The sequence below is a fragment of the Heliconius melpomene genome, chromosome 17, assembly GCF_056956725.1.
Source record: "Heliconius melpomene rosina isolate 202511_hmr_F chromosome 17, ASM5695672v1, whole genome shotgun sequence".
Taxonomy (NCBI): Eukaryota; Metazoa; Arthropoda; class Insecta; order Lepidoptera; family Nymphalidae; genus Heliconius; species Heliconius melpomene.
Genome location: NC_140405.1, coordinates 15,255,844 through 15,391,872, shown reverse-complemented (window position 1 = coordinate 15,391,872; position 136,029 = coordinate 15,255,844). Strand labels below are relative to the sequence as shown.

General features: G+C 48.5%; 7 protein-coding genes and 4 long non-coding RNA genes across 13 annotated transcripts in view; 5 read left to right on the top strand and 6 right to left on the bottom strand.

The window, feature by feature from the left end:
* Positions 1-20,543: 20,543 nt before the first annotated feature.
* On the bottom strand, positions 20,544-25,858 carry LOC146530587 (uncharacterized). Its single transcript, XM_085201283.1, has 3 exons — positions 25,271-25,858; positions 24,546-24,760; positions 20,544-23,100 (listed from the first exon to the last, which is right to left on the bottom strand). Exons 1-3 carry the CDS (start codon positions 25,856-25,858, stop codon positions 20,544-20,546), a joined length of 3,360 nt encoding a protein of 1,119 aa, XP_085057409.1.
* A 15-nt stretch (positions 25,859-25,873) lies between these two features.
* On the bottom strand, positions 25,874-26,659 carry LOC146530586 (uncharacterized). The gene has a single exon (XM_085201282.1). It carries the CDS (start codon positions 26,657-26,659, stop codon positions 25,874-25,876), a length of 786 nt encoding a protein of 261 aa, XP_085057408.1.
* Positions 26,660-47,480: 20,821 nt separating this feature from the next.
* LOC146530585 (uncharacterized) lies at positions 47,481-49,624 on the bottom strand. Its single transcript, XM_085201281.1, has 2 exons — positions 48,298-49,624; positions 47,481-47,611 (listed from the first exon to the last, which is right to left on the bottom strand). Exons 1-2 carry the CDS (start codon positions 49,622-49,624, stop codon positions 47,481-47,483), a joined length of 1,458 nt encoding a protein of 485 aa, XP_085057407.1.
* A 33,441-nt stretch (positions 49,625-83,065) lies between these two features.
* Positions 83,066-84,999, top strand: LOC146530584 (uncharacterized). The gene is made up of 2 exons (XR_014878913.1): positions 83,066-83,604; positions 83,803-84,999. It is a non-coding gene; the product is annotated as an uncharacterized LOC146530584 (long non-coding RNA).
* On the bottom strand, positions 84,370-85,402 carry LOC146530583 (uncharacterized). The gene is made up of 2 exons (XR_014878912.1): positions 84,824-85,402; positions 84,370-84,558 (listed from the first exon to the last, which is right to left on the bottom strand). It is a non-coding gene; the product is annotated as an uncharacterized LOC146530583 (long non-coding RNA).
* Positions 85,403-85,583: 181 nt separating this feature from the next.
* LOC146530582 (uncharacterized) lies at positions 85,584-86,956 on the top strand. Its single transcript, XR_014878914.1, has 3 exons — positions 85,584-86,119; positions 86,325-86,468; positions 86,627-86,956. It is a non-coding gene; the product is annotated as an uncharacterized LOC146530582 (long non-coding RNA).
* Positions 86,957-109,269: 22,313 nt separating this feature from the next.
* On the bottom strand, positions 109,270-110,754 carry LOC146530581 (uncharacterized). Its single transcript, XM_085200769.1, has one exon. It carries the CDS (start codon positions 110,752-110,754, stop codon positions 109,270-109,272), a length of 1,485 nt encoding a protein of 494 aa, XP_085056895.1.
* Positions 110,755-111,308: 554 nt separating this feature from the next.
* Positions 111,309-117,434, top strand: LOC146530580 (uncharacterized). The gene has a single exon (XM_085200768.1). The coding sequence runs from the start codon at positions 111,309-111,311 to the stop codon at positions 117,432-117,434; it is 6,126 nt and encodes a 2,041-aa protein (XP_085056894.1).
* A 1,642-nt stretch (positions 117,435-119,076) lies between these two features.
* Positions 119,077-120,850, top strand: LOC146530579 (uncharacterized). Its single transcript, XM_085200611.1, has one exon. It carries the CDS (start codon positions 119,208-119,210, stop codon positions 120,492-120,494), a length of 1,287 nt encoding a protein of 428 aa, XP_085056737.1. The 5' UTR covers positions 119,077-119,207; the 3' UTR covers positions 120,495-120,850.
* Positions 120,851-127,973: 7,123 nt separating this feature from the next.
* LOC146530578 (uncharacterized) lies at positions 127,974-130,301 on the top strand. Of its 2 annotated transcripts, none has more exons than XR_014878911.1 (3): positions 127,974-128,906; positions 129,105-129,248; positions 129,406-130,301. It is a non-coding gene; the product is annotated as an uncharacterized LOC146530578 (long non-coding RNA). The 2 variants fall into 2 exon arrangements; XR_014878910.1 differs by having other exon boundaries at positions 128,363-128,906; positions 129,449-130,301.
* A 1,267-nt stretch (positions 130,302-131,568) lies between these two features.
* The window catches only part of LOC146530577 (phosphate carrier protein, mitochondrial-like), a 9,820-nt gene continuing 5,359 nt past the window's right edge, over positions 131,569-136,029 (bottom strand). For both annotated transcript variants that reach the window (XM_085200395.1, XM_085200396.1), the window contains exons 4-9: positions 134,653-134,822; positions 134,188-134,349; positions 133,377-133,556; positions 132,873-133,010; positions 132,481-132,612; positions 131,569-132,032 (exon numbers count right to left, since the gene is read on the bottom strand). In XM_085200395.1, coding sequence (XP_085056521.1) covers positions 131,940-132,032; positions 132,481-132,612; positions 132,873-133,010; positions 133,377-133,556; positions 134,188-134,349; positions 134,653-134,822 — 875 coding nt within the window. In that variant the 3' untranslated portion in view covers positions 131,569-131,939. The remainder of the gene's footprint in view (positions 132,033-132,480; positions 132,613-132,872; positions 133,011-133,376; positions 133,557-134,187; positions 134,350-134,652; positions 134,823-136,029) is intronic.

Below are 136,029 nucleotides of genomic sequence, written 5' to 3'. Positions count from 1 at the left end.
TCGAAAGTCGCGAGGCCCCTCCCTGCTGTCGCTGTGGAAGCGAAGGATATCCACAAGATGTATGCTGTCGTCCATAAACTGACTCAGGCCATAGTTTTTGCAATAGAGGAACACAAAAGTGTTACCTCTGAAAATAAAAAATTCATTGTACAAGCCGCTCAGGAGATTAGACTTGCCACAGACATTTACATGGAGGCTGTGATGGAACCAGGGGATTCGAACCCGACACCTGTGGTCACAGCTCCAACAGCTACACCCCCCACACCCCCAATAGCACCCCCAGTGGTCGATAGCACACTGAAAGTGGATATTGTGGCAGCAGTTAGGGAGGAGATGTCGAAATTTAAATTAGAACTGCAATCGTTAAATTCAGGCAACACCCCCCCCACACATTCTGAAATAGTAGTAGATAAACCCCAGCCACCCTTAATAAAACCTCCAAAACACAGCTATAAGCCTGCCTTAGTAATAACACCTAAAGAAAACACTAACAATAGACAGGACACAATTAAGAAATTTAAAAATAGCATAACATTCCGCAATAAATCTTACGCACCTACTAGAGTTCAAACCATTAAAAATAATAAATTAAGGGTGGAATTTCTTAACGAATTGCATTGCAATGAAACACTAGAACACCTGAAACAGTCTGAAATAGTAACCGCGGAACCCGCCAAGAGGCTTCGACCTATGCTTGTTTTAAAGGGAATATCTACCGATGTTTCCCTTGACGATTTAGCTACAATAGTTATGCAACAAAATTTATCAATAAAAGCACTTATAAACGAAGAGAATGACTTTAAACTTAGGTTTAAACGTAATAATAATCGCAATGTAAATTTATATAATGCCGTTTTTATCGTAAGTCCAGTCGTGTGGCGAGAAGCTAACCGACTGGGCCGACTTAACATAGACCACCAGCAGGTTTATGTTGGTGACTTCTCACCTTTTATGCAGTGCTACAGGTGTCTGCAGTTCGGACACATCAGCAAAAACTGTGTGTCCGACTGCAGGCCCTGTTCACACTGCGCAGATGTAAACCACCAACATTCCACTTGTCCCAATTTAGTTAATAAAACCCCTAAATGCTTCAACTGTGATAAATTTAATAGTAAAACCAACAGTAACATAAATTCCGAACACTCCGCTTTGTCTTATACTTGTCCAACTGTAATATATATGCAAAATCAAGTGAAAAACAAAATCGATTATGGCTCCTTTTAAAACACCAAATGCGCCTTTTATTGGTATATATATTCGCATAAATTAATATAGTTATGTTATAATTTTAGTAAACAAATGTACATACAACTGTATTTAAAACAAGTTAAAATTGTGTCTCAAAATATAATGTTATTAAAAATATTTATAAATATGTATAGTATTGAATTTATGGTTTTTATAAATATGTTTATTTTAAAATCTATGCTTCTACAAATATGCTTAGTTTTAAATTTATATTTCTATAAATATGTTCAGTCTTTAAATTTGTTTTTATAAATATGTATAGTTTTAATGTTATAGGTTATAGTTTTAAAGATATTTGTGCAAATTTTGTTATTATAGTTTAATTTAAGTAAATTAAAGTATTTCAGCGTAAAAAGATATGCATACATAAATATACAAAAAAATATAAATAAAAAATACATTAAAAAATATATATATATATATATATATATATATACAAAAAAAAAAAAATAAAAAAAATATACAAAAAAGAAAAGATATTAAAAAATTATATAAAAAGATATATACAAAAAATATAAAAGAAATATGCAAAAAAAGATATTAAAATATTGTATAAAAAAAAAAAAAAAAAAAGATATGTATATAAAAAAAAAAAATATTATATATAAATACATACATATAGATATAAAAATATATAGATAATTTATAGTTTAAGTACATGTAAATAATTTTAAGTAAGTAAATCGCTATGTAAAACAAGTAATAACAAAAAAGTTTTTAGTATTTTAAATATCATTTGTTTAAGAAGTGTCTTAATTGATTATGTTATGTAATAGTTTTATTTTTGTTACAACTACAAAATATGTAGAAAACAAATGTCCTTTTTATACGAAGTGTCTCAATTTACGAGTGTTAAATAAAAGATTTGTGTCTCAAGCTTAATTTGAAGTCCTAAGATAAAGTAATATATAATTAGTAAAAGTTATTAAAAGTTCCCTAAGTCCATCAGGTCTACTCGATCGACCCCGGCCGCCCGTATCCATTAGCGAGGACTGCGGTCGTGAGAGTAGACTGGATATTAGTAAAATAAATTAAAGTCTAGGGCTTCAACACCCAAAAAAAAAAAAAAAAAAAAACCTAACCTAACCTAACCTTTTTTTTTTTTTTTTTTTTTTTTTTTTTTTTTTTTTTTTTTTAACGTGAGGAAATCCTTTTACGGATACCGGCCCGAGTGGGGACTCGAGCGGGTTATGTGGGACTCGCGGACTTGGCAGATGTAGGCCGTCCGCATACCCACTAAAACCTCACGGTGCTCCTCCTCGACCGCCACTGGCCGCGAGACGCGGGGACTAGAATCGTCCACGAATCGCGGCGGCGGGAGCCTGCTAGGCACGTCGCGGAGTCAAGGGTGTGTGGGCACCCTCGACGGCCTGCTCTGAGTAGCGCGCGGGAGCAACCTGCGCGCGCCTACTCGGGCCAGGTTGGTAGGCGGCCAGCTTCCCCAAGCTGACCGCCCTCTGGCACATTAGGGCGGAAGGCGGCGGTCGTGTGCCGCCCTCCGGCGACCCGGTCTCCTACGGCGGATGGCGACTTCGGCAAAAGCCTCCCTCGCCCGTTCCGCCGACTCCTTCTCGAGCACCACTGCCTCGCAGAAGGATGAGACCGCGTCCCACGACGTCTCGCTACCGGCCATGGCCTTGACCACGGCCGGCAGGGAAAGGTCGTCCCCTATGACGTCGCGCAAAGCGCGACGTTGAGACGCCCAGGCTGAGCACACCTCCAACGTGTGCTGGGCCGTCTCATCGAGGCAGTCGTCGCAGTGGTGGCAGCGAGCGTCGGGCTCCCTCCCAGCGATCCGACACAGGTAACCCCCGAAGCAGCCATGCCCCGTGAGCACCTGTGTGGTGCGGAAGGTTAGGACGCCGTGACGCCGCGCTAACCACTGGCGGAATACTGGACGAACCGCCTCGATCGTCAACCGGCCGGCAGATGGTGTCGCCAGCCGGGATTCCCACAACTCAACCGCGGTTTCCCGCTCCTCCTCCGTGCGTGCCTGGCTTGCCGGTTCCCCGGACACTAGGCCCCGACGCCGGCAATAGACCGACGCCAGAGACAGAGCATCCAGATCCCACGGCATGACTCCAGCCAGCACGCACGCCACCTCACCGGAGATGGTCCGGTACCCCCGTATCGCCCGGATGGCCATCACCCTCTGCGCACGTCGCAGCAGGGTGATGTTGTGCCGGTCCAGGGCGTCCGCCCATACGGGAGCACCGTAGAGCGCCATCGATCGGACCACTCCGGTGTACAGCCGACGGCTAGAGGCGCTCGGCCCACCAACATTGGGCAAAAGGCGCGCCAGTGCCGCCGCTGTCTTCAATAGTTTCGGGGCCAAGGATGTAAAGTGGCCCCGAAAACTCCACCGACCATCCAGAACAAGTCCGAGGTACTTCATGCTCCGGGCGACGTCAATCTTGACGCCACCGACGACGATGTGGGCATCTGCCGGTGGGCCCTTTCGAGGAGCATGGAAGTAGATTGCCTCGGACTTGTTGAGGGAGACCTCCAAACCCAGCCGCTTTATGCGGCCGACGACCTCCGCCACTCCAGCCGTCGCGAGGACCGCCGCCTCCCGATAGGTCCTCTGCTGCGCCAAGACCAGCGTGTCATCGGCGTAACAGAGGACCTTTATCCCCCTCAGGGTGCCGCCCCGCAGCACCCAGTCGTACCCGATGTTCCAGAGGATCGGACCCAGCACCGATCCTTGTGGAACACCGGCCGACACAACAAACTCCCTCCAACCTCCTCCAGGAGCCGGAAAGGTCACAGACCTCCCGGACAGGTAAGCCCCGATGACGCGGCGCAGGTATGGAGGCACACGATGGTATAACAGTGCCTCCTTTATGCAGGGCCATGGCAGGGAGTTGAAGGCGTTGGCGATGTCTAAAGACACCGCCAAGACTCCATCGCCTTGGGCCACCGCATCCTGCGCATAGGACTTTACCTCCAGTATGGCATCCACCGTCGATCGCCCCCTACGGAAGCCATACTGGTGGTCCGAGAGGTCCGGACCTGTGCCCTCCAAATGGTGTTGTAGCCTCCTGGCTACAACACGCTCGAAGAGCTTGGCGATCTCGCTCAAGAGCACGATGGGCCTGTAGGCGGAGGCTGAATCCGCCGGGCGACCCTCCTTCTTGATGAGGACTTGCCTGCCTGTCTTCCACCGCTGTGGAATTATGGCTTGAACCAGACAGGCAGTGAATAGTCCTCGCACTCTGGGCCCTAAGGTGTTGAGGGCCAGAGTTAGCGCCCGGCCGGGAATGCCATCCAAGCCCGGGGCGGTGCTCTTGAGCCGAGATCGGCGTACAGCTTCTTCGAGCTCCTCCTCCTCCACCGGTGGTGTGACGCTGTCCTCGTCGTCCTCCTCTACCTCCTCACGCGCTGCAGGGCGGGCCATACTGGGTGGTGCAAAACTGGCCCGCTGCGGGAATAGCGACGACAGAACCCCTCGGAGAATGTCCGGTCGGAGTGTCTGCGTCAGTGGTGGTGCCCAAGCCCGTAACCTACCGAGCACCATTCGGTAAGGTGTGCCGTACGGGTCTTGGTCTATCCCCGCGATCAACCGGTCGTGCGACTCGCCTTTCACACGACCGATCTCCTCCTGCAGCTGCGTTCTCGCCTCGACATAGACGCGGTACAGTCGGTCTTCCTCCTCCTGCACCTTCTGTACCCGTCTGCGATAGTGGCTGTGCTGGCGTCTCGCCGCAACGCAGGTGTTACGCAGTTGCGCGATCTCCCACGACCACCAGTACACTTGCCGCCGTTGACGTGGCCAACGTGTGCTGGGCCGTCTCGTCGAGGCAGTCGTCGCAGTGGTGGCAGCGAGCGTCGGGCTCCCTCCCGGCGATCCGACACAGGTAACCCCCGAAGCAGCCATGCCCCGTGAGCACCTGTGTGGTGCGGAAGGTTAGGACGCCGTGACGCCGCGCTAACCACTGGCGGAACACTGGACGAACCGCCTCGATCGTCAACCGGCCGGCAGATGGTGTCGCCAGCCGGGATTCCCACACTTCTACTGCGGCTTCCCGCTCCTCCTCGGCGCGTGCTGGGCTAGCCGGTTCCCCGGACGCAAGGCCTCGACGCCGGCAATAGACCGACGCCAGAGACAGAGCATCCAGATCCCACGGCATGACTCCAGCCAGCACGCACGCCACCTCACCGGAGATGGTCCGGTACCCCCGTATCGCCCGGATGGCCATCACCCTCTGCGCACGTCGCAGCAGAGTGATGTTGTGCCGATCCAGGGCGTCCGCCCATACGGGAGCACCATAGAGCGCCATCGATCGGACCACTCCGGTGTACAGCCGACGGCTAGAGGCGCTCGGCCCATCGACGTTGGGCAAAAGGCGCGCCAATGCCGCCGCTGTCTTCAACAGTTTCGGGGCCAAGGATGTAAAGTGGCCCCGGAAACTCCACCGACCGTCCAGAACAAGTCCGAGGTACTTCATACTCCTCTTGACGTCGATTCGGACGCCACCGACGACGATGTGGGCATCTGCCGGTGGGCCCTTTCGAGGAGCATGGAAGTATAACGCCTCGGACTTGTTCAGGCCAACCTCCAGACCCAACCTTCTAATTCGGCCGACGACGTCAGCCACTCCGGCCGTTGCGAGCACTGCTGCCTCGCGATAAGTCCTCTGCTGCGCCAAGACCAGCGTGTCGTCGGCGTAGCAGAGGACTCCAACTCCTCGTAGGGTGTCGCCTCTCAACACCCAGTCGTACCCGATGTTCCACAGGAGTGGCCCGAGAACCGAGCCCTGTGGAACACCGCACGACACTTCATATTCCTCCCATCCTCCTCCAGGAGCCGGAAACGTCACAGACCTCCCGGACAGGTAAGCCCCGATGACGCGGCGCAGGTATGGTGGCACTCGGTGATAGACAAGTGCCTCCTCAATGCAGGGCCAGGGCAGGGAGTTGAAAGCGTTGGCGATGTCTAAAGACACCGCCAAGACTCCATCGCCCAGGGCCACCGCATCCTGCGCATGGGACTTCACCCTCAGTATGGCATCCACCGTCGAGCGCCCACTGCGGAAGCCATACTGGTGGTCCGAGAGGTCCGGACCTGTCCGCTCCAAGTGACGCTGCAACCTCCTCGTCACAACCCGCTCGAAGAGCTTGGCGACCTCGCTCAGGAGCACAATCGGCCTGTAAGCCGAGGCCGAGTCCGCCGGGCGTCCCTCCTTCTTAAGGAGGACTAACCTGCCTGTCTTCCACCGCTGTGGAATTATGGCTTGAGCCAGACAGGCAGAGAATAGTCCTCTCACTCTGGGCCCAAGGATGTTAAGGGCCAGAGTTAGCGCCCTCCCGGGAACGCCGTCAAGGCCGGGTGCGGTGCTCCTGCCGCGAGATCGGCGAACTGCTTCCTCCAGCTCCTCCTCCTCCACCTGTGGTGCGACGCTGTCCTCCTCCTCTTGCGGTGCAGGGCGGGCCATAGTTGGTGGTGTAAAATTGGCCCGCTGCGGGAACAGTGACGACAGAACCCCTCGGAGAATGTCCGGTCGGAGTGTCTGCGTCAGTGGCGGAGCCCAAGCCCGTAGCTTGCCAAGTACCATACGGTAAGGCGTGCCAAACGGGTCTTGGTCTATTCCCGCGAGCATCTGGTCGTGTGACTCGCCTTTCACACGACCGATCTCCTCCTGCAACCGCGTTCTCGCCTCGACATACAATTGGTACAGTCGGTCTTCCTCCTCCTGCACCTTCTGTACCCGCCTGCGATAGTGGCTGTACTGGCGTCTCGCCGCAACGCAGATGGTACGCAGTTGCGCGATCTCCCACGACCACCAGTACACCTGCCGCCGTTGAGGACGGCGCCCGGAACGGGGCATTGACGCGTCACAAATACGCGTCAGCGCCCCCTGCGCCCAGGATGCGGCGTCTTCTGCAGACACCAAGCTCTGGGGCAGCCAGGATTCCACTATCGCGGCCTCCTCCAACAATTGCCTGTCGAGGCGTCCCAATTGCCACCGCGGTCCGCACTCTCGCGAGGTTGGACTGGGGGTTGGTTGCACCGCTGAATGTGTGGAGATCTCGTAAGAGATGTAAAGGTGATCCGAGAGAGTCTCCACATCATCCAGCACTCGCCAACCCCGAACACGACTCGCTAGGGCCGGGCTCGCGAACGAAACGTCCACGACGGATCCGCCCAGCCTTCGCACGCACGTGTTTGTCGTCCCCCGGTTGAGCACTGACAAACCGGTGGCAATCACCCACTCGGATAGCGTCACACCACGCACATCCGTCGTTGCGGAGCCCCACACGCTGGACTTCGCGTTGAGATCGCCGGCCACCAACACCTCCGCCGGACGAAATCGTTCTACCATTTCCCCCAATCGTATAAGGAACTCCTCAAACTCCGCAAGAGTTCGATTGGGGGAAAAGTAGACCCCTACGACAACGAGGTTGCCGACAAGTGCAGCGACGCATCCCGCACCCCTCTCTACTCGTGAGAAAGGCGGGGAGCCCGCGGCGACCTGGGTGATCACAGCCACCACCCCGGTGTTGTCGGCTACCCAATTGTCTCTGTCGGGAACGCTGTAGGGCTCCGAAACAACCGCCACTTGTATCGACCACTGCGCCAAGCTTTGGACCAATAAGTCTTGGGCTCTGGCACAGTGGTTGATGTTCGCCTGCAGAACTCGTTCGGCCATTGTTAAACGAGCATAGGCTGCTCCTCCGCGGCCCTTGACTGGGCTTCAGGTTGGGCTTGGCTCGACGTTGCCTTCCCCTTACCGCCTTTTCTGTGCTTAGCTTGCGCACAGATTTTTGCGCATGCTGCACTGCCGGCTAAGTGGCCCGCAGGTCTTTGCGCATCCTCGCACGCCGGGCAGTGCGGTGCATCCGAGCACGTAGCCTGTTTGTGCCCAGGACGCCCACATCTAAAACAGTGCGAGCTCCTATCAACTCCACTGCATTTTGCCGCCACATGGCCCGCCTCGTGGCACCGGAAGCAACGTAGAACCCGCTGCTGTAATAGCGTCACTTTCGCCGACACGAAGCCTACCAATAGGCGACCTCCGCTCACCTTCTTGGCAGCTGCCACTGGACACCGGACCCAGGCCGTGCCAAGTCCAGCACGATCCCGCCGAACCTCACCGACCTTGACGGCGCTGACATCACAACTACCAACTCTGCTGACAGCCGCCGCCACCTCCTCGGACGTCACTGAGTCGTCCAGCCCAGTCACCCTTAGCTCTGCGCATTTAGTAGGCCTTGAGACTTGAACCTCGTTCTCGTCTAACACGCCCCGCAACTTTTGCGCCAGAGCGTCTGCCTTATCGCCTGAGTTGAGCCCCGGGATTTCCAGTAGCCTCGCGCCAGTTGAGGCCACTCTAAATCTCATATCGGAGATATCCAGCTCCCCGAGGTCAACTTTAGCCTTCAGCTGGGTGAGCACCTGGCTGTAGGTGACGTTGCTCTCAACCGCGCTGGGTTGGAGCTTTAATGCTACTACAGCAGACCGAGGCTGCCGAAGTTTTGGAACTTTGCGCGTCTTTGGCGCTTTTGCTCCCGTCCTGCTATTTGGTTGCTGCTGAGCAGCAATGGCCTTCTTTTTGTTGCCTTTCCTGGCAACCACATTCCACCCTTCTAACAAGTCAGCTGGCGCGGGTGGAAGTGGACGTGGCTGCGGGGCGTCCGTCACTGAGGCTGCAAGGGTCTTTTTACCCTTGCCCTTTCCCTTGCCAGGCTTTCCTGGCTTCTGGCCCCTTGTCGAGGCAGGATTGGCGGGAGCGACCAGAGTAGTTGGCGCTGTCGCCTCTGTTCTCGCCGATGTTGTGGCGGTCTCCTCCTGCGAACCCTTTGACGACGCCAGCGGGGGACGCATGCTCCTCGCCGGAAGAAGCCGATTCTCTAAGCCTTCTATCCGGGCGCTCACCATTGTTCCGATCTCCATCATTAAAGAGCGCTTCAGCTCATCGGAACACCCTGGTTGACTCTTGCCAGGTCCTACAACTTGGCTCCTTTGCGCTTGGAGGTCAGCCCGTAAAAGACTGACCTCTTCGCGTAGCTCAGACATCTCATTGCGCAGCTTGTTGTTGTGAGCGCGCAGCTGAGCTACCTCCTCCGTCGCCGTACGCTGAGCCAATTCGTCCACAGCCATTCCTATGGCCCTTGCCGCCTGCTTTAGGGCCTTGGTGAAAGTTCCTTTAAGGTTGCCCGATCTGCTGGCAACCTTCCTTATCACCGCTAGGCTGTCCACCACCTGATTTTTTAAGTCAGACGCGAGTATGGCCTCGTCCTGCTCTTTTTCGGACGGTAGAGTCATATCCGAGAGCCTGGAGCTAGCCCTGGCCAGTGCGGCCGCAGCGCCATCCGATCCCTCCTGCTCTGACCTCAGCAGCAACTCCTTCCTTTCTGCCTCACCGAGACCTTTCCGTCTTCTCATGGCAACCATTTTTGGCGCCGGTCTATCTGGCTCTCCTTCACCAGAAGACCCCGACTGATCGATCGGCTTCCGAGGCCTCTTCCGCCTTTCCTTCAAGAATTGTGCCCGTGTCCTTAACCTCTCCGACACCATCGACACAAAACTCTCGGTATCAGAGTCCTTGGACTCCGACGCTCCCCACAACCGTCCATATGACGATCCGGACCCTCGTCTCGACCTGACACTGCCAACGGTCGACATTCCGTCACCAGCGTCCAATCTGGTCAGAACCACTCTTGGCTCCTTCCACACTCCTACGTTCTGGCCATCTCCAACTGACCCCTCCGCAGCGACACTCGAAACAGACACTCTTCGAGACGCCGCAACAACACCAACAACTTCCTCCGCCTTAAGCTCAACTACTCCGCCCTTCTCAGGCAACATCACATCGCCGCCCCTCTCGGGCCCAACACACTCCACCTCATCGTTTTGGTTTTTTGTTTTTTGAAATTCCATGTTGTTCCCACGAGTGTGGGGGAAAAACGGTCCATCCGAGCAGTGCCCCCTGTACTCGGATAAGCCTATTACGCCAGGGTGTCGGCCGGTACCCTGGCGGGACCAGCAGTAGCGACTGATCTCCCCATCAGCCATGAACCCCTCGCGCTGCTTCGCCGCTTGGGTTGGGGTAATTTTTTATAGAGGTTTTCTTCCTCGCAGCCCGGCCGGTAAAGGCAAGGCCCTCGGTTCCACTCCTGATTACGAGACATGACCGCAACCAAGAGTGGAGTTCCGATATATTCGGCGCTGGCACATCACTGCACCTGCGCGGCGGTAGGGTGAGTACACACCACGCGCGCCCTCCGGTTCCTCACACTGTGGCCTCTGCATGACAGAGGACACGCGGAGAACCACGTCGGATTATTAGCCAGCTAGCAATCATTACCCAAGGACGAATCCTGTGGGCACCAATTACTAGCCGCCCAGGGTGCACCGGCCCGCAACACTGTTCGTCCCCCCCGAATGACAAGCATTCGAGAAAGGGCCAACAGCGAGCGAACACACGAGGAGGTTATCCGACCAAGCACCCCAACCTAACCTAACCTAACCTAACCTAACCTAACCTAACCTAACCTAACCTAACCTAACCTAACCTAACCTAACCTAACCTAACCTAACCTAACCTAACCTAACCTAACCTAACCTAACCTAACCTAACCTAACCTAACCTAACCTAACCTAACCTAACCTTTTTTTTTTTTTTTTTTTTTTTTTTTTTTTTTTTTTTTTTTTTAACGTGAGGAAATCCTTTTACGGATACCGGCCCGAGTGGGGACTCGAGCGGGTTATGTGGGACTCGCGGACTAGGCAGATGTAGGCCGTCCGCATACCCACTAAAACCTCACGGTGCTCCTCCTCGACCGCCACTGGCCGCGAGACGCGGGGACTAGAATCGTCCACGAATCGCGGCGGCGGGAGCCTGCTAGGCACGTCGCGGAGCCAAGGGTGTGTGGGCACCCTCGACGGCCTGCTCGGAGTAGCGCGCGGGAGCGACCTGCGCGCGCCTACTCGGGCCAGGTTGGTAGGCGGCCAGCTTCCCCAAGCTGACCGCCCTCTGGCACATTAGGGCGGAAGGCGGCGATCGTATGCCGCCCTCCGGCGACCCGGTCTCTTACGGCGGATGGCGACTTCGGCAATAGCCTCCCTCGCCCGTTCCGCCGACTCCTTCTCGAGCACCACTGCCTCGCAGAAGGATGAGACCGCGTCCCACGACGTCTCGCTACCGGCCATGGCCTTGACCACGGCCGGCAGGGAAAGGTCGTCCCCGATGACGTCGCGCAAAGCGCGACGTTGAGACGCCCAGGCTGTGCACACCTCCAACGTGTGCTGGGCCGTCTCGTCGAGGCAGTCGTCGCAGTGGTGGCAGCGAGCGTCGGGCTCCCTCCCAGCGATCCGACACAGGTAACCCCCGAAGCAACCATGCCCCGTGAGCACCTGTGTGGTGCGGAAGGTTAGGACGCCGTGACGCCGCGCTAACCACTGGCGGAACACTGGACGAACAGCCTCGATCGTCCTCAGGCCGGCAGATGGTGTTGCCAGCCGAGTTTCCCACAACTCCATTGCGGCTACCCGCACCTCCTCAGTGCGTGCCTGGCTTGCCGGTTCCCCGGACACTAGGCCTCGACGCCGGCAATAGACCGACGCCAGAGACAGAGCATCCAGATCCCACGGCATGACTCCAGCCAGCACGCACGCCACCTCACCGGAGATGGTCCGGTACCCCCGTATCGCCCGGATGGCCATCACCCTCTGCGCACGTCGCAGCAGAGTGATGTTGTGCCGATCCAGGGCGTCCGCCCATACGGGAGCACCATAGAGCGCCATCGATCGGACCACTCCGGTGTACAGCCGACGGCTAGAGGCGCTCGGCCCATCGACGTTGGGCAAAAGGCGCGCCAATGCTGCCGCTGTCTTCAACAGTTTCGGGGCCAAGGATGTAAAGTGGCCCCGAAAACTCCACCGACCATCCAGAACAAGTCCGAGGTACCTCATGCTCCTCTTGACGTCAATATTGACGCCACCGACAACGATGTGGGCATCTGCTGGTGGGCCCTTTCGAGGAGCGTGGAAGTATAACGCCTCGGACTTGTTGAGGGAGACCTCCAAACCCAGCCGCTTTATGCGGCCGACGACCTCCGCCACTCCAGCCGTCGCGAGGACCGCCGCCTCCCGATAGGTCCTCTGCTTCGCCAAGACCAGCGTGTCATCGGCGTAACAGAGGACCTTTATCCCCCTCAGGGTGCCGCCCCGCAGCACCCAGTCGTACCCGATGTTCCAGAGGATCGGACCCAGCACCGACCCTTGTGGAACACCGGCCGACACCACAAACTCCTCCCAACCTCCTCCAGGAGCCGGAAAGGTCACAGATCTCCCGGACAGGTAAGCCCCGATGACGCGGCGCAGGTATGGAGGCACACGATGGTATAACAGTGCCTCCTTTATGCAGGGCCATGGCAGGGAGTTGAAGGCGTTGGCGATGTCTAAAGACACCGCCAAGACTCCATCGCCTCGGGCCACCGCATCCTGCGCATAGGACTTTACCTCCAGTATGGCATCGACCGTCGATCGCCCCCTGCGGAAACCATACTGGTGGTCCGAGAGGTCCGGACCTGTCCCCTCCAAATGGTGTTGTAGCCTCCTGGCTACAACACGCTCGAAGAGCTTGGCGATCTCGCTCAAGAGCACGATGGGCCTATAGGCGGAGGCTGAATCCGCCGGGCGACCCTCCTTCTTGATGAGGACTAACCTGCCTGTCTTCCACCGCTGTGGAATTATGGCTTGAGCCAGACAGACAGTGAATAGTCCTCGCACTCTGGGCCCTAAGGTGTTGAGGGCCAGAGTTAGCGCCCGGCCGGGAATGCCGTCCAAGCCCGGGGCGGTGCTCTTGAGCCGAGATCGGCGAATAGCTTCTTCGAGCTCCTCCTCCTCCACTGGTGGTGTGACGCTGTCTTCGTCCTCATCCTCCTCACGCACTGCAGGGCGGGCCATACTGGGTGGTGCAAAACTGGCCCGCTGCGGGAATAGCGACGACAGAACCCCTCGGAGTACGTCCGGTTGGAGTGTCTGCGTCAGTGGTGGTACCCAAGCCCGTAACCTACCGAGCACCATTCGGTAAGGTGTGCCGTACGGGTCTTGGTCTATCCCCGCGATCAACCGGTCGTGCGACTCGCCTTTCACACGACCGATCTCCTCCTGCAGCTGTTTTCTCGCCTCGACATAGACGCGGTACAGTCGGTCTTCCTCCTCCTGCACCTTCTGTACCCGTCTGCGATAGTGGCTGTACTGGCGTCTCGCCGCAACGCAGGTGTTACGCAGTTGCGCGATCTCCCACGACCACCAGTACACTTGCCGCCGTTGAGGGCGGCGCCCGGAACGGGGCATTGACGCGTCACAGATACGCGTCAGCGCCCCCTGCGCCCAGGATGCGGCGTCTTCTGCAGACGCCAAGCTCTGGGGCAGCCAGGATTCCACTATCGCGGCCTCCTCCAACAACTCCCTGTCGAGACGACCCAGTTGCCACCGCGGTCCGTACTCTCGCGAGTTTGGACTGGGGGCTGGTTGCACCGCAGGATGTGTGGAGATCTCGTACAAGATGTAGAGGTGATCCGAGAGAGTCTCCACATCATCCAGCACTCGCCAGCCCCGAACACGACACGCTAGGGCCGGGCTCGCGAACGAAACGTCCACGACGGATCCGCCCAGCCTTCGCACACACGTGTTCTTGGTCCCTCGGTTGAGCACAGACAAACCGGTGGCAACAACCCACTCCGACAGCGTCACACCACGCACATCCGTCGTTGCGGAGCCCCACACGCTGGACTTCGCGTTGAAATCGCCCGCGACTACCACTTCCGCCGGACGAAATCGCTCTACCATTTCCCCCAATCGTATAAGGAACTCTTCAAACTCCGCGAGAGTTCGATTGGGGGAAAAGTAGACCCCTACGACAACTAGGTCGCCGACAAGTGCTGCGACGCATCCCGCACCCCTCTCTACTCGTGAGAAGGGCGGAGAGCCCGCTGCGACCTGGGTGATAATAGTCACCACCCCGGTGTTGTCGGCTACCCAGTTGTCTCTGTCGGGAACGCTGTAGGGCTCCGAAACAACCGCCACCTGGATAGACCACTGCGCCAAGCTTTGGACCAATAAGTCCTGGGCCCTGGCACAGTGGTTAATATTCGCCTGCAGCACACGGAGAGCCATTATTGGTCTTCCATGTGCTGCGCCTCCTCTCGCCCAAGTGGGGCGTCTGGCTTGCCCGCTAGTGGCCCATTTCCTCCCTTCCTGCCGCTCCTCCTCTTCCTCGAGGTGCTGGCTTTCGCACATATGGCGCTTCCCACTGTATGGTCTGCGGGCTGTTCTGCCGCCACGCAAACCGGGCAGTGAGGTGCCGCCGAGCACTGATTTTGTTTGTGCCCAGCTTGTCCGCACCTGAAACACTGCTGGCTCCTATCATGTGCACTGCTGCACTTCGCCGCCACGTGACCAATTTCGTGGCAGCGATAGCAGCGCAGGGCTCGCTGTTGCAGCAGTTGCACACGCGCCGAAACGAAGCCCACTAGGAGCCTCGACCCGCTGACCTTCTTCGCTGCCATAATAGGGCAGCGAACCCACACTGTGCCCAGACCATTTCTGTCCTGCCGGATCTCCCCTGCCTTCACTGACCCTTCGTCACATCCGCCAACTCGGCTTATAGCCTGCACCACCTCCTCCGAAGTGGCAGAGTCATCCAGGCCACTGACCCGCAACTCTGCGCACTTCACTGGTCTTGCGACCAAAACCTCGCTGGAGTCCAGCACCCCACGCAGCCGCTGAGCTAGGGTATCCGCCTTTTCGCTACTATTGGCGCCAGGTAGCTCCAGAACCCTGGCACCAGTAGAGGCGACTCTAAGACGCAAGTCAGAGATGCCCAGGTCTTCTAACTTTATCGCCTGCTTTACTTGTGACAGCACGTCTTTGTATGTCAACTCCTTGTTGACGGCTGCCGGCTGCAGAGTCAGCGTCACCGCCGCCGATCGCGGGGGGCGCAACTTGGGCTGCTTGGCAGACTTCTTCGCCTTCGTCTGCTTCCCACTAGGGACTACAGCCGCCTTCTTTTTGCCCTTGCGCACCACCACGCTCCAGCCCTCGTTCAAATCGGCAGGAGTGGGAGGCAGCGGACGAGGCTCCACAGACGCCGCTTTCTTTCCTCCCGTTTTGCTTTTCCCTTTCTTTAGGCCCTGTTTTTGCTTTGGGCCTGGATTGGCAGGCGCGACTAGGGTTGTCACAGTGGGCTCAGCCACCACCACTGAGACGGCCGCCTGTCGCCTTCTGTCCGCCGCTAAAGGAGGACGAACTGGCTTTGCCGGTAGGAGCCTGTCCTCCAGCGCCGCCAGCCGCGTATTAAGCAATGTGCCCACCTGCACCATTACCGTACGCGCCACGTCGTCCTCCTTTTTCTTCTTTTCGTGTCCCTGTCGCTGGGTCCTTGATCGTTCTAATTCCTCTCTCATCAAGGACATCTCTTTGCGCAGCTCCGACAGCTCATTAGTTAGACGGCTATTGGCCGCCCGCAACTGCGTCACCTCCTCGTTTGCCGTCTTATTGGCCAAAACTTCCACGGCCATACTAATGGCGCCGGCGGCCTGCTTAAGGGCTTTTGTAAAAGTGCCCTTAAGATTGCCGGATCTGCAGGCGACTTTGTTGATAATGGACAAGCTGTCCTTGACCTGGTGCTGCAGATCTTGCACCAGTTGGCCACTTACACTAGGTCTCGCCGAGTCGGAGAAATCCGAGAGCCTGGAGCTTGCCCTGGACTGCACCGACTCCATCATCCCCTCAACCTCTTCCTCCGCTTGTAGCCGAAGCTCCTCTCGCCGAACCGAACTTAACTTGGCCTTCGGCTTTTCTCTCTCTCCGCCACTTTCCGAAGAGCCGGAGCGGGTCTTCCTGCTCCTCGGCCTCTTCCGATACTTGCGGTCTCTCCGCATCTCCTCAGTTTGTGGCTCTATGGAGACACAACTATCTGCCCCCGACTCAGTGGCCGCCCAGAAACGGCCACGTGAGGATGTTGAGCCCGACCTGGACCTTCCGCTGACAATGGAGGCGATTTCCGCCACGTCCAGCCGCTCTATCACCACTCTCGCGTCTTTTACGCCACTAGCTCCACTTACAGGCGCAGAAGCCAGTTTACCGCCGCCTATGAAAGGCACAACGCCTTCTACTCCGCCCATCTCGGGCACTATCACACCACCGCCCTCCTCGGGCCCCACCACATCATCAATTTGGTTTTTAGTTTTTAAATCTTCCATATTGTTCCCACGAGCGTGGGGGAAAAACGGTCCATCCGAGCAGTGCCCCCTGTACTCGGATAAGCCTATTACGCCAGGGTGTCGGCCGGTACCCTGGCGGGACCAGCAGTAGCGACTGATCTCCCCATCAGCCATGAACCCCTCGCGCTGCTTCGCCGCTTGGGTTGGGGTAATTTTTTTATAGAGGTTTTCTTCCTCGCAGCCCGGCCGGTAAAGGCAAGGCCCTCGGTTCCACTCCTGATTACGAGACATGACCGCAACCAAGAGTGGCGTTCCGATATATTCGGCGCAGGCACATCACTGCACCTGCGTGGCGGTAGGGTGAGTACACACCACGCGCGCCCTCCGGTTCCTCACACTGTGTACTCTGCATGACAGAGGACACGCGGAGAACCACGTCGGATTATTAGCCAGCTAGCAATCATTACCCAAGGACGAATCCTGTGGGCACCAATTACTAGCCGCCCAGGGTGCACCGGCCCGCAACACTGTTCGTCCCCCCCGAATGACAAGCATTCGAGAAAGGGCCAACAGCGAGCGAACACACGAGGAGGTTATCCGACCAAGCACCCCAACCTTTTTTTTTTTTTTTTTTTTTTTTTATTAACGTGAGGAAATCCTTTTACGGATACCGGCCCGAGTGGGGACTCGAGCGGGTTATGTGGGACTCGCGGACTTGGCAGATGTAGGCCGTCCGCATACCCACTAAAACCTCACGGTGCTCCTCCTCGACCGCCACTGGCCGCGAGACGCGGGGACTATAATCGTCCACGAAACGCGGCGGCGGGAGCCTGCTAGGCACGTCGCGGAGTCAAGGGTGTGTGGGCACCCTCGACGGCCTGCTCTGAGTGGCGCGCGGGAGCAACCTGCGCGCGCCTACTCGGGCCAGGTTGGTAGGCGGCCAGCTTCCCCAAGCTGACCGCCCTCTGGCACATTAGGGCGGAAGGCGGCGGTCTTGTGTGCCGCCCTCCGGCGACCCGGTCTCCTACGGCGGATGGCGACTTCGGCAAAAGCCTCCCTCGCCCGTTCCGCCGACTCCTTCTCGAGCACCACTGCCTCGCAGAAGGATGAGACCGCGTCCCACGACGTCTCGCTGCCGGCCATAGCCTTGACCACGGCCGGCAGGGAAAGGTCGTCCCCTATGACGTCGCGCAAAGCGCGACGTTGAGACGCCCAGGCAGAGCACACCTCCAACGTGTGCTGGGCCGTCTCATCGAGGCAGTCGTCGCAGTGGTGGCAGCGAGCGTCGGGCTCCCTTCCGGCGATCCGACACAGGTAACCCCCGAAGCAGCCATGCCCCGTGAGCACCTGTGTCATGCGGAAGGTTAGGACGCCGTGACGTCGCGCTAACCACTGGCGGAACACTGGACGAACAGCCTCGATCGTCCTCAGGCCGGCAGATGGTGTTGCCAGCCGAGTTTCCCACATTTTAACCGCGGCTTCCCGCGCCTCCTCAGTGCGTGCTTGGCTTGCCGGTTCCCCGGACACTAGGCCTCGACGCCGGCAATAGACCGACGCCAGAGACAGAGCATCCAGATCCCACGGCATGACTCCAGCCAGCACGCACGCCACTTCACCGGAGATGGTCCGGTACCCCCGTATCGCCCGGATGGCCATCACCCTCTGCGCACGTCGCAGCAGGGTGATGTTGTGCCGGTCCAGGGCGTCCGCCCATACGGGAGCACCGTAGAGCGCCATCGATCTGACCACTCCGGTGTACAGCCGACGGCTAGAGGCGCTCGGCCCATTCACATTGGGCAAAAGGCGCGCCAGTGCCGCCGCTGTCTTCAACAGTTTCGGGGCCAAAGATGTAAAGTGGCCCCGAAAACTCCACCGACCATCCAGAACAAGTCCGAGGTACTTCATGCTCCGGGCAACGTCAATCTTGACGCCACCGACGATGATGTGGGCATCTGCCGGTGGGCCCTTTCGAGGAGCATGGAAGTAGATTGCCTCGGACTTGTTGAGGGAGACTTCCAAGCCCAGCCGCTTTATGCGGCCGACTACCTCCGCAACTCCAGCAGTCGCGAGGACCGCCGCCTCTCGATAGGTCCTCTGCTGCGCCAAGACCAGCGTGTCATCGGCGTAACAGAGGACCTTTATCCCCCTCAGGGTGCCGCCCCGCAGCACCCAGTCGTACCCGATGTTCCAGAGGATCGGACCCAGCACCGATCCTTGTGGAACACCGGCCGACACCACAAACTCCTCCCAACCTCCTCCAGGAGCCGGAAAGGTCACAGACCTCCCGGACAGGTAAGCCCCGATGACGCGGCGCAGGTATGGAGGCACACGATGGTATAACAGTGCCTCCTTTATGCAGGGCCATGGCAGGGAGTTGAAAGCGTTGGCGATGTCTAAAGACACCGCCAAGACTCCATCGCCTCGGGCCACCGCGTCCTGCGCATAGGACTTAACCTCTAGTATGGCATCCACCGTCGAGCGCCCCCTGCGGAAGCCATACTGGTGGTCCGAGAGGTCCGGACCTGTCCCCTCCAAATGGTGTTGTAGCCTCCTGGCTACAACACGCTCGAAGAGCTTGGCGATCTCGCTCAAGAGCACGATGGGCCTGTAGGCGGAGGATGAATCCGCCGGGCGACCCTCCTTCTTGATGAGGACTAACCTGCCTGTCTTCCACCGCTGTGGAATTATGGCTTGAGCCAGACAGGCAGTGAATAGTCCTCGCACTCTGGGCCCTAAGGTGTTCAGGGCCAGAGTTAGCGCCCGGCCGGGAATGCCATCCAAGCCCGGGGCGGTGCTCTTGAGCCGAGATCGGCGTACAGCTTCTTCGAGCTCCTCCTCCTCCACCGGTGGTGTGACGCTGTCCTCGTCGTCCTCCTCTACCTCCTCACGCGCTGCAGGGCGGGCCATACTGGGTGGTGCAAAACTGGCCCGCTGCGGGAATAGCGACGACAGAACCCCTCGGAGAATGTCCGGTCGGAGTGTCTGCGTCAGTGGTGGTGCCCAAGCCCGTAACCTACCGAGCACCATTCGGTAAGGTGTGCCGTACGGGTCTTGGTCTATCCCCGCGATCAACCGGTCGTGCGACTCGCCTTTCACACGACCGATCTCCTCCTGCAGCTGCGTTCTCGCCTCGACATAGACGCGGTACAGTCGGTCTTCCTCCTCCTGCACCTTCTGTACCCGTCTGCGATAGTGGCTGTACTGGCGTCTCGCCGCAACGCAGGTGTTACGCAGTTGCGCGATCTCCCACGACCACCAGTACACTTGCCGCCGTTGAGGGCGGCGCCCGGAACGGGGCATTGACGCGTCACAGATACGCGTCAGCGCCCCCTGCGCCCAGGATGCGGCGTCTTCTGCAGACGCCAAGCTCTGGGGCAGCCAGGACTCCACTATCGCGGCCTCCTCCAACAACTGCCTGTCGAGACGACCCAGTTGCCACCGCGGTCCGTACTCTCGCGAGTTTGGACAGGGGGCTGGTTGCACCGCTGAATGTGTGGAGATCTCGTATAAGATGTATAGGTGATCCGAGAGAGTCTCCACATCATCCAGCACTCGCCAGCCCCGAACACGACGCGCTAGGGCCGGGCTCGCGAACGAAACGTCCACGACGGATCCGCCCAGCCTTCGCACACACGTGTTCTTGGTCTCTCGGTTGAGCACAGACAAACCGGTGGCAACAACCCACTCCGACAGCGTCACACCACGCACATCCGTCGTTGCGGAGCCCCACACGCTGGACTTCGCGTTGAGATCGCCGGCCACTAACACCTCCGCCGGACGAAATCGTTCTACCATTTCCCCCAATCGTATAAGGAACTCTTCAAACTCCGCAAGAGTTCGATTGGGGGAAAAGTAGACCCCAACGACAACTAGGTCGCCGACAAGTGCAGCAACGCATCCCGCACCCCTCTCTACTCGTGAGAAGGGCGGAGAGCCCGCCGCGACCTGGGTGATAATAGTCACCACCCCGGTGTTGTCGGCTACCCAGTTATCTCTGTCGGGAACGCTGTAGGGCTCCGAAACAACCGCCACCTGGATAGACCACTGCGCCAGGCTTTGGACCAATAAGTCCTGGGCCCGGGCACAGTGGTTTATGTTCGCCTGCAACACACGGAGGGCCATTATTGGTCCTCCATGTGTTGCACCTCCCCTTCCCTGGCTGGGTGACTTGTACTAGCCGGCGCTTCCGGCCTCGTGCGTCTTCTCATCATTCCCCCCTTTTTATTGGCGCTGGATCTAGCGCAGGTGGCACTGCCCGCCTTGTGGTTTGCCGGCTTCTGTGCCGCCTCGCAAACCGGGCAATGAGCGTCAGCCGAGCACCCACGCTGTTGGTGTCCGGGTTGGCCACACCGGAAGCACTGATTGCTCCGGTCGACATCGCTCCTACAATTTGCCGCCATGTGGCCAACTTCATGGCAGCGGTAGCATCGCTGGATGCGAGGCTGCAGCAACTTGACTCTCGCAGAGACGAAGCCAACGAGTAGCCTTCCTTGGCTAACCTTTTGCGCAGCGCCGACTGGGCAGCGAACCCATGCTGTGCCAAGACCGGCCTGGTCTTGTCGGATTTCGCCGACTTTGACGTCAGCCGTAGCACAGCCACCGACTCGGCTTATTGCAGCCATGACCTCTTCTGAAGTTGCAGAGTCGTCGAGGCCACTCACCCTCAACTCCGCACACTTTACTGGCCTCGACACCTGCACTTCTTCCGGGCGAAGAACCCCGCGCAGCTTCTCTGCTAATGCGTCCGCCTTTTCGCCACTATTAGCCCCGGGCAACTCCAACATTCTAGCACCAGTGGATGCTACCCGGAACCTCACGTCGCTTATACCCAGGTCCTCGAGTTTGATATTCTCTTTGACCTGGGTTAGGACGTCGGTGTAGCTGAGCTTGTCGGCGACAGCTGGCTGCACCTTGAGCACGACGACCTGCGACCTAGGTCTCCGCAACTTCACCTTTTGCGACTTTGGCTTTACGGTTTGCGCCGCCGACTTCGCCTTAGGAGCGGCCTTCTTCTTGGCTCCCTTTCTCGCCACGATGTTCCACCCCTCCGTCATGTCTGTTGGAACTGGGGGAAGTGGGCGAGGCTCACCTGTAGTGGCAGTCTTAGAAGCTGCCTTTGCCGCACCCTTCTTCTTCTTTTTGCCCTTCGGGCCCTTTGGCGCAGGGTTTGCCGGCGCCATCAGCGTGGTCACGACTGGCTCAGCTCTCGCCTGTGTCTGACCCGCCTCTTTCCTCCTGTCGGCCGCTAATGGTGGCCGCAATCTCTCTTCCGGAGGAAGTCTCTCCTTGAAGGCCTCCAGCCTCGTGCTGACCATAGTGCCCACTTCCACCATTACAGTGCGCACTATGTCATCGACTGATAGAGCCTTCGCCGTTGCCTTAGGCGTCTCCACCGGCCTTGAGCGCTCCACGTCCGCTCTTAGTCGGGCAAACTCTCCCCTCAAGTCCGCCAATTCCGCCTGCAGCCGCGTGTTCGTGGCTCTGAGGAGATGTACTTCCTCGGATGCGGTCCTGTTGGCCAAGGTGTTTACGGCCTTGGATATCGCACCGGCAGCCTCCTTCAGGGCCTTCGTAAAGGTACCCTTCAGGTTTCCCGACTTGCTGGCAACCCGGTTTATGACTGCCAGGCTGTCTGACACCTGACAATGCAAGTCCGAAACAAGAGGCTCGTCGAGGCGATATCCAATCGACACGTCCGAGAGCCTGGAACTCGCGCGGCTCTGGATTGTTGCGGTGATAGTCGCAACCTCCTCCTCCGCCCTCAGCCGACTATCCTCGCGATTGGCCTCACTGAGCGACTTATTAGCAACAGCCAACTCGATGTTCTTGCCAGGAATGGATGTTGGGCCCTGGCTTCTTTTGGCTTGCTTTTCCTTCTCTTCATCCTCGTTTGATGACACAGAGTTGCCCTCTTTGTTACGGCGCCTCTTTCTGTCCTTCCGGAATAAGGACCTACTCCCCTCCACCGCGTTGGCACTGGTCGAGCCGACGGACATGACACTGTCCGCGTCCGACTCCGAGCCCGCCCAGAACCGACCCCGCGACGAAATCGACGACCTGGACCTTCCACTGATAATTGACGCAATCTCGTCCAGGTCCAGTCGTTCTACAACGACTTGCGCCTTCTTTAGCGCACCTCCTATCGGCACAGGTGCCGGACTGTCGCCCCTCCTGGGCCTCAATCTTCCCACAATTCTCTCCTCAGGTTCCACACCCAAAACACCGCCCCTATCGGGCACTCCCGCACCCTCGGCGACCTCCTCGGACAACACAACCACTCCTCCCTTCTCAGCGTCCACACCAATTCCGCCCATCCCAGGCACAACTCCGTCCTTCTCCACCTCCACACTCACTCCGCCCATCTCGGGCCCCTCCCCAGCAACATATCGGTCAGTCTGGCCCCCCCCAGATTCGTGGGGCTTGCGTGCCGAAGCACGGAGGGATTCTCCGATCTCGATGAGACCGGTACCCTCCTGAGGTAAAACAAAATTCTGCTGTACCGACATGTTAAGTTTTTGCTGTTCCACAGCGGGCTTTTCTGTCGGGGTGTGCTCCCCTAGGCCGTGTCCATAACAATGGACTAAAGACACGCCCATGCCTAGCTGGTTTTGGTCCGCGCCGGGAATAAATTCCCGGTCCACTCGCCCGCAAGTGCGAGTGGTTTCCCCTATCCGCCACCTGGGGACGCGCCCAGTAGGAGACCAGCAACTCCCTTGGGAACCTTTTTTTTTTTTTTTTTTTTTTTTTTTTTTTTTTTTTTTTTTTTTTTTTTTATCGTGAGGAAATCCTTTTACGGATACCGGCCCGAGTGGGGACTCGGGCGGGTTATGTGGGACTCGTGGACCGGCTGAAGGCCAATCCCAATACCCACTAAAACCTCACGGTGCTCCTCCTCGACCGCCACTGGCCGCGAGACGCGGGGACTAGAATCGTCCACGAATCGCGGCGGCGGGAGCCTGCTAGGCACGTCGCGGAGTCAAGGGTGTGTGGGCACCCTCGACGGCCTGCTCGGAGTAGCGCGCGGGAGCGACCTGCGCGCGCCTACTCAGGCCAGGTTGTTAGGCGGCCAGCTTCCCCAAGCAGACCGCCCTCTGGCACATTAGGGCGGAAGGCGGCGGTCGTGTGCCGCCCTCCGGCGACCCGGTCTCTTACGGCGGATGGCGACTTCGGCAAAAGCCTCCCTCGCCCGTTCCGCCGACTCCTTCTCGAGCACCACTGCCTCGCAGAAGGATGAAACCGCGTCCCACGACATCTCGCTGCCGGCCATGGCCTTGACCACGGCCGGCAGGGAAAGGTCGTCCCCGATGACGTCGCGCAAAGCGCGACGTTGAGACGCCCAGGCTGTGCACACCTCCAACGTGTGCTGGGCCGTCTCGTCGAGGCAGTCGTCACAGTGGTGGCAGCGAGCGTCGGGCTCCCTCCCAGCGATCCGACACAGGTAACCCCCGAAGCAACCATGCCCCGTGAGCACCTGCGTCGTGCGGAAGGTTAGGACGCCGTGACGCCGCGCTAACCACTGGCGGAATACTGGACGAACCGCCTCGATCGTCAACCGGCCGGCAGATGGTGTCGCCAGCCGGGATTCCCACAACTCAATCGCGGTTTCCCGCTCCTCCTCAGTGCATGCCTGGCTTGCCGGTTCCCCGGACACTAGGCCCCGACGCCGGCAATAGACCGACGCCAGGGACAGAGCATCCAGATCCCACGGCATGACTCCAGCCAGCACGCACGCCACCTCACCGGAGATGGTCCGGTACCCCCGTATCGCCCGGATGGCCATCACCCTCTGCGCACGTCGCAGCAGGGTGATGTTGTGCCGATCCAGGGCGTCCGCCCATACGGGAGCACCATAGAGCGCCATCGATCGGACCACTCCGGTGTACAGCCGACGGCTAGAGGCGCTCGGCCCATCGACGTTGGGCAAAAGGCGCGCCAATGCCGCCGCTGTCTTCAACAGTTTCGGGGCCAAGGATGTAAAATGGCCCCGGAAACTCCACCGACCGTCTAGAACAAGTCCGAGGTACTTCATACTCCTCTTGACGTCGATTCGGACGCCACCGACGACGATGTGGGCATCTGCCGGTGGGCCCTTTCGAGGAGCATGGAAGTATAACGCCTCGGACTTGTTCAGGGCAACCTCCAGGCCCAGCCTTCTAATTCGGCCGACGACGTCGGCCACTCCGGCCGTCGCGAGCACTGCTGCCTCGCGATAAGTCCTCTGCTGCGCCAAGACCAGCGTGTCGTCGGCGTAGCAGAGGACTCCAACTCCTCGTAGGGTGTCGCCTCTCAACACCCAGTCGTACCCGATGTTCCACAGGAGTGGCCCGAGAACCGAGCCCTGTGGAACACCGCACGACACTTCATATTCCTCCCATCCTCCTCCAGGAGCCGGAAACGTCACAGACCTCCCGGACAGGTAAGCCCCGATGACGCGGCGCAGGTATGGTGGCACTCGGTGATAGACAAGTGCCTCCTCAATGCAGGGCCAGGGCAGGGAGTTGAAGGCGTTGGCGATGTCTAAAGACACCGCCAAAACTCCATCGCCCAGGGCCACCGCATCCTGCGCATGGGACTTCACCTCCAGTATGGCATCCACCGTCGATCGCCCCCTGCGGAAGCCATACTGCTGGTCCGAGAGGTCCGGACCTGACCCCTCCAAGTGGTGTTGTAGCCTCCTGGCTACAACACGCTCGAAGAGCTTGGCGATCTCGCTCAAGAGCACGATGGGCCTGTAGGCGGTGGCTGAATCCGCCGGGCGACCCTCCTTCTTGATGAGGACTAGCCTGCCTGTCTTCCACCGCTGTGGAATTATGGCTTGAGCCAGACAGGCAGAGAATAGCCCTCGCACTCTGGGCCCAAGGATGGTAAGGGCCAGAGTCAGCGCCCGGCCGGGAACGCCATCCAAGCCTGGGGCGGTGCTCTTGAGCCGAGATCGGCGTAAAGCTTCTTCGAGCTCCGTCTCATCCACCGGTGGTGCGACACTGTCCACTTCCTCCTCCTGCGCTACAGGGCGGGCCATGGTTGGTGGTGTAAAATTGGCCCGCTGCGGGAACAACGACGTCAGCACTCCTCGGAGAACGTCCGGTTGGAGCGACTGCGTCAAGGGCGGAGCCCACGTCCGGAGTTTGCCGCACACCATGCGATACGGCGTTCCGAACGGATCCCCGTCTATCCCCGCGATCAATCGGTCGTTAGATTCTGCTTTCGAACGACCGATTTCTTCCTGTAGCGCTTTCCGCGCCTCGACGTACGTGCGGTACCGCCGTTCCTCCTCCTCTTCCTCTCGGCGTACCCGCCTGCGATAGTGCGTGTACTGGCGTCTCGCCTCAATGCAGATGACACGCAATTGAGCGATCTCTCCCGACCACCAGTACACTTGTCGCCGCTGAGGGCGGTGCCTGGAACGGGGCATAGACGCGTCGCAGATACGCGTCATAGGATCATCGTCAGATCAGGTGGCAGCGTCTTCCACAGACGCCAAACTCTGGGGCAGCCAGGCCTGCACTATCGCAGCCTCCTCCAGGAGTTCTCTGTCGAGACACCCAAGTCGCCACCGCGGTCCGAACTCTCCCGAAGTTGGACTGGGGGCTGACTGCGCCGCTGAATGTGTGGAGATCTCATATTGGATGTAGAGATGGTCCGAGAGAGTCTCCACATCATTCAGCACTCGCCAGCCCTGAACACGGCGCGCTAGGACAGGGCTCGCAAACGTTATGTCCACGACGGACCCGCCCTGCCTTCGCACACACGTGTTTGTAGTCCCCCGGTTGAGAACTGACAAACCGGTGGCAACAATCCACTCCTCCAGTGTCGCACCACGTACGTCCGTCCTTGCGGAGCCCCATACGCTGGATTTCGCATTCAGGTCTCCTGCGACCAAGACCTCCGCCGCACGGTGTCTTTCCACCATTTCCCCCAACCGGATTAGGAATTCCTCGAACTCTGCAAGAGTTCGATTGGGGGAAAAGTAGACGCCTATGACAACTAGGTCACCGACATGTGCCGCGACGCATCCCGCACCCTTCTCTACTCGTGAAAAGGGCGGAGAGCCCGCAGCGATCTGGGTGACCAGAGCTACCACCCCGGTGTTGTCTGCGACCCAGTTGTCACGCGCAGGAATGCTATAAGGCTCCGCAACGACTGCCACCTGAATCGACCACTGCACCAGGCTTTGGACCAATAAGTCTTGGGCTCTGGCACAGTGGTTGATGTTCGCCTGAAGCACGGGGAGCGCCATTATTGTTGCTCCATGTGCTGCAGCTCCTCGCCCTGCGTCGGGGCTTCAGGTCGGCTTCTGCTTGTTCGTCTCGCCGCACCTCTCCGCTTCCTCGATTGAGCGCACATCTTCGCGCACGCTGCTCCACCTGCCAGGTGATCCGCAGGCCTATTTGCGTCCTCGCAAATAGGGCAATGCGCCGAAGCAGAACAACCACTTTGCTTGTGCCCTGGTTTCCCGCACCTAAAGCAGTGTGCACTCCGGTCCTTGTCACTCCTGCAATTTGCCGCGACATGCCCTACCTCGTGGCAACGGAAGCAGCGCAGGACGCGAGGCTGCAGTAACTGCACGCGTGCCGACACAAAGCCGACCAACAGCCTTCCGCCGCTCACTTTCTTCGCTGCTGCCACTGGGCAGCGGACCCAGGCAGTGCCTAGTCCATTCCGGTCTTGGCGGATCTCACCCACCTTAACGGCGCTAGCGTCGCAGCCACCTGCTCGACTCACAGCCGCCGCCACCTCCTCCGATGTCACAGAGTCATCGAGCCCACATACACGCAGCTCAGCACACCTGGTGGGCCTCGAGACCTGCACATCGCCAGCATTAAGGACGCTCCGCAGATGTTGCGCGAGAACGTCCGCCTTCTCTCCGGTATTGGCACCCGGCAGTTCGAGAAGCCTCGCTCCCGTTGAGGCAACTCTGAACCTGACGTCCGTGATACCCAGATCCTCCAGTACCACCTTCTCCTTGATCTGGGTCAGGACGTCTTTGTAGGTGACTTCTTTATTGGCACCCGGTTGCAGCTTTAGTGCGACCACAGACGACCTAGGAGGTCGTAGCCTAGGTGCTTTTGGCGCAGATTTTGGACGCGCCTTCCTGCCCTTCGGCTGCTGCTGAACAACCTTCTCCTTCTTCTTTTTGCCCTTCTTGGCGACGACGTTCCACCCCTCGTTAGTGTTTGCCGGAGCAGGTGGTAGAGGCCGCGGCTCGGGAGCTATCGCCGCTTGTGCCTTATTGCTCTTCCCCTTACCCTTGCCCTTGCCTTTCGCAGGCTTTTGTCCTTTCGTGGGGGCTGGGTTAGCGGGGGGCATGAGTGTGGTCACTCTGGCCTCAGTCGCGCTTGTTGCCGAAGTTGAGGCTACATTCGCTTGCGTTTGGTCTGACGCAAGCGGCGGGCGCAAGCGCTTAGCTGGCAGTAGCCTGTCTTCCAAGCCTTCCAAGCGAGCACTGACCATGGTCCCGACTTGGATCATTATGCTCCTTGTGAGCTCGTCAGGTGCCACGAACTTCTCACTAGCAGATGGTTTGCCAGGTCTCTTCTGGATCTGCTGCTCCGCACCCCTATTCTCCTGTGGGCGACTGCGATCAAGGTCAGCCCGTAAAAGACTGACCTGACTTTGCATGTCCTTCATCTCCTGTTGCAGCTTGGTGTTGTGTGCTCGCAGTGTGGCGACCTCCTCGGTCACTGTTCGCTGAGCGAGCGTGTCCACAGCCACAGCTATAGACTTAGCTGCCTCCTTCAGGGCCTTCGTAAATGTGCCCTTCAAATTTCCGGATTTGCTGGCAACCTTTTGGATGATCGCCAGACTTTCTGCTACCTGACCTTTCAGGTCTGAGGTTAGCCTCGACTCCTCCAAGTCCAAATCCGAGAGCAACGACATACTGGACAAAGCCAAGTTTGTGTTGCTTTGCACAGCTAGGGTTCTTTGCGCCACTTCTTCCTCTGCCCTAAGCCGACGTTCCTCCAATTTTGCCTTCCTGGCCTCAGCCTGCACTTCACATAGTCCCGTTGTCGTGGGCCGTCCTTTCCCTCTCCTGCCAGCCGCGATTTTCGGCGCTGGTCTGTCCGACACTCCCTCTCCAGAAGAACCGGATTCGTCGCTCCTACGTCTGGGCCGCTTCCTTCCGTCTTTCAGGAAAGACGCCCTTACGGTCTTTGACCGCGAATCGACCGAGGTGAGGCTCTCCGTATCCGAGCCCTTCGACCCAGGCACCCCCCAGAACCTTCCCGCAGACGAGATGGACTCACGTCTCGATCTCGCATCGTCGGACGCAATCGTCACTCCTTCGCTCAGGTCCAACCTCTCAACCACGACCCTCGCTTCCTTCAGGACACCTCCGCTGTTATGAGGCACCTCTTCCAACACCTCCACAGTCTCCTGCAACTCTCCGCCTTCCACAGGCATCTCTACTCCGCCTGTCACAGGCACTCCCACTTCTCCGCCCTTCTCAGGCACTCCCTCTACTCCGCCCATCTCGGGCCCTTCCCCAGCAACATATCGGCAAGGCTGGCCCCCCCCAGATTCGTGGGGCTTGCGTGCCGTAGCACGGAGGGATTCCCCGGCCTCGTGGAGACCGGAACCCTCCTGGGGTAATGAATTGCAATTCTGCTTGTCCGACATGTTTGTTACTGTTCCACAGTGGGGCTTTTCTGTCGGGGTGTGCTCCCCTAGGCCGTGTCCATAACAATGGACTAAAGACACGCCCATGCCTAGCTGGTTTTGGTCCGCGCCGGGAATAAATTCCCGGTCCACTCGCCCGCAAGTGCGAGTGGTTTCCCCTATCCGCCACCGGGGGACGCGCCCAGTAGGAGACCAGCAACTCCCTTGGGAACCTAACCTAACCTAACCTAACCTAACCTAACCTTTTTTTTTTTTTTTTTTTTTTTTTTTTTTTTTTTTTTTTTTTTTTTTTTTATCGTGAGGAAATCCTTTTGCGGATACCGGCTCGAATGGGGACTCGAGCGGGTTATGTGGGACTCGCGGACTAGGCAGATGTAGGCCGTCCGCATACCCACTAAAACCTCACGGTGCTCCTCCTCGACCGCCACTGGCCGCGAGACGCGGGGACTATAATCGTCCACGAAACGCGGCGGCGGGAGCCTGCTAGGCACGTCGCGGAGTCAAGGGTGTGTGGGCACCCTCGACGGCCTGCTCTGAGTAGCGCGCGGGAGCAACCTGCGCGCGCCTACTCGGGCCAGGTTGGTAGGCGGCCAGCTTCCCCAAGCTGACCGCCCTCTGGCACATTAGGGCGGAAGGCGGCGGTCGTGTGCCGCCCTCCGGCGACCCGGTCTCCTACGGCGGATGGCGACTTCGGCAAAAGCCTCCCTCGCCCGTTCCGCCGACTCCTTCTCGAGCACCACTGCCTCGCAGAAGGATGAGACCGCGTCCCACGACGTCTCGCTGCCGGCCATAGCCTTGACCACGGCCGGCAGGGAAAGGTCGTCCCCTACGACGTCGCGCAAAGCGCGACGTTGAGACGCCCAGGCTGAGCACACCTCCAACGTGTGCTGGGCCGTCTCATCGAGGCAGTCGCCGCAGTGGTGGCAGCGAGCGTCGGGCTCCCTTCCGGCGATCCGACACAGGTAACCCCCGAAGCAGCCATGCCCCGTGAGCACCTGTGTCATGCGGAAGGTTAGGACGCCGTGACGCCGCGCTAACCACTGGCGGAACACTGGACGAACAGCCTCGATCGTCCTCAGGCCGGCAGATGGTGTTGCCAGCCGAGTTTCCCACATTTCAACCGCGGCTTCCCGCGCCTCCTCAGTGCGTGCTTGGCTTGCCGGTTCCCCGGACACTAGGCCTCGACGCCGGCAATAGACCGACGCCAGAGAACGAGCATCCAGATCCCACGGCATGACTCCAGCCAGCACGCACGCCACTTCACCGGAGATGGTCCGGTACCCCCGTATCGCCCGGATGGCCATCACCCTCTGCGCACGTCGCAGCAGAGTGATGTTGTGCCGGTCCAGGGCGTCCGCCCATACGGGAGCACCGTAGAGCGCCATCGATCTGACCACTCCGGTGTACAGCCGACGGCTAGAGGCGCTCGGCCCATCCACATTGGGCAAAAGGCGCGCCAGTGCCGCCGCTGTCTTCAACAGTTTCGGGGCCAAAGATGTAAAGTGGCCCCGAAAACTCCACCGACCATCCAGAACAAGTCCGAGGTACTTCATGCTCCGGGCAACGTCAATCTTGACGCCACCGACGATGATGTGGGCATCTGCCGGTGGGCCCTTTCGAGGAGCATGAAAGTAGATTGCCTCGGACTTGTTGAGGGAGACCTCTAAGCCCAGCCGCTTTATGCGGCCGACCACCTCCGCCACTCCAGCCGTCGCGAGGACCGCTGCCTCCCGATAGGTCCTCTGCTGCGCCAAGACCAGCGTGTCGTCGGCGTAGCAGAGGACCTTTATCCCCCTCAGGGTGCCGCCCCGCAGCACCCAGTCGTACCCGATGTTCCAGAGGATCGGACCCAGCACCGATCCTTGTGGAACACCGGCCGACACAACAAACTCCTCCCAACCTCCTCCAGGAGCCGGAAAGGTCACAGACCTCCCGGACAGGTAAGCCCCGATGACGCGACGCAGGTATGGAGGCACGCGATGGTGTAAAAGTGCCTCCTTAATGCAGGGCCAGGGCAGGGAGTTAAAGGCATTGGCGATGTCTAAAGACACCGCCAAGACTCCATCGCCCCGGGCCACCGCATCCTGCGCATAGGACTTTACCTCCAGTATGGCATCCACCGTCGATCGCCCCCTACGGAAGCCATACTGGTGGTCCGAGAGGTCCGGACCTGTCCCCTCCAAATGGTGTTGTAGCCTCCTGGCTACAACACGCTCGAAGAGCTTGGCGATCTCGCTCAAGAGCACGATGGGCCTGTAGGCGGAGGCTGAATCCGCCGGGCGACCCTCCTTCTTGATGAGGACTAACCTACCTGTCTTCCACCGCTGTGGAATTATGGCTTGAGCCAGACAGGCAGTGAATAGTCCTCGCACTCTGGGCCCTAAGGTGTTCAGGGCCAGAGTTAGCGCCCGGCCAGGAATGCCATCCAAGCCCGGGGCGGTGCTCTTGAGCCGAGATCGGCGTACAGCTTCTTCGAGCTCCTCCTCCTCCACCGGTGGTGTGACGCTGTCCTCGTCGTCCTCCTCTTCCTCCTCCTCACGCGCTGCAGGGCGGGCCATACTGGGTGGTGCAAAACTGGCCCGCTGCGGGAATAGCGACGACAGAACCCCTCGGAGTATGTCCGGTCGGAGTGTCTGCGTCAGTGGTGGTGCCCAAGCCCGTAACCTACCGAGCACCATTCGGTAAGGTGTGCCGTACGGGTCTTGGTCTATCCCCGCGATCAACCGGTCGTGCGACTCGCCTTTCACACGACCGATCTCCTCCTGCAGCTGCGTTCTCGCCTCGACATAGACGCGGTACAGTCGGTCTTCCTCCTCCTGCACCTTCTGTACCCGTCTGCGATAGTGGCTGTACTGGCGTCTCGCCGCAACGCAGGTGTTACGCAGTTGCGCGATCTCCCACGACCACCAGTACACTTGCCGCCGTTGAGGGCGGCGCCCGGAACGGGGCATTGACGCGTCACAAATACGCGTCAGCGCCCCCTGCGCCCAGGATGCGGCGTCTTCTGCAGACGCCAAGCTCTGGGGCAGCCAGGACTCCACTATCGCGGCCTCCTCCAACAACTGCCTGTCGAGACGACCCAGTTGCCACCGCGGTCCGTACTCTCGCGAGTTTGGACAGGGGGCTGGTTGCACCGCCGAATGTGTGGAGATCTCGTATAAGATGTAAAGGTGATCCGAGAGAGTCTCCACATCATCCAGCACTCGCCAGCCCCGAACACGACGCGCTAAGGCCGGGCTCGCGAACGAAACGTCCACGACGGATCCGCCCAGCCTTCGCACACACGTGTTCTTTGTCCCTCGGTTGAGCACAGACAAACCGGTGGCAACAACCCACTCCGACAGCGTCACACCGCGCACATCCGTCGTTGCGGAGCCCCACACGCTGGACTTCGCGTTGAAATCGCCCGCGACCACCACTTCCGCCGGACGAAATCGCTCTACCATTTCCCCCAATCGTATTAGGAACTCTTCAAACTCCGCAAGAGTTCGATTGGGGGAAAAGTAGACCCCTACGACAACTAGGTCGCCGACAAGTGCTGCGACGCATCCCGCACCCCTCTCTACTCGTGAGAAGGGCGGAGAGCCCGCTGCGACCTGGGTGATAATAGTCACCACCCCGGTGTTGTCGGCTACCCAGTTATCTCTGTCGGGAACGCTGTAGGGCTCCGAAACAACCGCCACCTGGATAGACCACTGCGCCAGGCTTTGGACCAATAAGTCCTGGGCCCGGGCACAGTGGTTTATGTTCGCCTGCAACACACGAAGATCCATTACTTAATTTCCATCCGTTGCACCTCCCCTTCCCTGGCTTGGGCTCTCGAACTAGCCAGCTCTTCCGGCCTCGTTCGTGCGTTCTTCTTTCCCCTCTTGTGGGTGGCGCTAGACTTGGCGCAGGCGGCACTTCCTGCCTTATGATTAGCCGGCTTTTGTGCCGCCTCGCAAACCGGGCAGTGTATATCGGCCGAGCACCCACGCTGTTGGTGCCCGGGTTGGCCACACCGGAAGCACTGATTGCTTCGGTCGACTTCGCTGGTGCACTTTGCTGCCATGTGACCAACTTCATGGCAGCGGTAGCAACGCTTGATGCGGGGCTGCAACAGCTGCACCCTCGCGGAGACGAATCCCACGAGGAGCCTACTTCCACTCACCTTCTGCGCAGCCCCGACAGGGCAGCGAACCCAAGCTGTGCCTAGGCCGGCCCGGTCCTTACGGATCTCACCGACTTTGACGTCGGCCGCCGCGCAGCCACCAACCCGGCTGATTGCGGCCATGACGTCCTCGGAAGTTGCAGAGTCGTCGAGGCCACTCACCCTCAACTCCGCACACTTTACTGGCCTCGACACCTGCACTTCTTCCGGGCGAAGAACCCCGCGCAGCTTTTCCGCCAGAGCGTCTGCCTTGTCACCAGAGTTGGCACCAGGTAGCTCCAGCATTCTGGCGCCAGTGGATGCTACCCGGAACCTAAGGTCGCTAATACCCAGGTCCTCCAGCTTGATGTTTTCTTTGACCTGGGTTAGCACGTCGGTGTAGGTGAGCTTATCAGCGACAGCTGGCTGCACCTTGAGAACCACCACCTGCGACCTAGGTCGGCGCAACTTTGGTGCTTTCTGTGGTCGCTTCGCACTTTGCGTCACCGGTTTCGCGGCAGGGGTCGCCTTCTTCTTCGCCCCCCTCTTCGCCACGACATTCCACCCCTCGGCTAGGTTGGTAGGAGCCGGAGGCAACGGTCGGGGTTCAGCTGGTGCCGTTGATTTAGGAGGCACCTTTCCCGCACCCTTCTTCTTCTTCCCCTTCGGGCCCTTTGGCGCAGGGTTAGCCGGCGCCATCAGCGTGGTCACGACGGGCTCAGTTCTCGCCTGTGTCGGACACACCTCCTTGTTTTTGTCGGCCGCTAGTGGTGGCCGCAACCTCTTCTCCGGCGGGAGACGCTCTTTGAAGGCCTCCAGCCTTGTACTGACCATAGTGCCCACTTCCACCATCACAGTGCGCACTATGTCATTGACGGATAGAGACTCCGCCGTTGCCTTTGGCGCCTCCACCGGCCTTGAGCGCTCCACGTCCGCTCTTAGGCGGGCAAACTCCCCCCTCAGATCCGCCAATTCCGCCTGCAGCCGCGTGTTCGAGGCTCTGAGGAGATGTACTTCCTCCGACGCGGTCCTGTTGGCCAAGGTGTTAACAGCCTTGGATATCGCACCGGCAGCCTCCTTCAGGGCCTTCGTGAAGGTACCCTTTAGGTTCCCTGACTTGCTGGCGACTCTGTTAATAACTGCCAGGCTATCAGAAACCTGGCAATGCAAGTCAGAGACCAGAGGCTCGTCGGGGCGATATTCGAGCGACACATCCGAGAGCCTGGAACTCGCGCGGCTCTGAATTGTTGCGGCGAGAGTCGCGACCTCCTCCTCCGCCCTCAACCGACGCTCTTCGCGCTTGGCCTCACTGAGCGATTTTGTAGCAACAGCCAGCTCGATGTTGTTGCCAGGAATAGATGTTGGGCCCTGGCTTCTTTTGGCTTGCTTCTCCTTCTCTTCATCCTCGTTTGATGACACAGAGTTGCCCTCTCTGTTACGGCGCCTCTTCCTGTCCTTCCGGAATGCGGCCCTATTCCCCTCCACCGCGTTGGCACTGGTCGAGCCGACGGACATGACACTGTCCGCGTCTGACTCCGAGCCCGCCCAGAACCGACTCCGCGACAAAGTCGACGACCTGGACCTTCCACTAATAATGGAGGCAATTTCCTCCAGGTCCAGTCGTTCAACCACGACTTGCGCCGTCTTCAGCGCACCTCCTGTCGGCAAAATTGCCGGACTATCGGCCCTCCTTGGCCTCGTCACTCCCACAACTCTCTCCTCTGGCTCAACAAGCAGAGCACCACTCCTCTCGTGCACTCCCGCACCCTCGACGCTCACAACTACTCCTCCCTTCTCAGCGTCCACACCAGCTTCGCCCATCCCGGGCACAACTACTCCTCCGTCCTTCTCCACACTCACTCCGCCCATCTCGGGCCCCTCCCCAGCAACATATCGGTCAGTCTGGCCCCCCCCAGATTCGTGGGGCTTGCGTGCCGAAGCACGGAGGGATTCTCCGATCTCGATGAGACCGGTACCCTCCTGAGGTAAAACAAAATTCTGCTGTACCGACATGTTAAGTTTTTGCTGTTCCACAGCGGGCTTTTCTGTCGGGGTGTGCTCCCCTAGGCCGTGTCCATAACAATGGACTAAAGACACGCCCATGCCTAGCTGGTTTTGGTCCGCGCCGGGAATAAATTCCCGGTCCACTCGCCCGCAAGTGCGAGTGGTTTCCCCTATCCGCCACCGGGGGACGCGCCCAGTAGGAGACCAGCAACTCCCTTGGGAACCTAACCTAACCTAACCTAACCTAACCTAACCAGTCTGGGCTGAGCTCGCGTCGTGAACGGTCGCTTCCGCGGCCTCCCAGGCCAAAAATACGGCTAAGTTATGACAAAAAAAAATCATAAGTTTTGAAATAATCATCGTAAAAATATGTGAAATGTGTCAAAAGTTGCGCGCTTAATTACCCTACAAGTTAGTGAAAAAACTGTGAAAATCGGATAAGTGGAAATGTGAAAAAACTTGGAAAAACTGTGCATTTATTAGCGAAATACGCTCAAACTAGTTTTAAAAAGTGATTAAAAATAGTAAACTAATTTTTATCTAGATAAACTTTTGCATAGTGCTAGAAGAGACTTTCATTTACATATATTTACAAAAATAATTAAAATCGGACAAATAGTTTCAGAATAACCGGAGTTTTTAGTGAAAAATAGTGAAAAAGTGTACCAAAAATCTCTGTTTTTCGCGTGCGGCGGAGAAACGAGATCGGTAACCCTACTTTTTTTTATTTAATAATCCAGTGCATATAGTTCTCCCACATGTCCCTGCAAATTTTTAGAATTTTCCTACTTCCCGTTTTCAAGATATAAGAGTATTTAGTGAAGTTTGACCTTGGATGACCTTTGGACTAACTTTGCAACGGAGAGAAGTAGAGTTATGTATTATACGTAGTTCGATGCGCCTGGTTGTGACTATTTAGAATGTGTTTTTAGAATTAAAATCAAGTGAATAAATTCGGAGTTATTTGAGAAAAACCTGAAGAACGGACACACCTCGGGAAAATATTAAGTTTCAAGGTCTGTAAAATTAATTTTATATCGACAACCCCAATTTTTTATTATTTCACCGTACAGACAATTTAATGAAGAACAATAGTGTAAAGTTTCAGATTTTTTTGGACAATAATTGAATTAGTTATTAACAATAGTATTAAGTGCGGTCACACCGAAATTTTTCTTAAATCTTTAAATGTACATTTAATACCTAAAACAACTACCTAAAATATTGATACTTTGTAAAGATCATTTTTTATACCTATCCAACCAATTAGAAAAAACAGAATTAAAATCCGACTGTAAATAAAAAAGTGATTTTTCAAATCTAATTACGTAACATCGATCTCCATACTAAATAGTTAAGTTTAATTGTTTATAAATTAGTTTTGTACAAATATATTAGAATTAGTAAATTTTATTGATATATTGATTTATGGGTGTTTGTTTTAGGTTTAATAATATAGTAAATAGTAGTATAATTCATTATTTTAATAATTTTTGGTAACTTTAATTTTAAATTTTAAATATTTTCTTAGCAAAAGTCTATACAAAACATCTCTATACAAAACAGTGTCATAAACTCCAGTTGTCCTTGAGTTGTCCAGTTGTCCAGCCCGAATTTGAACTTTGTTATGTGAGATATAAGGGTCAGATTCGCGTGTGTAGGTAGAATCAGTGCTCGAACTATTGTTTGGAGAAAGTCGGCAGCTGTTAACTTGGAGCATTCTATTAAGCAAAATATGAACGTTCGTGCACTACCATAAATATTTAAAATATAAAACTTAATTATTTCTTTTCTTCTGTTTCTTTTGTTGGAAAATATACAATAGAGCAAATATAATTTGTGCACGGTTTATGTAAGCAGCTGTACCATAATTTTAATAATTTTTGTTAACTTTAATTTTGTATTTTAAATATCTTCTTAGAAAAATTAAAAAATATATATTTTGTCGTTTTGTTTAGTATTTAATGTTAGGCTTTGATGTTACTCTCTGATTTTAGTATTTTATTTAATTATTTAATATTTAATTTTGTAATTCCTGCGTTATCTCGTAGTATTGTTGACGTTTTTAGGGTTTTTCGAGTATAGCTCTCAAAACCACCCACTTACCTGTACTTACCTGCCTCTGTTCTCTTTCTAGACTGCGCTAACTTTTTGTAGAATTATTGTTTGTTGTTTTAATTATAAAAATGGATTATAAAAGAATGTTTCAAACGCCTATCAGTACAAAGAAAAAGACTTTGCCTCAGGCTTCCTCGGAAGCCGGGACAAGTCGACAGGATCCCATCACCCCCGTTTCTGGAGCTGCTCAATCACCTGACAGCAGATGCAGCTCCCCGGATATTGAATCACTTATGTTAGCAATGTCTTCTGACGGAGAAACAGAGGATGTAGGGTCAGAAACACTTCCCAAGCCCAAACTTAAACCTAGAACTAAAAAGGCCGACAAAATGCAGCGTAAGGACCTTCCAGTAAAGGCTGCGGCAGTAAAAGACGTTCGCTCTATGAGCAGTGTTATTAACACTTTAGCCAGACAAATCATCCAGGCGGTACATGAAAATAAAAGCGTAACCTCTATCAATAAACGGTTTATTATCGAAGCCGCTGAGGAAATTGGAATAGCTGCAGATATTTTCCTAGAATCACAACTAGAGCCCAAAAATTTAAATTCAATCCCCGACCCTCCGGCTTCTGCCCCCACTCCTGCTCCTGTTGTGGATAACACTGCTCTCAGAGAAGAGATTGTCTCTGCTATGAAGGAAGAGATGGCCAAGTTTAAGGTAGAAATAAAGGAGGAACTTTTAGCTGGTTCAGGCCCCTCCTTCGCACAGGTTGTATCTTCCAGAACCCCCCCCGATAAAACACCAAAATCGCAATATAAGCCGGCAATAGTCATATCCCCTCTAGAATCTTCCGAAGAACAACCAAACACAATAAATAAATTCAAGAAAAGTATCTCCTTTAGAAACAAAAATTACGCCCCCACCAGAGTCAAAGCCATTTCTAACAATAAAGTCAGAGTAGAGTTCGCCAATGAGTCTCAGTGCCAAGAAACCTTGAATCAGCTAAAAGAATCCACCTCAATTACAGCAGTGCCGGCGAATAAGCTCCGCCCTATGTTAATCCTCAAAGGAGTGTCGAATGACATTCCTCTTGAGGATTTGACCTCAATTATTACTTTACAGAACCCCAGTATCAGCGCATTAATAAAACAACCGGATGATCTCAAATTAAGATTTAAACGTAACAATAACAGGAACCCTAATCTATATAATGCCGTATTTATTGTTCATCCCGCGGTATATCGCGAGGCTATTCAATTGGGTCGTATTAACGTCGACCACCAAAAAGTTTTTGTGGGAGACTTCTCTCCCTTCATCCAATGCTACAAGTGTCTGCAGTTTGGGCACATCAGCAAAAACTGTGTGTCTGACTGCAGACCTTGTTCGCAATGTGCAGACACTACACATCAAGCCCCTAATTGCCCACACATTTCAAGTGAAAAAAGTCCTATTTGTTATAATTGCACTAAATATAATTTTAAAACCAACAGTAAAATAAATACCGAGCACTCTGCTATTTCATCCATTTGTCCCACTATAGTACATCTGTCTAGTCAAATAAGGAGCAAAATCGATTATGGTACATAATATTTATTTTCTCTTCTAATTTTAAAATGTTTAAATTTTTGTTAATTTTAATTTTGTTTAATATTTAATTTTTAAAAATGCACATACATTATATGATTCAATTTTTGTTACTTAAAGCCAAAGGCGCCTTCAATTGGCATAAACATTCGCATGAAACTGTAAATATGTTATAATTTAAGTTATTAATCACCGTTTACACACAATAGTTAAAAATAGAGATAAGTGTATCCCAACTCATGTTGTTATCAAAAATATGTTTATTATATGTTTACTTTTAAAATATAAATATGTTCAGTAACGTTCTACTAATATGTATAATTATAATATTATACTTCTAGTTCTAAAGAGTATTGTACAGTTAAGATAAAAAAAAAAAAAAAAAAAAAAAAAAAAAAAAATAAAAAAAAAAATAAAAAAAAGAGAAAAACAGATATATATACAAAATATAAAATATATATAGTAAATAAATACAATAATAATAATAAAAAAAAAAAAAAAAAAAAAAAAAAAAAAAAAAAAAAAAAAAAAAAAGAAAGGATATATATATACAAGTGTAAATATAGATAATATTCATAACGTTACATCTAATTAATCTTAAGTTAGAAATTAGTTTGTATATACAGTAACAAGTAACAAGATAAGTGTAAATCGAATTTTCTGTGTGTGTGTAAACGGAGTGTCTCAATTAATGTTCTTATATTAAAAATTGTGTCTTAAATTTATTTTGAAGTCCATAGAAAAGTTATATAAAGATTTATAAGTCACTAAAATTTTATTAAGTCCATCAAGTCTGCTCGATCGACCCCGGTCGCCCGTATCCCTTAGCGAGGGCTGCGGTCGAGAAAGAGACTGGATAATTGTAATTTTTAAATTAAGTCATGGGCTTCAACTCCCAAAAAACCTAACCTAACCTTTTTTTTTTTTTTTTTTTTTTTTTTTTTTTTTTTTTTTTTTTTTTTAACGTGAGGAAATCCTTTTACGGATACCGGCCCGAGTGGGGACTCGAGCGGGTTATGTGGGACTCGTGGACCGGCTGAAGGCCAATCCCAATACCCACTAAAACCTCACGGTGCTCCTCCTCGACCGCCATAGGCCGCGAGACGCGGGGACTAGAATCGTCCACGAATCGCGGCGGCGGGAGCCTACTAGGCACGTCGCGGAGTCAAGGGTGTGTGGGCACCCTCGACGGCCTGCTCGGAGTAGCGCGCGGGAGCAACCTGCGCGCGCCTACTCGGGCCAGGTTGGTAGGCGGCCAGCTTCCCCAAGCTGACCGCCCTCTGGCACATTAGGGCGGAAGGCGGCGGTCGTGTGCCGCCCTCCGGCGACCCGGTCTCTTACGGCGGATGGCGACTTCGGCAAAAGCCTCCCTCGCCCGTTCCGCCGACTCCTTCTCGAGCACCACTGCCTCGCAGAAGGATGAGACCGCGTCCCACGACGTCTCGCTACCGGCCATGGCCTTGACCACGGCCGGCAGGGAAAGGTCGTCCCCGATGACGTCGCGCAAAGCGCGACGTTGAGACGCCCAGGCTGTGCACACCTCCAATGTGTGCTGGGCCGTCTCGTCGAGGCAGTCGTCGCAGTGGTGGCAGCGAGCGTCGGGCTCCCTCCCAGCGATCCGACACAGGTAACCCCCGAAGCAGCCATGCCCCGTGAGCACCTGTGTGGTGCGGAAGGTTAGGACGCCGTGACGCCGCGCTAACCACTGGCGGAAAACTGGACGAACCGCCTCGATCGTCAACCGGCCGGCAGATGGTGTCGCCAGCCGGGATTCCCACACTTCTAATGCGGCTTCCCGCTCCTCCTCGGCGCGTGCTGGGCTAGCCGGTTCCCCGGACGCTAGGCCTCGACGCCGGCAATAGACCGACGCCAGAGACAGAGCATCCAGATCCCACGGCATGACTCCAGCCAGCACGCACGCCACCTCACCGGAGATGGTCCGGTACCCCCGTATCGCCCGGATGGCCATCACCCTCTGCGCACGTCGCAGCAGAGTGATGTTGTGCCGATCCAGGGCGTCCGCCCATACGGGGGCACCATAGAGCGCCATCGATCGGACCACTCCGGTGTACAGCCGACGGCTAGAGGCGCTCGGCCCATCGACGTTGGGCAAAAGGCGCGCCAATGCCGCCGCTGTCTTCAACAGTTTCGGGGCCAAGGATGTAAAGTGGCCCCGGAAACTCCATCGACCGTCTAGAACAAGTCCGAGGTACTTCATACTCCTCTTGACGTCGATTCGGACGCCACCGACGACGATGTGGGCATCTGCCGGTGGGCCCTTTCGAGGAGCATGGAAGTATAATGCCTCGGACTTATTCAGGGCAACCTCCAAACCCAATCTTCTAATTCGGCCGACGACGTCGGCCACTCCGGCCGTCGCGAGCACCGCAGCCTCGCGATAAGTCCTCTGCTGCGCCAAGACCAGCGTGTCGTCGGCGTAGCAGAGAACTCCAACTCCTCGTAGGGTGTCGCCTCTCAACACCCAGTCGTACCCGATGTTCCACAGGAGTGGCCCGAGAACCGAGCCCTGTGGAACACCGCACGACACTTCATACGCCTCCCATCCTCCTCCAGGCGCCGGAAACGTCACGGACCTCCCGGACAGGTAAGCCCCGATGACGCGGCGCAGGTATGGAGGCACTCGGTGATAGATAAGTGCCTCCTCAATGCAGGGCCAGGGCAGGGAGTTAAAGGCGTTGGCGATGTCTAAAGACACCGCCAAGACTCCATCGCCCAGGGCCACCGCATCCTGCGCATGGGACTTCACCCTCAGTATGGCATCCACCGTCGAGCGCCCCCTGCGGAAGCCATACTGGAGGTCCGAGAGGTCCGGACCTGTCCGCTCCAAGTGACGCTGCAACCTCCTCGTCACAACTCGCTCGAAGAGTTTGGCAATCTCGCTCAAGAGCACAATTGGCCTGTAGGCCGAGGCCGAGTCCGCCGGGCGACCCTCCTTCTTAAGGAGGACTAGCCTGCCTGTCTTCCACCGCTGTGGAATTATGGCTTGAGCCAGACAGGCAGAGAATAGTCCTCTCACTCTGGGCCCAAGGATGTTAAGGGCCAGAGTTAACGCCCTCCCGGGAACGCCATCAAGGCCGGGTGCGGTGCTCTTGCCGCGAGATCGGCGAACTGCTTCCTCCAGCTCCTCCTCCTCCACCTGTGGTGCGACGCTGTCCTCCTCCTCTTGCGGTGCAGGGCGGGCCATTGAAGGTGGTGAAAAGTTGGCCCGCTGCGGGAACAGTGACGACAGAACCCCTCGGAGAATGTCCGGTCGGAGTGTCTGCGTCAGTGGCGGAGCCCAAGCCCGTAGCTTGCCAAGTACCATACGGTAAGGCGTGCCAAACGGGTCTTGGTCTATTCCCGCGAGCATCTGGTCGTGTGACTCGCCTTTCACACGACCGATCTCCTCCTGCAACCGCGTTCTCGCCTCGACATACAATTGGTACAGTCGGTCTTCCTCCTCCCGTACCTTCTGTACCCGCCTGCGATAGTGGCTGTACTGGCGTCTCGCCGCAACGCAGATGGTACGCAGTTGCGCGATCTCCCACGACCACCAGTACACCTGCCGCCGATGAGGACGGCGCCCGGAACGGGGCATTGACGCGTCACAAATACGCGTCAGCGCCCCCTGCGCCCAGGATGCGGCGTCTTCTGCAGACGCCAAGCTCTGGGGCAGCCAGGATTCCACTATCGCGGCCTCCTCCAACAATTGCCTGTCGAGGCGACCCAATTGCCACCGCGGTCCGCACTCTCGCGAGTTTGGACTGGGGGTTGGTTGCACCGCTGAATGTGTGGAGATCTCGTAAGAGATGTAAAGGTGATCCGAGAGAGTCTCCACATCATCCAGCACTCGCCAACCCCGAACACGACGCGCTAGGGCCGGGCTCGCGAACGAAACGTCCACGACGGATCCGCCCAGCCTTCGCACGCACGTGTTTGTCGTCCCCCGGTTGAGCACCGACAAACCGGTGGCAATCACCCACTCGGACAGCGTCACACCACGCACATCCGTCGTTGCGGAGCCCCACACGCTGGACTTCGCGTTGAGATCGCCGGCCACCAACACCTCCGCCGGACGAAATCGTTCTACCATTTCCCCCAATCGAATGAGAAACTCTTCAAACTCCGCAAGAGTTCGATTGGGGGAAAAGTAGACCCCTACGACAACGAGGTTGCCGACAAGTGCGGCGACGCATCCCGCACCCCTCTCTACTCGTGAGAAAGGCGGGGAGCCCGCGGCGACCTGGGTGATCACAGCCACCACCCCGGTGTTGTCGGCTACCCAGTTGTCTCTGTCGGGAACGCTGTAGGGCTCCGAAACAACCGCCACTTGTATCGACCACTGCGCCAAGCTTTGGACCAATAAGTCTTGGGCTCTGGCACAGTGGTTGATGTTCGCCTGCAGAACACGTTCAGCCATTATTAATCGACCATAGGCTCCTCCTCCGCGGCCCTAGATTGGGCGTCAGGTTGGGCTTGACTTGTGGGTCTCGCCGCCTCTCCTCTCGCGCCTTTTCTACGCTTATGCTGTGCACAGACTTTTGCGCAGGTTGCACTGCCAGCTAAATGGCCCGCAGGTCTCTGTGCATCCTCGCACGCCGGGCAGTGTGGAGCATCCGAGCACGTGGCTTGTTTATGCCCGGTACGTCCACATCTGAAGCAGTTAGAGCTCCGATCTACACCGCTACACTTTGCTGCTACATGTCCTGTTTCGAGGCATCGGTAGCACCTCAGGACTCGCTGTTGCAGCAGTGTCACCTTCGCCGACACAAATCCAACCAAAAGTCGCCCTGCACTGACCTTCTTGGCAGCTACCACCGGACAGCGGACCCAGGCAGTGCCAAGGCCAGCACGATCACGCCGCACTTCCCCCACCTTGATGGCGTCGACATTACAGCCACCGACTCTGCTGACAGCTGCCGCTACCTCATCTGATGTCACAGAATCATCAAGCCCACTCACACGCAGCTCCGCGCATTTTGTGGGTCTTGTGACCTGGACCTCGCTCTCGTTCAGCACGCTTCGCAGTCTTTGGGCAAGAGCATCGGCCCTCTCACCCGAGTTCACCCCCGGAAGCTCCAGTAACCTCGCACCAGTCGAGGCCACCCTAAACCTCATGTCATTTATGCCCATCTCACCGAGGTCTATTTTGTCTTTGAGCTGGGTGAGCACTTGGCTGTAAGTGACGTTGCTCTCCACCGCACCCGGTTGGAGCTTTAGCGCCACAACAGCCGACCGTGGCTGTCTAAGCCTTGGCACTTTAGATGCCTTTGACGGCTTATCACTCTTCGTTCCCTTGGTCTGCTGAGCAACAGCAACCTTCTTCTTACTGCCCTTTCTGGCAACCACGTTCCATCCCTCCGTCATGTCAGCCGGCGCAGCTGGTAAAGGGCGTGGCTGTGGAACCTGTAGGGTCTTTTTGCCCTTCCCCTTTCCCTTGCCCTTACTTTTGCCACTCTCTGGCATAGGGCCTCTTTTGGGAGCAGGGTTCGCGGGAGCCATGAGCGTGGTTGTCGTCATGGCCTCTGCCCTCGCCGATGTTGTGGCAACCGCTTTATTAGCACCCTTTGATGCAGCCAACGGAGGGCGCATGCTCTTCGCCGGAAGAAGTCTACTCTCGAGACCCTCCATCCTGGCGCTGACCATGGTTCCGACTTCCATCATAATCGAGCGCATTAGCTCGTCGGAACGCCCAGGCACAACCTTCTCAGGTACCACTTCTTGGCTCCTCTGCTTCTGAAGGTCAGCCCGTAAAAGACCGACCTCATTCCGCAACTCCGACATTTCGTAGCGCAGCTTTTTATTGTGGGCGCGCAACTGTGCCACCTCCTCCGTTGCCGTACGCTGTGCCAGCTCATCCACCGCCATTCCTATGGATTTTGCCGCCTCCTTTAGGGCCCTGGTGAAGGTACCCTTTAAGTTGCCGGATTTAGTGGCAACCTTCCTTATAATCTCTAGGCTATCAGCCACCTTGTGATGAAGGTCGGATGCAAGTCTGGTTTCGTCCTGTTCTTTGTTGGACTCCAGAGACATGCCTGATAGTCTAAAGTTAGACCGTAGAGTCGAAGTACTGTCTTCCACTTCGCTTTCAGTCCTACGTATCAACTCCTCCTTTTTAGCCGCCTTAAGGGCTTTTTCGGCCTCTGTAATGGCCCGTCGTTTCCCTCCTTTCTTGGCCGCCACTTTCGACGCCGGTCTGTCACTCTCTCCTTCACCGGAGGACCCTGATTGGCCACTCAGTTTCCGAGGTCTCTTCCTCCTCTCCTTCAAATATTGTGTCTGCAGTTTCGACCTCTGAGAAGTCATCGACACAAAACTCTCGGTGTCAGAGTCCTTAGACTCTGACGCTCCCCACAGCCGTCCATATGACGACCCGGACCCTCGTCTCGACCTGACACTGCCAACGGTCGACATGCCGTCACCAATGTCCAACCTGCTTAGAACCACTCTTGGTTCCTTCACTCCAACTCTGAACTGGCCACTACCATCTGGCCCTTCCGCAACGCCACTCGACACAGACACTCTCCGATGTTCACCCTGTGACGCCGCAACAACTCCAACAACTTGCTCTACCCCGAGCACCACTACTCCGGCCTTCTCAGGCAATCTCCTATCACCGCCCTCCTCGGGCTCAACGCACTCCACTTCATCATTTTTGTTTTTATTTAAAATATCCATGTTGATCCCACGAGTATGGGGGAAAAACGGTCCATCCGAGCAGTGCCCCCTGTACTCGGATAAGCCTATTACGCCAGGGTGTCGGCCGGTACCCTGGCGGGACCAGCAGTAGCGACTGATCTCCCCATCAGCCATGAACCCCTCGCGCTGCTTCGCCGCTTGGGTTGGGGTAATTTTTTATAGAGGTTTTCTTCCTCGCAGCCCGGCCGATAAAGGCAAGGCCCTCGGTTCCACTCCTGATTACGAGACATGACCGCAACCAAGAGTGGAGTTCCGATATATTCGGCGCTGGCACATCACTGCACCTGCGTGGCGGTAGGGTGAGTACACGCCACGCGCGCCCTCCGGTTCCTCACACTGTGGCCTCTGCATGACAGAGGACACGCGGAGAACCACGTCGGATTATTAGCCAGCGAGCAATCATTACCCAAGGACGAATCCTGTAGGCACCAATTACTCGCCGCCCAGGGTGCACCGGCCCGCAACGCTGTTCGTCCCCCCCGAATGACAAGCATTCGAGAAAGGGCCAACAGCGAGCGAACACACGAGGAGGTTATCCGACCAAGCACCCCAACCTAACCTAACCTAACCTAACCTAACCTAACCTAACCTTTTTTTTTTTTTTTTTTTTTTTTTTTTTTTTTTTTTTTTTTTTTTTTTTTTTTTTTAACGTGAGGAAATCCTTTTACGGATACCGGCCCGAGTGGGGACTCGAGCGGGTTATGTGGGACTCGTGGACCGGCTGAAGGCCGATCCCAATACCCACTAAAACCTCACGGTGCTCCTCCTCGACCGCCACTGGCCGCGTGACACGGGGACGTGAGTCTTCCGCGAAACGCGGCGGCGGGAGCCTGCAAGGCACGTCGCGGAGTCAAGGGTGTGTGGGCACCCTCGACGGCCTGCTCGGAGTAGCGCGCGGGAGCAACCTGCGCGCGCCTACTCGGGCCAGGTTGGTAGGCGGTCAGCTTCCCCAAGCTGACCGCCCTCTGGCACATTAGGGCGGAAGGCGGCGATCGTGTGCCGCCCTCCGGCGACCCGGTCTCTTACGGCGGATGGCGACTTCGGCAAAAGCCTCCCTCGCCCGTTCCGCCGACTCCTTCTCGAGCACCACTGCCTCGCAGAAGAATGAGACCGCATCCCACGACGTCTCGCTGCCGGCCATAGCCTTGACCACGGCCGGCAGGGAAAGGTCGTCCCCTATGACGTCGCGCAAAGCGCGACGTTGAGACGCCCAGGCTGAGCACACCTCCAACGTGTGCTGGGCCGTCTCATCGAGGCAGTCGTCGCAGTGGTGGCAGCGAGCGTCGGGCTCCCTCCCGGCGATCCGACACAGGTAACCCCCGAAGCAGCCATGCCCCGTGAGCACCTGTGTCATGCGGAAGGTTAGGACGCCGTGACGCCGCGCTAACCACTGGCGGAACACTGGACGAACAGCCTCGATCGTCCTCAGGCCGGCAGTTGGTGTTGCCAGCCGAGTTTCCCACAACTCCATTGCGGCTACCCGCACCTCCTCAGTGCGTGCCTGGCTTGCCGGTTCCCCGGACGCTAGGCCTCGACGCCGGCAATAGACCGACGCCAGAGACAGAGCATCCAGATCCCACGGCATGACTCCAGCCAGCACGCACGCCACCTCACCGGAGATGGTCCGGTACCCCCGTATCGCCCGGATGGCCATCACCCTCTGCGTACGTCGCAGCAGGGTGATGTTGTGCCGATCCAGGGCGTCCGCCCAGACGGGAGCACCGTAGAGGGCCATCGACCTGACCACTCCGGTGTACAGCCGACGGCTAGTGGCGCTCGGCCCATCCACATTGGGCAAAAGGCGCGCCAGTGCCGCCGCTGTCTTCATCAGTTTCGGGGCCAAGGATGTGAAGTGGCCCCGAAAACTCCACCGACCGTCCAGAACAAGTCCGAGGTACTTCATGCTCCTTTTGACGTCTATGTTGACGCCACCGACGACGATGTGGGCATCAGGTGGTGGGCCCTTACGAGGAGCATGGAAGTATAACGCCTCGGACTTGTTCAAGGCGACTTCCAGACCAAGCCGCTTTATGCGGCCGACAATCTCCGCTACGCCAGCGGTCGCGAGGACCGCCGCCTCCCGATAGGTCCTCTGCTGTGCCAAGACCAGCGTGTCGTCGGCGTAGCAGAGGACCTTTATCCCCCTCAGGGTACCGCCTCGCAGCACCCAGTCGTATCCGATGTTCCAGAGGATCGGACCCAGCACCGATCCTTGTGGAACACCGGCCGACACCTCATACTCCTCCCAACCTCCTCCAGGAGCCGGAAAGGTCACAGACCTCCCGGACAGGTAAGCCCCGATGACGCGGCGCAGGTATGGAGGCACACGGTGGTATAAAAGTGCCTCCTTAATGCAGGGCCAGGGCAGGGAGTTGAAGGCGTTGGCGATGTCTAAAGACACCGCCAAAACTCCATCGCCCAGGGCCACCGCATCCTGCGCATGGGACTTCACCTCCAGTATGGCATCCACCGTCGATCGCCCCCTGCGGAAGCCATACTGCTGGTCCGAGAGGTCCGGACCTGACCCCTCCAAGTGGTGTTGTAGCCTCCTGGCTACAACACGCTCGAAGAGCTTGGCGATCTCGCTCAAGAGCACGATGGGCCTGTAGGCGGTGGCTGAATCCGCCGGGCGACCCTCCTTCTTGATGAGGACTAGCCTGCCTGTCTTCCACCGCTGTGGAATTATGGCTTGAGCCAGACAGGCAGAGAATAGCCCTCGCACTCTGGGCCCAAGGATGGTAAGGGCCAGAGTCAGCGCCCGGCCGGGAACGCCATCCATGCCTGGGGCGGTGCTCTTGAGCCGAGATCGGCGTAAAGCTTCTTCGAGCTCCGTCTCATCCACCGGTGGTGCGACACTGTCCACTTCCTCCTCCTGCGTTACAGGGCGGGCCATGGTTGGTGGTGTAAAATTGGCCCGCTGCGGGAACAACGACGTCAGCACTCCTCGGAGAACGTCCGGTTGGAGCGACTGCGTCAAGGGCGGAGCCCACGTCCGGAGTTTGCCGCACACCATGCGATACGGCGTTCCGAACGGATCCCCGTCTATCCCCGCGATCAATCGGTCGTTAGATTCTGCTTTCGAACGACCGATTTCTTCCTGTAGCGCTTTCCGCGCCTCGACGTACGTGCGGTACCGCCGTTCCTCCTCCTCTTCCTCTCGGCGTACCCGCCTGCGATAGTGCGTGTACTGGCGTCTCGCCTCAATGCAGATGACACGCAATTGAGCGATCTCTCCCGACCACCAGTACACTTGTCGCCGCTGAGGGCGGTGCCTGGAACGGGGCATAGACGCGTCGCAGATACGCGTCATAGCCCTCTGCGCCCAGGTGGCAGCGTCTTCCACAGACGCCAAACTCTGGGGCAGCCAGGCCTGCACTATCGCAGCCTCCTCCAGGAGTTCTCTGTCGAGACACCCAAGTCGCCACCGCGGTCCGAACTCTCCCGAAGTTGGACTGGGGGCTGACTGCGCCGCTGAATGTGTGGAGATCTCATATTGGATGTAGAGATGGTCCGAGAGAGTCTCCACATCATTCAGCACTCGCCAGCCCTGAACACGGCGCGCTAGGACAGGGCTCGCAAACGTTATGTCCACGACGGACCCGCCCTGCCTTCGCACACACGTGTTTGTAGTCCCCCGGTTGAGAACTGACAAACCGGTGGCAACAATCCACTCCTCCAGTGTCGCACCACGTACGTCCGTCCTTGCGGAGCCCCATACGCTGGATTTCGCATTCAGGTCTCCTGCGACCAAGACCTCCGCCGCACGGTGTCTTTCCACCATTTCCCCCAACCGGATTAGGAATTCCTCGAACTCTGCAAGAGTTCGATTGGGGGAAAAGTAGACGCCTATGACAACTAGGTCACCGACATGTGCCGCGACGCATCCCGCACCCTTCTCTACTCGTGAAAAGGGCGGAGAGCCCGCAGCGATCTGGGTGACCAGAGCTACCACCCCGGTGTTGTCTGCGACCCAGTTGTCACGCGCAGGAATGCTATAAGGCTCCGCAACGACTGCCACCTGAATCGACCACTGCACCAGGCTTTGGACCAATAAGTCTTGGGCTCTGGCACAGTGGTTGATGTTCGCCTGAAGCACGGGGAGCGCCATTATTGTTGCTCCATGTGCTGCAGCTCCTCGCCCTGCGTCGGGGCTTCAGGTCGGCTTCTGCTTGTTCGTCTCGCCGCACCTCTCCGCTTCCTCGATTGAGCGCACATCTTCGCGCACGCTGCTCCACCTGCCAGGTGATCCGCAGGCCTATTTGCGTCCTCGCAAATAGGGCAATGCGCCGAAGCAGAACAACCACTTTGCTTGTGCCCTGGTTTCCCGCACCTAAAGCAGTGTGCACTCCGGTCCTTGTCACTCCTGCAATTTGCCGCGACATGCCCTACCTCGTGGCAACGGAAGCAGCGCAGGACGCGAGGCTGCAGTAACTGCACGCGTGCCGACACAAAGCCGACCAACAGCCTTCCGCCGCTCACTTTCTTCGCTGCTGCCACTGGGCAGCGGACCCAGGCAGTGCCTAGTCCATTCCGGTCTTGGCGGATCTCACCCACCTTAACGGCGCTAGCGTCGCAGCCACCTGCTCGACTCACAGCCGCCGCCACCTCCTCCGATGTCACAGAGTCATCGAGCCCACATACTCGCAGCTCAGCACACCTGGTGGGCCTCGAGACCTGCACATCGCCAGCATTAAGGACGCTCCGCAGATGTTGCGCGAGAACGTCCGCCTTCTCTCCGGTATTGGCACCCGGCAGTTCGAGAAGCCTCGCTCCCGTTGAGGCAACTCTGAACCTGACGTCCGTGATACCCAGATCCTCCAGTACCACCTTCTCCTTGATCTGGGTCAGGACGTCTTTGTAGGTGACTTCTTTATTGGCACCCGGTTGCAGCTTTAGTGCGACCACAGACGACCTAGGAGGTCGTAGCCTAGGTGCTTTTGGCGCAGATTTTGGACGCGCCTTCCTGCCCTTCGGCTGCTGCTGAACAACCTTCTCCTTCTTCTTTTTGCCCTTCTTGGCGACGACGTTCCACCCCTCGTTAGTGTTTGCCGGAGCAGGTGGTAGAGGCCGCGGCTCGGGAGCTTTCGCCGCTTGTGCCTTATTGCTCTTCCCCTTACCCTTGCCCTTGCCTTTCGCAGGCTTTTGTCCTTTCGTGGGGGCTGGGTTAGCGGGGGGCATGAGTGTGGTCACTCTGGCCTCAGTCGCGCTTGTTGCCGAAGTTGAGGCTAAATTCGCTTGCGTTTGGTCTGACGCAAGCGGCGGGCGCAAGCGCTTAGCTGGCAGTAGCCTGTCTTCCAAGCCTTCCAAGCGAGCACTGACCATGGTCCCGACTTGGATCATTATGCTCCTTGTGAGCTCGTCAGGTGCCACGAACTTCTCACTAGCAGATGGTTTGCCAGGTCTCTTCTGGATCTGCTGCTCCGCACCCCTATTCTCCTGTGGGCGACTGCGATCAAGGTCAGCCCGTAAAAGACTGACCTGACTTTGCATGTCCTTCATCTCCTGTTGCAGCTTGGTGTTGTGTGCTCGCAGTGTGGCGACCTCCTCGGTCACTGTTCGCTGAGCGAGCGTGTCCACAGCCACAGCTATAGACTTAGCTGCCTCCTTCAGGGCCTTCGTAAATGTGCCCTTCAAATTTCCGGATTTGCTGGCAACCTTTTGGATGATCGCCAGACTTTCTGCTACCTGACCTTTCAGGTCTGAGGTTAGCCTCGACTCCTCCAAGTCCAAATCCGAGAGCAACGACATACTGGACAAAGCCAAGTTTGTGTTGCTTTGCACAGCTAGGGTTCTTTGCGCCACTTCTTCCTCTGCCCTAAGCCGACGTTCCTCCAATTTTGCCTTCCTGGCCTCAGCCTGCACTTCACATAGTCCCGTTGTCGTGGGCCGTCCTTTCCCTCTCCTGCCAGCCGCGATTTTCGGCGCTGGTCTGTCCGACACTCCCTCTCCAGAAGAACCGGATTCGTCGCTCCTACGTCTGGGCCGCTTCCTTCCGTCTTTCAGGAAAGACGCCCTTACGGTCTTTGACCGCGAATCGACCGAGGTGAGGCTCTCCGTATCCGAGCCCTTCGACCCAGGCACCCCCCAGAACCTTCCCGCAGACGAGATGGACTCACGTCTCGATCTCGCATCGTCGGACGCAATCGTCACTCCTTCGCTCAGGTCCAACCTCTCAACCACGACCCTCGCTTCCTTCAGGACACCTCCGCTGTTATGAGGCACCTCTTCCAACACCTCCACAGTCTCCTGCAACTCTCCGCCTTCCACAGGCATCTCTACTCCGCCTGTCACAGGCACTCCCACTTCTCCGCCCTTCTCAGGCACTCCCTCTACTCCGCCCATCTCGGGCCCTTCCCCAGCAACATATCGGCAAGGCTGGCCCCCCCCAGATTCGTGGGGCTTGCGTGCCGTAGCACGGAGGGATTCCCCGGCCTCGTGGAGACCGGAACCCTCCTGGGGTAATGAATTGCAATTCTGCTTGTCCGACATGTTTGTTACTGTTCCACAGTGGGGCTTTTCTGTCGGGGTGTGCTCCCCTAGGCCGTGTCCATAACAATGGACTAAAGACACGCCCATGCCTAGCTGGTTTTGGTCCGCGCCGGGAATAAATTCCCGGTCCACTCGCCCGCAAGTGCGAGTGGTTTCCCCTATCCGCCACCGGGGGACGCGCCCAGTAGGAGACCAGCAACTCCCTTGGGAACCTAACCTAACCTAACCTTTTTTTTTTTTTTTTTTTTTTTTTTTTTTTTTTTTTTTTTTTTTTTTTTTTTTTTTAACGTGAGGAAATCCTTTTACGGATACCGGCCCGAGTGGGGACTCGAGCGGGTTATGTGGGACTCGCGGACTTGGCAGATGTAGGCCGTCCGCATACCCACTAAAACCTCACGGTGCTCCTCCTCGACCGCCACTGGCCGCAAGACGCGGGGACTGGAATCGTCCACGAATTGCGGCGGCGGGAGCCTGCTAGGCACGTCGCGGAGTCAAGGGTGTGTGGGCACCCTCGACGGCCTGCTCGGAGTAGCGCGCGGGAGCAACCTGCGCGCGCCTACTCGGGCCAGGTTGGTAGGCGGCCAGCTTCCCCAAGCTGACCGCCCTCTGGCACATTAGGGCGGAAGGCGGCGGTCGTGTGCCGCCCTCCGGCGACCCGGTCTCTTACGGCGGATGGCGACTTCGGCAAAAGCCTCCCTCGCCCGTTCCGCCGACTCCTTCTCGAGCACCACTGCCTCGCAGAAGGACGAAACCGCGTCCCACGACGTCTCGCTGCCGGCCATGGCCTTGACCACGGCCGGCAGGGAAAGGTCGTCCCCGATGACGTCGCGCAAAGCGCGACGTTGAGACGCCCAGGCTGTGCACACCTCCAACGTGTGCTGGGCCGTCTCGTCGAGGCAGTCGTCGCAGTGGTGGCAGCGAGCGTCGGGCTCCCTCCCAGCGATCCGACACAGGTAACCCCCGAAGCAACCATGCCCCGTGAGCACCTGTGTGGTGCGGAAGGTTAGGACGCCGTGACGCCGCGCTAACCACTGGCGGAAAACTGGACGAACCGCCTCGATCGTCAACCGGCCGGCAGATGGTGTCGCCAGCCGGGATTCCCACATTCTTACCGCGGTTTCCCGCGCCTCCTCCGTGCGTGCCTGGCTTGCCGGTTCCCCGGACACTAGGCCTCGACGCCGGCAATAGACCGACGCCAGAGACAGAGCATCCAGATCCCACGGCATGACTCCAGCCAGCACGCACGCCACTTCACCGGAGATGGTCCGGTACCCCCGTATCGCCCGGATGGCCATCACCCTCTGCGCACGTCGCAGCAGGGTGATGTTGTGCCGATCCAGGGCGTCCGCCCATACGGGAGCACCGTAGAGCGCCATCGATCTGACCACTCCGGTGTACAGCCGACGGCTAGAGGCGCTCGGCCCATCGACGTTGGGCAAAAGGCGCGCCAATGCCGCCGCTGTCTTCAACAGTTTCGGGGCCAAAGATGTAAAGTGGCCCCGGAAACTCCACCGACCGTCTAGAACAAGTCCGAGGTACTTCATACTCCTCTTGACGTCGATTCGGACGCCACCGACGACGATGTGGGCATCTGCCGGTGGGCCCTTTCGAGGAGCATGGAAGTATAACCCCTCGGACTTGTTCAGGGCAACCTCCAAGCCCAACCTTCTAATTCGGCCGACGACGTCGGCCACTCCGGCCGTCGCGAGCACCGCAGCCTCGCGATAAGTCCTCTGCTGCGCCAAGACCAGCGTGTCATCGGCGTAGCAGAGGACTCCAACTCCTCGTAGGGTGTCGCCTCTCAACACCCAGTCGTACCCGATGTTCCACAGGAGTGGCCCGAGAACCGAGCCCTGTGGAACACCGCACGACACTTCGTACTCTTCCCACCCTCCTCCAGGAGCCGGAAAGGTCACAGACCTCCCGGACAGGTAAGCCCCGATGACGCGGCGCAGGTATGGAGGCACTCGGTGATAGATAAGTGCCTCCTCAATGCAGGGCCAGGGCAGGGAGTTGAAGGCGTTGGCGATGTCTAAAGACACCGCCAAAACTCCATCGCCCAGGGCCACCGCATCCTGCGCATGGGACTTCACCCTCAGTATGGCATCCACCGTCGAGCGCCCCCTGCGGAAGCCATACTGGAGGTCCGAGAGGTCCGGACCTGTCCGCTCCAAGTGACGCTGCAACCTCCTCGTCACAACCCGCTCGAAGAGTTTGGCGATCTCGCTCAAGAGCACAATTGGCCTGTAGGCCGAGGCCGAGTCCGCCGGGCGACCCTCCTTCTTAAGGAGGACTAGCCTGCCTGTCTTCCACCGCTGTGGAATTATGGCTTGAGCCAGACAGGCAGAGAATAGTCCTCTCACTCTGGGCCCAAGGATGTTAAGGGCCAGAGTTAACGCCCTCCCAGGAACGCCATCAAGGCCGGGTGCGGTGCTCTTGCCGCGAGATCGGCGAACTGCTTCCTCCAGCTCCTCCTCCTCCACCTGTGGTGCGACGCTGTCCTCCTCCTCTTGCGGTGCAGGGCGGGCCATTGAAGGTGGTGAAAAGTTGGCCCGCTGCGGGAACAGTGACGACAGAACCCCTCGGAGAATGCCCGGTCGGAGTGTCTGCGTCAGTGGCGGAGCCCAAGCCCGTAGCTTGCCAAGTACCATACGGTAAGGCGTGCCAAACGGGTCTTGGTCTATTCCCGCAAGCATCTGGTCGTGTGACTCGCCTTTCACACGACCGATCTCCTCCTGCAACCGCGTTCTCGCCTCGACATACAATTGGTACAGTCGGTCTTCCTCCTCCTGTACCTTCTGTACCCGCCTGCGATAGTGGCTGTACTGGCGTCTCGCCGCAACGCAGATGGTACGCAGTTGCGCGATCTCCCACGACCACCAGTACACCTGCCGCCGTTGAGGGCGGCGCCCGGAACGGGGCATTGACGCGTCACAAATACGCGTCAGCGCCCCCTGCGCCCAGGATGCGGCGTCTTCTGCAGACGCCAAGCTCTGGGGCAGCCAGGATTCCACTATCGCGGCCTCCTCCAACAATTGCCTGTCGAGGCGACCCAATTGCCACCGCGGTCCGCACTCTCGCGAGTTTGGACTGGGGGTTGGTTGCACCGCCGAATGTGTGGAGATCTCGTAAGAGATGTAAAGGTGATCCGAGAGAGTCTCCACATCATCCAGCACTCGCCAACCCCGAACACGACGCGCTAGGGCCGGGCTCGCGAACGAAACGTCCACGACGGATCCGCCCAGCCTTCGCACACACGTGTTTGTCGTCCCCCGGTTGAGCACCGACAAACCGGTGGCAATCACCCACTCGGACAGCGTCACACCACGCACATCCGTCGTTGCGGAGCCCCACACGCTGGACTTCGCGTTGAGATCGCCGGCCACCAACACCTCCGCCGGACGAAATCGCTCTACCATTTCCCCCAATCGTATGAGGAACTCTTCAAACTCCGCAAGAGTTCGATTGGGGGAAAAGTAGACCCCTACGACAACGAGGTTGCCGACAAGTGCGGCGACGCATCCCGCACCCCTCTCTACTCGTGAGAAAGGCGGGGAGCCCGCGGCGACCTGGGTGATCACAGCCACCACCCCGGTGTTGTCGGCTACCCAGTTGTCTCTGTCGGGAACGCTGTAGGGCTCCGAAACAACCGCCACATGTATCGACCACTGCGCCAAGCTTTGGACCAATAAGTCTTGGGCTCTGGCACAGTGGTTGATGTTCGCCTGCAGAACTCGTTCGGCCATTGTTAAACGAGCATAGGCTGCTCCACCGCGGCCCTAGATTGGGCTTCAGGTTGGGCTTGGCTCGACGTCGCCTTCCCTCTTCCGCCTTTGCTGCGCTTCGATTGCGCACATATCTTTGCGCATGCTGCGCTGCCGGCCAGGTGGTCTGCAGGTCTCTGCGCATCCTCGCACGCCGGGCAGTGTGGAGCATCCGAGCACGTGGCTTGCTTGTGCCCGGGACGCCCACACCTAAAACATTGTGAGCTCCTGTCCACACCCACACATTTTGCCGCTACATGCCCCGTTTCGTGGCAGCGGAAACAACGCACCACCCGCTGCTGCAGCAGCGTCACTTTCGCTGACACGAAACCCACCAGAAGGCGACCTCCGCTCACCTTCTTGGCAGCCACTACCGGACAGCGGACCCAGGCAGTGCCAAGACTGCCACGGTCACGCCGAACCTCCCCGACCTTGATGGCGCCGACATCGCAACCACCGACTCTGCTGACAGCTGCGGCAACCTCCTCCGACGTAACCGAGTCGTCCAGCCCACTAACCCGTAGCTCCGCGCATTTAGTGGGCCTGGAGACTTGGACTTCACTCTCGTCCAGCACTGCCCGCAACTTTTGCGCAAGAGCATCCGCCTTGTCACCCGAGTTGAGCCCCGGGATTTCCAGTAGCCTCGCGCCAGTTGAGGCTACTCGGAATCTCATATCCGAGATGTCCAGCTCTCCGAGGTCAACCTTGGCCTTCAGCTGGGTGAGCACCTGACTGTAGGTCAAGTTGCTGTCAGCCGCGCTGGGTTGAAGCTTTAGCGCCACTACAGCGGACCGCGGCGGTCTAAGTTTCGGGATTTTTGGCGTCTTTGGCGCTTTTGCCCCCGTTCCCTTCTTGGATTGCCGCTGAGCAGCAATAGCAGCAGGCTTCTTTTTGCCTCCCTTCCTGGCAACCACATTCCACCCTTCTGACAGGTCAGCTGGCGCAGGTGGAATTGGACGTGGCTGCGAGGCGTTTGTCACCGGAGCTATCAGGGTCTTTTTGCCCTTGCCCTTTCCCTTGCCAGGCTTTCCTGGCTTCTGGCCCCTTGTCGAGGCAGGATTAGCGGGAGCTACCAGAGTAGTGTTCCCTGTCGCCTCTATACCCGCCGATGTTGAGGCGGTCTCCTTTTGCGAACTCTTCGACGCCGCCAGCGGGGGACGCATGCTTCTCTCCGGCAGAAGCCGGTTCTGTAGGCCTTCTATCCGGGCGCTTACCATCGTTCCGACTTCTATCATAATGGCGCGGCGCAACTCAGCGTCAGAACACCCAGGCTGACTAATGCCAGGCTCTACCACTTGTCTCCTTTGTGTTTGGAGGTCAGCCCGTAAAAGACTGACCTCGTTTCGCAACTCGGCCATTTCATTGCGCAGCTTATTGTTGTGAGCGCGCAACTGAGCTACTTCTTCCGTCGCCGTACGCTGGGCCAGTTCATCTACCGCCATTCCTATGGCCCTTGCCGCCTGCTTTAGAGCCTTGGTGAAGGTCCCTTTTAGGTTGCCCGATTTGGTGGCAACCTTTCTTATCACCGCAAGGCTGTCTACCACCTGGTTCTTCAAGTCAGACGCAAGTATGGCCTCGTCTTGCTCTTTTTCGGACGGCAGAGTCATGTCCGAGAGCCTGGAGCTAGCCCTGGCCAGGGCGGCCGCAGCGCCGTCCGTCCCCTCCTGCTCTGACCTCAGCAGCAACTCCTTCCTTTCTGCCTCACTGAGACCTTTCCGCCTCCTCATGGCAACCATTTTTGGCGCCGGTCTATCTGGCTCCCCTTCACCAGAAGACCCCGACTGATCTATCGGCTTCCGAGGCCTCTTCCGCCTGTCCTTTAAGAATTGTGCCCGTGTCCTTGACCTCTCCGACACCATCGACACAAAACTTTCAGTATCTGAGTCCTTTGACTCCGACGCTCCCCACAACCGTCCATATGACGATCCGGACCCTCAACCTAACCTTTTTTTTTTTTTTTTTTTTCGTGAGGAAATCCTTTTACGGATACCGGCCCGAGTGGGGACTCGAGCGGGTTATGTGGGACTCGCGGACTTGGCAGATGTAGGCCGTCCGCATACCCACTAAAACCTCACGGTGCTCCTCCTCGACCGCCACTGGCCGCGAGACGCGGGGACTAGAATCGTCCACGAATCGCGGCGGCGGGAGCCTGCTAGGCACGTCGCGGAGTCAAGGGTGTGTGGGCACCCTCGACGGCCTGCTCGGAGTAGCGCGCGGGAGCAACCTGCGCGCGCCTACTCGGGCCAGGTTGGTAGGCGGCCAGCTTCCCCAAGCTGACCGCCCTCTGGCACATTAGGGCGGAAGGCGGCGGTCATGTGCCGCCCTCCGGCGACCCGGTCTCTTACGGCGGATGGCGACTTCGGCAAAAGCCTCCCTCGCCCGTTCCGCCGACTCCTTCTCGAGCACCACTGCCTCGCAGAAGGACGAAACCGCGTCCCACGACGTCTCGCTGCCGGCCATGGCCTTGACCACAGCCGGCAGGGAAAGGTCGTCCCCGATGACGTCGCGCAGAGCGCGACGTTGAGACGCCCAGGCTGTGCACACCTCCAACGTGTGCTGGACCCTCAACCTAACCTTTTTTTTTTTTTTTTTTTTTTTTTTTTTTTTATCGTGAGGAAATCCTTTTACGGATACCGGCCCGAGTGGGGACTCGAGCGGGTTATGTGGGACTCGTGGACCGGCTGAAGGCCGATCCCAATACCCACTAAAACCTCACGGTGCTCCTCCTCGACCGCCACTGGCCGCAAGACGCGGGGACTGGAATCGTCCACGAATTGCGGCGGCGGGAGCCTGCTAGGCACGTCGCGGAGTCAAGGGTGTGTGGGCACCCTCGACGGCCTGCTCGGAGTAGCGCGCGGGAGCAACCTGCGCGCGCCTACTCGGGCCAGGTTGGTAGGCGGCCAGCTTCCCCAAGCTGACCGCCCTCTGGCACATTAGGGCGGAAGGCGGCGGTCGTGTGCCGCCCTCCGGCGACCCGGTCTCTTACGGCGGATGGCGACTTCGGCAAAAGCCTCCCTCGCCCGTTCCGCCGACTCCTTCTCGAGCACCACTGCCTCGCAGAAGGATGAGACCGCGTCCCACGACGTCTCGCTACCGGCCATGGCCTTGACTACGGCCGGCAGGGAAAGGTCGTCCCCGATGACGTCGCGCAAAGCGCGACGTTGAGACGCCCAGGCTGTGCACACCTCCAACGTGTGCTGGGCCGTCTCGTCGAGGCAGTCGTCGCAGTGGTGGCAGCGAGCGTCGGGCTCCCTCCCAGCGATCCGACACAGGTAAGCCCCGAAGCAACCATGCCCCGTGAGCACCTGTGTGGTGCGGAAGGTTAGGACGCCGTGACGCCGCGCTAACCACTGGCGGAAAACTGGACGAACCGCCTCGATCGTCAACCGGCCGGCAGATGGTGTCGCCAGCCGGGATTCCCACATTCACCCTCAACCTAACCTAACCTAACCTTTTTTTTTTTTTTTTTTTTTTTTTTTTTTATCGTGAGGAAATCCTTTTACGGATACCGGCCCGAGTGGGGACTCGAGCGGGTTATGTGGGACTCGTGGACCGGCTGAAGGCCGATCCCAATACCCACTAAAACCTCACGGTGCTCCTCCTCGACCGCCACTGGCCGCGAGACGCGGGGACTATAATCGTCCACGAAACGCGGCGGCGGGAGCCTGCTAGGCACGTCGCGGAGTCAAGGGTGTGTGGGCACCCTCGACGGCCTGCTCGGAGTAGCGCGCGGGAGCAACCTGCGCGCGCCTACTCGGGCCAGGTTGGTAGGCGGCCAGCTTCCCCAAGCTGACCGCCCTCTGGCACATTAGGGCGGAAGGCGGCGGTCGTGTGCCGCCCTCCGGCGACCCGGTCTCCTACGGCGGATGGCGACTTCGGCAAAAGCCTCCCTCGCCCGTTCCGCCGACTCCTTCTCGAGCACCACTGCCTCGCAGAAGGACGAAACCGCGTCCCACGACGTCTCGCTGCCGGCCATGGCCTTGACCACGGCCGGCAGGGAAAGATCGTCCCCTATGACGTCGCGCAAAGCGCGACGTTGAGACGCCCAGGCTGAGCACACCTCCAACGTGTGCTGGGCCGTCTCATCGAGGCAGTCGTCGCAGTGGTGGCAGCGAGCGTCGGGCTCCCTTCCGGCGATCCGACACAGGTAACCCCCGAAGCAGCCATGCCCCGTGAGCACCTGTGTCATGCGGAAGGTTAGGACGCCGTGACGCCGCGCTAACCACTGGCGGAACACTGGACGAACAGCCTCGATCGTCCTCAGGCCGGCAGATGGTGTTGCCAGCCGAGTTTCCCACATTTCAACAGCGGCTACCCGCGCCTCCTCAGTGCGTGCTTGGCTTGCCGGTTCCCCGGACACAAGGCCTCGACGCCGGCAATAGACCGACGCCAGAGAACGAGCATCCAGATCCCACGGCATGACTCCAGCCAGCACGCACGCCACTTCACCGGAGATGGTCCGGTACCCTCGTATCGCCCGGATGGCCATCACCCTCTGCGCACGTCGCAACAGGGTGATGTTGTGCCGATCCAGGGCGTCCGCCCATACGGGAGCACCGTAGAGCGCTATCGATCTGACCACTCCGGTGTACAGCCGACGGCTAGAGGCGCTCGGCCCACCAACATTGGGCAAAAGGCGCGCCAGTGCCGCCGCTGTCTTCAACAGTTTCGGGGCCAAAGATGTAAAGTGGCCCCGAAAACTCCACCGACCATCCAGAACAAGTCCGAGGTACTTCATGCTCCGGGCAACGTCAATCTTGACGCCACCGACGATGATGTGGGCATCTGCCGGTGGGCCCTTTCGAGGAGCATGGAAGTAGATTGCCTCGGACTTGTTTAGGGAGACCTCTAAGCCCAGCCGCTTTATGCGGCCGACCACCTCCGCCACTCCAGCCGTCGCGAGGACCGCTGCCTCCCGATAGGTCCTCTGCTGCGCCAAGACCAGCGTGTCGTCGGCGTAGCAGAGGACCTTTATCCCCCTCAGGGTACCGCCACGCAGTACCCAGTCGTATCCGATGTTCCAGAGGATCGGACCCAGCACCGATCCTTGTGGAACACCGGCCGACACAACGAACTCCCTCCAACCTCCTCCAGGAGCCGGAAAGGTCACAGACCTCCCGGACAGGTAAGCCCCGATGGCGCGGCGCAGGTATGGAGGCACACGATGGTATAACAGTGCCTCCTTTATGCAGGGCCATGGCAGGGAGTTAAAGGCGTTGGCGATGTCTAAAGACACCGCCAAGACTCCATCGCCTCGGGCCACCGCATCCTGCGCATAGGACTTTACCTCCAGTATGGCATCCACCGTCGATCGCCCCCTACGGAAGCCATACTGGTGGTCCGAGAGGTCCGGACCTGTCCCCTCCAAATGGTGTTGTAGCCTCCTGGCTACAACACGCTCGAAGAGCTTGGCGATCTCGCTCAAGAGCACGATGGGCCTGTAGGCAGAGGCTGAATCCGCCGGGCGACCCTCCTTCTTGATGAGGACTAACCTGCCTGTCTTCCACCGCTGTGGAATTATGGCTTGAGCCAGACAGGCAGTGAATAGTCCTCGCACTCTGGGCCCTAAGGTGTTCAGGGCCAGAGTTAGCGCCCGGCTGGGAATGCCATCCAAGCCCGGGGCGGTGCTCTTGAGCCGAGATCGGCGTACAGCTTCTTCGAGCTCCTCCTCCTCCACCGGTGGTGTGACGCTGTCCTCGTCGTCCTCCTCGTCCTCCTCACGCGCTGCAGGGCGGGCCATACTGGGTGGTGCAAAACTGGCCCGCTGCGGGAATAGCGACGACAGAACCCCTCGGAGTATGTCCGGTCGGAGTGTCTGCGTCAGTGGTGGTGCCCAAGCCCGTAACCTACCGAGCACCATTCGGTAAGGTGTGCCGTACGGGTCTTGGTCTATCCCCGCGATCAACCGGTCGTGCGACTCGCCTTTCACACGACCGATCTCCTCCTGCAGCAGCGTTCTCGCCTCGACATAGACGCGGTACAGTCGGTCTTCCTCCTCCTGCACCTTCTGTACCCGTCTGCGATAGTGGCTGTACTGGCGTCTCGCCGCAACGCAGGTGTTACGCAGTTGCGCGATCTCCCACGACCACCAGTACACTTGCCGCCGCTGAGGGCGGCGCCCGGAACGGGGCATTGACGCGTCACAGATACGCGTCAGCGCCCCCTGCGCCCAGGATGCGGCGTCTTCTGCAGACGCCAAGCTCTGGGGCAGCCAGGACTCCACTATCGCGGCCTCCTCCAACAACTGCCTGTCGAGACGACCCAGTTGCCACCGCGGTCCGTACTCTCGCGAGTTTGGACAGGGGGCTGGTTGCACCGCTGAATGTGTGGAGATCTCGTACAAGATGTAAAGGTGATCCGAGAGAGTCTCCACATCATCCAGCACTCGCCAGCCCCGAACACGACGCGCTAGGGCCGGGCTCGCGAACGAAACGTCCACGACGGATCCGCCCAGCCTTCGCACACACGTGTTCTTGGTCCCTCGATTGAGCACAGACAAACCGGTGGCAACAACCCACTCCGACAGCGTCACACCACGCACATCCGTCGTTGCGGAGCCCCACACGCTGGACTTCGCGTTGAGATCGCCGGCCACTAACACCTCCGCCGGACGAAATCGTTCTACCATTTCCCCCAATCGTATAAGGAACTCTTCAAACTCCGCCAGAGTTCGATTGGGGGAAAAGTAGACCCCTACGACAACTAAGTCACCGACAAGTGCAGCTACGCATCCCGCACCCTTCTCAACTCGTGAGAAGGGCGGAGAGCCCGCTGCGACCTGGGTGATAATAGTCACCACCCCGGAGTTGTCGGCTACCCAGTTGTCTCTGTCGGGAACGCTGTAGGGCTCCGAAACAACCGCCACCTGGATAGACCACTGCGCCAGGCTTTGGACCAATAAGTCCTGGGCCCGGGCACAGTGGTTTATATTCGCTTGCATCACACGAAGAGCCATCACCTAACTTCCATTTGTTGCACCTCCCCTTCCCTGGCTCGGTTAACTGTACTAGCCGGCGTTTCCGGCCCCGTACGTCTTCTCCTCCCTCCCCTTTTGTGGGTAGCGCTGGACTTCGCGCAGGCGGCGCTTCCTGCCTTATGGTTGGCTGGCCTCTGTGCCGCCTCGCAAACCGGGCAATGCATATCCGCCGAGCATTCGCGTTGTTTATGCCCGGGTTGGCCGCACCGGAAGCATTGATTGCTACGGTCGACTTCGCTGGTGCACTTTGCCGCCATGTGGCCAACTTCATGGCAGCGGTAGCAACGCTGGATTCGGGGCTGCAACAGCTGCACCCTCGCGGAAACGAATCCCACGAGGAGCCTCCCTCCACTCGCCTTCTGCGCAGCCCCGATAGGGCAGCGAACCCACGCTGTGCCCAGACCGACCCGGTCCTGTCGGATTTCCCCGACTTTGACGTCGGCCGCAGCACAGCCGCCAACTCGGCTGATTGCAAGCGCGACGTCCTCAGAGGTTGCAGAGTCGTCGAGGCCACACACCCTCAGCTCTGCACACTTTACTGGCCTCGACACCTGCACCTCTTCAGCGTTGAGCACCCCGCGCAGCTTCTCGGCCAGCGCGTCCGCCTTATCGCCACAATTGACCCCGGGCAACTCCAACATTCTAGCACCAGTGGATGCTACCCGGAACCTCAAGTCGCTTATACCCAGGTCCTCGAGTTTGATGTTCTCTTTGACCCGGGTTAGTACTTCGGTGTAGCTCAGTTTGTCGGCGACGGCAGGCTGCACCTTAAGTACCACTACCTGCGATCTAGGTCGCCGCAACTTTGGCTTCTGCGGCTTTGGCTTGCCACTTTGTGCCGCTACCTTCCCTTTAGGAGCCGCCTTCTTTTTGGCTCCTTTCCTCGCCACTACGTTCCACCCCTCTGTCATATCTGTTGGAACAGGGGGAAGAGGGCGAGGCTCAACTGTTGTGGCAGGCGTCGAAGCTGCCTTTGTCGCACCCTTCTTTTTGTTACCCTTTCGGGCCTTTATCGAGGGCCCAGGATTAGCTGGCGCCATCAATGTGGTAACGACAGCTTCCGCATTTACATGCTGTTGACTAGCCTCCTTTCTTCTGTCGGCCGCTAGTGGTGGCCGCAACCTCCCTTCCGGAGGGAGACGCTCCTTAAAGGCCTCCAGCCTCGTGCTGACCATAGTGCCCACTTCCACCATCACAGTGCGCACTATGTCATCGACAGATAGAGCCTTCGCCGCTGCCTTTGGCTGCTCTACCGGTCCGGAGCGCTCCACGTCCGCTCTTAGGCGGGCAAACTCTGTTCTCAAGTCCGCCAATTCTGCCTGCAGCCGCGTGTTCGAGGCTCTGAGGAGATGGACTTCCTCCGACGCGGTCCTGCTGGCCAAGGTGTTTACGGCCTTGGATATCGCTCCAGCAGCCTCCTTCAGGGCCTTCGTAAAGGTACCCTTCAGGTTCCCCGACCTGCTGGCAACCCGGTTTATGACTGCCAGGCTATCTGATACTTGGCAGTGCAAGTCAGAGACTAGAGGCTCGTCGGGGCGATATCCAATCGACACATCCGAGAGCCTGGAACTGGCGCGGCTCTGTATTGCAGCAGTGATATCCGCTACCTCCTCCTCCGCCCTCAGCCGACGCTCTTCGCGCTTGACATCAATGGGCGACTTTCTGGCAACAGCCAAGTCAATCTTGTCTTTAGGAGCGGATGGTGGGCCCTGTTTCCTTTTAGCCGAAGCTATTTTAGCCTTAGGCTTCACCGTCTCCTCATCCGCATCCGAGGACTCCGAGAGGCCCTCTCTATTTCGGCGCCTCTTTCTATCCTTTCGGAACTCAGTCTTTCCACCAACATCCATATTCATACTCGTCGAACCGACTGACATAACGCTATCCGCGTCCGACTCAGAGGCCGCCCAGAAACGACCCCGCGACGAAATCGACGATCTGGACCTTCCACTTATAATCGAAGCAACCTCCTCCGGGTCCAATCGTTCCACTACCACATGCGCCGTCTTCAGCACACCTCCCATTGGCAAAATTGCCGGACTATCAGACCTCCTAGGCCTCGTCCCTCCCACAGATCTCTCCTCTGGCTCAACAACCAGAGCACCACTCCTCTCGTGCACTCCCGCACCCTCGACGCTCACAACTACTCCTCCCTTCTCAGCGTCCATACCAACTCCGCCCATCCCGGGCACAACTATTCCTCCGTCCTTCTCCACACTCACTCCGCCCATCTCGGGCCCCTCCCCAGCAACATATCGGTCAGTCTGGCCCCCCCCAGATTCGTGGGGCTTGCGTGCCGTAGCACGGAGGGATTCCCCGGCCTCGTAGAGACCGGAACCCTCCTGAGGTAAAACAAAATTCTGCTGTACCGACATGTTTGTTTTTGCTGTTCCACAGCGGGGCTTTTCTGTCGGGGTGTGCTCCCCTAGGCCGTGTCCATAACAATGGACTAAAGACACGCCCATGCCTAGCTGGTTTTGGTCCGCGCCGGGAATAAATTCCCGGTCCACTCGCCCGCAAGTGCGAGTGGTTTCCCCTATCCGCCACCGGGGGACGCGCCCAGTAGGAGACCAGCAACTCCCTTGGGAACCTTTTTTTTTTTTTTTTTTTTTTTTTTTTTTTTTTTTTTTTTTTTTTTTTTTTTTTTTATTTTTTTTTTTTTTTTTTTTTTAACGTGAGGAAATCCTTTTACGGATACCGGCCCGAGTGGGGACTCGAGCGGGTTATGTGGGACTCGTGGACCGGCTGAAGGCCGATCCCAATACCCACTAAAACCTCACGGTGCTCCTCCTCGACCGCCACTGGCCGCGAGACGCGGGGACTAGAATCGTCCACGAATCGCGGGACGTTGAGACGCCCAGGCAGAGCACACCTCCAACGTGTGCTGGGCCGTCTCATCGAGGCAGTCGTCGCAGTGGTGGCAGCGAGCGTCGGGCTCCCTTCCGGCGATCCGACACAGGTAACCCCCGAAGCAGCCATGCCCCGTGAGCACCTGTGTCATGCGGAAGGTTAGGACGCCGTGACGTCGCGCTAACCACTGGCGGAACACTGGACGAACAGCCTCGATCGTCCTCAGGCCGGCAGATGGTGTTGCCAGCCGAGTTTCCCACATTTTAACTGCGGCTTCCCGCGCCTCCTCAGTGCGTGCTTGGCTTGCCGGTTCCCCGGACACTAGGCCTCGACGCCGGCAATAGACCGACGCCAGAGACAGAGCATCCAGATCCCACGGCATGACTCCAGCCAGCACGCACGCCACTTCACCGGAGATGGTCCGGTACCCCCGTATCGCCCGGATGGCCATCACCCTCTGCGCACGTCGCAGCAGGGTGATGTTGTGCCGATCCAGAGCGTCCGCCCATACGGGAGCACCGTAGAGCGCCATCGATCTGACCACTCCGGTGTACAGCCGACGGCTAGAGGCGCTCGGCCCATCCACATTGGGCAAAAGGCGCGCCAGTGCCGCCGCTGTCTTCAACAGTTTCGGGGCCAAAGATGTAAAGTGGCCCCGAAAACTCCACCGACCATCCAGAACAAGTCCGAGGTACTTCATGCTCCGGGCAACGTCAATCTTGACGCCACCGACGATGATGTGGGCATCTGCCGGTGGGCCCTTTCGAGGAGCATGGAAGTAGATTGCCTCGGACTTGTTGAGGGAGACCTCTAAGCCCAGCCGCTTTATGCGGCCGACCACCTCCGCCACTCCAGCCGTCGCGAGGACCGCTGCCTCCCGATAGGTCCTCTGCTGCGCCAAGACCAGCGTGTCGTCGGCGTAACAGAGGACCTTTATCCCCCTCAGGGTGCCGCCCCGCAGCACCCAGTCGTACCCGATGTTCCAGAGGATCGGACCCAGCACCGATCCTTGTGGAACACCGGCCGACACCACAAACTCCTCCCATCCTCCTCCAGGAGCCGGAAAGGTCACAGACCTCCCGGACAGGTAAGCCCCGATGACGCGGCGCAGGTATGGAGGCACGCGATGGTATAAAAGTGCCTCCTTAATGCAGGGCCATGGCAGGGAGTTGAAGGCGTTGGCGATGTCTAAAGACACCGCCAAGACTCCATCGCCTCGGTCCACCGCATCCTGCGCATAGGACTTTACCTCCAGTATGGCATCCACCGTCGATCGCCCCCTACGGAAGCCATACTGGTGGTCCGAGAGGTCCGGACCTGTCCCCTCCAAATGGTGTTGTAGCCTCCTGGCTACAACACGCTCGAAGAGCTTGGCGATCTCGCTCAAGAGCACGATGGGCCTGTAGGCGGAGGCTGAATCCGCCGGGCGACCCTCCTTCTTGATGAGGACTAACCTGCCTGTCTTCCACCGCTGTGGAATTATGGCTTGAGCCAGACAGGCAGTGAATAGTCCTCGCACTCTGGGCCCTAAGGTGTTCAGGGCCAGAGTTAGCGCCCGGCCGGGAATGCCATCCAAGCCCGGGGCGGTGCTCTTGAGCCGAGATCGGCGTACAGCTTCTTCGAGCTCCTCCTCCTCCACCGGTGGTGTGACGCTGTCCTCGTCGTCCTCCTCGTCCTCCTCACGCGCTGCAGGGCGGGCCATACTGGGTGGTGCAAAACTGGCCCGCTGCGGGAATAGCGACGACAGAACCCCTCGGAGTATATCCGGTCGGAGTGTCTGCGTCAGTGGTGGTGCCCAAGCCCGTAACCTACCGAGCACCATTCGGTAAGGTGTGCCGTACGGGTCTTGGTCTATCCCCGCGATCAACCGGTCGTGCGACTCGCCTTTCACACGACCGATCTCCTCCTGCAGCAGCGTTCTCGCCTCGACATAGACGCGGTACAGTCGGTCTTCCTCCTCCTGCACCTTCTGTACCCGTCTGCGATAGTGGCTGTACTGGCGTCTCGCCGCAACGCAGGTGTTACGCAGTTGCGCGATCTCCCACGACCACCAGTACACTTGCCGCCGCTGAGGGCGGCGCCCGGAACGGGGCATTGACGCGTCACAGATACGCGTCAGCGCCCCCTGCGCCCAGGATGCGGCGTCTTCTGCAGACGCCAAGCTCTGGGGCAGCCAGGACTCCACTATCGCGGCCTCCTCCAACAACTGCCTGTCGAGACGACCCAGTTGCCACCGCGGTCCGTACTCTCGCGAGTTTGGACAGGGGGCTGGTTGCACCGCTGAATGAGTGGAGATCTCGTATAAGATGTAGAGGTGATCCGAGAGAGTCTCCACATCATCCAGCACTCGCCAGCCCCGAACACGACGCGCTAAGGCCGGGCTCGCGAACGAAACGTCCACGACGGATCCGCCCAGCCTTCGCACACACGTGTTCTTGGTCCCTCGGTTGAGCACAGACAAACCGGTGGCAACAACCCACTCCGACAGCGTCACACCACGCACATCCGTCGTTGCGGAGCCCCACACGCTGGACTTCGCGTTGAGATCGCCGGCCACCAACACATCCGCCGGACGAAATCGCTCTACCATTTCCCCCAATCGTATAAGGAACTCTTCAAACTCCGCAAGAGTTCGATTGGGGGAAAAGTAGACCCCAACGACAACTAGGTCGCCGACAAGTGCAGCAACGCATCCCGCACCCCTCTCTACTCGTGAGAAGGGCGGAGAGCCCGCCGCGACCTGGGTGATAATAGTCACCACCCCGGTGTTGTCGGCTACCCAGTTATCTCTGTCGGGAACGCTGTAGGGCTCCGAAACAACCGCCACCTGGATAGACCACTGCGCCAGGCTTTGGACCAATAAGTCCTGGGCCCGGGCACAGTGGTTTATGTTCGCCTGCAACACACGGAGGGCCATTATTGGTCCTCCATGTGTTGCACCTCCCCTTCCCTGGCTAGGTGACTCGTACTAGCCGGCGCTTCCGGCCTCGTACGTCTTCTCATCATTCCCCCCTTTTTATTGGCGCTGGATCTAGCGCAGCTGGCACTGCCCGCCTTGTGGTTTGCCGGCTTGTGTGCCGCCTCGCAAACCGGGCAATGAGCGTCAGCCGAGCACCCACGCTGTTGGTGCCCGGGTTGGCCACACCGGAAGCACTGATTGCTCCGGTCGACATCGCTCCTACAATTTGCCGCCATGTGGCCAACTTCATGGCAGCGGTAGCATCGCTGGATGCGAGGCTGCAGCAACTTGACTCTCGCAGAGACGAAGCCAACGAGTAGCCTTCCTTGGCTAACCTTTTGCGCAGCGCCGACTGGGCAGCGAACCCATGCTGTGCCAAGACCGGCCTGGTCTTGTCGGATTTCGCCGACTTTGACGTCAGCCGTAGCACAGCCACCGACTCGGCTTATTGCAGCCATGACCTCTTCTGAAGTTGCAGAGTCGTCGAGGCCACTTACCCTCAACTCCGCACACTTTACTGGCCTCGACACCTGCACTTCTTCCGGGCGAAGAACCCCGCGCAGCTTCTCTGCTAATGCGTCCGCCTTTTCGCCACTATTAGCCCCGGGCAACTCCAACATTCTAGCACCAGTGGATGCTACCCGGAACCTCACGTCGCTTATACCCAGGTCCTCGAGTTTGATATTCTCTTTGACCTGGGTTAGGACGTCGGTGTAGCTGAGCTTGTCAGCGACAGCTGGCTGCACCTTGAGCACAACGACCTGCGACCTAGGTCGCCGCAACTTCACCTTTTGCGACTTTGGCTTTACGGCTTGCGCCGCCGACTTCGCCTTAGGAGCGGCCTTCTTCTTGGCTCCCTTTCTCGCCACGATGTTCCACCCCTCCGTCATGTCTGTTGGAGCTGGGGGAAGTGGGCGAGGCTCAACTGTAGTGGCAGTCTTAGAAGCTGCCTTCGCCGCACCCTTCTTCTTCTTGCCCTTCGGGCCCTTGGGCGCAGGGTTTGCCGGCGCCATCAGCGTGGTCACGACTGGCTCAGCTCTCGCCTGTGTCTGACCCGCCTCTTTCCTCCTGTCGGCCGCTAATGGTGGCCGCAATCTCTCTTCCGGAGGAAGTCTCTCCTTGAAGGCCTCCAGCCTCGTGCTGACCATAGTGCCCACTTCCACCATTACAGTGCGCACTATGTCATCGACTGATAGAGCCTTCGCCGTTGCCTTAGGCGTCTCCACCGGCCTTGAGCGCTCCACGTCCGCTCTTAGTCGGGCAAACTCTCCCCTCAAGTCCGCCAATTCCGCCTGCAGCCGCGTGTTCGTGGCTCTGAGGAGATGTACTTCCTCGGATGCGGTCCTGTTGGCCAGGGTGTTTACGGCCTTGGATATCGCACCGGCAGCCTCCTTCAGGGCCTTCGTAAAGGTACCCTTCAGGTTTCCCGACTTGCTGGCAACCCGGTTTATAACTGCCAGGCTGTCTGACACCTGACAATGCAAGTCCGAGACAAGAGGCTCGTCGAGGCGATATCCAATCGACACGTCCGAGAGCCTGGAACTCGCGCGGCTCTGGATTGTTGCGGTGATAGTTGCAACCTCCTCCTCCGCCCTCAGCCGACTATCCTCGCGATTGGCCTCACTGAGCGACTTATTAGCAACAGCCAGCTCGATGTTCTTGCCAGGAATAGATGTTGGGCCCTGGCTTCTTTTGGCTTGCTTTTCCTTCTCTTCATCCTCGTTTGATGACACAGAGTTGCCCTCTTTGTTACGGCGCCTCTTTCTGTCCTTCCGGAATAAGGACCTACTCCCCTCCACCGCGTTGGCACTGGTCGAGCCGACGGACATGACACTGTCCGCGTCCGACTCCGAGCCCGCCCAGAACCGACCCCGCGACGAAATCGACGACCTGGACCTTCCACTAATAATTGACGCAATCTCGTCCAGGTCCAGTCGTTCTACAACGACTTGCGCCTTCTTTAGCGCACCTCCTATCGGCACAGGTGCCGGACTGTCGCCCCTCCTGGGCCTCAATCTTCCCACAATCCTCTCCTCAGGTTCCACACCCAGAACACCGCCCCTATCGGGCACTCCCGCACCCTCAGCGACCTCCTCGGACAACACGACCACTCCTCCCTTCTCATCGTCCACACCAACTCCGCCCAACCCAGGCACAACTCCGTCCTTCTCCTCCTCCACACTCACTCCGCCCATCTCGGGCCCCTCCCCAACAACACATCGGTATGACTGGCCCCCCCCAGATTCGAGGGGCTTGCGTGCCGTAGCACGGAGGGATTCCCCGGCCTCGTAGAGACCGGAACCCTCCTGGGGTAGAGAATTAGAATTCTGCAGTACCGACATGTTTATACTGTTCCACAGTTGGGCTTTTCTGTCGGGGTGTGCTCCCCTAGGCCGTGTCCATAACAATGGACTAAAGACACGCCCATGCCTAGCTGGTTTTGGTCCGCGCCGGGAATAAATTCCCGGTCCACTCGCCCGCAAGTGCGAGTGGTTTCCCCTATCCGCCACCTGGGGACGCGCCCAGTAGGAGACCAGCAACTCCCTTGGGAACTCCCTTGGGAACCTTTTTTTTTTTTTTTTTTTTTTTTTTTTTTTTTTTTTTTTTTAACGTGAGGAAATCCTTTTACGGATACCGGCCCGAGTGGGGACTCGAGCGGGTTATGTGGGACTCGTGGACCGGCTGAAGGCCAATCCCAATACCCACTAAAACCTCACGGTGCTCCTCCTCGACCGCCACTGGCCGCGAGACGCGGGGACTATAATCGTCCACGAAACGCGGCGGCGGGAGCCTGCTAGGCACGTCGCGGAGTCAAGGGTGTGTGGGCACCCTCGACGGCCTGCTCTGAGTAGCGCGCGGGAGCAACCTGCGCGCGCCTACTCGGGCCAGGTTGGTAGGCGGCCAGCTTCCCCAAGCTGACCGCCCTCTGGCACATTAGGGCGGAAGGCGGCGGTCGTGTGCCGCCCTCCGGCGACCCGGTCTCCTACGGCGGATGGCGACTTCGGCAAAAGCCTCCCTCGCCCGTTCCGCCGACTCCTTCTCGAGCACCACTGCCTCGCAGAAGGATGAGACCGCGTCCCACGACGTCTCGCTGCCGGCCATAGCCTTGACCACGGCCGGCAGGGAAAGGTCGTCCCCTATGACGTCGCGCAAAGCGCGACGTTGAGACGCCCAGGCTGAGCACACCTCCAACGTGTGCTGGGCCGTCTCATCGAGGCAGTCGTCGCAGTGGTGGCAGCGAGCGTCGGGCTCCCTTCCGGCGATCCGACACAGGTAACCCCCGAAGCAACCATGCCCCGTGAGCACCTGTGTGGTGCGGAAGGTTAGGACGCCGTGACGCCGCGCTAACCACTGGCGGAAAACTGGACGAACCGCCTCGATCGTCAACCGGCCGGCAGATGGTGTCGCCAGCCGGGATTCCCACATTCTTACCGCGGTTTCCCGCGCCTCCTCCGTGCGTGCCTGGCTTGCCGGTTCCCCGGACACTAGGCCTCGACGCCGGCAATAGACCGACGCCAGAGACAGAGCATCCAGATCCCACGGCATGACTCCAGCCAGCACGCACGCCACTTCACCGGAGATGGTCCGGTACCCCCGTATCGCCCGGATGGCCATCACCCTCTGCGCACGTCGCAGCAGGGTGATGTTGTGCCGATCCAGGGCGTCCGCCCATACGGGAGCACCGTAGAGCGCCATCGATCTGACCACTCCGGTGTACAGCCGACGGCTAGAGGCGCTCGGCCCATCGACGTTGGGCAAAAGGCGCGCCAATGCCGCCGCTGTCTTCAACAGTTTCGGGGCCAAAGATGTAAAGTGGCCCCGGAAACTCCACCGACCGTCTAGAACAAGTCCGAGGTACTTCATACTCCTCTTGACGTCGATTCGGACGCCACCGACGACGATGTGGGCATCTGCCGGTGGGCCCTTTCGAGGAGCATGGAAGTATAACGCCTCGGACTTGTTCAGGGCAACCTCCAAGCCCAACCTTCTAATTCGGCCGACGACGTCGGCCACTCCGGCCGTCGCGAGCACCGCAGCCTCGCGATAAGTCCTCTGCTGCGCCAAGACCAGCGTGTCATCGGCGTAGCAGAGGACTCCAACTCCTCGTAGGGTGTCGCCTCTCAACACCCAGTCGTACCCGATGTTCCACAGGAGTGGCCCGAGAACCGAGCCCTGTGGAACACCGCACGACACTTCGTACTCTTCCCACCCTCCTCCAGGAGCCGGAAAGGTCACAGACCTCCCGGACAGGTAAGCCCCGATGACGCGGCGCAGGTATGGAGGCACTCGGTGATAGATAAGTGCCTCCTCAATGCAGGGCCAGGGCAGGGAGTTGAAGGCGTTGGCGATGTCTAAAGACACCGCCAAAACTCCATCGCCCAGGGCCACCGCATCCTGCGCATGGGACTTCACCCTCAGTATGGCATCCACCGTCGAGCGCCCCCTGCGGAAGCCATACTGGAGGTCCGAGAGGTCCGGACCTGTCCGCTCCAAGTGACGCTGCAACCTCCTCGTCACAACCCGCTCGAAGAGTTTGGCGATCTCGCTCAAGAGCACAATTGGCCTGTAGGCCGAGGCCGAGTCCGCCGGGCGACCCTCCTTCTTAAGGAGGACTAGCCTGCCTGTCTTCCACCGCTGTGGAATTATGGCTTGAGCCAGACAGGCAGAGAATAGTCCTCTCACTCTGGGCCCAAGGATGTTAAGGGCCAGAGTTAACGCCCTCCCAGGAACGCCATCAAGGCCGGGTGCGGTGCTCTTGCCGCGAGATCGGCGAACTGCTTCCTCCAGCTCCTCCTCCTCCACCTGTGGTGCGACGCTGTCCTCCTCCTCTTGCGGTGCAGGGCGGGCCATTGAAGGTGGTGAAAAGTTGGCCCGCTGCGGGAACAGTGACGACAGAACCCCTCGGAGAATGCCCGGTCGGAGTGTCTGCGTCAGTGGCGGAGCCCAAGCCCGTAGCTTGCCAAGTACCATACGGTAAGGCGTGCCAAACGGGTCTTGGTCTATTCCCGCAAGCATCTGGTCGTGTGACTCGCCTTTCACACGACCGATCTCCTCCTGCAACCGCGTTCTCGCCTCGACATACAATTGGTACAGTCGGTCTTCCTCCTCCTGTACCTTCTGTACCCGCCTGCGATAGTGGCTGTACTGGCGTCTCGCCGCAACGCAGATGGTACGCAGTTGCGCGATCTCCCACGACCACCAGTACACCTGCCGCCGTTGAGGGCGGCGCCCGGAACGGGGCATTGACGCGTCACAAATACGCGTCAGCGCCCCCTGCGCCCAGGATGCGGCGTCTTCTGCAGACGCCAAGCTCTGGGGCAGCCAGGATTCCACTATCGCGGCCTCCTCCAACAATTGCCTGTCGAGGCGACCCAATTGCCACCGCGGTCCGCACTCTCGCGAGTTTGGACTGGGGGTTGGTTGCACCGCCGAATGTGTGGAGATCTCGTAAGAGATGTAAAGGTGATCCGAGAGAGTCTCCACATCATCCAGCACTCGCCAACCCCGAACACGACGCGCTAGGGCCGGGCTCGCGAACGAAACGTCCACGACGGATCCGCCCAGCCTTCGCACACACGTGTTTGTCGTCCCCGGTTGAGCACCGACAAACCGGTGGCAATCACCCACTCGGACAGCGTCACACCACGCACATCCGTCGTTGCGGAGCCCCACACGCTGGACTTCGCGTTGAGATCGCCGGCCACCAACACCTCCGCCGGACGAAATCGCTCTACCATTTCCCCCAATCGTATGAGGAACTCTTCAAACTCCGCAAGAGTTCGATTGGGGGAAAAGTAGACCCCTACGACAACGAGGTTGCCGACAAGTGCGGCGACGCATCCCGCACCCCTCTCTACTCGTGAGAAAGGCGGGGAGCCCGCGGCGACCTGGGTGATCACAGCCACCACCCCGGTGTTGTCGGCTACCCAGTTGTCTCTGTCGGGAACGCTGTAGGGCTCCGAAACAACCGCCACATGTATCGACCACTGCGCCAAGCTTTGGACCAATAAGTCTTGGGCTCTGGCACAGTGGTTGATGTTCGCCTGCAGAACTCGTTCGGCCATTGTTAAACGAGCATAGGCTGCTCCACCGCGGCCCTAGATTGGGCTTCAGGTTGGGCTTGGCTCGACGTCGCCTTCCCTCTTCCGCCTTTGCTGCGCTTCGATTGCGCACAGATCTTTGCGCATGCTGCGCTGCCGGCCAGGTGGTCTGCAGGTCTCTGCGCATCCTCGCACGCCGGGCAGTGTGGAGCATCCGAGCACGTGGCTTGCTTGTGCCCGGGACGCCCACACCTAAAACATTGTGAGCTCCTGTCCACACCCACACATTTTGCCGCTACATGCCCCGTTTCGTGGCAGCGGAAACAACGCACCACCCGCTGCTGCAGCAGCGTCACTTTCGCTGACACGAAACCCACCAGAAGGCGACCTCCGCTCACCTTCTTGGCAGCCACTACCGGACAGCGGACCCAGGCAGTGCCAAGACTGCCACGGTCACGCCGAACCTCCCCGACCTTGATGGCGCCGACATCGCAACCACCGACTCTGCTGACAGCTGCGGCAACCTCCTCCGACGTAACCGAGTCGTCCAGCCCACTAACCCGTAGCTCCGCGCATTTAGTGGGCCTGGAGACTTGGACTTCACTCTCGTCCAGCACTGCCCGCAACTTTTGCGCAAGAGCATCCGCCTTGTCACCCGAGTTGAGCCCCGGGATTTCCAGTAGCCTCGCGCCAGTTGAGGCTACTCGGAATCTCATATCCGAGATGTCCAGCTCTCCGAGGTCAACCTTGGCCTTCAGCTGGGTGAGCACCTGACTGTAGGTCAAGTTGCTGTCAGCCGCGCTGGGTTGAAGCTTTAGCGCCACTACAGCGGACCGCGGCGGTCTAAGTTTCGGGATTTTTGGCGTCTTTGGCGCTTTTGCCCCCGTTCCCTTCTTGGATTGCCGCTGAGCAGCAATAGCAGCAGGCTTCTTTTTGCCTCCCTTCCTGGCAACCACATTCCACCCTTCTGACAGGTCAGCTGGCGCAGGTGGAATTGGACGTGGCTGCGAGGCGTTTGTCACCGGAGCTGTCAGGGTCTTTTTGCCCTTGCCCTTTCCCTTGCCAGGCTTTCCTGGCTTCTGGCCCCTTGTCGAGGCAGGATTAGCGGGAGCTACCAGAGTAGTGTTCCCTGTCGCCTCTATACCCGCCGATGTTGAGGCGGTCTCCTTTTGCGAACTCTTCGACGCCGCCAGCGGGGGACGCATGCTTCTCTCCGGCAGAAGCCGGTTCTGTAGGCCTTCTATCCGGGCGCTTACCATCGTTCCGACTTCTATCATAATGGCGCGGCGCAACTCAGCGTCAGAACACCCAGGCTGACTAATGCCAGGCTCTACCACTTGTCTCCTTTGTGTTTGGAGGTCAGCCCGTAAAAGACTGACCTCGTTTCGCAACTCGGCCATTTCATTGCGCAGCTTATTGTTGTGAGCGCGCAACTGAGCTACTTCTTCCGTCGCCGTACGCTGGGCCAGTTCATCTACCGCCATTCCTATGGCCCTTGCCGCCTGCTTTAGAGCCTTGGTGAAGGTCCCTTTTAGGTTGCCCGATTTGGTGGCAACCTTTCTTATCACCGCAAGGCTGTCTACCACCTGGTTCTTCAAGTCAGACGCAAGTATGGCCTCGTCTTGCTCTTTTTCGGACGGCAGAGTCATGTCCGAGAGCCTGGAGCTAGCCCTGGCCAGGGCGGCCGCAGCGCCGTCCGTCCCCTCCTGCTCTGACCTCAGCAGCAACTCCTTCCTTTCTGCCTCACTGAGACCTTTCCGCCTCCTCATGGCAACCATTTTTGGCGCCGGTCTATCTGGCTCCCCTTCACCAGAAGACCCCGACTGATCGATCGGCTTCCGAGGCCTCTTCCGCCTGTCCTTTAAGAATTGTGCCCGTGTCCTTGACCTCTCCGACACCATCGACACAAAACTTTCAGTATCTGAGTCCTTTGACTCCGACGCTCCCCACAACCGTCCATATGACGATCCGGACCCTCGTCTCGACCTGACACTACCGACAGTCGACATTCCGTCACCAGCGTCCAATCTGGTCAGAACCACTCTTGGCTCCTTCCACACTCCTACGTTCTGGCCATCTCCAACTGACCCCTCCGCAGCGACACTCGAAACAGACACTCTCCGAGACGCCGCAACAACACCGACAACTTCCTCCGCCTTAAGCACAACTACTCCGCCCTTCTCAGGCAACATGACATCGCCGCCCTTCTCGGGCTCAACACAATCCACCTCATCGTTTTGGTTTTTTTGTTTAAGAAATTCCATGTTGTTCCCACGAGTGTGGGGGAAAAACGGTCCATCCGAGCAGTGCCCCCTGTACTCGGATAAGCCTATTACGCCAGGGTGTCGGCCGGTACCCTGGCGGGACCAGCAGTAGCGACTGATCTCCCCATCAGCCATGAACCCCTCGCGCTGCTTCGCCGCTTGGGTTGGGGTAATTTTTTTATTAAAATTATAAATACAGTTTGCGAAGAATCAATACCAAAAAAGAAAAATAAAGAAAAGTTTAACTTACCTTGGTGGAACGAAGAGCTTGCCGCACTAAAACACGAAGTTGCAACGCTGAAACGTCGAATCCGCTGCGCCGCTCCAGTGCGAAGATCCAAAGTCGTGGGTGAGTACCTGAAAGCAAAAGAAGAGTATCAAGAAAAAGAGAAAAGTGCCCAGTTAGCAAGCTGGAAGAGCTTTTGTGAGAAGCAGGATAGGGAAGGGATCTGGGAGGGAATATACAGGGTAATCGGAAGAACAGCAAAGAGGGAACAAGACACCTTACTGAAGAGAAACGGAAAAACCTGCGGCCCTGAAGACTCAGCCGCTCTGTTGGCAGAAGTCTTCTACCCGGACGACGATCCTGTCCAGGATGGAGCCGAGCATTGCCGCATTAGGAAAAGGGCGGAAGGCATAAATGATGGGGAAAAATGTGAGCGTTTGGATCCACCATTTACCACATACGAGATGCTCGCGGCGGTGAACGGCTTCAACCCGAAAAAAGCTCCCGGCTCAGACGGACTAGGAGCGGATATCTGCCAGCACGCAATAGCCACTTGCCCCGACATATATTTGGGAATTGCAAATAAATGTCTGGAACTTGGGCACTTCCCAAAAATCTGGAAGATAGCGACAGTCGTGGCCCTCCGAAAACCCGGGAAATCGGACTACACGGAACCCAAATCCTATCGCCCTATTGGGCTCCTGCCAGTTATGGGTAAAATCCTGGAGAAGCTGTTGATCACACGCATTAGGTGGCATATCCTCCCAAGCCTCTGTACCCGCCAGTACGGTTTCATGCCCCAAAAAAGTACCGAAGACTCCCTCTACGACTTGATGGGACATATTAACGACAAACTTCTTTTGAAGAAACTAGTCCTAATAGTCTCCCTGGACATAGAGGGAGCCTTCGATAGCGCATGGTGGCCAGCTATAAAAACTAGACTGGCTGAGGAAAGTTGCCCTATTAACCTAAGAAGAGTGATCGACAGCTATCTCCAGGACCGAAGGGTTGCCGTGAGATACGCCGGCGCGGAATACTCTAAAAATTCCACAAAAGGCTGTGTGCAGGGATCGATAGGTGGCCCAACCTTGTGGAACCTTCTTCTTGATCCCCTGCTTCATGGACTCGTGCGTCAACAGATTTATTGCCAGGCATTCGCGGACGACGTCGTTCTGGTGTTTGAGGGAGACACCGGTCTGGAGTTGTCCCTGCGGGCCAACGCCGCTCTCGCCTATGTTCAGGAGTGGGGTACAACGAATAAATTGAAGTTTGCGCCACACAAAACTCAGGCGATGATGGTGACGCGTAAGCTGAAATATGATACCCCACGCCTGATCATGGGCGGGATCGGGGTCGAATTTCACAAAGAAATTAAAATACTCGGGCTAACAATTGACGACAAGCTCACCTTTAATTCGCACGTAAGTAAATTAAGTGTAAAAGTGACCAACATTTTTAAACAGCTGTCCAGAGCGGCGAAAGCCAGCTGGGGTCTTCAGCCTGAAGTCACTAAACTAATATACACGGCAGTCGTCGAACCGGTGGTATTGTACGCGGCGAGTGCATGGGCAAAAGAGTCACAAAAGTTGGGAGTTCGGAAGCGTCTGGACGCATTGCAGAGGGGTTTTGCCCAGAAAATCGTCAGGGCCCACCGAACAGTCTCCCTGAATGCCTCCCTGGTGCTGGCTGGATTGCTGCCACTTGATCTCAGGGTGCAGGAGGCGGCGGCCCTCTATGAGATCAAGAGGGGGAAATCCGAAGCCGTCCTTGGGGACAGGCAGATCGAGCGGAGAGTTGGGCCCTTCGGATTGCGGCACCCGGCAGAGGGAACAGCCCTCAAATTCTCCAGCCTGGAGGACCGAGAGCAGGTTGATAGGCACAACTGCCAAGCAGTGCGAATGTTTACAGATGGGAGTAAGTTTGAAGAGCGAGTTGGGGCGGCCATATCCGTTTGGAATGGCGACGCGGAAACCAGGGCCTTCAAACTGAAACTTGCTTCGCACTGCTCGGTCTACCAGGCTGAGCTACTGGCGCTGTGCAGGGCCACAGCCCTAATGTTGGAAAATCCGGCCAGCTCCTTTGGTCTATACACCGACTCGAGAGCGTCACTCGAGTCGGTGATAGGCCAAAAGTCCCTCCACCCACTGGTAGTGCAAATCAGGGACAACCTGAGGCGTTGTCGCACCCAAAATAAGAACGTATGCTTGTTTTGGGTGAAGGCACACGCAGGGCTGGAGGGGAACGAGCGCGCAGACGAGCTGGCCAAGCTAGCGACCAAATCGAAGAAAAGGCCAGACTACGACGCGTGTCCGATCTCATTCGCCAAACGACTTCTTCGTCAGAAGTCGATTGGCGAATGGAATCGGAGATACCAGTCTGGCCAAACGGCGTCCGGAACAAAACTGTTCCTCCCGGATGTAGCATGCGCTTACAAGACCACCAGGAGGCTTAAGATCGACACAGTATTGACCCAAATATTGACCGGCCACGGTGGGTTCTCCCAGTACTTACATAGGTTTAAGTGCAAGGAGAGCCCATCGTGCATCTGTGAGCCGGGCACCGCAGAGAGCGTGACTCACATTCTGTGCGAGTGTCCGGTCTACAGTGGTGAGAGGGCCCAACTTGAAATCCAAACCGGGCAAAAGATAGCAGCCGAAAGCTTAAAGGAATTGATAAGGGACCGGGAGACCCATGAGGCATTCGTGGGATTCTGTAAGAGTGTGGGCGGCAAGGTTATAAAAAGAAACAAATAAGTTAAAGAAGTAAGTTCAGCGTCGACAGTAAATTTCTTTTTTTTTTTTTCAAAAACGCATTCGGTTATCTATTCAAGATACTCTAAAGTCAATTTCAAGTCAACAATCCTACAGTCAATTTCATCATAGGCCTTGTGCCAATTCTCCAAAATTAAAATCAGCCGAAATAAAATGTCAAAAGATAAACAAAGTCTCTGATTACGTCAGAGGGACGAGTATAAATAAAAAAAAAAAAAAAAAAAAACCTAACCTAACCTAACCTAACCCTGAAAACCGTTTTTTTTTTTTTTTTTTGGTTTCAAGGTGGTATACAACTCGCGGGAATGCGCGGGAAGGTGCGGGCGGTAAGTGGCGAAAACCGATTTTTTCAGTTTTTCCTGCTCGGATTCAGTTGAATTTGATGTCGATCGTTCGGGCTCCGAGGGGCCTTCAAGGTGGTATACAACCCGCGGGAATGCGCGGGAAGGTGCGGGCGGTAAGTGGCGAAAACCGATTTTTTCAGTTTTCCCCGCTCGGATTCAGTTGAATTTGATGTCGATCGTTCGGGCTCCTAGGGGCCTTTAAGGTGGTATACAACCCGCGGGAATGCGCGGGAAGGTGCGGGCGGTAAGTGGCGAAAACCGATTTTTTCAGTTTTCCCCGCTCGGTTTCAGTTGAAACTGGTGTCGATCGTTCGGGCTCGGAGGTGCCTTCAAGGTGTTATACAAACCGCGGGAATGCGCGGGAAGGTGCGGGCGGTAAGTGGCGAAAACCGATTTTTTCAGTTTTCCCCGCTTGGATTCAGTTGAAACTGGTGTCGATCGTTCGGGCTCCGAGGGGCCTTCAAGGTGGTATACAACCCGCGGGAATGCGCGGGAAGGTGCGGGCGGTAAGTGGCGAAAACCGATTTTTTCAGTTTTCCCCGCTCGGACTCAGTTGAAACTGGTGTCGATCGTTCGGGCTCCGAGGGGCCTTCAAGGTGGTATACAATCCGCGGAAATGCGCGGGAAGGTGCGGGCGGTAAGTGGCGAAAACCGATTTTTTCAGTTTTCCCCGCTCGGACTCAGTTGAAACTGGTGTCGATCGTTCGGGCTCCGAGGGGCCTTCAAGGTGGTATACAACCCGCGGGAATGCGCGGGAAGATGCGGGCGGTAAGTGGCGAAAACCGATTTTTTCAGTTTTCCCCGCTTGGATTCAGTTGAAACTGGTGTCGATCGTTCGGGCTCCGAGGGGCCTTCAAGGTGGTATACAACCCGCCGGAATGCGCGGGAAGGTGCGGGCGGTAAGTGGCGAAAACCGATTTTTTCAGTTTTCCCCGCTCGGACTCAGTTGAAACTGGTGTCGATCGTTCGGGCTCCGAGGCGCCTTCAAGTTGGTATACAACCCGCGGGAATGCGCGGGAAGGTGCGGGCGGTAAGTGGCGAAAACCGATTTTTTCAGTTTTCCCCGCTCGGACTCAGTTGAAACTGGTGTCGATCGTTCGGGCTCCGAGGGGCCTTCAAGGTGTTATACAAACCGCGGGAATGCGCGGGAAGGTGCGGGCGGTAAGTGGCGAAAACCGATTTTTTCAGTTTTCCCCGCTCGGATTCAGTTGAATTTGATTTCGATCGTTCGGGCTCCGAGGGGCCTTCAAGGTGGTATACAACCCGCGGGAATGCGCGGGAAGGTGCGGGCGGTAAGTGGCGAAAACCGATTTTTTCAGTTTTCCCCGCTCGGTTTCAGTTGAAACTGGTGTCGATCGTTCGGGCTCCGAGGGGCCTTCAAGGTGTTATACAAACCGCGGGAATGCGCGGGAAGGTGCGGGCGGTAAGTGGCGAAAACCGATTTTTTCAGTTTTCCCCGCTCGGATTCAGTTGAATTTGATTTCGATCGTTCGGGCTCCGAGGGGCCTTCAAGGTGGTATACAACCCGCGGGAATGCGCGGGAAGGTGCGGGCGGTAAGTGGCGAAAACCGATATTTTCAGTTTTCCCCGCTCGGTTTCAGTTGAAACTGGTGTCGATCGTTCGGGCTCCGAGGTGCCTTCAAGGTGTTATACAAACCGCGGGAATGCGCGGGAAGGTGCGGGCGGTAAGTGGCGAAAACCGATTTTTTCAGTTTTCCCCTCTTGGATTCAGTTGAAACTGGTGTCGATCGTTCGGGCTCCGAGGGCCTTCAAGGTGGTATACAACCCGCGGGAATGCGCGGGAAGGTGCGGGCGGTAAGTGGCGAAAACCGATTTTTTCAGTTTTCCCCGCTCGGACTCAGTTGAAACTGGTGTCGATCGTTCGGGCTCCGAGGGGCCTTCAAGGTCGTATACAACCCGCGGAAATGCGCGGGAAGGTGCAGGCGGTAAGTGGCGAAAACCGATTTTTTCAGTTTTCCCCGCTCGGACTCAGTTGAAACTGGTGTCGATCGTTCGGGCTCCGAGGCGCCTTCAAGTTGGTATACAACCCGCGGGAATGCGCGGGAAGGTGCGGGCGGTAAGTGGCGAAAACCGATTTTTTCAGTTTTCCCCGCTCGGATTCAGTTGAATTTGATGTCGATCGTTCGGGCTCCGAGGGGCCTTCAAGGTGGTATACAACCCGCGGGAATGCGCGGGAAGGTGCGGGCGGTAAGTGGCGAAAACCGATTTTTTCAGTTTTCCTCGCTCGGATTCAGTTGAAACTGGTGTCGATCGTTCGGGCTCCGAGGGGCCTTCAAGGTGTTATACAAACCGCGGGAATGCGCGGGAAGTTGCGGGCGGTAAGTGGCGAAAACCGATTTTTTCAGTTTTCCCCGCTCGGATTCAGTTGAATTTGATGTCGATCGTTCGGGCTCCGAGGGGCCTTCAAGGTGGTATACAACCCGCGGGAATGCGCGGGAAGGTGCGGGCGGTAAGTGGCGAAAACCGATTTTTTCAGTTTTCCCCGCTCGGATTCAGTTGAAACTGGTGTTGATCGTTCGGGCTCCGAGGGGCCTTCAAGGTGTTATACAAACCGCGGGAAGGTGCGGGCGGTAAGTGGCGAAAACCGATTATTTCAGTTTTTTTTTTTTTTTTTTATTTATTTATTTATTTATTTTACAATCTTAATATATACAAAATCTCTTGCCAAACTCGTGAGTTTATAGGCAAGAAGCGCTCTTTACTTTACTACATTAATTTAAACTACTATACCAACCCTTATAATTTAACCATACATACATAACACAAAAAAAAAAAAACAACAAAAAAATAGATAAAAGATAAATAACATTAATAAACTTAACACATCTTATATATTATATCTATTCCTATACTATCGCCCAATGTTAATAATCGATCCTAATCCATAAATTGCTACCATAGATTAAAATATCAATCTATTTTTTGAGTTTAGCTTGCCAATAACCTATCGAAGTACTTCATTTTCAATCTTTAACTTCAATCTATCGTTGGGAGGACTAACTGGAGATGAAGAGGGAACTTTGTATGAAAGTTACAGCTTGTGCGTGCCAATAAACGATCTGTCCATTTTGACATTACGTTGGATAGCAAAAATGACAGCTAATTGCGATCCGACATATTTTGGGGTTTACTTTATCATATCCCCGGATTGCAAAATTGCATTTATATTATATTTGATTTTTAAAGTAAATAAATATGTGGAGTGACATTTCTTCGAGTGATAGTAATGATAGTGTTATGTAGTCAGTGTCAGCAATTACAAATATATGCAGTGAGCATATAAAAATATATCAAGAGAGTGCTAAAAACTTCTATCAAGTTGGTGCCTTTCCTGGAGTTATTGCTGCAATTGATTGCACTCGAACACTTATGTGTTTAATCGCCATGTGAGTATTATTAAGTTATATAAAGTTTTCTTTACAAAAGCAGGCAAATTATGGAAACTTTTTTTTGTATACTTAATCTTAGTTACTAATTACCATTTCATTTCTTAATTTGAGCTCTGGGCTTATTAATTTCAGTTGCTGATTTTCCAAATTACTATCTCATATATTTGTAAAATAATATTTTATATTTTATTATAGGCAGCAAAATGTGATGCAAGACATTATGGTAATCAATGGAAGTAAAGTACCAAATAGACCATATTTATTAACACAAGTTCTTAATCCAAGTACTAAAGCAAAGCTGCAAGCAAGCATATATTAAACCAGGAACATAATAGAAAGGCATTATGTTAACCTAATATTACCTATGGTATGGAAAAAAGGGGACGGACCATATAAAAAAAATCTTATTATAATTTATTAGTATGATGTGTAAATAGTATTAAACTTATTAATATTCATGAATTATATACCTAATATAGAAATTTTATATTTTTAGAACATTTGCAAGATAATTTCATATTACGGCACTCCATTTGCAGAGATCTTAATTTGGAGGAAGTACCAGGAATGGAAATACCTTCATGACATGATAGATAATGAGGACAGCGCTGCAATATAAGATATCACAGAAAGGACGTAAATAATTGTTTTATAAGATGAATAATTATTCAAATATTTTATATTTATTAATTACTTAAGCGAGAAGATTGTTAGTTAATCATAGTTTTACTTGTTCTTGGGGGTGAATAAGGAAAACACACATTGTATTGTAATTTTTTTATTATTAAAAAATGTAACCTATTTTTTTATTTGTCTCTTTATATAAATATTTTTTATTTCTTAATTCTAGCTTGCTCCATGTTTAGTAATTTTATCAGCTTTATTCTCCATACATTTCTTATAAGCTACAAAATATTTAGTGAATTTCTTGCAATCACTGTTTTGTTTTTACTGAAAAAAATAAAATATTTATTAGTTCATTGTTCAATAAAGCATTCATCAATATAAGTTAAAATAATAATCTTGCACTTAATCTCAAATTTTATTCTTTGTTATCCAATGTAGCAATAAACAATATGAAATTGAAATAGCCAAGCAAAGCGATATTAATATTATAATGAATTCAAAAATTCTTTAGAGGCTAACGCCTTTATATAATTTTTTGCATGTATATTTAAACTTAATAAACAAAATTATGAATACATACGATACTTACCTTACTATGCCGGACTCCATTAATGAAATTAAAATAATTATCTTTAGTTCAGTTTAGTTGTAATTTTATGGCGTTTCAAGTTATGTTTAATAATTTATACATGAAAATGGGTTAGGAATAAAGTATCTTAAAACTAACAATTAATTATTATATTATAAAAACATATGCTGTCAAAATGACATGTTCAAGTTCCATTGTACGCACCTAAGCATATTGCATTAAGTTTTAAAAAGTGTTTTAATATTATTAATTTTTATTCTTTTTTAATATTTTGGGACTTAAAGATTTATTATTTTATTAAAAATAGTTTTTATAGGACTTTTATAAGTAATAATAATTAATTTTAAATTTAATTTAGCATATATATTAGGATTTTGTTAATTAAAAAAAGATACGTAAAACGAAACTATCGTTACCGCAGGGAGGGCCCTGCAATCCACTTTTGATGATAAGTTGACATTATCCGGAATGGTTATTGGCATGCAGGTTAGAGATTGGATAGATATGTCGAACATTCCAAGATGGACGTTAACTGGAGATCGGAGATACATTATTAATTTCGGGCGTATATCTATTCTATGTTATATCTATCCTTGTACTATCTATTCTATATTATATCTATTCTTATTATAGTACAGACTACCTATTCTATATTCTATCTATTCTATATTACGTCTATTCCTAAACTATATATTCCATATGTAATACAAACAAAAAAAAAACAAAAAATAAATTAATACTCTATGCCCTTGTCTGATTCTTTAACGCCCAATGTTAATAATCGATCCTAATCCATAAATTGCTACCATAGATTAAAATATCAATCTATTTTTTGAGTTTAGCTTGCCAATAACCTATCGAAGTACTTCATTTTCAATCTTTAACTTCAATCTATCGTTGGGAGGACTAACTGGAGATGAAGAGGGAACTTTGTATGAAAATTACAGCTTGTGCGTGCCAATAAACGATCTGTCCATTTTGACATTACGTTGGATAGCAAAAATGACAGCTAATTGCGATCTGACATATTTTGGGGTTTACTTTATCATATCCCCGGATTGCAAAATTGCATTTATATTATATTTGATTTTTAAAGTAAATAAATATGTGGAGTGACATTTCTTCGAGTGATAGTAATGATAGTGTTATGTAGTCAGTGTCAGCAATTACAAATATATGCAGTGAGCATATAAAAATATATCAAGAGAGTGCTAAAAACTTCTATCAAGTTGGTGCCTTTCCTGGAGTTATTGCTGCAATTGATTGCACTCGAACACTTATGTTTTTAATCGCCATGTGAGTATTATTAAGTTATATAAAGTTTTCTTTACAAAAGCAGGCAAATTATGGAAACTTTTTTTTGTATAAGTCTCAGTTTAACTCAGTTACAAATTACCATATCATTTCTTAATTTGAGCTCTGGGCTTATTAATTTCAATTGCTGATTTTCCAAATTACTATCTCATATATTTGTAAAATAATATTTTATATTTTATTATAGGCAGCAAAATGTGATGCAAGACATTATGGTAATCAATGGAATTAAAGTACCAAATAGACCATATTTATTAACACAAGTCCTTAATCCAAGTACTAAAGCAAAGCTGCAAGCAAGCATATATTAAACCAGGAACATATTAGAAAGGTATTATGTTAACCTAATATTACCTATGGTTTGGAAAAAAGGGGACGGACCATATAAAAAAAAATCTTATTATAATTTATTAGTATGATGTGTAAATAGTATTAAACTTATTAATATTCATGAATTATATACTAAATATAGAAATTTTATATTTTTAGAACATTTGCAAGATAATTTCATATTATGGCACTCCATTTGCAGAGATCTTAATTTGGAGGAAGTACCAGGAATGGAAATACCTTCATGACATGATAGATAATGAGGACAGCGCTGCAATATAAGATATCACAGAAAGGACATAAATAATTGTTTTATAAGATGAATAATTATTCAAATATTTTATATTTATTAATTACTTAAGTGAGAAGACTGTTAGTTAATCATAGTTTTACTTGTTTTTGGGGGTGAATAAGGAAAACAATGTGTATTGTAATTTTTTTATTATTAAAAAAATGTAACCTATTTTTTTATTTGTCTCTTTATATAAATATTTTTTATTTCTTAATTCTAGCTTGCTCCATGTTTACTAATTTTATCAACTTTATTCTCCATACATTTCTTATAAGCTACAAAATATTTAGTGAATATCTTGCAATCACTGTTTTGTTTTTACTGAAAAAAATAAAGTATTTATTAGTTCATTGTTCAATAAAGCATTCATCAATATAAGTTAAAATAATAATCTTGCATTTAATCTCAAATTTTATTCTTTGTTATCCAATGTAGCAATAAACAATATGAAATTGAAATAGCCAAGCAAAACGATATTAATATTATAATTAATTCAAAAATTCTATAGAGGCTAACGCCTTTATATAATTTTTCGCATGTATATTTAAACTTAATAAACAAAATTATGAATACATACGATACTTACCTTACTATGCCGGACTCCATTAATTAAATTAAAATAATTATCTTTAGTTCAGTTTAGTTGTAATTTTATGGCGTTTCAAGTTATGTTTAATAATTTATACATGAAAATGGGTTAGGAATAAAGTATCTTAAAACTAACAATTAATTATTATATTATAAAAACATATGCTGTCAAAATGACATGTTCAAGTTCCATTGTACGCACCTAAGCATATTGCATTAAGTTTTAAAAAGTGTTTTAATATTATTAATTTTTATTCTTTTTTAATATTTTGGGACTTAAAGATTTATTATTTTATTAAAAATAGTTTTTATAGGACTTTTATAAGTAATAATAATTAATTTTAAATTTAATTTAGCATATATATTAGGATTTTGTTAATTAAAAAAAGATACGTAAAACGAAACTATCGTTACCGCAGGGAGGGCCCTGCAATCCACTTTTGATGATAAGTTGACATTATCCGGAATGGTTATTGGCATGCAGGTTAGAGATTGGATAGATATGTCGAACATTCCAAGATTGACGTTAACTGGAGATCGGAGATACATTATTAATTTCGGGCGTAAGATAGAAATCTTTCAGTTTTATCTTTAAAATTGGTTTAGCAACGTTTTTATTCAATGTAAGGCTATTTATATTATTAAAGATTTTGGGTACCATGCACCTTGTTGTTCTATTTCCAAAATAATTTTCCGCAGTTGGCTCAAAAAATTCTTTTTTCCCGACCCTCCTAGTATTATATTTATTCTCAATCGTCTCCTTATATGTATTAGTATAAAAATTTTCTATGCTTATTAAATAGTTTACTTTAATGTCTACTGGTAAAATTCCACAAATTGAAAATAGTTTTTCATACTCTCCACGACATTTTTCTTTTATCTTTTTACCAACCAAAAACTTGATCAAACGTATTTGAAGTTGCTTTATATCCCTTAAGTATGTTTTGAATGTCCGCCCATACACGCTGAGACCATAACTAAGTATGGAGTCCGCGAGGGCATAGTATACAATGCGTAGCGTTTCCTTATTTAATACTTTACTTAAGTGGTAAAACTTCCCCAGTACACATCTTAGCCTATTGCAAATATCTATTACCTGAGATTTCCAATTAAAATGTTTATCAATTTTTAAGCCTAAGTACTTGATTGTATTAACGAATTCTAGTTTGTTACAGTTACATTTCTTTTTATTACTATGAAGACAGTCATAAGTATGCCCTACTATTTCTAGCTCATCTTTGGTAATTGTTTTTGATTTTTTGTTATACGGCGAGTGTATATACATGCATTTAGTTTTTTCAAAGTTTATAATTATACCGTTATCATGTGCCCATTTAGTGACGTTTTCAAAATCCATTTGTATGTAGTTTTTTACAACCGATATATCTTTTGAGGAATAGGTCAAACACATATCATCCGCATACATATACACCCGACACTTGTCTACAACATTAGATACGCTATTTACGTGCATCAGGTACCCCACCGGTCCATAAACTGATCCGGTCGGGACCCCTAGATTCAAGTCCATTTCTTCTCCGGCTACACCAGCAACAACAGTCTGTATCTTTCTATTACTTAGATAATTCTTTAACCATGTGTTCGTAGGACCACGTATCCCGCATTCGTCCATCGCTTTAAGCAAAACATTGTGGTTTAATGTGTCGAAGGCTTTTTTATAGTCAATACAAACCGTTATCACTTGCTCACCGGAGTCGAGACAGCTGTTTATGTAATCAGCAAAGTTAGTTAGTGCAGTCACAGTGCTGCGCCCCTTTCGAAAACCGTGTTGAGCGTCCGATAATACATCATAGCTCTCTAAGAAGTTACTAATTTGGCCTACAATAATTTTTTCTACAATTTTGTCAATAATAGACAATATGGCTATTGGTCTGTAGTTAGAATAGTCCAGGTGATTTCCCGATTTATAAATGGGACGTATAATCGCTTTTTTTAGTTGGTCAGGGTAAACACCCGTGGTTACACTCAAATTAATAAATCTAGCAATAACACCACTTATCTGTTCACACACATATTTTATATCTTTTACCCTGATCATATCCAAACCTGGTGCCTTTTCGCACGATAACCGGTCTATACATTTTTTAACTTGGAACGAGCTGACTGTACTAAATCTAAAACTCACTAAACTCGGCTGCACATAAGTGTTCCTATCAAAGAATTTTACGTTACATACATGTTTAATTTTTTTAATTTCTTCCGTAAAAGTTTTTCCAAAATTTGTACATATTTGCCTAATACTTTCAGTTTTGCCTAAATGTTTTATTATCACATCGTCGAGACTAGCTTTCTCCCTTCCGAGCCAACAATTAATATTCGACCATATTTTCCTATAGTCCCCGTTACATTTTTTTATTTCTTTTTGCCTAAATTTGTTTTTTGCCTCGATTATAAGTTTATTCACTTTGTTTCTAAATTTAGTATAATCTAACCGCTTACACATATTCTTTGGATCCGCTTTCCATATTTTAAACAAGTATCATAATACGCTTTATCATAATACCTAAACAATTACTAATCCACGGTTGTGTTTTTCGTTTATTACTTTTAGGAACAACAATTATAGTGCTTTCTTTGTAAATTTGCTTAAATACTACATTGATACATTCATATAACTGTACCGGACAAGTATATCCCAGTAATTGCGTCCAATCATAATCATCGAGTTTTTGCTTAACTAACTTATCACTAATCACTTCACGCACACTAACGTCATTGTTTAAGCTGTCGTTCGCGTCGTCACACACGCTCGCACGGAAACTTAAAATCACTCCGATGGCGTGATGATCGGACAGGTCCGCCTCGAGCACGTACGACCGCGTGGGCTCGCTCCGTCTCGCTCGCACCCATGCGTGGTCCAGGCAAGATGCGTCGACGCGGCCGCCGACGATCGCTTCGCGCGTTGTTTCTGCATTTGGTATGACGCACTGCAGCCCGAGTTCACACAAGGTGTTTTTGTATTTTGTAGTTATCGGGTTTAATTTGTTTTTGAGAATGTCAATATTCCTGTCACCAATTACCACAATATGTTCAGATTTCGGAATAAATTTAATCATATTCGACAGCTGTTCCACGAATAGTGATTTATTTCTATTTGGAGGCCTATAAATAGCAAAAATGTGCGTAATGCTTTTTCCTGCTGTTAGCTGTCCGTGGATCACCTCGAACTCTGAAGTTTTCTGTATTTTGATGTTTAGATGGAATTTATCTTTTGCATAAACCAGTAAACCTCCTCCTCGGGTAGTTTCCCTTGTATATATATGTAAAGAAATCAAACACCTCGAGGCTTTTACAGAACTTATATTTCTTCCAGGGCTAAATAACATTAGGCTTGTACAATTTATATCTCAGGACTTTTACAGAACTTATACTTCTTCCAGGGCTAGATACCATTAGGCTTGTACAATGTATATCTTAAATTATAATACAATATTTTATTCTAGAGGACCACTTTCCTCTTCAGCTCCAAATCTAATAATGCGCATCAGAATTTTTAACACATCAAGCGTCGCGCTAGTTCTATGTATAAATTTTCAAATATATCTTTTTATTAAACAAAGAGGTTGATTTACATTTTTCTATAACAAATTATCGTAAATATAAAAACTATTTATATAAAATCATTACATTCGGCCATCCGACTTCGTGCAATCTCCCGATGCACGACTACTCACAAACTCACTCATTACATTCGGTCGATTACAAATAATATATGTATTGATATTGCCGCAGCCTACTTGACATCACTAGTTTCAACAAATATACAACTAATTAAATCATTGCGTCTTGAGCTAGTACAATCATATTATAACAAAATGCGCAATAGATACTAGACTTAACATATAATTTACAAAAAATAATTACTTTTGAGACCAGAAGACTTTTGGAGTTCTCTCAGAAGTTTAACCATATGTACATATAACGAAATTGTAACTTATCGCTGCGTGGAAGAAATACGAGAAAATCTATCAATAAATAAAACATGTTTTGTTAAAATGTTGTCTGTCGGTTTTGTCGGTTTATGTGTCCCTGCGTTTGTCTGTACGCAAAGTTGAGCACGGAAAGAAATATGTAGTATAAAGTTTAGTTTCAACTTAAAGTAACATCAATAATCATACACACAAATATAAATATTATGCTCTAATGTCCACTGGCTACATGTTTGTTTATCTCTACGTATATTGCACTCTTTACGTACATACTATTTAAAGTTTATTTCTTGCTGTTACCTATTATTATCTGTCAGTTCCGTTATTGAACTTTAATTTCACTCTTAAATATATAAAATAATAAGGATAGCGTATTTATATTTGAAACTCCTGTATTTATAACCGCTAAAATTACAAATATCCTACGAAATACTTTATTGTCCATCATCAAATAAAGAGTAGTAAAAGAAAATGCTTCACATAAGAAAATGCACAGCAGGCGGCCTTATCGCTGTAAGCGATCTCTGCCAGGCTACCTTAAGGTGCACTCGGAAGTGTATGTCAATCGGTAGCCTACCGCTGCTTTATATCCTTATATACATACGTAATATATCCTATTATATTGTATAGAATTATTAATTATAATAAAATATAATTTCTAATGTCAACAAACATATATAAATACGGTCACGTTAATTTGTAAAGAAAAGGATACAAAAACTTAAATATGTCTAGGTCTAGGTCTAGGTATAAGGATACCTAGGAAATATTATTAAGCAATTTTAATTAACACAATAGATGTATGTTGATAAGTATGTAAAAAAAATCCATAACAGTACGTTCAGAAAAGTAAAAGGATCAACGATATTACAGAGCCAAGTAGTGTGCATCTAGCTGGGCTAATATAATGTTTGGATTGAGAACGTTACATTCGATAGGAATACAGCGTCGAGCTATTGGCATCATCAAAAATAAATATATATAATAACAATTTTGCAGTTGAGTTATAACAATTACTTCACATACATACTCATAATAAAATCGTAAGAGGTTCGGTCTTTACTTGAAAAATATTTAAAAAAAAAAAAATGTTATTAACCTAATAGAATCCAAAACAATTATTTTTAAATTTTTGTTTATTTGTCCGTTTGTCTGTGCGTTTGTTATCTCAGAATCGAACAAAATCCGAAAACATATAGGGTTTATTTTATTACAATCGGTTCATAAACAAAAAAAATAAAAGTTATGCCAATTTAAAGTATTTAGTTCGACAAATTTGCTAATTGCCGTAACAGTTATTTTACACAACTGTTTTACTGAACTGACTGAATCTTTAGTTTTCAATTCCTTTATTAATATTTCTATTTCAGGCGGGCGTAGCCCCGGACGGGCCCACTAGTAGTAAATAAATTCTATGTCTATAATCTATGTAATGTAAAGAATAACCTCATGAGAAACACTATAACGATTTTACAAAGTTATTTTTTTTATTTTAAAATCATCCAATATGAGAATTCCAATTTTAATTAAGTAGAACAACATGTTCCCTGAACTATTCAAGACCGACCTAAACACAGCAATCCCTAACCATGCCACGGAACGACATGCAAGGAGAGTTGGCTGTGGCTGAAATATTCGAAACGATCATCTGTTGAACCATATTTACATAAAAGTCATTTAAACCATCAAATAATCTTTGCGTTGTAAAATTTACTCGTTGAAGAACCGATTCCGAAAATTCCTCAAATTTTTGCAATTGAAATTTACTGAATTTAGGTAAAAAATACATATATAATATCAAGGACGAGTAATTCCGACGGCTAAATCAAATTTTAAAAACTATGATTTATAAAAAATAATTTTCCGTATTATTCTTAACGTATACACACACAATGCTACAAAAACTATTTTTTTAGTCCTATGTAACTTCCCTAGTAATTTCCTAAAAAATATTTCTTTTGAGATACTTTAATTTTTATAAATAAATTTAGAAATCTTTATTGCCCATATACGCTTAATGACTAGAATTGGTTTATGAATAAAAACGTTATGTTAATATGAAGCACGTTTGTAAGACAAAATTGCTGCAAAATAACTTATTGAATCGGCTAAAAATGTAATTTTCAACGTATAAACATTGTTTCTAAGTCTACGTTGACGATGCGGTCCCAGAACGAAAATACACTAAATTGTGACCACCATGTTGTCATAAGGGGAACAAAATCGCGTAAAAATAACTACGTACGTAGCAGTTATTATTATTTACAGTTACCAGCAAACAAATTGCGATCTTTTACGAGCTACCAATTGTTAAAGTTTCGAGTTCGTAAGAGAGTAAACATCTATCTTCGTGACAAATTTGACTAAGACAAGGTAAGCAACAAACGCGGAACGCCACATTTTAATGCAGTAAAATCTCATCTACAACTAGAGCACTAACGCCTGCCTAGTCATCAGATGAATTTTCAAAAGGTAAGTAAACCCCTGGACAGAGGTCCAAGAGAGGTGAAGAGAAACTAACAAGTTTACTAGTCTTAGTTTACATGTTTATTAAATTTATGAGCTTAAGAAATGCAGATATTGACACTCGCTCTATGTGCGTTTCAATTCGCTACCATAAAGAAAATGGCAGAATACATAACTATACATTTTGTACTAAATAATATGTTTTGGAACTGGAGAAAAATATATATAAAGACAATATACTACCTTTTTAAACATAGCGTTTAAATAGTGCGATAAAATAGTGAATACGTGTGAATACAAAACCAACGTAAGAAGATAATAATTGCTATAAATCAAAGCAGACTGGATAACGCTAAAAGACAACAAAGTGAGATGATTCATTAATTGTGACTGTCGTTTCTCTAATTTACACATAATTTGCAACGTCTGTACATATTGTAATTATGCTAATAATAAAATTGTAACGTGTGTATGCTAATAAACTCTTATGTACATAGAAACAAATTTAATTAATTTATTCCAATCACCCCAACCCGATATAAATCACATATATGAATTCTACTGGAAATAAAAAATGTCGAAACTTGTAGGTGGTACTACACTGGTGGCAGAACCTAATGCTGTGACTTTGTTATCGTGTTTCTATTTATCTTGTTTAATATATGTGTTGCCACAATAATTGATACATAAAAAATATATATCTTTCAATATATAAAATTTTGAACTAGCAGACCAAACTAACACTGTTACGACCTATGATATTTATGACACTGACGGTACCTGATCCTGATCCTAATCCTAATCCTGACCCGATACCCGAGTGAGACTAATTTTCTACTTTTAATGCATGATATCTGAGATAAATCAATAAATCTTCTGGTTTTTTTACATTTCTAGTAGGTTTATCGAGTATCCTAATACAGAAAATAGCTTTTTTCTTTCGTTTTAACCAGATCTAAAAGTAAAGCTAAGGGTAATTTATTACAGAAATATTGATGTATATTTTTTTTATTGTCTAGTATTAGCTTTCATTTCTTTGAGAAACTGATCATAATTTCGCTCAAAGCACTTTATTAAACTTTTTGTAGATACGAATTATTTCCTCACAAGACCCATTATAAACAAACGAGCAAAATTTATACACTCATTTACTTATGTAAGCCAATTTTCTATATGTCACACAAACTGCGGAATTGCATTTAAATGTGATCTATTAACTTTTATAATACCAGTAACTAAAGTTTAACTTTAATTCTTATCTATTATACAGAAATTTATAAATCTAAACATTGCTTTTGTATACCAGTAAAAAGTTCCTTTGCTTGTCTTTATGTCACCGAAGCGCTTTATCACATCAGATGAACCGCTCATCAGAAGATGTAAATCACTCCTACGGCCGCGAAGATCTCGAAGTTTTGCATTTTCGATAAATTCCTTTTTTTTTGTTTGTCATTGCCATCATTCCACTGGGTGGTTCCTCTAGGGTGCGTCTCAGCATCCGACTCCATTTCCCTCAAATTAATGTAACAAATGTCATTAAAAACTAATAATCTTAATAAATTAATTGGTGTATTTATAAATTATCAATTCAAAAGCATTCTCTTTTAAATGTCATTCAAAAAATATTTAAAATGGATCGTCAAAATGTCAATAAATAAATCAGAATCAATCAAAAGAAAAAAAAAAAAAACTAAAATAATCAATATTAATAAACAAACATAATAATTTAAGCATACATTACTTACAAAGACTACTACACACTATGCCTGACTGCCGCAATCATCAGTCACGAGCAGGCGCTTACTTAATGTTTTACTTTACTACTACGCCCGACATACCGAGGCCACCACCAGCCTCGAGCAAGCAGGCTCTTACTCTAAATACATAATATCAATCATCAATCTTCGGCACGCTGACCGATAATTCATCTACGGCACGCTGACCGTTAATTCATCTATGGTATTCTAACCATTCTTCTGTGGCACGCTGACCACTAATTCATCTATGGTATTCTAACCATTCTTCTGTGGCACGCTGACCACTAATTCATCTACGGCATCCTTAGCCGTGTATCAATCTTTATACTATCCTATAAAATATACTTTATCTTCATACTATTCTAATAAAATATACTTCATCATCACACTATTCTATAAAATATACTTTATCTTCATACTATTCTAATAAAATGCATAATAACTCTTAAAGTGACTAAATTTTCAATCAAAAGCTCTCCGATCAATAATATCTACAAAAGCTAGCAGTGGAAAACTTGATTTCCATGTTTTTGTTGTACGTACCTCACTTTGGGGCAGAATCTGATCCCGCTTCTGACTGTAAAGAAATCAAACACCTCGAGGCTTTTACAGAACTTATATTTCTTCCAGGGCTAAATAACATTAGGCTTGTACAATTTATATCTCAGGACTTTTACAGAACTTATACTTCTTCCAGGGCTAGATACCATTAGGCTTGTACAATGTATATCTTAAATTATAATACAATATTTTATTCTAGAGGACCACTTTCCTCTTCAGCTCCAAATCTAATAATGCGCATCAGAATTTTTAACACATCAAGCGTCGCGCTAGTTCTATGTATAAATTTTCAAATATATCTTTTTATTAAACAAAGAGGTTGATTTACATTTTTCTATAACAAATTATCGTAAATATAAAAACTATTTATATAAAATCATTACATATATGTGTATTATATCCTAATATTTTATAGAAAGTTAATTCTTCTTCCGTTATATTTATTTCGCTCAATACAATTATATCTACTTTATGTTTATAATTTTCCAGCAACATTTGCAACTCGTTAAATTTTTTTCGTAGTGATCTAATATTCAATTGCAATAAGTGTAGGGAATTCTTATTTGATGTCAAATCATTATTCAATTTTTCTATGTCGCAGTAACGTTTGAAATTATAATCAGCTGTAATAAAATTTGTTGAATCGAATTTTATGGAACAAAATCACCTAGTGTAGAACAACAGTGCTAAGTGCACTTATTTGTTACCCTCAAACTTATTTAAATCTTGCTCCGATCTTATATTGTATATTTTTTTTTCTTCATTACTCCTTTTTGCCAAGATATTACCATTTTGAACCCAAATATATTGATAGCCCATTGGTTTTAAAGTATTTCTAACCGTCCATAGCAGCTGGCGCTTGTATTTCGGCAAGCTTTCGTTAATAAAAATTTTGTTGCTGCTGCCATTGCTGTATACTGTGTTGTTAGTTATTTTGTGGTCCTTTTTTACTGCTGTCCATTGGTCCCGAGCATGTTTAGATCTTAGTGTAACCAGTACGATTTTAGGTTTACTATCATTTGATTTTTCTTGGCCTACCCTTCTTGCATTTTCGATATCGTTGGGGTCTAATTTTAACTTTTGTGCTAGATCTTTAACCACCTTTATTGTATTCTCGTCGTTTCTCTTCTCTAGTCCGTGAATTTCTATGTTTTTTTCTTTTTCCCGCAATTCTATCTCCTGGATCCTTTCTTCGAGGGCAGTATTACACTTTTCTAAGTACACATTCTTTTGTTCTAAGGATTTTATCTTTTTCTGTGCTTCTTCCTTAAACTCATTTAGATGTTGGTACATTTCAGCATAAAATTCGATACTAGTCGTCAGGTCTTGAATTTTTTTTTCCACACAGTAGATGACCTCGAGTTTTTTGTTTATGTCTTCTAACACCTTCTCGTGTGTTACATCCCTGGATACGTTCCCACCTGGATTTCTTGGCAGTGGAGGACTAGTTCTAGTGCTTTGACAGTCCTCACAAGTACTCGTCTGTGCAAACTGTTTTATATTTGGTGCACATTTTTTATGGTAGATGGATTCACATCCTTTACACTTTATAGTATCGTCCTTATTTACAGACACAAAAAGTTTGCACTTCTTACACTGAACCATTTTTTTTTTCTTTATGTAGGTGAATTTAAAAACAAAAAAGAATCTTATACGCACGACCGTACGATGAGCGAACCGTACGGCTCGGATTCAGTTGAGACTGGTGTCGATCGTTCGGGCTCCGAGGTGCCTTCAAGGTGGTATAAAACCCGCGGGAATGCGCGGGAAGGTGCGGGCGGTAAGTGGCGAAAACCGACTTTTTCAGTTTTCCCCGCTCGGATTCAGTTGAAACTGGTGTCGATCGTTCGGGCTCCGAGGGGCCTTCAAGGTGGTATACAACCCGCGGGAATGCGCGGGAAGGTGCGGGCGGTAAGTGGCGAAAACCGACTTTTTCAGTTTTCCCCGCTCGGATTCAGTTGAAACTGGTGTCGATCGTTCGGGCTCCGAGGGGCCTTCAAGGTGGTATACAACCCGCGGGAATGCGCGGGAAGGTGCGGGCGGTAAGTGGCGAAAACCGATTTTTTCAGTTTTCCTCGCTCGGATTCAGTTGAAACTGGTGTCGATCGTTCGGGCTCCGAGGGGCCTTCAAGGTGGTATACAAACCGCGGGAATGCGCGGGAAGGTGCGGGCGGTAAGTGGCGAAAACCGATTTTTTCAGTTTTCCCCGCTCGGATTCAGTTGAGACTGGTGTCGATCGTTCGGGCTCCGAGGTGCCTTCAAGGTGGTATAAAACCCGCGGGAATGCGCGGGAAGGTGCGGGCGGTAAGTGGCGAAAACCGATTTTTTCAGTTTTCCCCGCTCGGATTCAGTTGAGACTGGTGTCGATCGTTCGTGCTCCGAGGTGCCTTCAAGGTGGTATAAAACCCGCAGGAATGCGCGGGAAGGTGCGGGCGGTAAGTGGCGAAAACCGACTTTTTCAGTTTTCCCCGCTCGGATTCAGTTGAAACTGGTGTCGATCGTTCGGGCTCCGAGGGGCCTTCAAGGTGGTATACAACCCGCGGGAATGCGCGGGAAGGTGCGGGCGGTAAGTGGCGAAAACCGATTTTTTCAGTTTTCCCCGCTCGGATTCAGTTGAAACTGGTGTCGATCGTTCGGGCTCCGAGGGGCCTTCAAGGTGGTATACAAACCGCGGGAATGCGCGGGAAGGTGCGGGCGGTAAGTGGCGAAAACCGATTTTTTCAGTTTTCCCCGCTCGGATTCAGTTGAAACTGGTGTCGATCGTTCGGGCTCCGAAGGGACTTCAAGGTGTTATACAAACCGCGGGAATGCGTGGGAAGGTGCGGGCGGTAAGTGGCGAAAACCGATTTTTTCAGTTTTCCCCGCTCGGATTCAGTTGAGACTGGTGTCGATCGTTCGGGCTCCGAGGTGCCTTCAAGGTGGTATAAAACCCGCGGGAATGCGCGGGAAGGTGCGGGTGGTAAGTGGCGAAAACCGATTTTTTCAGTTTTCCCCGCTCGGATTCAGTTGAGACTGGTGTCGATCGTTCGGGCTCCGAGGTGCCTTCAAGGTGGTATAAAACCCGCGGGAATGCGCGGGAAGGTGCGGGCGGTAAGTGGCGAAAACCGATTTTTTCAGTTTTCCCCGCTCGGATTCAGTTGAGACTGGTGTCGATCGTTCGGGCTCCGAGGTGCCTTCAAGGTGGTATAAAACCCGCGGGAATGCGCGGGAAGGTGCGGTCGGTAAGTGGCGAAAACCGATTTTTTCAGTTTTCCCCGTTTGGATTCAGTTGAAACTGGTGTCGATCGTTCGGGCTATGAGGGGCCTTCAAGGTGGTATACAACCCGCGGGAATGCGCGGGAAGGTGCGGGCGGTAATAGGCGAAAACCAATTTTTTCAATTTTCCCCGCTCGGATTCAGTTGAAACTGGTGTCGATCGTTCGGGCTCCGAGGGGCCTTCAAGGTGGTATACAAACCGCGGGAATGCGCGGGAAGGTGCGGGCGGTAAGTGGCGAAAACCGATTTTTTCAGTTTTCCCCGCTCGGATTCAGTTGAGACTGGTGTCGATCGTTCGTGCTCCGAGGTGCGTTCAAGGTGGTATAAAACCCGCAGGAATGCGCGGGAAGGTGCGGGCGGTAAGTGGCGAAAACCGATTTTTTCAGTTTTCCCCGCTTGGATTCAGTTGAAACTGGTGTCGATCGTTCGGGCTCCGAGGGGCCTTTAAGGTGGTATACAACCCGCGGGAATGCGCGGGAAGGTGCGGGCGGTAAGTGGCGAAAACCGATTTTTTCTGTGTTTTTTGCGTCAAAAAAGGCGCAAAACTTTCAATAAAAATTCTGAATAATTTTTTACAGGTACGGCGCAGAGCACCCCACTACGCGGTACCAACAGTTCGGGAATCGAAATAAGGTAAGTGGTTCAATTATGCACTTGTATGTTAACTTTGACAAAAATTTCTAATCTCTTTTTCAGGGTTCCAAGAGTGGTCGCGATCGTCGGGATTAGCGTGAATGGTGGTCTTTCACTTGGTTCTAGTATATGCGATAGGATCCGACAACTGAAAAAGACTTTGAAAATTTCGATTTTCTATGATTTTTTTGATATCGTTAGAGCTTATGTGGATTTCGTATATAAAAGTCAATTCGATATCGATTAAAGTCGATTTTTTCAGTTTTCCCCGCTCGGATTCAGTTGAAACTGATGTCGATCGTTCGGGCTCCGAGGGGCCTTCAAGATGGTATACAACCCGCGGGAATGCGCGGGAAGGTGCGGGCGGTAATAGGCGAAAACCAATTTTTTTCAATTTTCCCCGCTCGGATTCAGTTGAAACTGGTGTCGATCGTTCGGGCTCCGAGGGGCCTTCAAGGTGGTATACAAACCGCGGGAATGCGCGGGAAGGTGCGGGCGGTAAGTGGCGAAAACCGATTTTTTCAGTTTTCCCCGCTCGGACTCAGTTGAAACTGGTGTCGATCGTTCGGGCTCCGAGGGGCCTTCAAGGTGGTATACAACCCGCGGGAATGCGCGGGAAGTTGCGGGCGGTAAGTGGCGAAAACCGATTTTTTCAGTTTTCCCCGCTCGGATTCAGTTGAAACTGGTGTCGATCGTTCGGGCTCCGAGGGGCCTTCAAGGTGGTATACAACCCGCGGGAATGCGCGGGAAGGTGCGGGCGGTAAGTGGCGAAAACCGATTTTTTCTATGTTTTTTGCGTCAAAAAAGGCGCAAAACTTTCAATAAAAATTCTGAATAATTTTTTACAGGTACGGCGCAGAGCACCCCACTACGCGGTACCAACAGTTCGGGAATCGAAATAAGGTAAGTGGTTCAATTATGCACTTGTATGTTAACTTTAACAAAAATTTCTAATCTCTTTTTCAGGGTTCCAAGAGTGGTCGCGATCGTCGGGATTAGCGTGAATGGTGGTCTTTCACTTGGTTCTAGTATATGCGATAGGATCCGACAACTGAAAAAGACTTTGAAAATTTCGATTTTCTATGATTTTTTTGATATCGTTAGAGCTTATGTGGATTTCGTATATAAAAGTCAATTCGATATCGATTAAAGTCGATTTTTTCAGTTTTCCCCGCTCGGATTCAGTTGAAACTGATGTCGATCGTTCGGGCTCCGAGGGGCCTTCAAGATGGTATACAACCCGCGGGAATGCGCGGGAAGGTGCGGGCGGTAATAGGCGAAAACCAATTTTTTTCAATTTTCCCCGCTCGGATTCAGTTGAAACTGGTGTCGATCGTTCGGGCTCCGAGGGGCCTTCAAGGTGGTATACAAACCGCGGGAATGCGCGGGAAGGTGCGGGCGGTAAGTGGCGAAAACCGATTTTTTCAGTTTTCCCCGCTCGGACTCAGTTGAAACTGGTGTCGATCGTTCGGGCTCCGAGGGGCCTTCAAGGTGGTATACAACCCGCGGGAATGCGCGGGAAGTTGCGGGCGGTAAGTGGCGAAAACCGATTTTTTCAGTTTTCCCCGCTCGGATTCAGTTGAAACTGGTGTCGATCGTTCGGGCTCCGAGGGGCCTTCAAGGTGGTATACAACCCGCGGGAATGCGCGGGAAGGTGCGGGCGGTAAGTGGCGAAAACCGATTTTTTCTATGTTTTTTGCGTCAAAAAAGGCGCAAAACTTTCAGTAAAAATTCTGAATAATTTTTTACAGGTACGGCGCAGAGCACCCTACTACGCGGTACCAACAGTTCGGGAATCGAAATAAGGTAAGTGGTTCAATTATGCACTTGTATGTTAACTTTAACAAAAATTTCTAATCTCTTTTTCAGGGTTCCAGGAGTGGTCGCGATCGTCGGGATTAGCGTGAATGGTGGTCTTTCACTTGGTTCTAGTATATGCGATAGGATCCGACAACTGAAAAAGACTTTGAAAATTTCGATTTTCATAGATTTTTTTGATATCGTTAGAGCTTATGTGGATTTCGTATATAAAAGTCGATTCGATATCGATTAAAGTCGATTTTTTCAGTTTTCCCCGCTCGGATTCAGTTGAAACTGATGTCGATCGTTCGGGCTCCGAGGGGCCTTCAAGGTGGTATACAACCCGCGGGAATGCACGGGAAGGTGCGGGCGGTAAGTGAAAAAATCGACTTTAATCGATATCGAATCGACTTTTATATACGAAATCCACCTAAGCTCTAACGTGTAATGATTTTATATAAATAGTTTTTATATTCACGATAATTTGTTATAGAAAAATGTAAATCAACCTGTTTGTTTAATAAAAAGATATATTTGAAAATTTATACATAGAACTAGCGCGAGTTGACAATTTAAAAAAGACGCTTGATGTGATCGAAATTTTATGCGCATTATTAGATTTGGAGCTGAAGAGGAAAGTGGTCCTCTAGAATAAAATATTGTATTATAATTTAAGATATACATTGTACAAGCCTAATGGTATTTAGCCCTGGAAGAAATATAAGTTCTGTGAAAGCCTCGAGGTGTTTGATTTCTTTACAGTCAGAAGTGGTCCAGATTCCGCCCCAAAGTGAGGTACGTACAACAAAAACATGGAAATCAAGTTTTCCACTGCTAGCTTTTGTAGATATTATTGATCGGAGAGCTTTTGATTGAAAATTTAGTCACTTTAAGAGTTATTATGCATTTTATTAGAATAGTATGAAGATAAAGTACATTTTATAGAATAGTATAAAGATTGATACACGGCTAAGGATGCCGTAGATGAATTAGTGGTCAGCGTGCCGAAGATTGATGATTGATATTATGTATTTAGAGTAAGAGCCTGCTTGCTCGAGGCTGGTGGTGGCCTCGGTATGTCGGGCGTAGTATGTAAAGTAAAAGAAATTATTATACTTATAATAATTTCTTTTTTTAGAGCTGGATATAGATTATATTTATATTCTTTCACTCAACATGGGAAATATAATATAAGAATTTATAGATTTTATAGAGGAACTTCTCGAGAATATTTAATATTAATATTACATTGATTACCATTAAATGTTTTAGTTATAAAAATTGATTATAGAATAATATGCCTGACTGCCGCAATCATCAGTCACGAGCAGGCGCTTACTTAATGTTTTACTTTACATACTACGCCCGACATACCGAGGCCACCACCAGCCTCGAGCAAGCAGGCTCTTACTCTAAATACATAATATCAATCATCAATCTTCGGCACGCTGACCACTAATTCATCTACGGCATCCTTAGCCGTGTATCAATCTTTATACTATTCTATAAAATGTACTTTATCTTCATACTATTCTAATAAAATATACTTCATCATCACACTATTCTATAAAATATACTTTATCTTCATACTATTCTAATAAAATGCATAATAACTCTTAAAGTGACTAAATTTTCAATCAAAAGCTCTCCGATCAATAATATCTACAAAAGCTAGCAGTGGAAAACTTGATTTCCATGTTTTTGTTGTACGTACCTCACTTTGGGGCGGAATCTGGACCACTTCTGACTGTAAAGAAATCAAACACCTCGAGGCTTTCACAGAACTTATATTTCTTCCAGGGCTAAATACCATTAGGCTTGTACAATGTATATCTTAAATTATAATACAATATTTTATTCTAGAGGACCACTTTCCTCTTCAGCTCCAAATCTAATAATGCGCATCAGAATTTTCAACACATCAAGCGTCGCGCTAGTTCTATGTATAAATTTTCAAATATATCTTTTTATTAAACAAAGAGGTTGATTTACATTTTTCTATAACAAATTATCGTAAATATAAAAACTATTTATATAAAATCATTACAGTATATTGTCTTTATATATATTTTTCTCCAGTTCCAAAACATATTATTAAGTACAAAATGTATATTTATGTATTCTGCCATTTTCTTTAAGGTAGCGAATTGAAACGCACATAGAGCGAGTGTCAATATCTGCATTTCTTAAGCTCATAAATTTAATAAACATGTAAACTAAGACTAGTAAACTTGTTAGTTTCTCTTCACCTCTCTTGGACCTCTGTCCAGGGGTTTACTTACCTTTTGAAAATTCATCTGATGACTAGGCAGGCGTTAGTGCTCTAGTTGTAGATGAGATTTTACTGCATTAAAATGTGGCGTTCCGCGTTTGTTGCTTACCTTGTCTTAGTCAAATTTGTCACGAAGATAGATGTTTACTCTCTTACGAACTCGAAACTTTAACAATTGGTAGCTCGTAAAAGATCGCAATTTGTTTGCTGGTAACTGTAAATAATAATAACTGCTACGTACGTAGTTATTTTTACGCGATTTTGTTCCCCTTATGACAACATGGTGGTCACAATTTAGTGTATTTTCGTTCTGGGACCGCATCGTCAACGTAGACTTAGAAACAATGTTTATACGTTGAAAATTACATTTTTAGCCGATTCAATAAGTTATTTTGCAGCAATTTTGTCTTACAAACGTGCTTCATATTAACATAACGTTTTTATTCATAAACCAATTCTAGTCATTAAGCGTATATGGGCAATAAAGATTTCTAAATTTATTTATAAAAATTAAAGTATCTCAAAAGAAATATTTTTTAGGAAATTACTAGGGAAGTTACATAGGACTAAAAAAATAGTTTTTGTAGCATTGTGTGTGTATACGTTAAGAATAATACGGAAAATTATTTTTTATAAATCATAGTTTTTAAAATTTGATTTAGCCGTCGGAATTACTCGTCCTTGATATTATATATGTATTTTTTACCTAAATTCAGTAAATTTCAATTGCAAAAATTTGAGGAATTTTCGGAATCGGTTCTTCAACGAGTAAATTTTACAACGCAAAGATTATTTGATGGTTTAAATGACTTTTATGTAAATATGGTTCAACAGATGATCGTTTCGAATATTTCAGCCACAGCCAACTCTCCTTGCATGTCGTTCCGTGGCATGGTTAGGGATTGCTGTGTTTAGGTCGGTCTTGAATAGTTCAGGGAACATGTTGTTCTACTTAATTAAAATTGGAATTCTCATATTGGATGATTTTAAAATAAAAAAAATAACTTTGTAAAATCGTTATAGTGTTTCTCATGAGGTTATTCTTTACATTACATAGATTATAGACATAGAATTTATTTACTACTAGTGGGCCCGTCCGGGGCTACGCCCGCCTGAAATAGAAATATTAATAAAGGAATTGAAAACTAAAGATTCAGTCAGTTCAGTAAAACAGTTGTGTAAAATAACTGTTACGGCAATTAGCAAATTTGTCGAACTAAATACTTTAAATTGGCATAACTTTTATTTTTTTTGTTTATGAACCGATTGTAATAAAATAAACCCTATATGTTTTCGGATTTTGTTCGATTCTGAGATAACAAACGCACAGACAAACGGACAAATAAACAAAAATTTAAAAATAATTGTTTTGGATTCTATTAGGTTAATAACATTTTTTTTTTTTTAAATATTTTTCAAGTAAAGACCGAACCTCTTACGATTTTATTATGAGTATGTATGTGAAGTAATTGTTATAACTCAACTGCAAAATTGTTATTATATATATTTATTTTTGATGATACCAATAGCTCGACGCTGTATTCCTATCGAATGTAACGTTCTCAATCCAAACATTATATTAGCCCAGCTAGATGCACACTACTTGGCTCTGTAATATCGTTGATCCTTTTACTTTTCTGAACGTACTGTTATGGATTTTTTTTACATACTTATCAACATACATCTATTGTGTTAATTAAAATTGCTTAATAATATTTCCTAGGTATCCTTATACCTAGACCTAGACCTAGACATATTTAAGTTTTTGTATCCTTTTCTTTACAAATTAACGTGACCGTATTTATATATGTTTGTTGACATTAGAAATTATATTTTATTATAATTAATAATTCTATACAATATAATAGGATATATTACGTATGTATATAAGGATATAAAGCAGCGGTAGGCTACCGATTGACATACACTTACGAGTGCACCTTAAGGTAGCCTGGCAGAGATCGCTTACAGCGATAAGGCCGCCTGCTGTGCATTTTCTTATGTGAAGCATTTTCTTTTACTACTCTTTATTTGATGATGGACAATAAAGTATTTCGTAGGATATTTGTAATTTTAGCGGTTATAAATACAGGAGTTTCAAATATAAATACGCTATCCTTATTATTTTATATATTTAAGAGTGAAATTAAAGTTCAATAACGGAACTGACAGATAATAATAGGTAACAGCAAGAAATAAACTTTAAATAGTATGTACGTAAAGAGTGCAATATACGTAGAGATAAACAAACATGTAGCCAGTGGACATTAGAGCATAATATTTATATTTGTGTGTATGATTATTGATGTTACTTTAAGTTGAAACTAAACTTTATACTACATATTTCTTTCCGTGCTCAACTTTGCGTACAGACAAACGCAGGGACACATAAACCGACAAAACCGACAGACAACATTTTAACAAAACATGTTTTATTTATTGATAGATTTTCTCGTATTTCTTCCACGCAGCGATAAGTTACAATTTCGTTATATGTACATATGGTTAAACTTCTGAGAGAACTCCAAAAGTCTTCTGGTCTCAAAAGTAATTATTTTTTGTAAATTATATGTTAACTCTAGTATCTATTGCGCATTTTGTTATAATATGATTGTACTAGCTCAAGACGCAATGATTTAATTAGTTGTATATTTGTTGAAACTAGTGATGTCAAGTAGGCTGCGGCAATATCAATACATATATTATTTGTAATCGACCGAATGTAATGAGTTTATTGTTAGCTGCCAACGTGCGACGGAATATCCTGCGCGCGAGCAGGACCCTTCCTGTGTTAGAAGAGTACCGACACCCACCACCTCCGCGCTACATTCAATTCTTATAAAAGCTAGTGCGCATGGGGGTGCGCTCTCCTTGTGGCGGGTCGGTTATCGTGCGTAAGGTGGTTGGCGTTGATACTGTGAGTCCGTTCCATATTCTTATCATTTTGTTATTGATAACTTTGTCTCATGTAAAATAACGATTGTCAAGTCAAGTCTTAGTTATTGTTTAATTATACTTCATTGTGTAACTTAATCAGTTCATGACGTAATATTGTTAGTCAAGTCTTAGTTATTGTTTAGTTGTTTGATTGAGTATTCAGATTTATTCACTCAGAAATAATGTTTGTATAAGTCAATTCTGTAATAAACCGCTTGTAATCCATCCTGAATTATCTCTTTTTATATTAACCACTTCTGATTCCTAAAATTATAATAATACATGGTTGATTTTAACTGTTTTTGTGAGTAGTCGTGCATCGGGAGATAGCACGAAGTCGGATGGCCGAATGTAATGATTTTATATAAATAGTTTTTATATTTACGATAATTTGTTATAGAAAAATGTAAATCAACCTCTTTGTTTAATAAAAAGATATATTTGAAAATTTATACATAGAACTAGCGCGACGCTTGATGTGTTGAAAATTCTGATGCGCATTATTAGATTTGGAGCTGAAGAGGAAAGTGGTCCTCTAGAATAAAATATTGTATTATAATTTAAGATATACATTGTACAAGCCTAATGGTATTTAGCCCTGGAAGAAATATAAGTTCTGTGAAAGCCTCGAGGTGTTTGATTTCTTTACATTAGGTGTAATATCGTCTGCCAATTTCGCATAGTATTTTTATTAAAGTTCACTATTGTAGGATTAATTTTATATATTTGCAAAATTTCTATCAGCCAAGTATGAGGAACACTATCAAAAGCCTTTTTGTAATCAATATATGACACAAAAAGGCTCTTTCGATTCTTTTGGACATACTTCAATAAAACAGAATCAATGATTAATTGCTCTTTACAGCCTCTATGTGATTTTCTGCATCCTTTTTGTTCTTCCGTCATGATTTTATTGGCTTCTAAGTGTTTGTTGATTCTATGTGATATGCAGGAAGTTATGATCTTATAAAGTGTAGGTAGACAAGTTATTGGTCTATATTGAGATGGATCGTCTGTTCTATCGCTTTTTGCCAACATATACGTAATTCCTCGAGTTAAGAAATTCGGAAGAATGCTATTTCCCTTTATGATATCTGTAATTTGTTGAGTTAATTTATTATGCAATATGTGAAGTTTTTTAATCCAGAAGTTTTGTATGTGATCTACACCGGGTGCTTTCCAATTATGTGTCTTATTTACAATTTGCCTAAATTCATCAATTTCAATATTTTTAAATTTCATTTCAGTTACAGTTTCTGAGTTATTTTTTTCTTCTTTAATCCGCTTCTTTAAGACGCTGAATGCGTCTTTGTTGTGCTCTACACTTAATTGTGTTTTGTGAGCAATTGTTTTGTTTATCTATTTCTCTAGAAGTTTGCTGTGTATTAAAAGATTCAGTATTACTTGTGTGCCGAATATCAATATGTAAAGAGATATTTGTAAATGAATTTGATGAACCTTTTGAATTATGACTAGTTGACACATTAGTCGTATTATCATTAGTATTTGTTTCTAAAATGCTTTTGACTTCTTCGCGAAGAACTTTAATCTCGTCATCGGATAGATATTTGTTCCTAATTATGGCTCTAAGCTGATCTGACAATCGTTGTTCAGTAACGTGAGTATTTAAGAATTAGGTGGTGAAATGGTGATGCAGTTTTTGACGGTACTGGGTTAAATCTGTTTCTAAATTTGTTATTTTGAGGTATTATGTACGCATTATGAATATGTTGATTTCCTTGTCCCATTTCATGCGCACACGTGGTTTACCAGCTTTGGTGGTCTCTGGTCTCATTGCCGAAGCTACCATCGAAACATCCAAAGCTAGAGGAGTCGAAGGCTCGTGGGTCGGATTTATAGAAGTGTGGCTAGACGTGACTTCTTCGGGTACATTCCCGGTAAGGATCCGTCTGCTAATCCCCTTACCACCGACGGTTCGCATACTGTGGCACCCAGCGTCGGCTCCAGGTGCGCCCCGGTGATCACCCCCGGGAAGCGGCATTAAACGTTTAACTTTACTTCGTAATTCCATTTTCACAATTGGGACCGTTCATTGGGAAGTTTTACCAAGATGTTAATGGTTCTTAAAAGCTCATAGCTTTATGTTATTGTCTAGGTGTTCAGACTTGATTACAGCACCAGTTCCCTTAAGCCCCCCCACCACGTCAAGGTGGTCCCCTGGGTTATTATTATTATTATTATTTAAAGAAATTTAATATTTCTCCCATTTCTGGGGATCCTCTTCCTAATGCGGACTTTTGTCAAACATTAGGTAACTTCATATGAAATGATTATTGGTATGATAAAAAATTTCTAACAATACGGCACGTGTTGAGAATTACTGCTTTTTGTAATTGAATGTAAAGTAGAGGATGAACGTTAAGTTGCTTAAGGCAAGAGTGTAATGTGATTGGTATGACACCTGTAGATGAAAGTATGATAGGGACCGTTTTAACTGTGTTCACTTGCCATTGTGATTTCAGTTCTATGGATAAATCTGTGTATTTTGTTATTTTTTCTGTAAACGTAGATGAAAGGTTATGAGTGTTTGGAATTGCAATGTCTATGAGGTAAATTGTTTTGAGCTTTTTAATATGTAATGTTATATCCGGACGATTATGGTGAACTGTTCGATCTGTAATTATTGTTCTATCCCAATATAGTTTATATTCGGCTGTATCTATTACTGATTGTGGTTTATATTTATAATATGGGACAGTTTCGCTTATTAGATCAAGGTTTTTGGCTAAATATTGATGTACAATGCATGCCACTTGGTCATGCCGGTGCTTGTAATCCGTCTGTGCAATAGATTTACAAGCACCTGTTATGTGCTGTATTGTTTCACTGGCGCTGTGACAGTGTCTACATAGATCCATCTGGGTGTTATGAATAATGTGTTTTTTGTAGTTACGCGTTTCTATTATTTGGTCCTGTATGGCTAACATAAATCCATCCGTTTCCGGAAATAATTCGCCTTTCTTTAACCACGCGTTAGACGCAATTTTGTCAACGTTTGGGTTAAGAAGATCATTGCGGTGTCTTCCGTGAAGGGATTTTGCTTGCCATACATTAAGTTTCTGCTCTAAAGTGGTAATTTTTTCATTTTGTTGTTTTTGTTTATTTTGTAAATTTAAAGGAGTATAATTACAATCAGATTGTACAACTGCTTTATGAAATGCGGATATTTGTGCACGATCGTGAAAGAATTTTCTAAGTGACGTTATTTGTTTATTATGTAAGTTCTTAATGTCTATTAGACCTCTTCCTCCTTCATGTTTAGGTGCTGTTAATCTTTGAATGCAAGAACGTGGATGATGCTTTCTAAATTTAGTCATTTGCGTATTGATTGTGCGTTGTAACTTTTGAAGCTCTGATTGGGACCATCGTATAATACCAAATGAATAGGTAGGTATTGGGACTACGAATGTGTTTACGGCTTTAATTGTATTTCGAGAATTAAGATTTGTTTTCAAAATCGCAGTTAGTCTTTGTTTAAATTTTTGATTTATTTCTATTTTAGTTTCTTTTTGATGTATTTGTCTAGTTTGTTGGTATCCTAAATATCTATATCCATTATCATTATCTATATCTTCAATTTTTTCTCCTGTTTTTAACTCATATGTTTTATTCTCTTTCTTTCCACGTCGTATTGATTGCATTTTGCACTTATCTATTCCTAATTCCATTTTGATATCTATTGAAAACATTTCTGTAATATCTGCTAACTTTTTTATATCTTTAAGGTTTGATGCATAAAGTTTTATATCGTCCATATAGATGAGGTGTGACAATGTGTACTGTGTGTTGGTTTGCTTAATGTTGTAGCCTTTACTACTGTACGGTTCACGTACAGATTTTTATATAGCTGACGACGCGACCTGGTTTTGGACGCATTAGAACAAAATATATTTAAATTAATAGTCGTATAATTAACATCGCAGTTGACGGGCGGCTCTCACCGCGGATTGGCATCCAACTTAAACGTTGTAACTTAAGTAATAAACGATTTACTCGCTAATCCTGTGGTTTATATCTCAACTCAACTCTACAACGAGCCATACATAAATTTGGTCCTTCGAGCTACGAAATCCCGAAGTTTGGTCCTTCGAGCTACAAGATCTCGGAATTTGGTCCTTCAAGCTTCAAAATCGCGAAATTAATCCTTCGAGCTTATAAAATAAGGTGAAAAGGAGACCTTCGTGAAATCAAGATCTGCGAAAAATTTCGGGATTAAACTGAACTAACGACACTGTGACGAAACAGTTCTACGGTATCAACAACAAACTTAACTTAATACTTTATAACTTATCTACAACTGCAAACAACAATGGCTCAGAACGTCCAGGATATCATTAGCCGCCAAGAAATTATTTTTGGAGAACTGAAACAAATAAACAACAACTATAAGAAAGATAGTGCAAGCAGGAAGACTTTGGCTTACTTAGAAGATCGTCTTTCTCGTCTGAACTCAAACTGGGAGAAATTTGTATACAATCATCAGCTACTGGAAAAAAGTGAAACAACGGATATTCAATACTTCAACGATGATGTTTTCAACAAAACGAAGAGGATGTACGAAGATATTTTGCAAGACATACTGAAGAGAAAGTCGGAGCTACCATCGGCATCTACAAGTAAGGTTCAAAATACTCCTTCGGCGTCACCTGAAAAGAGCAAAGAGAGCAAGTCGAAATTTTATTTCGAAGATATTAAATTTCACGCATCTCCGCGGGAAACCAACGAGTCAACTGAAAAACAACAAGATCTTTTACGGCAACAATTCTGTAACTTTCGAGCTTTCGAGCGGACTGTGGGGAAAATTAACTGTGATGCAATGAGGGAAAAATGGGAACTGGAAGATAACTTAAACATTTTGAAAATAAAATGGGATCAAATCGAAAAAACTAACTGGGAACTCGACTATATATCAAGGGATGAAGATTCAACTTACAAAGAAAAATATGAAAATATAGAAAATATATACGATAATCTACGTAAGAAGCTGCAAAATAATATCTGGAACAACTCACACTACGAAAGGGCTACACCGAAAATTATTATACCGGATTTTTATGGTAACTATAACCAGTGGTTAACATTTAAAGATCTTTACGTCGAAAGCGTGCATAACAATCCCATGTTGTCTAAAGCTCAAAAAATGCAACATCTTAAAACTAAACTAAAGGGCGAAGCGGAGAAACTAGTTCAACATCTCGGGATCAGTGCTGAAAACTACACATCTTGCTGGGAGATTCTTACTCATCGCTATGACAACAAAAGGCTTTTATTTACATCTTACATAAATACATTATTGAACCAAAATTCAATACAAGAAGCAAGCGCGGCCAGCATAAGAAAGTTACACGACGTCATGCTAGAATGTATAAACGGGCTTAGTAATATTGGTTTGGATATAACCAATTGGGATCCGATTATTGTTCATTTATTAATGCAAAAGCTGGATAAATCAACCTACAACGAATACATCAAAGACCTCAAGAAACCGAGAGATTTTCCAAATTTAGAAGAATTTACAAACTTTTTAGAATCGAAATTTATGGCTTTGGAAGCATTACAAGGAAGTAATCATCAAAAATCATCGTCAAATAAATATACACCGCCAAATAAATACTTCAGTAATATATCAACAAATCGCAATAATAATTATAAATATCATACGCCGAGGTCATCGTACTTTAATAAGTTTCAAAAGACGGCAAATACAAACTTCGCCACAACAAAAATCTGCCCGCTTTGCAAAAGAAACCATGTGTTGATGAACTGTGACAAATTTCTTGCAATGAATGGAAATGCACGCAAAAACACAGTAAGCAATTTACGTGTTTGTTCGAATTGTTTGTACAGTCATAGAGAACAGCGATGTTTTTCGCAAAAAAGGTGCAAAAAATGTGATATGTCACATCACACTCTCATGCATGATGTGGAACCTCAGCAACCTAGCAGCAGCGAGCACCGAGTAAATAAATCACTATCGACTTCATCTACATCTCATGCTGTGAACAATATTACTAATGAGGAAAAAGAAGTTTTGTTAGCGACTGTACTTTTAAAAGTGAAGACGATCGATGGAAATTATATCAACATAAGAGGTTTACTTGATCAAGGTTCACAAGTTAGCCTTATTACGGAGCATGCCGCACAACTTCTCAGATTACCGCGGCGAAAAATGAGCGCCGTCGTGTCAGGTATCGGGTCATTGTCCGGTAATTGCAAAGGTTCTATTAACTTAGAATGCAAATCGATTAATTCGGAATACGAATTCGACATGCAAACGTTAATTATGAAAAAACTTATAAACAAGCTACCAACTTCATCTTTTTCAATAGAAAATTGGAATTATATACAAAACTTAAAACTAGCCGATCCACACTTCAATATGTCGGGCCAGATCGACTTACTATTAGGTGCCGACATATATTCAGAACTTTTATTAAATGGAGTCATACGAGGGGACAAGGATTTCCCTGTGGCTCAACAAACTAAAGTGGGTTGGATTTTATGTGGAAATGTAAAAACTTTTAACTGTTGTGTGACACTTAATGACCTTGAGAATATGTCACGTTTTTGGGAAACTGAAGAAATCACTCATTCAACTACTTTAACAAACGAAGAGCAATACTGTGAAGAATTTTACAACTCAACTACTAGAAGATTGGACGACGGAAAATACGTGGTTCAGATGCCTATGAAACTAACTAATGACACGTGTTTAGGAGCTACAAGGCCACAGGCTCAAGCGCAATTTTTACAACTCGAAAGAAAAATGATGAGGAATTCCGACTTATCTAAGGAATATAAACACTTTATGAACGATTACATTGCACTGGGTCATATGAAACCTATAACTGAAGAAACGAGGAGTAAGAGTCAAGTCTACTTACCTCACCACGGCGTGCTGAGGGCGGAGTCCACCACTACAAAATTAAGGGTAGTTTTTAACGCATCGTATAAAACGAAGAATAACAGCAGCCTCAACGATTTAATGTACTCCGGTCCTAACTTACAAAAAGATATGTTCACCCTACTTATTAATTGGAGAACTTTTAAATATGTTTTTACGGCGGACATAGAAAAAATGTATCGTAATATTTGGATAGAGGAACAACAACAAAATTTACAAACTATAATTTGGAGATCTTCCCCAGAACAGCCTCTCCAGGAGTGGCAATTATGCACTGTAACCTATGGAATGAAAAGTGCACCCTACTTAGCAATGCGAACTTTACATCAGCTGGCAGTAGACGAGAAAGATAGTTATCCGGAGGCTGTAAAAATTTTACAAAACTATTTTTATATGGATGACTTGGTCTATGGACACAATAATATGGAAGAGGCGAAGCAACTGATTTTTAACTTAATTAAATTACTGAAAAAAGGAGGATTTAACTTAAGAAAATGGAAAAGCAATGAAAAAACTATATTGGAAGATTTGCGAGATGACCAAAAAAGCATAGAAAATAACTTTAACTTTAACCCAGAACAAAGCTCAAACACAAAAATGTTAGGTATGAACTGGAATCGAACTCACGATACTTTTACCTACAGCTGGAGTTTACCTCAAAAGAAAAACCTTACGAAGCGTATTTTATTAAGTGAGATAAGCAAGCTTTACGACCCTCTTGGTTTTTTGTCACCGGTAACTATAAAAGCAAAATTACTGTTTCAAAAAATCTGGATCAGTAAAATCGACTGGGATGGACCTCTACCCTCTGAACTAACTATGGAGTGGGAGACAATAAAAAGAGACCTCCCATCAATAAGTGAAATTTCTATACCGAGAGGGTTGCAATGTACAAATAGAAATCTCGAAATTTTGGGTTTTTGCGATGCCAGCGAAAAGGCGTACGCGTGCGTCATATATGGTCGAGTGAAACTAATAAATGATACCTACGCTATTACCATAATTACTGCAAAAACAAAAGTCGCGCCGCTTAATAAGAAAATATCGTTACCGAGAATGGAGCTTTGTGGAGCTTTATTACTAGCCAAGCTTATAGATAAGGTCAAGAAGACGCTATTCGATCATCGACTAGAAATACATTGTTGGAGCGATTCAAAGGTTGTATTAGCGTGGCTACAAGGAGATATTAACAGATGGGAGCGATATATTGCTAACAGAGTGTCCGAAATAAATAATATAATATCACCTAATCGATGGAGTTATGTGAAATCGGAAGAAAATCCTGCTGACTGTGCCACTCGAGGGCTGTACCCAACACAACTTCAGAAATTCAATCTTTGGTGGGAAGGGCCAGCCTGGTTAAAAACGTATAGTATAAAAAATTGTCAAGACATGACCTACTTAACAAACAATGGCCAACATTCAACGAAATGCTGCGTGGCGATTTACAAAACATGTGAAATCGTAAACATTATATTACACAAATATAGCAGCTACAAGCGCGTAATTCGAGTACTTGGCTGGATAATACGAATAATAAATATCCATATTCGCAAGAAGTCAATAAACTTTAATTATAACTTAGCCGACTGTGACAAAAATAAAAATAGGATTATGTGTTTAACTGCAACAGAAATTATTGAAGCGGAGGAGATAATTATTAAAAATGTGCAACGGGAATATTTTGGAGAAGAAATTGAACACTTGGAGAAGAATAGAATAATACCGTTGAAAAGTAACTTATTGAAGTTGACTCCATTTCTCGATGCAAAGGGGTTATTACGCGTCAAAGGGCGCCTTATCAACGCATATTTACCTCCTGAAACAAAGCATCCAATCATTCTTCCCTCTACAGGAAGATTAACGGAGATTATTATCCAGGAGGCACATCGCAATACTCTTCATGGCGGCGCTCGGCTAACTTTAGCTTATATACGTCTTAAATACTGGATTATTGGGGGTAACAGGACAGTAAAGAAAGAATTACGGCAATGCGTAAGATGTCATCGTTTCAAAACACATCGAAACGAACAAATTATGGGAGACTTGCCGAAAGAGAGAGTAATTCCAACGAGACCTTTTACAAACACGGGTGTAGATTTCACCGGGCACGTAGATGTGAAGATTAACAAAGGGAGAGGAGTCAAAACATGCAAAGCCTACATAGCTATCTTTATTTGCATGGTTACAAAAGCTGTACATCTTGAATTAGTTTCGGATTTAACTACGCAAGCATTTCTCGCCGCCTTCAAAAGAATGTGTGCACGCAGGGGTACACCAAAACAGATGTACTCAGACAATGGTACAAATTTTGTAGGAGCTGCTAAACTACTTCAAGAAGAATTTGATCGAACCTACACTTTCCGTTCATCTGAATTTTATGATGAAATGAGTAACATGAAGATTCAATGGCATTTTAACGCACCTTTTTGGCCAGCAGCTGGTGGCCTTTGGGAAGCTGCCGTTAAATCAATGAAATATCATTTAAAACGAGTTCTAGGAGAGCAGAAGCTGACTTATGAACAATTTTATACCTTACTAACTCAAATTGAGGCCTGTTTAAATTCACGCCCGCTTTGTCCATTAACGGAAGACGTGGAAGACCTGGAATATCTCACTCCGGGTCATTTTCTCATCGGTGGTTCCTTATTATCTCCACCACATGAAGAAGAAAACCTTAATCAAATTGACTTAAGAAATAGATGGAGATTGATAGAACAAATGAACTTACACATATGGAAACGCTGGTCAAATGAATATATACATCAACTGCAAGTAAGGAGCAAGTGGAAACAAACTAGAGAAAATTTAGAGAAAGGAAATCTGGTGCTGGTGAAGGATGAACACGTACCTCCTGGAAGATGGGCCATGGGAAGAGTTATAGAGCTACATAAAGGCGCTGACGACAGGGTCCGAGTAGTCACCATTAAAACTAAAAAGGGGTTACTAAAACGACCTATAACAAAACTGTCACCATTGCCGCAGCAAACAAATTTACGTAACAAAGAAGAAATACAAACCGAAAATCTTAAAAAACAACGAGAACGAGTTTGTACAAAAATAAAGAAAGCAAATTTATTGTCTTTATTCCTTATGACTATGATAACTACAATGGGAATTGTAAATTCAGCACCAACAAATAATAACTTTGAGGTCACATTCATACAAAATAACCATCCAATGTATTTCGACGAGGCAGGAAAACTACAGTTAACACATGACGAATGGACGCTTTTGATTTATTATAACTTAACATCATACTGGGAAGCTTCGAGTAAAATTAACATTCATATTGACCAGATGGACAGACTTTGTCAGAGAATATCACATGAGTATAAGCCATGCGAAGCAGTCGTCAATCAATTACGTCATGAATTGCATCATTTACTTGAATATAATACAATGTTATTGTCATCGCATTCACGGCAGAAGAGAGGCTATTTCGATGGAGTTGGAAAATTAGCAAGAACACTTTTTGGGGTGTTAGACGCAGATTTTGCTCAAAAATACGAAAGAGATATTCAAAATTGATTATTCCTGATTTGATGAAATATAGTAAAATAACTCCATTGTTTAAATCAGGTAGTACGCAAGACCCCACAAATTTCAGACCGATTTCAGTACTACCTACGTTTAGTAAAATTTTTGAAAAGCTGATACTCAGTCAGCTTCTTACTTATTTTAATAAAAATAAATTACTGCACACAGGTCAATTTGGTTTCACTCGTGGAAGGTCAACATCTGATGCTGGGGTCAAATTATTAGAGAGTGTATTCGCGGCTTGGGAGGAGTCACGTGATGCCTTTGGGGTGTTTTGTGACTTATCCAAAGCATTTGATTGTGTGCAGCATAAAACTCTTATCAGGAAGCTACACCACTATGGTATAAGAGGCATTGCTTTGGATCTTCTCACTTCTTATTTAAGTGATAGGATTCAAAAGGTAAATGTCAACGGGAAACTATCACACGGGTCACCTGTAGCATTGGGGGTGCCACAAGGCTCTATTCTGGGTCCGTTTTTGTTCCTTTTGTACATTAATGACTTACCTCACCTTATGAGAGATATCTGTGAAATGGTGTTGTTTGCAGATGATACATCTTTAGTTTTTAAGGTTAATAGACAGCAATTGGAAATTGACGATGTAAACAATGCTCTTTCTAGGATATTGCACTGGTTTAGTGCCAATAACTTGCTTTTAAATAGTAGTAAAACTAAATGTATCAGGTTCTTTACTAAGAATGTTCAACAAGTAGAAACCAGGGTTTTGATGAACAATAAGGAACTTAAAGTAGTTAATGAAACTGTTTTCTTAGGTATAACATTAGATGCTAAGTTACAATGGGGTCCGCATATAGAAACTTTATCTGGTAGACTTAGTTCGGCAGCGTATGCTGTCCGCAAGATTCGTCAACTGACCGATGTTGACACCGCGCGTTTAGTATACTTCAGCTATTTTCATAGCATTATGTCTTACGGCCTATTACTTTGGGGCAGTGCCGCTGACATAGATACCATTTTTGTGCTCCAAAAACGGGCTGTCCGAGCAGTCTATAAAATGGGTCCACGGGAGTCACTAAGGAATAAATTTAAAGACTTTAACATCCTCACACTACACTCCCAATATATTTACGACAACTTAGTATATGTGCATAAGAATATTAATAAATTTAATAAAAACAGTGACCTCCATCAATATAATTTAAGAAATAAAAATAAGCTTGCTGTGCCCTTCTCTAGGCTCCATAAAGTGTCTCACTCATTCGTAGGTCAAAGTATACACTTTTATAACAAACTTCCAAACGACGTGGTTAATTTATCACTGAACAAATTTAAAAAAGTGGTAAAGCACAGGCTCTGCCAAAAAGCTTATTACTCTGTTAAAGATTATGTTCGCGATAAAGATGTTTGGAAATGAGTTGCTTTATTTCTAAGTTAAAATTGTTAATTGTGATTTATAACAAATGTTGGCATTTAAAAAGAGTGGCCATGAGTTTCTTTGCCTGTATCTTCTCATGAGCTCAACCATTTGAACGGGCTTTTTTCAAGTCAAAATTGCACATTTTTTTTGGTTATTTTGTTTTCCATTTTTTTTTATCTTTTATGACATGTCCAAGTGAATGTTAAGCATTTTTATGGAATAAAGATATTTTGACTTTGACTTTGACTTTGAAAACTTACAAAATAACGATAATTACCTATTACAACTTATAAAGAATCAAACACTTATTATTGAAGCCGAAAATAACTTAGTGAAAAGAAATACTGAATTTATTGATAAACAATTCCAAGCAATAAATGCCTACATGAATCAAACTTGCAGCGCTATTACAAAAATTGAAAATAGAGCACATATATTGTACACAATAAATGATATCAATTCCGCTGCGGTGACGTCATCTTTAATTTTAACCGAATTACATCGAATTCAAGAACTACTCATGAATGCTCTCGCGGACATCTACAAGGGTCATCTCGACACGCATCTATTTCCCGTGTCTCAATTGGTCGAACAACTGAACATTATATCTGGAAAATTACCGCAAGGATTATCTTTACCGATAAAGGATATACAACGAGATTTTCAAGCCATTTTCCAGTTAATTCATGTGAAGGCTCGAATCACAGATAATTATTTACTTTTTGAATTGCACATTCCGTTGCTGAGTGATGACAATTACAGAATCTATCGAATAATACCTATTCCATTTCTAAGAGAAGGTCGCTTAAAAATGGTACAAATCTTCTCAGATTTCATCGCAATTAACTTGGTAAAAAACTTATATATAACGCTGAAAGAACAAGATATACAGCATTGCACGTCTTACGGAGAAGATGAATTCACGTGTATTGCGAGCCAGCCTGTATACAGCTTACAAAATAAGGATGCACCCTGTGAAGCGAAAGTATTCAGTCAACAAACGTCATTATCGTGTGTCATCGAGGACACAAAATGCAAAGAAACGTGGATAAAACTACACAGACCGAATGTCTGGCTATTTACATTGTGCGACAAACAGCTGATGCGCGTCATATGCGGCGATCACGTTACGCCGGCGGTCATTGACGGGACGGGAGTCATCGTATTGAAGCCTAAATGCTTACTACAGATAAAACACGCGACTTTGTTTACGTACAATCATCTGGGAAGCAAATTGAACATGAATGCAAATATTACCATTCCTACTCTAAACTCCACTATTAACAACATATTTAATCTTAGTTGGAAGACCGTGCAGTTAAACATCACGGAATTAGATATTCCAGCTACAGATTTTAAAAAAGTCGAACGACAAGTAGCTTATCAAAAGCAGCAAGAAACTTTGCCCGTGACCTCAAATTTCACATCTCACGATATATACTTTTACTCAGTAACTTCTTTGCTGTTGGGAGCGATCGCTACGTTTCTATTTTATTTCATAATAAAAAGATGGATTAAGAAACTAGAGAAGGAAAGGAAAGCTAAGGAAACACAATTGTTCGAGGAACCGAAAGAGTGTAAGGAAGAAATCGAAATGCGGGAAAGACGAACAACGCATTCTACACCGCTGGAGCTTCCGAAAATATTTACTTTTGAAGATATGTCAAAGTGATTTCTTTCTTGATGTATTTCAATATATTCAAATCATATTAATTATTTTTAATGTTTACTTTTATTCTTTTAAACTTTATTTCAAACGTATTTTCTTTTGTATATGTTTTGCTGTACTGGATGCCCATCCACCATTTGTATCTTGTCTCGGGAGCATGTACGGTTCACGTACAGATTTTTATATAGCTGACGACGCGACCTGGTTTTGGACGCATTAGAACAAAATATATTTAAATTAATAGTCGTATAATTAACATCGCAGTTGACGGGCGGCTCTCACCGCGGATTGGCATCCAACTTAAACGTTGTAACTTAAGTAATAAACGATTTACTCGCTAATCCTGTGGTTTATATCTCAACTCAACTCTACAACGAGCCATACAACTACTCTTATTAAGCATGTCCGACAATGGATTTATTGAGAGGCAAAACCAAAGAGGACTCAGAGAGTCCCCTTGAAATATACCTCTACGTATAGGAATTGGTTCAGTTTCTACAGTATGACCATTATTGTTTACTTTTAATTTCGTAGTCCATTTTTGCATATTACATTTCAAAAACTCGATAATGATGGGATTTATTTTGTACAATTTTAATATATACAGAAGCCAAGAATGTGGAACGGAATCAAAGGCCTTTTTGTAGTCTATGTACATAGTGTAAATATTTTTTCTTTTTGTGAGAGCTTGCTTGGAAGTTACTAAATCTATGATAAGTTGTTCTTTACAGCCTTGACTATATCGTCGGCATCCTTTTTGTTGCTCAGCTAATATACTATTGGTGTCTATATGTTTGTAAATAAGTTCTGTGATACATGATAATAATTTTGTATAAAGTCTGTAAACAAGTGATTGATCTATATTTAGCGGGATTACGAATGTCAGTCTGGTCCTTAGCGAGCAAATACGTTATTCCCTGGGTTAAAAACTGTGGCAGTGTATTAGGTGACTTTATGAAGCTATTAATATGTGTAAGTAAGGGTTTATGGATACTAGTGAGTTTTTTATACCAGTAATTATGAATCCGATCAGTCCCAGTAGCCTTCCAATTATGTGTTCTATTGATAACATATTTTAATAAATTTTCGTCTACTGCTTCAAATTCCATCAGAGGTAGGTCTTCGCAAAAGTGATTTTGTTCATCTATCCAACTACTTTCTTTATGTTTAACGGGAACTGACCAAATTGACGACCAGAAGTTGTAAAGTTCAGATGCAGTAGGTGACTCAGCTTGATTTGGTTTACTGTTTGTATTTTGATTATTATTATTATTACCTTCACTTAATTTTTTATAAAACTGTTTTTCGTTGGCTGTGAATTGCTTATTTTGCACTTTTCTTTGTCTTGCTTGTGTGTATCTACGTAGTCGGTTTGCCAATGCACTGAGTTTTTGTTTTAACGTATCTAAGAATTCTACAAGTTGCACGTTTTCAGTTTCATGTTGTGTATGTATTTTATAGTTCAGCTTTATTTTATCAATATGAATTTGTAAACTGTGATTTCGGTTTCCATTGATGTATTCCGTAATCCTACCAATTTTAACTCTAAGGTCTTTAATTCTCTCTTCTAATCGCATTTGCCATCTTGGGACATCTCGTTTTCCTTGTATTGGTTCTTGATGTGGTTTAATTTTAGAACCATTATGAACTGCTGCCGTTAATGCTGAGCAATACAGAAGTGTATGTACTGTATCAAAATCAATATTAATTTGTAGGTATTTGGGTAATACTGTTAAATTAATAAAGTCAACTATTGCATAAAACTTTTTACTACATTTTTGTTTCGGTATAAAGGGTCGTTGTGTTGGTGGTGTATTACTAAAATCTGAATAGAAATTACTAAACGTAGCATCTATGACATTTTTATCTTCATCTGTAAGTTGATATACTTTGCTTCGATTTGTTTCATTGTAATTTATTGTTTGTTGTTCGCTTAAATCATTGTTTATCATTGTGTAAATGTATTGTGTATACATTCTATATCCATAGAGTGTAGGATTGGTTCTAATGTATTTGTACGTTCTGCAGTATTTTGTGTTTCGATTTCATTTTGCTTCGTTGACATATTATTATCGGCAATTAGTAACTCTACCTCTTTTCTAATTTCTAGTAATCGATGTGGCTTTATTAATTTATTATTTACTATAACTCTTCTTTGATCTGCTATTCTTTGAACTGAGACGTCGGATATACTTGGGCAATTTGTTATAACTTCCTTATGTAGTTGTGTTCTATAGGCTGTCATATTTTTTTCTAAATTAGTTATTATATAATACGACCTTATTATAGTTTCATTTATATCATTCGTCCATATTCTACGTTGACTCTGGGTTGGATTTTGTATTGCTTGATAAGGAATCCCTGATGGTAATTCCTTTTCTGATAATAATCCAACTTCATCTCTAATTTCTTGGATTTTGTGTGTAGTAAGTAAATTTCTATGCATAATAGCTCTACGTTGGTCGCCTATTCTTTGTTTAGAAACCTGCATATTAGGAAATTTCTTTATAAACTCTGCATGTAATGGTGTAAGATAAGAATTTGTATTTATAGTTTCTAATGATGTGACTATGAAGTATGTGCGTACGATAAATATGTTCATCTCAACTGACCATTTTTTTCGAGTACGCGAGCTTACCGCAGCGGATGCAGATAAATTATCCATGTAAGGACTCTGAACAACGTCCACGATCAATGATTTGATGAAACAGGAGATAATGAAGATGATGGTATGAAGAGTGAAGATGAAGGTGATGGGAGAAATGCAGTAGGTGAAGATGAACATGATGATGATTCGGCTGTAACATATTCTTCGACTGGAGCCCGCCTGTTCAACTCCTCGTCGCCGATGGTCCGCATGCTGAGACACCCAGCATCGGCTCCAGGTGCGCCCCGGCGACCCCCGGGAAGCGGCCGTAAATTATACACACTTTTATTGTCCATTATTCATTAAAAAAGGTTTTTTGGGAATTATTAGTTTAGGAAGGGTTAGCCCGGATGTTATTGGCATTTATAAAATGTTATTTGATAACTAAATTATCAAGTTAATTTGGCAAGATGTTATAGCCTTATGTTTGTACCTACTTCCTGTAAGCCCCACCACCACGACAAGGTCAATTCCCGTGGTGGGGTATTATTATTATTATTATTATTGGGCCAACCTATCGATCCTATCGAGGCATTAAGTGTTGAGTGGTGGAACTCAACGCCGCGTTTGCCTCGACACCAAAGGGAACAAATAAAAGCATAAATTTAAATATTTTGTTTCCTCGAGTGGGGATCGAACCCACCCCTTGTGCCGCTGCGCCTCGGCGGCCTCTAATATTTAGTGTTACCATAATTTTAATACTTTTAAATATTTAATTTACGTTGATAATATTGATAATAAAGCTGGTTTTGTTTAGTTTTTTTTTTTATTTATATTTTCCATTAATTATGTTTACTTAGGAACTTTTACTTATTTCGTTCATTCACTTTAATTACTCAGATATTTTTTCTAATAATAAGACTTTTCTCTACTTATTCTCCTTTTTCGGTTTTTTTTTTTAATTATTATTTTAGCTTATATTTTATCCTATCCTATTGAAAACTGAAAATAATTTCATAAATATATTTAATAAATATTTGTATAGTTCAAGTGGGCGAAGCTTGCGCGGGTCTTCTAGTATTTCATAAATAGCAATATTTATTTAAAACTTTTGCAATAAATATAGAAAAAATACAAGTATAAAAAAGTGCTCAACAATTGACAAGACTTTCTATTTCAGAATGCAGATTATGTAATAAGAACTCGGAAGGTAAATACATTCAGTTCCTTAAATGTGAGCAACATTTTAGGACGAGACTCTGGGAGTTGAAATTGCAGTGTTCAAGATTGTGGTAGTTATAGGGGCATTAAGCTTATGAGTCATACCATGAAGCTCTTCGAGCGCATGATCGACCTCAGGCTCCGCCGAGAGTGTACTGTCTCTGAGTCTCAATATGGATTTCAGCCAGGATCGGGCACCATTGACGCCATTTTCGCCCTCAGGACTTTGATGGAGGCATACAGGGAAAAAAGGAGAGCTCTGCCCGTGGTCTTTTTAGATCTGCAGAAGGCCTTTGACTGTGTGCCTCGTCAGTGTATCTGGTGGGCATTGCGATCCAATGGGATCCCTGACGCCTATATTGAGATTATCAGGGGCATGTACCACGATTCCGCTTCTATGGTTAGGACTGCTGTTGGCGACACTAGACCCTTCCCGATTACAGTGGGGGTACACCAGGGCTCGGCTCTTAGTCCGTTCTTATTCAATGTAGTGCTCGATACTGTCTCGGCTCACATCCAGGACCAGCCTCCATGGCTGATGATGTATGCCGACGACATAGCACTCATTGCAGAGAACCGACTGACGCTGGAGCGTAAAGTGAACCTCTGGAAGGGTACGCTTGAGAACGGCGGTCTTAAACTAAATGTGTCGAAGACAGAGTACATGACCTGCGGGAGCCGGGACTCGAGCACCATCCTTATAGGTCCTGAGCCAGCCGTTAAGTCGGAGAAGTTCAGGTACCTTGGATCCGTTATGCACGAGTCTGGAGGCATCGAACACGATGTCCATGGCCAGATAAGCGCTGCCTGGGCCAAATGGCGGGAGGTCACTGGTGTGGTCTGCGACCGCAGAATACCGCCCAAGCTCAAGGGGCTGATATACAAGAGCATCGTCCGACCGGTTCTTTTATACGGCAGCGAATGTTGGCCAGCACTATCTCGGCACACTCTGGAGCTTCACGTCACGGAAATGAAGATGCTGAGGTGGATGTGCGGCGTAAGTGGATATTTGATGACCTCTAGATGTAGATGCTTGCAGGAACTTTACAAGAATATTTCACTAAAATTCACATATTTGCTCAATCTAAATAAATAAAAATCTTGACAAATGGGCAAGTGACAGCATATGTGATAAAGTATTACCTAGAAATGGGTTGGAAGACTTGGAGGCAGAAGTAGAAGCCTTCAAACATTACAGCCAACTGACTGTAGTAAAAACATATAATAGCTCAGAATGAAGGAAAGGAACGGAAGAAAACAGGTTTATTTTAATCCAAGAGTTATACAAATCTTTTTATAAATAAATTTGTATTTTATTATTTTAATATTAAGATATTGTCTAACTATGATTGTCTAACTTTGTTGTAAAATGAACACTACTCTTAAATAAAATATAGCTGAGCGATCCTGTAAGACATTGAATTTTCTTATAAACTTATATAAAATAACATTGATATTTAATTATTATTGATTGAATTACCGAGTAAAAATGTACTTGTGTATTACAAAATTATATTCTACTGTACTATATTGTTTTATTTAATGAAACAAATTAAATAATAAATAAATTGTATCAGTTCTTCAAAATAATTATTTTGAATTTATCAAAATTTATCAAGAATAGTCAAAACTATGAGTTGGTCAGTGTTTAATAGATTTCCTGGATATCTTAATATTTTTTAAGTACTCAAGTATTTATATGTGTCTATATTTGTATATATGTCTATAATTGTATCTCTAAGTATATGTGTATTTATGCATGAATAGTGTATGTAAATAACAAAAATATCTTAATGCAAAGTTATCCGCCAACAATGTTCTCTTACTATTAGTTTTTATTAATAAAAAGTTGCCTGAGATCACTTATATAATAAGGCTGCCTTTGCACTGTACTAAATGTAACAAATTCACCAAATATATGTGTTATCTTTGTGCAGGAAAGTGTTTTTAAAATTTGATTTGTAATTAGTTATATGAATCTCATGCTAAAGAGAAATGTTTCAGATGTAACAATATGAAAATTATCTTATTAAATTTAATTTAAAAAGAATGATTTAGGAGGAGGATATTGAGGAAAGTATTCACGAGACTGCCACGTCAACGTTAAGATACTAGACTACCATCTCAGTAAAATGGTCATATTTTCTCTATTTTAGATATTGTGTGTTTTTGTATTATTTCCCGTTATTATAGAATTTAATTAAATTTACATATATATATTTATACTAATATTAAAAATAAAAATGTAAAATTTTGCTTTTAAAGAATAGACAAAACCTAACTACTTAAGACTTTTTCTTCTCATCATAATCGAAAAATTTAAAACGATACCGCGTTAGTATAATTGTAAAAATTAAGCCTGTCACGCGATTTACTTGTGTAAATAAACTAGTACTAATTTAATTATGTCAAATCTGCTAAGTTTCAAATTTTTAAAGTTTAGACGACTTAGGGGCTGACCCAGGACCTATAAGGATAGTGCTCGAGTCTGTCTCCCAGGACCTATAAGGACAGGCCATATACTCGGTCTTTGACACATTGCCAATATGCATTTCATTCATGGAGAGTGGTCATGTAATGCTAATGCTGCAGCTAGAATGTATCGGAAAAAATATCAAAACGCTGAACGTCATCCCGATTATCGTGTATTTCGATGTTTCTCTCTTCAACAAAGAAGTAATCCAGCAAGTGTCGTACCATTTCGTAATCCAAATTAAATGCGCCAACTTTTAAAGTTACTTGCAAAAACAGTGTAGTACATTTTTTTTATAGTACAGTCGGTTAAAGTTGGGTGTACTAAATATTTTGAATTTCATATTTGGCAAAAACACCACATTTTATTGAAAACTGATGCAGGTATGTTTAAATCTCAAACTGTAGTTCGCAGAAGGGTTACTCATGATTACATTACAGGAAAAAAAATGAAGAAAGAGTAATATTTGTAGTCTTAGGACTTGAAAAACCATCACAGGGTGTCGGTGTTTCCGATAGTTTTTAAAATCAATATAATATGAAAAATACATGACAAAGATTTTTTTTTATATTTTTCTCATAACTGTCATGACTTGGTCTATCACCTGGTTTCGTTTTATCGTTTACTCCTGGGACACCCTGTATATATATTAAATATTAAAAAAATAAAAAAATTATAACCTACTAAACTACATAGTAATAGTTAGTTTAAAAATATTTAATAAGTACTTAGTTTTCTTTTAAAAAAAAAAAAGTATGTATGTAAATCAAAACCATTTTCTTTTTAAACTACAAAACAATGTGTAATTTGTGTGGAATAAATAAAGCTATATTATTATTATTTATTATTACATTAAAAATAACAATTCCGCCATATTAGAATTAGACAGTGGCGTAGCTAGGGGGGTGCGAGCGGGGCGGTCGCACCGGGCATCAACAGGAAAAGGGCATTAAAGTCGACGATTAGTGTGTTTTTTCTTTGTTTTTTAGACCTTATACCATTTTAAAGGGCATCAAGTCCTCTAAGCCGCACCGAGCATCAAAAGGAAAAGGGCATCAAAGTCGACGATCACTGTTTTTTTTAGAACTCAACGTCCACGATCACGTTTTTTTAGAAGTCAACGTCGACGGTTACGTTTTTTTTTTAGAAGTCATCGTCGATGATTACCTTTTTTTTTTAGAACTCATCAACAGAAAAGGGGCATCAAGTCCCCCGAGCCGCACCGGGCAGCAAGCAAATACCCTAGCTACGCCACTGGAATTAGAATGACGTCACATTTTTTATCGTGCATTGTCATTCAAACTAAACGTGTATACAAAATTTCAGCTCAATCGGTTGAAGATATCTACTTCAAAATAGAGCTCAAAGATTTCACCCGAAACCACATATTATATACATTGCAAGTTAAATAAAAGCTTTTAAAAATTAAGCCACATCAGTCGCAGAGTGTTAAATTCCTTGACATAAAATAGAACATAGAAGTCAAGGAGTCGCTTTATTGACAATATGTTGGCAAGTTTAGTAAATTGACAAAAAAAAACAACATATATTCTTAAAAAAATTTTACCTATCTTACAGTTTAACATTAATGGGATGCGCCTTACGCCCAATGTTAATAATCGATCCTAATCCATAAATTGCTACCATAGATTAAAATATCAATCTATTTTTTGAGTTTAGCTTGCCAATAACCTATCGAAGTACTTCATTTTCAATCTTTAACTTCAATCTATCGTTGGGAGGACTAACTGGAGATGAAGAGGGAACTTTGTATGAAAGTTACAGCTTGTGCGTGCCAATAAACGATCTGTCCATTTTGACATTACGTTGGATAGCAAAAATGACAGCTAATTGCGATCCGACATATTTTGGGGTTTACTTTATCATATCCCCGGATTGCAAAATTGCATTTATATTATATTTGATTTTTAAAGTAAATAAATATGTGGAGTGACATTTCTTCGAGTGATAGTAATGATAGTGTTATGTAGTCAGTGTCAGCAATTACAAATATATGCAGTGAGCATATAAAAATATATCAAGAGAGTGCTAAAAACTTCTATCAAGTTGGTGCCTTTCCTGGAGTTATTGCTGCAATTGATTGCACTCGAACACTTATGTGTTTAATCGCCATGTGAGTATTATTAAGTTATATAAAGTTTTCTTTACAAAAGCAGGCAAATTATGGAAACTTTTTTTTGTATACTTAATCTTAGTTACTAATTACCATTTCATTTCTTAATTTGAGCTCTGGGCTTATTAATTTCAGTTGCTGATTTTCCAAATTACTATCTCATATATTTGTAAAATAATATTTTATATTTTATTATAGGCAGCAAAATGTGATGCAAGACATTATGGTAATCAATGGAAGTAAAGTACCAAATAGACCATATTTATTAACACAAGTTCTTAATCCAAGTACTAAAGCAAAGCTGCAAGCAAGCATATATTAAACCAGGAACATAATAGAAAGGTATTATGTTAACCTAATATTACCTATGGTATGGAAAAAAGGGGACGGACCATATAAAAAAAATCTTATTATAATTTATTAGTATGATGTGTAAATAGTATTAAACTTATTAATATTCATGAATTATATACCTAATATAGAAATTTTATATTTTTAGAACATTTGCAAGATAATTTCATATTACGGCACTCCATTTGCAGAGATCTTAATTTGGAGGAAGTACCAGGAATGGAAATACCTTCATGACATGATAGATAATGAGGACAGCGCTGCAATATAAGATATCACAGAAAGGACGTAAATAATTGTTTTATAAGATGAATAATTATTCAAATATTTTATATTTATTAATTACTTAAGCGAGAAGATTGTTAGTTAATCATAGTTTTACTTGTTCTTGGGGGTGAATAAGGAAAACACACATTGTATTGTAATTTTTTTATTATTAAAAAATGTAACCTATTTTTTTATTTGTCTCTTTATATAAATATTTTTTATTTCTTAATTCTAGCTTGCTCCATGTTTAGTAATTTTATCAGCTTTATTCTCCATACATTTCTTATAAGCTACAAAATATTTAGTGAATTTCTTGCAATCACTGTTTTGTTTTTACTGAAAAAAATAAAATATTTATTAGTTCATTGTTCAATAAAGCATTCATCAATATAAGTTAAAATAATAATCTTGCACTTAATCTCAAATTTTATTCTTTGTTATCCAATGTAGCAATAAACAATATGAAATTGAAATAGCCAAGCAAAGCGATATTAATATTATAATGAATTCAAAAATTCTTTAGAGGCTAACGCCTTTATATAATTTTTTGCATGTATATTTAAACTTAATAAACAAAATTATGAATACATACGATACTTACCTTACTATGCCGGACTCCATTAATGAAATTAAAATAATTATCTTTAGTTCAGTTTAGTTGTAATTTTATGGCGTTTCAAGTTATGTTTAATAATTTATACATGAAAATGGGTTAGGAATAAAGTATCTTAAAACTAACAATTAATTATTATATTATAAAAACATATGCTGTCAAAATGACATGTTCAAGTTCCATTGTACGCACCTAAGCATATTGCATTAAGTTTTAAAAAGTGTTTTAATATTATTAATTTTTATTCTTTTTTAATATTTTGGGACTTAAAGATTTATTATTTTATTAAAAATAGTTTTTATAGGACTTTTATAAGTAATAATAATTAATTTTAAATTTAATTTAGCATATATATTAGGATTTTGTTAATTAAAAAAAGATACGTAAAACGAAACTATCGTTACCGCAGGGAGGGCCCTGCAATCCACTTTTGATGATAAGTTGACATTATCCGGAATGGTTATTGGCATGCAGGTTAGAGATTGGATAGATATGTCGAACATTCCAAGATGGACGTTAACTGGAGATCGGAGATACATTATTAATTTCGGGCGTAAGTCACATACGGTCGTTTTATCCCGATGCGAGGAGGCTATCGTGGCCCACAAGCGTGCAACTGTAAATGGTTGTGACTTCGTTTTTTACTGGGGAAATCAACGATTGAATATATTTACTCCCTTGTTCTGGCAATGAACGAAGTGTCTTAACAAACGTGTCCTAGGTTCCCTCTGCCACTGCTATAAATATATTTAGTCTTATAATATTCTAAATAGTCATTCCTTGGGCTACAATGTATATCCATTGTGCATAGAAAAATAGGTCAGTAGGATAACCTATCAGAAAAAAATGATGAAAACAATTATCAAAATTAATATATCCACTTCATGCGTGTTTTAGTCCAGACCAACCAATATTCGTGGCAAATATCGGCCTAATAATGAAATATTTCTATTTAATTGTTTAATACTAATTTGGCACTGTAGTCCTTCATCTAGAGTATAGAGTAGATCGAAGCAAACTAAGCATAGTTCGTTTGAGTACCGGAGTCTGACCGTTCGTTTGAAGTAAAATGTCGTTACTTTAGAAAATTTTAACCCTAGACTCTTGGTCCGTTTGCAAGAGGTGTGGGTAGTATTTAATATGTATCTTCTATTATTAGTAAAGGCAATTATGTCATTGAATGTAAATATAATCACGCTTTATCCCGCACGTAGCAGAGTATGAAGAGGAAATCTAGTGTTAAGACACTCTCAGAAAGGGGGTCTTTCCGAATTTCGGAAGTAATGCACGTTAAAAGTTTGAATATAAATAATTTATTTCTTAATGGGAATCGAACTCAAGCCGTCGAGTTTACCGTTGCATGCTTGTGCCGCTGCGCCACGAGTGGCCTCATCTTGTTACATATTTCTTCGGGATTAAATAAAACCAACATATGTATGTATCGTTTACTGGCAGACGTTTGACCCACTTTGACTGAACGCATACGTTAACATATAACGTTACATCATATTGTATATCGTAATAAATAAATTGTATTAACCATGATTTACTCTAACATACTGCACTGGAAAGGTAACAGACACACGTGCCGCGCATACACTTCTTACACGCGACTTTACTTTTATATTATATATTATAAGTTGAATGTAGAACTCAACGACGCACTTTGTTTAATTACCAGAGTGAGGAAATTTAATACCAACGTTACTTGAACGCCCTCTGGTATGGTACAATATTATTCAGCCTTAAAATAAAGTAACGTGTAAAAAGGTTTTATTATTATTTTTTAATAAGTTGCTACTTTATTGCTTCTTGGCGGCCTCCTCGGCTGCGAGGCGTTTCTTCATTGATTCCGGCATTTCTGGTGGTGGAGGTCGGGGCATTCTCAGCGATACCTTGAAAAATAAAAGAATATATATTAAAAAATATTAACTTTCGCTATTATAGTAACATAATAATTAAATTATTATCATGTATATAAAACATTGTCTACAAGTATATTCAGTAGGAACAATTGGTTAAATTAATAATCATTTAGCAACCACATTTATATCAAATGCTGACGCATACAGAGGTCCAAGCTGAGCTTTACATTTGTGTGAATGTTGTGTAGGTCACTCTACTATCACGTCACTTAACAACCAGCCTACACTTCTTATTGGTATCAACGTCATAGTTATATGAATAGAAGCAATAAACAAAACGGAAGGAAAAAAATAGTAAAAAAGTTTTTCAAAGTAGTTTTATAATAACTCAAAACTCAGCTCAAGCCTTGCAAATTGAACATTATTGTTAAGCTTAGTGAATATCTAACCAAAGGTTAGATTTTTTTTTAATAATTACCTTAACAGCGTCATAGATGAACCATTGCAGGGCGGTGAGGGTACCAATCATCACAATCCTGGGTCCCAATCCCTTCCACACTCCGGCCCAGCCAAGCTTGCCCACAATGGAGCCTACTGTTGCAGTCTTGTCCTGCAATGTGGGTGTACATTAGTATATTCCAATTTAGAGTTAGTATATAAATAGCAATAGCAATCATGGTGCAGCATCTGACTGTAAACGTGACAGTTGTAAGTCAATAACTCAATCAAATCAAAATCATACAAAAGCGTCAATGCGGTTTTACAAAATAATGTATATATTTTAATAATAAAACTGCACTAATATTACGTATATTTGCATTATTTTAATAAGAAGTTGTGGTGCTGGAGCACTCAACACTCAATCCGTACCTGATTGAGCTTAGACACGACAGTATCAGCTGGGTGCGACACGATGGCGCAGAACACGCCCGCGATGTAGCCGGCCGCGAACGTCACCACCAGCTGCTCCCCCTTGGAGCACTGCTCGCGAGGCTTGGGCACTACGTACTGTTGGAAAATTGGTAATAACAATTACAAGTCAAGCAATACATAACATTAAAAGAACATACAAATCATATTCATTACACAATATAACATAACAATATTTAAATTAATTTATTTTGTTATTGTATTTTAAAATTACATAAATTAAAATTATTATATTTTTTTAATATTAATACAATTTCTGATTCGATCATTTTCTGAGAATACTTTATAGCTATAAATGATTTTTCAATTAACCATTTCTTTAATTTGTATTTTTTTAACAATCAGTTTAATATTAGAGTTTATGTGTCAAGGTGTCATAAGATATATATAAAATTACATTTTCCTGTCAAAGTCAGTATTAAAAAGAAAAATTGAATAACTCACCTTATACAGCAATTCGACGGTCTTCTCGAAGCAGGCAAACTTCATCATGGTGTATGGTATCTGTCTTCCCCACAGTGGAACTAAACCCTTGTAGAATGTGCCATACCCTTCATTTTGTACCATCTTGGGCCACGCCTCCCTTAAGGTGTTCGCGAAACCAGGCATAGTTTGGATTCTGACCTGTCATTACAAATAATCATAGTTTCATTAATTTTTTACGTCATCAATGAAAATAATGTTAGTTATAAGAAAGGCGTATCCTCAAATCTCATAATCATAAGTCATAAGGCTACTATAGTACGTCATGGGAACGCTGTATGGAATGATATATATAACAAAGTGCATATGTAACATTCGACAGTGCAACGTATGACGTCACGACTCATCACATACTATTTCACCCTCCAGACGCTTTTTTTCATCATAGGCTTGTTTTTAATATTGTATTTTAATAATAAAAATATTCAAGTTTAGCCAGTGGTGGCGCAACGTGCGACTGTTAACACAACAGGTTGTTCCCACTCGAGGAGTCACTTAATGAGAACGCAGTTCCCAGGTTCCTTCTGCCTACCCTGATATGTGCGGTGTGTAGCGTTAAGCAAAACAACAAAATAAGAAATACATTAACAATGAAATAATAAAAAATATTTATATTATAGCAATTATTACCGTAGCATTGAATCAACTATTGATTTGAGCAAAAATCTGAATTATGTATTTACACCTAGTGGTTAAATATTATAAAACATTTTAATGGCTATCATATTTTTCAAATAGAAAATTTTAAAATTTAAGTTTTAAAATTACAAACCTTAGCGGCTTCCAATGGAGAAAGGGCAATATCAGCAAAGAATTCAGCCGAGGCAGACGCAGCCAAGTACACAAACGTACGATAACTGTAAGCCATCTCTTCATCTAAGAGGCCAGAGTAACCTACTTTGAACACTTCATACAAGCCAAATTTGCAGAGCCCCTGGCAACAAATAAAAATTAAGTAAATTAAAAATGATTTTAATCTATATTTTGAATGTGTATGTTGCTTCTTATTTATTTAACTTAAAGATTAGTGTGTGTGTAGAAATCTGTCAATTATATAAAATAATTTTAAAATGAACCAAAAATCTAACAATGTTAATATCTCAACATGACGTTACATCTTGCTGAATACAACTAATGCACAAATATAACAGATTACATTTTTGTAGTCTAATTTTAAAAATTAAGCTGTTTTCTGACAAAAAAACACTAATTAACATTAATCCGCAAGGATCCTCACCTGTAGAGAGTATCCAATGAAGGTGGGTGCCCAGCCCTTGGCGAGTCCCCTCATGCCCTCCTCCCGTATGGACACCTTGAACCCGTTGACCACATTCTTGTACTTGTCGGGGTCCACTTGTAGACGGCATTTTACTAAGTCCAAGGGTACCACTGCTGTGTGTGTTATACCTGTGGGGAAAATATTTTTTTAAGGATGATTTACTAGTTCCGAGCGTTCGTAAGTCTTTATACAACCTAATTTTTTTATTTTCGTATTCCAAAAAATAATGGGTGATTTTATCCGCTTTTGTACAGTCTCGAACACATATTTTGTTTTGTGTCATTATTTTAATTTAAAACCTTTATATTTTTTAATCATAAAAAATATTTAAAATATAGGCCAAAATCTTAAATTTGTAAATATTTTCGATATCACAAATATATTCGACTGTGTACAAATGGAAATGAACAAGTGAAGCCGCTGTAAATATAGCGAAGTGAATTCAAATAGGCCAGCCCAAAAGAAGAAAAAGCCAATATTATGTTATATTTGTGCACGGCCCTTCTTTTATTTCCTTGTAAGTGTTAAGCCAGTAAACTTGTCTTGTCTTGATGGCGCGAGTTTGTTGTTCTGTCTAATTCACTTATCATTATTTTCTATCCTCTATATGATTTTTGCACAAAAAGGTAGTAAATCCCTTTATATATTATATTTTTGGAACTCTCGCTTTATGTATATTTCGTTTGTCCGTCAGTCTTTCCGAATGAAAAATATTTTAATATATATTTATCAATTTTAATTAAATATTAATAATTTTATTTTAAGTATAATTAAATTTGCTTACCTACTCAGATTATTCGAGCAAACACAATATCTATTGTGTTGAAAATAGAAGGCCTGAGAGTTGACTCAATGATGAAAGTGACAGAAATGTATGTATATCTAGTTTCCTAATATAATCGGCCAGTACAAGAGTACAGATAATATATATTTTTAGCTTTTTACTTGGGTACCAGTAACACGCTGTATTTTATACACAGCAGGGTAGGCAGAAGGAGCCTAGTGTTACGACACTCTCACACAAAGAAGAAGCGAAGAAATGAATATTTAGACTTAAATAATATTCATTTCCTCGAGTGGGGTTCGAGCCCACGCGTCGTCGTCGTCTAATTCTATTGCATCGATTGATCTCTCAATAACATATTTTGCATGGATTTAGATTATAGGCAAATTATCCTCTTTACATACATTGAATTAATTTTATGTATAAGCTAGGTGTCCCTACCGAGATATCTACCGAGATTACCTGTAAGAAATCACTAATAGTGATAAGGTCGCCTTCACACACTACGCTACACTATGCGCAAAATGTGTTTGTTGTTTTGTATCTCTCTT

Excerpts from the sequence above, each read along its gene's own strand:
- LOC146530587 (XM_085201283.1), bottom strand. The coding sequence starts at position 25,858 with ATGACGCGTATCTGCGACGCGTCTATGCCCCGTTCCAGGCACCGCCCT. Across the intron at positions 24,761-25,270 it reads TTACCATCCTTGGGCCCAGA|GGCTCGGTTCTCGGGCCACT; the intron begins GTGCGAGGGCTA and ends GGTGTTCCACAG. Across the intron at positions 23,101-24,545 it reads CTGGAGGTTGCCCTGAACAA|GTGGCGGATAGGGGAAACCA; the intron begins GTCCGAGGCGTT and ends GCGCGTCCCCAG.
- LOC146530586 (XM_085201282.1), bottom strand. The coding sequence starts at position 26,659 with ATGGCGCTCCCCGTGCTTCAGGCGAACATCAACCACTGTGCCAGAGCC.
- LOC146530585 (XM_085201281.1), bottom strand. The coding sequence starts at position 49,624 with ATGGCGCTCCCCGTGCTTCAGGCGAACATCAACCACTGTGCCAGAGCC. Across the intron at positions 47,612-48,297 it reads GCTCAAGAGCACCGCCCCAG|CAGAGGACCTATCGGGAGGC; the intron begins GCATGGATGGCG and ends GTCTTGGCACAG.
- LOC146530581 (XM_085200769.1), bottom strand. The coding sequence starts at position 110,754 with ATGGACGATATAAAACTTTATGCATCAAACCTTAAAGATATAAAAAAG.
- LOC146530580 (XM_085200768.1), top strand. The coding sequence starts at position 111,309 with ATGGCTCAGAACGTCCAGGATATCATTAGCCGCCAAGAAATTATTTTT.
- LOC146530579 (XM_085200611.1), top strand. The coding sequence starts at position 119,208 with ATGAATCAAACTTGCAGCGCTATTACAAAAATTGAAAATAGAGCACAT.